We start from the raw sequence: 106,532 nt of genomic DNA, 5'->3' as shown, positions 1-106,532 counted from the left end.
ACGATAACATTTGCAAAATGTATGTACACAACCAAATAAAATGTAATTTGATATTGGGCAGATTCGATTATGCTGAGCCGCTAGACACCAGTCTATGGCCCGGGATTTAAACAGGCAAAGGCGTTGAGGTAGGAGTACCCTTCTCAAATCGAACAGTAATCTGCGCTGCTTGGTCATGTTGTCAACAAGGCAGCATAGCATCATCCAGAAACATACAACATATCTTTCCATCAAATATATGTTTGAATTTTCAAAATAAACTGAACAAATATATAAATGCAACATGCAACAATTTGTAAGATTTTAAAATTGTATTTGTTTATTTAACTTTAATTTAGCTAGGCAAGTCAGTTATGAACAAATTATTATTTACAATGACGGCCAAATCCGGATGACACAGGGCCAATTGTTCGCCGCCCTATTGGCCAACCAGATGTGATACAGCCTGGAATCAAACCAGGGACTGTAGTGACGCCTCTTGCACTGAGATGCAGTGACTTACACCGCTGCGCCACTCGGAAGCCAAGTTATGGTTACAGTTCATATAAGGAAATCAGTCAATTGAAATGAATTCATTAGCCCTATTCTATGGATTTCACATGACTGGGCAGGGATGCAGCCATGGGTGGGCCTAGGAGGGCTGCCCACCCACTTAGCAGTCAGCCCCACCCACTGGGGAGTCAGGCCCAGCCAATCAGAATGAGTTTTTCCCAACAAAATGACTTTATTACAGACAGAAATACTTCTTATCAAAAGCAATCACTTTTGCATGTGAAAACACAGAATCTTACTCATTACTCTATGTAATACCAGCAACAGTGTGTGAAAACCTTGTGAAGACTTACAGAAAACGTTTGACCTCTGTCATTGACAACAAAGGGTATATAACAAAGTATTGAGATAAACTTTTGTTATTGACCAAATACTTATTTTCCACCATAATTTGCAAATAAATTCATAAAAAATATCCTACAATGTGATTTTCTGTATTTTTTTTCTCATTTTGTCTGTCATAGTTGAAGTGTACCTATGAAGTGTACCTAAGTGTACCTATTATATTAAGTAGCATTGTTTAAAGGGGCTAGTGATATATTTTACATCAATTTCCATCAATTCCCATTATTAAAGTGGCTGTGTGTTGGCAGCAGCCACTCAATGTTAGTGGTGGCTGTTTAACAGTCTGATGGCCTTGAGATAGAAGCTGTTTTTCAGTCTCTAGGTCCCTGCTTTGATGCACCTGTACTGACCTCGCCTTCTGGATGATAGCGGGGTGAACAGGCAGTGGCTCGGGTGGTTGTTGTCCTTGATGATCTTTATGGCCTTCCTGTGACATCGGGTGGTGTAGGTGTCCTGGAGTGCAGGTAGTTTGCCCCCGGTGATGCGTTGTGCAGACCTCACTACCCTCTGGAGAGCCTTACGGTTGTGGGCGGAGCAGTTGCCGTACCAGGCGGCGATACAGCCCGACAGGATGCTCTCGATTGTGCATCTGTAGAAGTTTGTGAGTGCTTTTGGTGACAAGCCGAATTTCTTCAGCTTCCTGAGGTTGAAGAGGCGCTGCTGCGCCTTCTTCACGACGCTGTCTGTGTAGGTGGACCAATTCAGTTTGTCCGTGATGTGTACGCCAAGGAACTTAAAACTTACTACCCTCTCCACTACTGTCCCATCAATGTGGATAGGGGGTGCTCCCTCTGCTGTTTCCTGAAGTCCACAATCATCTCCTTTGTTTTGTTGACGTTGAGTGTGAGGTTATTTTCCTGACACCACACTCGGAGGGCCCTCACCTCCTCCCTGTAGGCCGTCTCGTCGTTGTTGGTAATCAAGCCTACCATTGTAGTGTCGTCCGCAAACTTGATGATTGAGTTGTAGGCGTGCATGGCCACGCAGTCGTGGGTGAACAGGGAGTACAGGAGAGGGCTCAGAACGCACCCTTGTGGGGCCCCAGTGTTGAGGATCAGCGGGGTGGAGATGTTGTTATCTACCCTCACCACCTGGGGGGCGGCCCGTCAGGAAGTCCAGTACCCAGTTGCACAGGGCGGGGTCGAGACCCAGGGTCTCGAGCTTGATGACGAGTTTGGAGGGCACTATGGTGTTAAATGCTGAGCTGTCAATCAATCCGAGATACTTTCGGATGATTTGGACATGATATGCAAAACAATGCTAATATCGGTCCCATGACTTGAATGGGATTTGTGCCACAAATGCTAAAAAGTTAGCATGTGGAAACTTTCCAACTGATATTTACGATTTCACAACTGGTAAATACCACCTTCCCACCTGGTTAGAACGCAGCATTAGGCACTTGACATCCTGGTCAAAACATTTGGATGACGTTTCATATCCGTGTGGACAGAGAAAATGGTGGAAGTGGAGGAGACAAGTAAATTTATGGTAAGATGAAAGCACATAACGTAACTATTCGTGTTCATATATACCACATTTACATAGTATACATTAATGTTTTTGTAGGCGTGGTGTTAATATTAAATACAGATGAGGGAATGTCAACATTGGTGTTGAAGTTGGTTAGCACTACACAACCAACACTCCATGGAAAGGAAAACGCTTACAGTAACATTGTTGTATGTTCAGTAAAGTCACCGTCCATGCAAAAGTTCTCAATGGCTTCCAAAACCTGGAGAGAGAATCGATTAGTTCTTTAACTAGCCATGTAAACAATGACTCGTTGCGGAACGAAGCAAGAGGGAGAACAGTAGCTATCTAACGTTACTGTATTATGTCTGTTTAGCCAAGCTAGCTCTCCACCATGCATGTGCCAACAGCAGCACCCAAACCAAATATTGTAATAAGACCGCATTGAATTATCATATAGAAACTAACTTTATAGCTAAGCTGAAATAGAATAATCGGTTGTCATTATTGAGAGCCAAATGTCTAATTTATTTGTACCTGTGTTTCTTATTTCCAGTTTGCAGGTCTGTCAGATGTGTCCATTTCAGGGGACATTGCTGTTGAGGGGGAGATCAATGTCCCTGTTGGAACACCGAGTCAGGACAAAAAATACTCCACACTGGATGAACCTGTTAAAGATACCATAGTAAGATTTCCCTCTTTGTGTACATACTTGAATCTTTAAAGGCCTAGTGCAGTCAAAAATGTGTCCCCCCCCCTGTATTTTATATCAAATTGTACAACAGCTGATGAAGCGAACACTGTAAAAGTGTGACACTGTAAAAGTGTGAAAGATTTATATCAGTTTTATTGCCTGATAGTTGCTAGTTGAAAATACAATCTACACAGGATCTTCTAATCAGCAGGTTTGCATGGATGGGAGTTTCGGCTTTCTATGGTGACATCACCATGCGAAAAATTGGTTAATTAAGTAATAAAACATGAGAACCAGAGGATTATCGTGTAATAAATCCCTGTTAGGGCCTTATTGCTTTTATAAAACGGTTGCCAACATTTAAAAAGATTAACGTCATGTTTTCATTAAAAAAAGGTTATTTAAATAACCTTTTCGGCCGCAGTTCCTTCCAGTTCTCGGCTGCCAATGACTGGAACGAACTGCAAAAATCACTGAAGCTGGAGACTCTTATCTCCCTCACTAGCTTTAAGCACCAGCTGTCAGAGCAGCTCACAGATCACTGCACCTGTACATAGCTCATCTGTAAATAGCCCATCCAACTACCACATCCCCATACTGTTATTATTATACATTTTTTTGCTCCTTTGCACCCCAGTATCTCTACTTGCACACATCTTCTGCACATCTATCACTCCAGTGTTTAATTGCTATATTGTAATTATTTCGCCACTATGGCCTATTTATTGCCTTACCTTCCTTATCCTACCTCATTTGCACACATTGTATATAGACTTTTTCTATTGTATTATTGACTTTTGTTTATTCCATGTGTAACTCTGTGTTGTTATTTGTGTTGCACTGTTATGCTTTATCTTGGCCAGGTCGCAGTTGTACATGAGAACTTGTTCTCAACTAGCCTACCTGGTTAAATAAAGGTGAAATAAAATAAATGAGTAAATTTGATTAGTTTGATTTTATCCTTCCACCAGACGATATATTCGGGGGCAAAGGCCAGTTAGTTGTGAAGTTGCTAACCAAACAGGCTGATCATGAATTATTTTGGGATGTTTTGACGCAGTCGTTCATTCTATTCATTCCATGCTGCTATGCTAAACAAATCATTGGCATGTAGCTAGCTAGCATAGGTTCAATGATGATGAGAGACAAGAACTTCAATAAATAATGTTTTCATAAATATTGTATAAATGGGTAACAAGAACTTCATCAAATAATGATTTGTTAAATAATGTATAAATAAGCAAACATCAGCAGATTGTCAAGTCAATAATATAACATTAAAGTTAATTATGAAGGCTAGCTAGGAAAATTCTGTTACTCCTCCTTTGCTTAGCAGCAAACTACACACAATCGCATCAAGCAACTGAAATAACAGCAAGCTATGTGCATTTTCTTTGGAAAAATCCATTAACTGCAACATGTTGCATAGGTCAGATGGGCACACAGCGAGGCTTACATTAACCTCCGCTGTACCAAACCAAATGCTAGGCAAGAAGCATGCGGAAATAATGTCTTGACTCTTTTTTTTTTCCAGGGGAGATTAAGTTTATGAATGCTTGGTTGGTCTGCGGGACAGTGGATGCCCATTGTTACTTCAATTTGAATTAAGGCATCTTATGGGAATTATCGTGAATAACTGCCTGCTATCAACCAATCAGCATCCAGGATTTGAACAACCTGTTTTATAATTAAGTGATAATGCCTGACAAGCTGGTGTTTAGCAAACCGTGATAATATATCCTCCAAACACCAGCTAAGAGGGCATTATCACTTATAATACGTTGGGTTACCAACGTATTCAAATAATGATTGACATATTTTCTTTTCAAAACTATTCATACTATTTCATCCTTCCACAAGATATTGTCCCGACACAAATCTAGGGTTGCTACCCAAGCAGGCTGGTCATTCGTTCTATCAATTCGGTTGCCAGAGACGCGACCCAGTTGTTCATTGTTTTTGTTCTGTATCTATGGACGTGACCCAGTAATTATTTCTAAATGTTCCATTGTCATACTGGCTGGCAACATTCTTATCCCATGCTTACTAGCTAGCCAACTCCAGCTAGCAAACAGTCACTTCAAAAAGTGCATCAAGAATAACAGAAAAATAGCTGCATTTGCTTATGTTTAAGGTGTTTTCTAGTAACATTTATTTGGATACATCCATAACAATGAGCTAATGAGGTGTGATTTCGCCTGACATAGACATTGTGCTCTCTCATCAGGACACTGTTGTTTAAAGGAGCTAGCCAACAACACAGCTAACACAATCACTTCAAACTGAAGCTGGGAAGACTGCAAACTAGCTGCACTTCGTTTCTTTTTACCTTTTTTTACATTTCTTTGTATATATCCATAAAATTATGACAGCTGATTCATGATTTCTACTCCTGACACGTTCATTACTATGGGACAGCAGGAGATGGAATTTGAATATTGAAACAATGTTGAAATGTCAGAGAGACAGACTGCAAGGTTTATACAAATCTCCGCTGTTGAAAACAAGATGTTAGTCTACAAGACGTGAGATAATGTCTAGATGTTTTTTATAGTGGAGCTCAAGTTTATTAAGTGCCTGGCTGGGCTGATGAGACAGTGGATTGTGCTGTCAGATGAAACAGAGTAAATCAACATTTTAACATGAGATTTAGCTGGTGGTAACTTGTGGAATAGACACCAGCATGTATGCACTTTTAACCAATCAGCATTCAGGATTAGACTGATCTGGTGGAAAATAGACCAATAACAAAGAGAGTTCCAAACCTCTCTGCCAATAACGGCTAGTTTTCAGTTTTCCCCTCCCACTCAGACCATTCTTATTCTTGCTTGAGAAATAGTTTTTTTGTTAAAAAGCAATTTTTCCCTATTTGAAATCTATTACAGTAAAGGTACCTTTTACCCTGAAATTATTTGATAGTGATATAAAAATGTATGCATTTAATGACACCTTTAATTTGGCCCTTCCCTGATACATGGCACTTCTAAAATCTCCCTCATGTCTCATTTACAGTTGCGAGATCTGAAAGCAGTGGGGAAAAAGTTTGTTCATGTGATGTATCCCAAGAAGAGTTCAGCGCTACTGAGAGACTGTGAGTACTGTGTACTTTGAAAGATGAATTCATCTTTTAAACTATTCCAACACAATGAACAAGTGGTGTTATATGATATGACAAAGCTGTATCTAACTTGGTAATATATTTAACCAATGTGTACAAGGATAACAGTATAATGATATGAAAAACATTATATTAAATTACATTTGTAGTAGTACCTAGGAAAATGTGGCAAACAAAATGTGCCAGGTGTTTTAATATTATTTTAGCTCTCTCCAATACTACCTAGGAGAATGTGACAATGCTAAATGTGTTTGATGTTTTAGTAGGAATATTGTGTTTACTTCGTCTTCTTTTCCAGGGGACTTGTGGGGACCATTATTGCTCTGCGTGACACTGGCTCTGTGAGTATTAACGTTTCAATGTAGTAGCAGAATATACTAACTGCTAACACTCTTTGAGAATGAAGGATGACTAGAGAAGGATGAGCTATGGATTGATAATCTTTCCTTCCTGCTTTTTTAGGATGCTGCAGGGTGGTTCAGTTGACAGTAAGGAGGACAGAGGGCCCCAGTTTGCAGAGGTGTTTGTGATCATCTGGTTTGGATCTGTCATCATCACACTGAACTCGAAGCTGTTGGGAGGCACCATGTACGTGTCTGTCATTTCCAACTGCCCAACTTTATATCTGGCTTCCAATCATTATAGTGAAATTATTCCAGTATTAAAAATATTGACATGAGAGCATTTAAACATGCATACAGTGGGGCAAAAAAGTATTTAGTCAGCCACCAATTGTGCAAGTTCTCCCACTTAAAAAGATGAGAGAGGCCTGTAATTTTCATCATAGGTACACTTCAACTATGACAGACAAAATGAGAAAAAAAATCCAGAAAATCAAACAGTCACACTCCCAACTCCACTATGGCCAAGACCAAAGAGCTGTCAAAGGACACCAGAAACAAAATTGTAGACCTGCACCAGGCTGGGAAGGCTAAATATGCAATAGGTAAGCAGCTTGGTTTGAAGAAATCAACTGTGGGAGCAATTATTAGCAAATGGAAGACATACAAGACCACTGATAATCTCCCTCGATCTGGGGCTCCACGCAAGATCTCACCCCATGGGGTCAAAATTATCACAAGAAGGGTGAGCAAAAATCCCAGAACCACACGGGGGGACCTAGTGAATGACCTGCAGAGAGCTGGGACCAAAGTAACAAAGCCAACAAAGCCATCAGTAACACACTACGCCGCCAGGGACTCAAATCCTGCAGTGCCAGACGTGTCCCCCTGCTAAAGCCAGTACATGTCCAGGCCCGACTGAAGTTTGCTAGAGAGCATTTGGGTGATCCAGAAGAAGATTGGGAGAATGTCATATGGTCAGATGAAACCAAAATATAACTTTTTGGTAAAAACTCAACTCGTCGTGTTTGGAGGACAAAGAATGCTGAGTTGCATCCAAAGAACACCATACCTACTGTGAAGCATGGGGGTGGAAACATCATGCTTTGGGGCTGTTTTTCTGCAAAGGGACCAGGACGACTGATCCGTGTCAAGGAAAGAATGAATGGGGCCATGTATCGTGAGATTTTGAGTGAAAACCTCCTTCCATCAGCAAGGGCATTGAAGATGAAATGTGGCTGGGTCTTTCAGCATGACAATGATCCCAAACACACCGCCCGGGCAATGAAGGAGTGGCTTCGTAAGAAGCATTTCAAGGTCCTGGAGTGGCCTAGCCAGTCTCCAGATCTCAACCCCATAGAAAATCTTTGGAGGGAGTTGAAAGTCTGTGTTGCCCAGCAACAGCCCCAAAACATCACTGCTCTAGAGGAGATCTGCATGGAGGAATGGGCCAAAATACCAGCAACAGTGTGTGAAAACCTTGTGAAGACTTACAGAAAGCGTTTGACCTCTGTCATTGCCAACAAAGGGTATATAACAAAGTATTGAGATAAACTTGTTATTGACCAAATACTTGTTTTCCACCATAATTTGCAAATAAATTCATTAAAAATCCTACAATGTGATTTTCTGGATTTTTTTTCTCATTTTGTTTGTCATAGTTGAAGTGTGTACCTATGATGAAAATTACAGAACTTGCACAATTGGTGGCTGACTAAATACTTTTTTGCCCCACTGTATACTGTAATATGATTAGTTCCTTAATTTAATTTATTAATTTAAACCTTGTTTATAAATGCCTGTTTTCCCTCCCTCTCTAGATCTTTTTTCCAGAGCCTGTGTGTGCTAGGCTACTGCATCATGCCTCTGACCGTGGCAATGGTCGTCTGTAGGCTAGTGCTGCTGGGTGGGTCTTGGGGGTTCAGCTTTATCGTCCGACTAATTGTGGTCACAGCATCATTCAGTTGGTCCACGTTTGGTAAGGAAGGTCCTTTTCATAAGGAGACAATTATATTTGTTTAAATTTAGTTGGCTATATTTATTGGTGCAAACACACCTCTACAAACACATTGACTGTTTGCAGTCATACTGACTTCCAGTAGGTGGAGCTGTTGCATAAAGATTCACCTTCTAATGTTCCTCATAACATTAGTACTACATTTGAATATATTATTACTGTCTAATCTTATCATAAAACAAGTCACTGATAACTCATGAGTGTATGTATGTATATGATTTCCCCCCAGCCTCTACAGCTTTCTTAGCAGATTGCCAGCCTCCCAATCGCAAAGCTTTGGTGGTGTATCCTGTCTTCCTTTTTTACTTCGTCATTGGATGGATGATCCTCACATTCTCACCGTCTGCGTAACAGTGGACTTATCTCTAAACTGAACTTATCCCAATCCTTTTGGAATAGAAGGATACAAATCAACACCTTGCCATTTGTGAAAGTTGAGTGGAGTGTTGGGAGTACTTTTGATGGAAAACATTGTATGTTTCTTTGGAGCAACAAGGAAAATGGTGAGATTTTAACCATAGTGCACAATGCTTTGCCTCTTTCTCTAAGCATAGCTAAGAAATACAGTGGAGTACAATGGACAAGTGTCAGTGAGTCCCTATAAGGATGTCAGAAAAGCCTATCTGCTTGATTTAACAAGCTCTCTGTGTCTCACACATGAAGAGATTACTTATCTCAATTGTTTCCTGCCTTGTAAATTATCTTACAATACCAACTAAGGTTCCTACACTAAGCACATTCCCCACTGTAATGTTAAAAATTCATCATAACATGTAGACTAGCAGGAATAAAGGGGACCATGTGATCTATATTGTATGTGTCATGGTCTATTGCCATTTACTTATGAATATGTGATGCAAGTATGTATACAGTACACTGCCTCACTACATCCTACATCCTACACTCAAACATTGCTTGGAAACAGGTTTCTGTTTTATTTAGGAATAAGTAAAACATCTTCAAGTAGTATTATCTTATTCAGAAGGTAGGATTTGATTATCCACGGATAGTGGCAGTGGTGCTCGATTTTGATATGAGCAACCTAAAAAGTATGTAGGTGGCTGTAGTTTACATTTTCACATTTTTACTTTCACAAGGTTATGTGAAAATATATACATTTCCAGTTCTCTCAATATTTGAATGTCATTCTATTAAAACGGAAATGCTGTGAAAAATAATGGCAGCCTCCATAACCTGAATCATTTCTATAATTGTGTAATACGGTAATACGTAATACGGTAATACGGTACAAAAATCAGGGATTCCTGTCTTAAAGACATTGATGGAATCAGAAGCTAAATGGGGAATGATGGGTAAATAAGAGTCCTTTGTATACAAATTTCTTCTGTCACTAGCGATATAGCTCCAATATTATGAGTCAGGCGCCTGAGTCAGGCGCAGGACACAGAACTGAGTAAAATAACGTACTTTACTCAGAAAAATATTCTGCCAATAAATCCACGCAGGGATAACAAACCCTAACACAAAATACTAAAATAAAACCAGGAACAATCACTCACAAAACATAATGAGAAACAGGGGGTTAAATAGGGAAATAATAATAACGTAATGGGAACCAGGTGTGTACAATCAAGACATGACAAATAGAAAAAGAAACGTGGATCGGTGGCAGCTAGAAAGCCGGTGACGCCGAACGCCGCCCGAACAAGGAGAAGCACCAACTTTGGCGGAAGTCTTGACAGTACCCCCCCCCCCCCCCCCCCCCCCCCCCCCCCCCCCCCCCCCCCCCCCCCCCCCCCCACTGACGCGCAGCTCCAGCAGCGTGCTGACACCGGCCTCGGTGGCGAGGCGCAGGGCAATCTGGGTGGAGACGGTGAAATTCCTGCAGTAAAGAAGGGACCAGGATGTCCTCCACCGGCACCCAGCATCTCCGTACCGTACCCCTCTCCACAAGGTACAGAAGGCCTTGACGCCTTGAGTCCATGATGGCTCGCACATTATATGCCGGGGCCCCCTCGATGTCCAGAGGGGGCGGAGGAACCTCCCGCACCTTAGACTGCTGGAGTGGACCAGCCACCACCGGCCTGAGGAGACACACATAGAATGAGGGGTTAATACGATAATCGGGGGGTAGCTGCAACCTATAACATATCTCGTTCAGTCTCCTCAGGACTTTAAATGGCCCCACAAACCGCGGACCCAGCTTCTGGCAGGGCAGGCGAAGGGGCAGGTTTTGTGTCGAGAGCCTGGGCCTCGCGGTCGGCGCTCGCCTTCTGTCGCCCGTTGAAGGCGTACATGGTCAGCGTCACAGGTTTCCTCCGTGCGCCGAAACCGTTCATCCACCGCAGGTGCCTCAATCTGGCTCTGATGCCACGGTGCCAGAACCAGCTGATAACCTAGTACACACTGATACGTAGACAGGTTAGTGGAGGAGTGGCGGAGGGACTTTTGGGCCATCTCTGCCCAGGGGATGAAAGCCGACCACTCCCCCGGCCGGTTCTGGCAATAAGACCACAGAAACCTACCCACATCCTGGTTAACTCTCTCCACCTGACCATTACTTTTGAGGTGAAACCCTGAGGTCAGGCTGACCGAGACCCCAGAGGTTCCGTGAACGCCCTCCAGACCCTTGATGTGAACTGGGGACCCCGATCAGACACTATATCCTCAGGCACCCTGTAGTGCCGGAAGACGTGTGTAAACCGGGCCTCCGCAGTCTGTATGGCCGTAGGGAGACCGGGCAAAGGAATGAGATGGCAGGACTTAGAAAACCGAACCACAACAACCAGAATCGTGGTGTTTCCTTGTGACGGTGGGAGATCCGTCATGAAATCCACCGATAGGTGTGACCACGGCTGTTGTGGAACGGGTAGGGGTTGTAATTTCCCTCTGGGCAGGTGTCTTGGTGCCTTGCACTGGGCTCACACCTAGCAGGAGGAATCATACACCCTCACGTCCTTAGCTAAAGTGGGCCACCAGTACTTCCCACTAAGACAGCGCACTGTCCGACCGATGCCAGGATGACCAGAGTAGGGTGACGTATGAGCCCAACAGATCAATCGATCACGAACATCAGACGGAACGTACTTGCGTCCAACAGGACCCTGGGTGGGAGTGGGCTCCGCACGTGACGCCCGCTCGATGTTCCGCGTCAACCTCCCATACCACCGGTGCCTGGCGGACGTATGGGAGTGGGATCCGTGGACCGCTCCTTTGCGTCATAGATCCGAGACAGTGCCTTAGCGTTCTGGGAACCTGGTCTGTAGGATAGAGTGAACACAAAACAGGTGAAAAACATGGCCCACCTTGCCTGGTGAGGATTCATTCTCCTCCCCGCCCGCATGTACTCCAGATTGCGGTGGTCAGTCTAAATAAGAAAAGAGTGTTTAGGCCCCTCAAGCCAATGCCTCCACGCTTTCAGAGCCCCTACAACAGCCATTCTTCGAAAAGAACACACAGGGGCAAAGTTTTGGTGGCGTACACGAGCGCTGTGACAGCACAGCTCCTATCCCAGCCTCGGATGCGTCCACCTCTACTAGGAACACTAAGGAGGGATCAGGATGAGCCAACACAGGAGCCGAGGTAAACAGAGCCTTCAGGTGACCAAAAGCCCTGTCCGCCCCAGCTGACCATTGCAGTCGCACTGGTCCCCCTTCAGCAAAGAGGTAATGGGAGTCGCTACCTGACCAAAGCCCAAGATAAACCTCCGGTAGTAGTTGGCAAACCCTAAGAACCGCTGCACCTCCTTAACCATGGTTGGAGTTGGTCAATTACGCAAGGCTGAAATGCGATCATTCTCCATCTCCACCCCTGACTCGGACAGGTGGTACTCTAGGAAGAAGATGGACTGTTGGAAGAACAGACATTTCTCAGCCTTAACTTACAGGTCATGCTCCAACAGTCGACCAAGCACCTTGTGCACCAGAGACACATGCTCGGCGCGTGTAGCGGAGTATATTACAATGTCTTCTATACACACCACTACACCCCGCCCGTGCAGGTCCCTGAAAATCTCATCTAAAAGGACTGGAAGACGGATGGAGCATTCATCAACCCGACGGCATGACGAGGTACTCATAGTGCCCAGAGGAGGTACTAAATGCCGTCTTCCACTTATCCCCCTCCCGGATACGCGCCAGGTTGTAAGCACTCCTGAGATCCAATTTGGTGAAGAAGCTAGCCCTATGCAGTGACTCTGTCATACTGGCTATGAGAGGCAGTGGGTAACTATACTTCACCGTGATCTGATTTAAACCTCTATAAGGGCGTAAACCTCCATCCTTCACAAAAAATAAACTCGAGGAGGCAGGTGAAGTGGAAGGCCGAATGTATCCCTGTCCCAGAGATTTGGTGACATATGTTTCCATAGACGCCGTCTCCTGGGAAGTGCTGTGTCTACCAGGAGATTTATCGCACAATCCCCCTGTCGATGGGGTGTTAGTTTTTATTTATTTATTTATTTTACCTTTATTTAACCAGGTAGGCAAGTTGAGAACAAGTTCTCATTTACAATTGCGACCTGGCCAAGATAAAGCAAAGCAGTTCGACAGATACAACGACACAGAGTTACACATGGAGTAAAACAAACATACAGTCAATAATACAGTATAAACAAGTCTATATACAATGTGAGCAAATGAGGTGAGAAGGGAGGTAAAGGCAAAAAAGGCCATGGTGGCAAGGTAAATACAATATAGCAAAATATATAAGTAAAACACTGGAATGGTAGTTTTGCAATGGAAGAATGTGCAAAGTAGAAATAAAAATAATGGGGTGCAAAGGAGCAAAATAAATAAATAAATAAAATACAGTTGGGAAAGAGGTAGTTGTTTGGGCTAAATTATAGGTGGGCTATGTACAGGTGCAGTAATCTGTGAGCTGCTCTGACAGTTGGTGCTTAAAGCTAGTGAGGGAGATAAGTGTTTCCAGTTTCAGAGATTTTTGTAGTTCGTTCCAGTCATTGTCAGCAGAGAACTGGAAAGAGAGGCGGCCAAAGAAAGAATTGGTTTTGGGGGTGACTAGAGAGATATACCTGCTGGAGCGTGTGCTACAGGTGGGAGATGCTATGGTGACCAGCGAGCTGAGATAAGGGGGACTTTACCTAGCAGGGTCTTGTAGATGACATGGAGCCAGTGGGTTTGGCGACGAGTATGAAGCGAGGGCCAGCCAACGAGAGCGTACAGGTCGCAATGGTGGGTAGTATATGGGGCTTTGGTGACAAAACGGATTGCACTGTGATAGACTGCATCCAATTTGTTGAGTAGGGTATTGGAGGCTATTTTGTAAATGACATCGCCAAAGTCGAGGATTGGTAGGATGGTCAGTTTTACAAGGGTATGTTTGGCAGCATGAGTGAAGGATGCTTTGTTGCGAAATAGGAAGCCAATTCTAGATTTAACTTTGGATTGGAGATGTTTGATATGGGTCTGGAAGGAGAGTTTACAGTCTAACCAGACACCTAAGTATTTGTAGTTGTCCACGTATTCTAAGTCAGAGCCGTCCAGAGTAGTGATGTTGGACAGGCGGGTAGGTGCAGGTAGCGATCGGTTGAAGAGCATGCATTTAGTTTTACTTGTATTTAAGAGCAATTGGAGGCCACGGAAGGAGAGTTGTATGGCATTGAAGCTTGCCTGGAGGGTTGTTAACACAGTGTCCAAAGAAGGGCCGGAAGTATACAGAATGGTGTCGTCTGCGTAGAGGTGGATCAGAGACTCACCAGCAGCAAGAGCGACCTCATTGATGTATACAGAGAAGAGAGTCGGTCCAAGAATTGAACCCTGTGGCACCCCCATAGAGACTGCCAGAGGTCCGGACAACAGACCCTCCGATTTGACACACTGAACTTTATCAGAGAAGTAGTTGGTGAACCAGGCGAGGCAATCATTTGAGAAACCAAGGCTGTTGAGTCTGCCGATGAGGATGTGGTGATTGACAGAGTCGAAAGCCTTGGCCAGATCAATGAATACGGCTGCACAGTAATGTTTCTTATCGATGGCGGTTAAGATATCGTTTAGGACCTTGAGCGTGGCTGAGGTGCACCCATGACCAGCTCTGAAACCAGATTGCATAGCAGAGAAGGTATGGTGAGATTCGAAATGGTCGGTAATCTGTTTGTTGACTTGGCTTTCGAAGACCTTAGAAAGGCATGGTAGGATAGATATAGGTCTGTAGCAGTTTGAGTCAAGAGTGTCCCCCCCCTTTGAAGAGGGGGATGACCGCAGCTGCTTTCCAATCTTTGGGAATCTCAGACGACACGAAAGAGAGGTTGAACAGGCTAGTAATAGGGGTGGCAACAATTTCGGCAGATAATTTTAGAAAGAAAGGGTCCAGATTGTCTAGCCCGGCTGATTTGTAGGGGTCCAGATTTTGCAGCTCTTTCAGAACATCAGCTGAATAGATTTGGGAGAAGGAGAAATGGGGAAGGCTTGGGCGAGTTGCTGTTGGGGGTGCAGTGCTGTTGACAGGGGTAGGAGTAGCCAGGTGGAAAGCATGGCCAGCAGTAGAAAAATGCTTATTGAAATGTTCAATTATGGTGGATTTATCAGTGGTGACAGTGTTTCCTATCTTCAGTGCAGTGGGCAGCTGGGAGGAGGTGTTCTTATTCTCCATGGACTTTACAGTGTCCCAGAACTTTTTTGAGTTAGTGTTGCAAGAAACAAATTTCTGCTTGAAAAAGCTAGCCTTGGGCTTTTCTAACTGCCTGTGTATAATGGTTTCTAGAACCAAAGGCTATATCTGTTCCTGGTTCTAAATTTCTTGAATGGGGCACGTTTATTTAAGATGGTTAGGAAGGCATTTTTTTTAAATATCCAGGCATCCTCTACTGACGGGATGAGGTCAATATCCTTCCAGGATACCCCGGCCAGGTCGATTAGAAAGGCCTGCTCGCTGAAGTGTTTCAGGGAGCGTTTTACAGTGATGAGAGGAGGTCGTTTGACCGCTGACCCATTACGGATGCAGGCAATGAGGCAGTGATCGCTGAGATCTTGGTTGAAGACAGCAGAGGTGTATTTAGAGGGGAAGTTGGTTAGGATGATATCTATGAGGGTGCCCGTGTTTAAGGCTTTGGGGAGGTACCTGGTAGGTTCATTGATAATTTGTGTGAGATTGAGGGCATCAAGTTTAGATTGTAGGATGGCTGGGGTGTTAAGCATGTTCCAGTTTAGGTCGCCTAGCAGCACGAGCTCTGAAGATAGATGGGGGGCAATCAGTTCACATATGGTGTCCAGAGCACAGCTGGGGGCAGAGGGTGGTCTATAGCAGGCGGCAACGGTGAGAGACTTGTTTTTAGAGAGGTGTATTTTTAAAAGTAGAAGTTCAAATTGTTTGGGTACAGACCTGGATAGTAGGACAGAACTCTGCAGGCTATCTTTGTAGTAGATTGCAACATCGCCCCCTTTGGCAGTTCTATCTTGTCTGAAAATGTTGTAGTTTGGAATTAAAATGTCTGAATTTTTGGTGGTCTTCCTAAGCCAGGATTCAGACACAGCTAGAACATCCGGGTTGGCAGAGTGTGCTAAAGCAGTGAATAGAACAAACTTAGGGAGGAGGCTTCTAATGTTAACATGCATGAAACCAAGGCTATTATGGTTACAGAAGTCATCAAAAGAGAGCGCCTGGGGAATAGGAGTGGAGCTAGGCACTGCAGGGCCTGGATTCACCTCTACATCGGCAGAGGAACATAGGAGGAGTAGAATAAGGGTGCGGCTAAAAGCAATAAGAATTGGTCGTCTAGAACGTCTGGAACAGAGAGTAAAAGGAGGTTTCTGGGGGCGATAAAATAGCATCAAGGTATAATGTACAGACAAAGGTAAGGTAGGATGTGAATACAGTGGAGGTAAACCTAGGTATTGAGTGATGAAGAGAGAGATATTGTCTCTAGAAACATCATTGAAACCAGGAGATGTCATTGCATGTGTGGGTGGTGGAACTAATAGGTTGGATAAGGTATAGTGAGCAGGACTAGAGGCTCTACAGTGAAATAAGCCAATAAACACTAACCAGAACAGCAATGGACAAGACATATTGACATTAAGGAGAGGCATGCTTAGTCGAGTGATCAAAAGGGTCCAGTGAGTGGAGAGGTTGGTTGAGGGTCACGGCGATTTAGACAGCTAGCCAGGCCATCGGTAGCAAGCTAGCATAGGATGGAGGTCTGTTGTTAGCCACCTCTTGCGTTCGGTCAGTAGATTAGTGGGGTTCCGTGTGGTAGAGGGGATCAATCCAAATCACACAACAACAACAAAAATAAGAACAATAGATATAGTTATAGAGGCCCGAGAAGAAAACATAATAATAATAAAAATAAATAAATTGTCCGATTGTCTATTCAGATAGCAGCCGGTAAGACAGCTAACGGTTAGCGGGCCGCAGATGGGCGTTCAGGTAACGTCGCGACGGAGGAGCCAGCCGGATCTCCTTCAGGTAGATAACGTCGGCAGTCCAGTTGTGAAGGCCTGGTGGGGCTCCGCGTAGGCAGTAAAACGGGTCCGGATAGGTGACTGCAGCCCAGGAGTGAATGATGGAACTCAGGAGTGATTGACGGAGCTGGCTAGCACCGGAACAATCGATGTTTGCTCCGGAATCGACGAAAGCCGACTGTCACACGGATAGCAGCTAGCTAGCTGTGAGATCCGGGTATGAATGTCCAGAGAGCAGTTGAAATCCAGGGACATGGAGAGAAAAATTGGTCCGGTATGTTCCGTTCCGAGCCGCGCTGCGCCGTACAAAACTGGCGATAGATTTTCGATAGATTTTCGAGCTAAAGGATAGCTGATGACCACAAACCGTGGTTAGCTGAATACTAACGATTTGCCAGTAAAGAAGCTAACTAGCTTCTGATTAGCTTCTGGATTAGCTTCTGGGCTAGCTCCTGGCTAGTTTCTGGCTAGCTTCTTGGAGTTTCTGGCTAGCTTCTTGGAGGATGACAGATCTGAGGTAAATAATACTTTTATAAATATAAATTGGTGAGGCTGGTTGCAGGAGAGTGTTTAGAAGATGAGTTGATGGAAAATAAAAATAAAATGTATGTGAAAAAAGTTGTAAATATATATATATACAGGACACAACAAGACGAGGACAAAAGACGTCTGAACTGCTATGCGATCTTGGAGTAGAGAGTTGAGTCACCTTCTTGCATGGTGGAGACCTAGTTTGGACTCTCCACCGTAGTTTCACCTATGGAAACACCTATACACCTCTCTGAACACTGACGTGACCATCCCTTGAGAGCCCTCTGTTGCCACGAAATACTGGGGTCATGATGGGCCAACCAGGGAAACCCCAACACCACAGGAAACGCAGGAGAATCGATTAGGAAGAGACTAAATCTCTCCTCATGACCCTCCTGCGTTATCATACATAGTGGAGGTGTGACCTCCCTAATCAGACCCGACCCTAAAGGACGATTATCTAAGGAATGTACAGGGAAGGGCACATCAACAGGAACAAAAGGGATCCCTAATCTACGAGCAAAAGAACGGTCAATAAAGTTCCCAGCTGCGCCTGAATCTACTAGCGCCTTATGCTGGGAAAGCGGGGAAAACTCAGGAAATTCTATAGATACTGTATATACATGTGCGCAACAGAAAGCTCTGGGTGAGTTGGGTGCATACTCACCTGGGATGATCCACCAGTGCCCTGCCTGCTGCCTCGACTTCCTGGGGAACCTCTCCAGCGCCGACCAGCAGTGTGTCCTCTGCGGCCACAGGTAGTGCAGGAAACAACCCTCCCTCCAGTCACCCTTAGAGCAGCACCTCCGAGCTCCATAGGTGTAGGATCGGAGGTGCGGGGGGATGGAATGGACGGACCCCGATCAGGACGTACGCGGGCAGCCAACAGGTTATCCAGCCGGGTGGATAAATCCACCAGCTGGTCGAGGGTGGTGTCCCTGCAGGCCAGCTCCCGACGAACGTCCTCACGTCGACTACATTGGTAAAAGTCGATCAGGGCCCTCTCATTCCATCCTGCGCTGGCAGCCAGGGTCCTGAAGTCCAGTGCGAATTCCTGTGCGCTCCTCATCCCCTGTCTGTGATGGAACAAGCATTCCCCCGCCACTCTCCCCTCAGGTAGATGATCAAAGACCTCCCAGAAGTGGCGGGTGAAATCCTCATAGTGGACCAATGCTGCGTCTATACTTCCCCATTCAGCATTGGCCCACTCAAGCGCCTTCCCCGACAGACAGGAGATGAGGGCGGACACGCTCTAGTATCCCGAGCGTGCCGGGTGGACGGTTGCCAGATAGAGCTCCAACTGGAGCAGGAACCCCTGGCACCCGGCAGCCGTCCCATCATATGCGCTCGGGAGTGAGAGCCGAATCCCACTGGGTCCAGGTGACGGAGGGGTGGATAGCGGTGTGGGTTGTGGTGTTGGTGTTGGTTGGAGTGAAGTTGATGGGGTTGTGGGAAAGCCCCCTCTTTCCCATCGCTCCATGGTGAGCAGCACGCGATCCATGGCTGTGCCAAGATGTTGGAGCATCTTGCTGCTGGACGTGTTCCTCCACTGGTACCGGAGGACTGGGTGCACCTGCTGACTCCATTAAAAAGGTGCGTGATTCTGTCAAGTGTCAGTTGTGCAGAGGTGAGGACGGAGTCAGGCGCAGGACACAGAACTGAGTAAAATAACGTACTTTACTCTGAAAAATAATCAGCCAATAAAACCACGCAGGGATAACAAACCCTAACACAAAACCAGGAACAATCACGCACAAAACATAATGAGAACCAGAGGGTTAAATAGGGAAATAATAATAATGTAATGGGAACCAGGTGTGTACAATCAAGACATAACAAATGGAAAAAGAAACGTGGATCGGTGGCAGCTAGAACATCACCGAACATCCGAACGGAAGTCCCTCCTAGCAGCTGCCCATGTCCTTTAATGTTGATGATATGGTTGTTACTGACAAGAAGCACATGGCTGATCTCTAATCACTTCATTAAGTCAGGATTCCTAATTAACTCAGCCGTGCCCCCTTGCTTATCTAACATTTCCTCATCACACACCCCTTCTAATGTGACTAGCCCCGATGCTCCTCCCTCTTTTTCCACTGACCCGCTACAGAGTTTTTCCCTGCAGGCAGTCACTGAGTCCGAGGTGCTAAAGGAACTCCTTAAACTTGACCCCCAAAAAACATCTGGATCAGATAGTTTAGACCAGGCCTAGGCAACTATTTTTCATGGAGTGCCACATTAGAATATATTTTTGCCATCGCGAGCCAGAATTATATTACAGGATAATACATCATGTGTGTGACTGTGTTGACAGATCTATCTACTGTAAATCATATCCAGATATGCTACTTATTTAACTTTTTAACATGAACAGAAATGAACCACATCCATGTTCCCCTTTTGGTAGGTATTTTCATTATTAAACATGCAATGAACTACACGGAGGCAAAAGTACACTGTGCATTCCTCACCAGGGACAGAACTCTTATTACTGTATGCACAAAAACACAAGAAAGCGAGAGAGCTCAACATTACTTTTAAACTACTCAATCAGTGTGAGGAGTGAAGTCTCTGATGGGTATTGACTAGAGCAGTGAAGTCAGTTTCTAACGTCGCTACGCGCAGGATTGCTGAGAGGTGAGAATCAGTAAGATATGATCTGTGCCTTGAGCTGTTGTATTTCATCACTGAAAATGTCTGTTCACATACATAGGTTGACCCAAACAGTACAAACATCTTCTGAGCATGACTCCTAATCTTTGGAAAGTTTTGTTCATCGAGAGATGCATAGAACCTCATAAGTGACATTGTTTTGAATAGTTCTCCAATCACTTCGTCAGACTGAAGATCGCTAAGCTCAAGTTGCAGGTCAGTGGTAGCGTTATCCACATTGAAGGTGAAGGATAGGAAACCAACACCATGCCATTTATCAACACTTTGAAATCCTCAAAACGATGAGAACTCACTGTTCAATGCTCACAGCAGTGGTGTATACTTCTCCCGTTGGTCATCTGATAGGGAACATACTAGTAGTGTCGGAAGGTGGGTGAGATTGTTGGCTTCTACAGGAGTAGTAAATTTCCCTTAAAGGCTTTGACAAGGCTGTATATCTGATGTGCAAAAAGGCCCTTCCCTTGTAGTTCGGAATTCAGTTCATTCATGAGGGCCAGGATGCCCACGGTGAAGGCAAAATCAAACAACCATTTATCTTCCAGTTGAGGAAAATCCACATATTTTCTTTTCATTAGCAAAAACTCAGCAATCTCCAACTTCAGGTCACACACCCTTTTAAGCACCTTCCCCAAACTCAGCCATCTCATGTTTGTGTGGTAGGGGAGATCTGCATGACCCGATTGTCTCTTCCCGGCAGTGAGACAAACTGCCTGTGGTTTAAAGATTTTGCTCTTATGAAGTTTACAACTTTAGTGACTGTCCACAACATGGCTCATTTTCAGAACACATTTACAGAACACCTGATGAATAATGCGTTTGAAGGTAGGCCTTGAAATACATCCATAGGTACAATTGACTCAAATGATGTCAATTAGCCTATCAGAAGCTTCTAACGCCTTGACATCATTTTCTGGAATTTTCCAAGCGGTTTAAAGGCACAGACAACTTAGTGTATGTAAACTTCTGGCCCACTGGAATTGTGATACAGTGAGTTGTTATAAGTGGAATAATCTGTCTGTAAACAATTGTTGGAAAAATTGTATTATTTATATATTGTGGGGATGGCAAGAAAGTTGTGTCATGCAGAAAGTAGATGTCCTTATCGACTTGCCAAAACTCTAGTTTGTTAACAAGAAATTTGTGGAGTGGTTGAAAAACGAGTTTAATGACTCCTACGTAAGTGTATGTAAACTTCCGACTTCAACTGTATGTATATTAAATGAGATATTTCTGTATTTCATTTTCAATACCTTTGCAAAACTGTCAAAAAATATTGTTTCACTTTGTCTTTATGGGCTATTGTGTGTAGATGGGTGAGCTTTTTACATTTTTTTACACATTTTGAATTCAGACTGGAACACAACAAAATGTGGAATAAATCAAATGCCTACTTTCTGAAGGCACTGTAGTCCACACCAGGTCAATTGTTTTCCTGTGGATGACCATTCATATATTCTTGCCATCCCCACAATATATAAATAATACATTATTTTTCATCCCCAACAATAACATACAATTGGTTACAATTTAATAGAGACCACATGGAACCCTCACATAAAAATGACACTCAGTGTAGTCTAGAGCTCAGAACATGCTTCAGTTGGATGGGTTTTTCTCTCCAAAATTATTGAAGTTCCCACAAATACCAGAGCCAACCTCTATTAGGCCTATCTGAAACTCCTCTAAGTCCTTGATGGGACTGAAGACCATTACCAACAGAACAGAGACGATATAGCAACTTAATTTATTTTCTATTACCATCTCACCTCCATTATTTAAGTCCACCAAAGCTTTAGAGGCATCTTTGGAAAAAATAACTATCTTGGCCCAGGAGGCAACAGTTTGATGTTCTTGTAGAGGAGAAAAAGCCGGTAACATTGCCACTTCCCCTGAGTTGAGAGGTCAGGCTTAACTGCCAGCCTAGCAGACACTTTTTCTATGGTAGCTGTCTATCACATCACTTTTTATGAATCTGTTATAACATCTTCAACAAACAGTGTTCTAGAAATGTCCCACAAGCAACACTGTTCTTTTTCTGAGTGTGCATTTACTGGTACAGGTCTGTTCAATTACCAATGAGCTTTTGTATTAGGCCTGTCTCTTATAGCAAGCAACACACATACACATTGTTTGTGTAATGAAAACAAAGACATGTAATGAATGCATGTAGTGTAGAAAAATGCATTGCCAAAAGGCACTGTGATGAATTCCAAGAGGTCCTGAAAAATTCTAAGTATGACTGGCATGCAATCCCCACCAGGTCAAGTGTTTTCGCATAGATGACAATGATTATATTGTTGCCATCCCCACAATATAGAAAAAATCCATTATTGTCATTGTTGACAGCTCGCCATTTATTCTGCATTATGTTTGTCATTCTGCCAGGTGATTGCTTCTCTATGCATTTACGATAGTGCCACAAACAATACATGTGTGTTCTATATTCTGCATCTAGTCAAGAGTGAAAGACATCTGATTGAAGGCCATAAATCACCAGTCGTTTCAAATTCAATCAAATTTATTTTATTAAGCACTTACTTCAGCAGTTGTCACATAGTGCTATACAATTCAAGGGTTCTATGAGGACTCTATAACATTGTAACTACATTTATGTTATTGTTGGGGATAAAAACACCAGATTATGCAGTCTTTGAGTTTTGTTGACTTAATATATTGGAAATCCATGAAAATACAAAATATTCAGATACTTGGAAGCCAAAGACACAATGTTGATCGGCATGCTTGCTCTCATCATGACAGGGCTGAACGACAATATTAATCAAGATATGTGTGCTATCCTGGTTAGTTGAACACACCGTATTGTATGTGAGATGGGGCATAGAAATATAACAATATTGGCCATTGTTCTGTTGTAACGCATCACACGGTGCGTGGGTATAGCATGGTTCCAGAGGACATTCTGTGGCCTTTGCAAATTGGGACTTCAGCGCATTCTATATTAGTCAACAGTTGTTTATGTGTTCACTCGTCATTGAGATTCGTAAATGTATTTATTTTCCATTACTGGGGGCTGGGAGGATTATGGTCTTAAATTGCTTAGAACTGTCATGAAATCTCTTCAGTAGTTCTGATACACTATGCTTCCGCTCCTGAACAACAGAGAGAGAGAGACAGATACTGCATGCCGAGCCCCGCCTAAGCTGCAGTGAATCCAGCCATCTATTGGTTTCAGAGCTACATTATACTGTATGCTGTTTTTTGAGGGGCCTTTTTTTTCCCCAGTTCCATAGTCCAGTGCTTCAGCCATTGGTATGCATAAAGCATCCTTTGGATCAGGCTTGTGCTACTGCTGTGATTTACTGTCCCAAGCCCTGCCCACTTCCCTCAGCCTGCTTCTCAACATCCTGCCTCCCAGCTCCAGCTCCAACTACAGCGCTGGGCTGTGGTGGATACTGAACAGCCATGCAGGACCCAGCACCTTTGGCCGCCCTGTGACCTCGGATACAGGACCTGGGACCTTTCACAGGACACCTGAACATGGCCTTTTTCAGCTGTTTGTACTCATTGTTTGGAAGAGCAAAAGTAAGATTTTTTTTTTTTACGTAAACAAACTTTTAAAAACTTTTAAATATTTTGGTATATTGTTTGAAATGTGTACCGGTAAAGATAAGAATGAATGTGATAAAGATAATCCTTTTTTAAATGTAGATTTAAGTATTTATCATACTCCAACTGTGTTTTGGTCATGTATGGCTCAGTTGGTAGCTTGCAACGCCAAGATTGTGGGTTCGATTCCTAGGACCATCCATACGTAGAAATTCATGCCCGCAAGCCTGTAAGTTCCTTTGGATAAAAGCGTCTGTTAAATGACACATATTAATAGTATATAATTTGTATTTAATGGGTTCCTCTGCTTTTTAAGAAGTCATTCTAACTCCTTGTAATAAGAAACACCTCACTTATTTTATTATAAACTACATATGTATATAGTTGCAGTTATATACTATTGTTCGGAAAGAAACATTAAAATAGGAGAGTTCTCATAACTCGCTACAGTTTCAGAGTAGTGGTCTGTTCAGCATGTGACTCCCAAAGTAACGGACATTCCAGGCAGTTGGGAGTGGGTGTAGGAATGGAGTGAAGGCTGGCTTGTTTTCAGTGAGCATGCTCTCAAGGAGGTGTTATCCCAGAGTTACCGCAGCAACGGGATTCAAATGTAGCCTTTCTCAAGCGTCCACTTGGAGCCAATAGTGCTCCTTTTAGAAAGTTCTGACATCATTGAAAATGTAAGATCATAATATACGGCTGGAACTACACAGAATAGTTGATTCTTTGTTGAATAAATGTCACAGTCTACTACATTTCTCAAGTCTTACTTAATTTAGCTAATTTGACTTCAAGAATGTTGTGCCTATGATCCATACATAACAAAGTTGTAACTTAAATAATGTTTTCTAACAATGTACTGACAACACATTTCAAATACATATCATATGTTAGAAAATAAATAAAGAGTCAGTGCACTTGATGCTGCAAAACATTCCATCTGAAACATTCCAAGTATGGACATGACATGCTCTATTTTCCTTCTTTCAGGTGATGTCCTCATCATGGGGCTACAAGAGAGCAGGTAAGGATAAGAGACTGACTATCATTCAGAGAAAATTGATTTAAGAGCAAAGCGTTGAGAGCAAAATATGTGCATCTCTTTTGTTATTGTTGGTTAATCAAATTGTCTACTCTATCTAGAAGTGTATAACCATCAGCTGGTCTTCTCAAAAAAAAAACATAGCCTGGTATTAAGTAAATTGCAAGTAGTAGCCAATGATTTATATATAAACTATTTGACTGACAGAGAATGCTGTTTTGAAGTCCCCGCACCTCCATCTTGGCACTCCTCCCACTATTGTAAAAAATAGTTTGGATGCTATAGAAATGCATTTACAATTGTCTACATTTGTTTTTGCCATAAGTATTATATTACAGACAGCTTAATGCATACATTTAAATTATATTTGTAAGCTAAACAAAAAAACAAAAATATTATGTACAGTACTAGTCAAAAGTTTGGACACACCTATTCATTCAAGGGTTTTTCTTTATTTGTACTATTTTAAACACTGTAGAATAATAGTGAAGACATCAAAACAAATATTATATACTTGAGATTCTTCAAAGTAGCCACCGTTTGCCTTGATGACAGCTTTGTTAACGCTTGGCATTCTCTCAACCAGCTTCACCTGGAATGCTTTTATACGTTTCCACATATGCTGAGCACTTGTTGGCTGCTTTTCCTTCACTCTGCAGTCCAACTCATCCCAAACCATCTCAATTGGGTTGAGGTTGGGTGATTGTGGAGGCCAGGTCATCTGAGGCATCACTCAATCACTCTCCTTCTTGGTCAAATAGTCCTTACACAGCCTGGAGGTGTGTTGATTTATTGTCCAGTTTAAAAACAAATGATAGTCCCACTAAGCACAAACTAGATGGGATGGCGTATCGCTCCAGAATGCTGTGGTAGCCATGCTGGTCAAGTGTGCATTGAATTCTAAATAAATCACTGACAGTATCACCAGCAAAGCAACATCAAACCTCCACTTCCATGCTTCACGTTGGGAACCACACATGTGGAGATCATCCGTTCACCTACTCTGCATCTCACAAAGACAGGGTAGTTGGAACCCAAAATCTCAAGTTTGGACTCATCAGACCAAAGGACAGATTTCAACCCGGTCTAATGTCTCTTCTTATTATTGGTGTCCTTTAGTAGTGGTTTCTTCGCAGCAATTCGACCATGAAGACCTGATTCACGCAGTCTTCTCTGAACAGTTGATGTTGAGATGTGTCTGTTACTTGTGAAGCATTTATTTGGGCTGCAATCTGAGGTGCAGTTAACTCTAATGAACTTATCCTCTGCAGCAGAGGTAACCCTGGGTCTTCCGTTACTGTGGTGGTGTAACGGCTTTCTTCCTGGGAAGGAGAGGAGGACCAAAATGCAGCGTGGTTATGTATAAACATCTTTAATGAAAGATGAAAACGTGAACACTATACAAAATAAGAAAACGTGGAAAAACCGAAACAGTCCTAACTGGTGCAAAACACAGAGACAGGAACAACCAACCACAAAATACCCAAAGAATATGGCTGCCTAAATATGGTTCCCAATCAGAGACAACAATAAACACCTGCCTCTGATTGAGAACCACTCTAGGCAACCATAAACTTACCTAGACCAGCTACACTGAACACAACCCCATAAATCTAATAAACCCCTAGACAAGACGAGACACATAAATCACCCATGTCACACCCTGGCCTAACCAACATAATAAAGAAAACACAGAATACTAAGACCAGGGCGTGACAGGTGGTCCTCATGAGAGCCAGTTTCATCATAGCGTTAATGGTTTTTGCGACTGCACTTGAAAAACGTTCAAGTTCTTGAAATTTTCCGTATTGACTGTCTTAAAGTAATGATGGACTGTCATTTCTCTTTGCTTATTTGAGCTGTTCTTGCTACAATATGGATTTGATCTTTAACCAAATCTTTTGTATACCCCCCTACCTTGTCACAACACAACTGGTTGGCTCAAACGCATTAAGAAGGAAAGAAATTCCACAATTTAACTTTTAACAAGGCACACCTGTTAATTGAAATGCATTCCAGGTGACTACCTCATGAAGCTGGTTGATAGAATGCCAAGAGTGTGCAAAGCTGTCATCAAGGCAAAGGGTCGCGACTTTGAAGCATCTAAAATATTACATACATTTTGACTTGTTTAACACTTTTTTGGTTACTACATGATTCCAGATGTGTTATTTCATAGTTTTGATGTCTTCACTATTATTCTACAATGAATAAAATTGTAAAAATAAAGAAAAACCCTTGAATGAGTAGGTGTGTCCAAACTTTTGACTGGTACATTTTATTATTTTTTTTACCCCTTTTTCTCCCCTCATGGTATCCAATTGTTTAGTGGCTAATATCTTGTCTCCTCGCTACAACTCCCATACGGGCTCGGGAGAGACGAAGGTTGAAAGTCATGCGTCCTCTGATACACAACCCAACCAAGCCGCACTGCTTCTTAACACAGTGCCCTCCAACCCGGAAGCCAGTCGCACCAATGTGTCAGAGGAAACACCGTGCATCTGGCAACCTTGGTTAGCGCGCACTGCGCCCGGCCCGCCACAGGAGTCGCTGGTGCGCGATGAGACAAGGATTTCCCTACCGGCCAAACCCTACCTAACCCGGACAATGCTAGGCCAACTGTGGGTCGCCCCACGGACCTCCCGGTCGCGGCCGGTTACGACAGAGCCTGGGCGCGAACCCAGAGTCTCTGGTGGCGCAGCTGGTGCTGCAGTACATTTGACCGGAAAGTATTCAGACCCCTTGACTTTTTCCACATTTTGTTACATTACAGCTTTATTCTAAAACGGATTAAATAAAGAAAAATCCTCAGCAATCTACACACAGTACACCATAATGACAAAGTGAAAACAGGTTTTTAGAAATGTTTGCAAATGTTTTAAAAATGAAAACATAAATACCTTATTTACATAAGTTTTCAGACCCTTTGCTATGATATTCGAAATTGATCTCAGGTGCATCCTGTTTCCATTAATCATCCTTGAGATGTTTCTACAACTTGATTGGAGTCCACCTGTGGTAAATTCCTCATATTCTAAAATTGATTAAATAGCTTTTTTCCCCTCAACAATCCACACACAATACCATATAATGACAAAGCAAAAACGGGTTTTTAGAAATATTTGGAAATGTATAAAAAATGTAAAACTGAAATATCACATTTACATAGGTATTCAGACTCAGTACTTTGTTGAAGCACCGTTGGCAGCGATTACAGCCTTGAGTCTTGTTGGGTATGATGCTACAAGCTTGGCACACCTGTATTTGCGGAGTTTCTCCCAGTCCTCTCTGTAGAGCCTCTCAAGCTATGTCATTTTGAATGGGGAGCATCAATTCACAGCTATTTTCAGGTCTCTCCAGAGATCGGTCCGGGCTTTGGCTCGGCCACTCAAGGACATTCAGAGACTTGTCCCGAAGCCTCTCCTGCGTTGCCTTGGCTGTGTGCTTAGGGTCGTAGTCCTGTTGGAAGGTGAACCTTCACCCCAGTCTGAGGTCCTGAGTGCTCTGGAGCAGGTTTTCATCAATTATCTCTCTGTTCTTTGCTCCATTCATCTTTGCTTCCATTCTGACTAGTCTCCCCATCCCTGCCACTGAAAGTCATCCCCACAGCATGATGCTGCCTCCACCGTAAGAATGGTGCCAGGTTTCCACCAGACGTGACAGTTGGTATTCAGGCCAAAGAGTTCAATCTTGGTTTCATCAGACTAGGAATCTTGTTTCTCATGGTCTGAGAGTCCTTTAGGTGCCTTTTGGCAAACTCCAAGCGGCCTGTCATGTGCCTTTTACTGAGGAGTGGCTTCCGTCTGGCCACTCTATCATAAAGGCCTGATTGATGTAGTGCTGCAGAGATGGTTGTTCTTCTGGAATGTTCTCCCATCTCCTCAGATGAACTCTGGTGCTCTGTCAGAGTGACCATTGTGTTCTTGTTCACCTCCCTGACCAAGGCCTTTCTCCCCCGATTGCTCTTTTTGAGTTTGTACGATTTAGGTGGTTCCAAACTTCTTCCATGTAAGAATGATGGAGGCCACTATGTTCTTGGGGACCTTCAATGCTGCACATATTTTTTTGTACCCTAACCCAGATCTGTGCCTCGACACAATCATGTCTCGGAGCTCTATGGACAATTCCTTCGATCTCATGGCTTGGTTTTCACTCTGACATGCACTGTCAACTGTGGGACCTTATATAGACAGGTGTGTGCTTTTCCAAATCATGTCCAATCAATTGAATTTACCACAGGTGGACTCCAATCAAGTTGTAGAAACATCTCAAGGATGATTAATGGAAACAGCATGCACCGGAGTTCAATTTCGAGTCTCATAACAAAGGGTCTGAATACTTGTGTAAACAAGGTATTTCTGTTTTTCATTTTTAATGAAAATTCATTTTTAATCTGCAAAAATGTCTAAAACCCTGTTGTTCGTCTTCAAAGTAGAAGTCTACACTGCTATTTTAAATCCGCTATGCATCAGGATTTGAAGGACAATTATAGCCATGAACTTAATATCCCACACCACACCAGAGAGTTCTGTAGTAGTCTATGCATCGTGTGCCATTCCTTTCTTGGAAGGTGCACATTTACATTTTAGAGTGAGCTTTATTGCAGCGGGAAAGTCTGAGAGATGAATTCAGTATATCTTCATTGAATACAGGACATAACTACAAATTACTTCACAGACTACATCTGGAAAAGGCTCTAGGTCATGAAGTTTCAAAAGTCAAAAGAATGTTACAACGGACAAGGGTTGCTGCTGAGAATGGATAGTGAAACTTGTAATGGTTTTAAATCAAAGTCCCCAACTTTTCAAACTCAAGACTGCACACATAAAACGAGTGCTTTATTGCAAAGGAATTTAGACCACCAACATGTTGCAGGTAAATTGTAAAAGTAGGCTATGCCTAAGTCTGTAATTGCTTAATCTATTAAATAGGCAACCACCGCAAAACATCAATTATGACATTTTTTACTGCCAGGCTGTATTCACAGCTACACTTTCCACTCAATTAATGGCTGCAAATCCTGATCAACCTATTCATTTTAGTTTAGTTACTGGGAAAGGATTGCACATCAATTTAAGCTATGGTATTGTCGCCTACAATAGAGTGCTGTTGAAGACAGAGCTAAAGGCTATATTAAAATAAGTTTAGGTAGGCTATGGATGCATCCAGATGATCCTGTAATAGCTTTAGCTCTGTCTAAAGAAGGCTCACCTTTGATCGACAGCCTCCAAATAGGAAGCTACCCAGGGCACCCAGTCATAATGCAGCATTCACAACACAACTGTCTCTCATGAGCTTGCTGTGTTGTCATGTATGTATTTGCTAATAAACAGAAAGACATGCTTCTCATACTGTGAAATGCAACAAGATGAGCAGGCCCTTTTGTTTCACATTTTTTCATTATATTTGTCATTTCCTCTCAACCTTTTCCTTTGAGCCCATTTGAAATCAGTTCCATAGAAGATATATGATAGGCTTAATAAAGCAACAGCTGCTCTCCAATCACAGGCTCAGGTTTAAAGGCCATGGTTTCCCTAGAGACAGCCCAGTGCCATTAATAACATGGTGAAGGTCTGAGGGTGGTGCTTTTTCTACTATAAAAGATTTTAGAGATTTAAAAAAAAGCATAGATCTAGATGAGATTAGAATTGTCTCCTTTAAATAATACTTCAATGACCTGAAAGTAGCAATACTACGATATTCAATGTTTTATGGAAAAAGCTATATGGGTGGATTATGTCCTAGTCTCATGCATAGGACTTGATGTCAGAATGTAAATGTACTGCAAAGCAGGCCTACCTAGCTGTAATTGCAAGGGCTCTGTTCAGTGAACATTATAATGTAAACCTCTTATTTATGGTAATGCTCTTTCTCTGAAAGTTGCACAGGTGATTGCAATCATGTGGAAATGTTGTTGATCATTGTCTCTATTCCATATCCCTCTTGTGAAAGTGTTTCTCCTCTATAATATCACAGACAAAGCATGTTCCACCCTACCAGGCATTGCACAAATTGTCCTATACTATAGTAAGAGGTGGCATGATTCAGGAGTTAGGGCAGGTGATACACTCAGTAAAAAGGAAAAATCCTGTTGAGATGAAACAAGAATATCTGACATATTATATATAATTTCTTCAGGTGATGAAAAGTTGTGTGGCATTGAGCGCAGCCATGTGTTGGGCACCAGTGCTTGACTTTGACAGAAATAGGAGACGGTACTTATTTTGGATGCTGGTACTGTTTATTATTTAGGTGCAGGAGTTCCACAATACTTTTGAGCAGATATTCTATAAGAGGTGCAGGAACTCAAGCAGTAGAAGATTTGAGGTGCTGGTACTCAGCTCCGGTGAGCTCTTACCCAAGTTAAGCACTAGGTGGGCACACAGCATCACATGGACTACCCACTCTGAGGAATGACAATGGTGTGAGTTATTGGGCACATGTCATCCTGGTAGAGGAATAGATATAAACATGGTCTGTTCTTTTTGATTGATTTATGATTGATTTGTAGTTACTCATTCTATTCCAAAATAGAAATTTGAGGAGCATGTGCAGGTTCATGACCCATGTGAGAAATGTGAGTGTTTGTCCATATTGAATGTTTGTGTGCTGGAATATTACAGCAGGGTATATACCATTTTTTTAGAACAATTTTCTAAAGTAAGGTTTAATTACGCAAAGAAAAAGATTAGAGAAGCAGACCGGTGTTTAGGAAGATTGTGGCATTATGACATGTTCTAGTCTGCCAGCCTCCTCTAACAACTCATTTCCTGAGAGGTCAGCTCTTCTGTACCACACCTTTTCCTTTTGCTGTCTGTGTTACATATTCACTGTAGTTTCCCAGAAGGCCATATCTCCCTCTGAACCCATCTGCCGGTATGCAAGGAAATGTCTGTCATGGATTAGTCATAGAAATGGAAAATGAAAAGAGAGAAAGTTCCAAACTGCTTCTGAACTTTGATCTGATCATGAATATCAGGCCCTAATGGCCTTTCCTCTGGTAGATTTAGCTTATCTGGAAACTGTTATGAAGAGTATGCCATCATATAGTGTGCTATTGCAAAGCTTTATGTGGAAGGTTGAAGGTTAAACTGGTGTTGCTCTACAATACGATAACAGCTAGGTCCGCTGGCCTTGAGCTTGACCTCTCAAATGGCAAAGATACTGTACAGACAGGGACAAATCAAGTAGAAGGAAAAAGATGTGAAGAAGACTACAGACAGTATTTCAGTATGTCATTTAACCACACAAACACCACACAAACACCCCCAAGAGTGATGCCAAGTATTTGTATTTGTATTTGCATTTATTATGGATCCCCATTAGCTGCTGCCAAAGCAGCAGATACTCTTTCTGGGGTCCAGCTAAATTAAGGCAGTTTATACAATTGTAAAACATTACAATACATTCACAGATTTCACAACACACTGTGTGCCCTCAGGCCCCTACTCCACCACTACCACATATCTACAGTACTAAATCCATATGTGTATGTATAGTGCTTATGTGTGTGTGTGTGTGTGTGTGTGTGTGTGTGTGTGTGTGTGTGTGCCTGTGCCAATATTTGTGTTGCTTCACAGTCCCCGCTGTTCCATAAGGTGTTTTTTATTCTGTTTTTCAATCAAATTTTACTGCTCGCGTCAGTTACTTGATGTGTAATTGAGTTCCATGTAGTCATGGCTCTATGTAGTACTGTGTGTCTCCCATAGTCTGTTCTGGACTCTGGACTGTGAAGAGACCTCTTGTGGCATGTCTTGTGGGGTATGCATGGGTGTCCGAGCTGTGTGCCAGTAGTTTAGACAGACAGTTTGGTGCATTTAACATGTCAATACCTCTCATAATTAAAAGTAGTGATGAAGGCAATCTCTCCTCCACTTTCAGCCAGGAGTGATTGACATATTAATATCAGCTCTCTGTGTACACTACCGTTCAAAAGTTTGCGGTCACTTGTTTTTCAAAGAAAAGCACATTTTTGTCCATTAAAATAACATCAAATTGATCAGAAATACAGTGCAGACAATGTTAATGTTGTAAATGACTATTGTAGCTGGAAACGACAGATTTTTTATGGAATATCTACATAGGCATACAGAGGCCCATTATCAGCAACCATCACTCCTGTGTTCCAATGGCATGTTGTGTTAGCTAATCCAAGTTCATCACTTTAAAAGGCTAATTCATCAATAGAAAACCCTTTTGCAATTATGTTAACACAGCTGAAAACTGTTGTCCTAATTAAAGAAGCAATAAAACTGGCCTTCTTTAGACTAGTTGAGTATCTGGAGCATCAGCATTTGTGGGTTCAATTACAGGCTCAAAATGGCCAGAAACAAAGCACTTTCTTCTGAAACTCGTCAGTCTATTCTTGTTTTGAGAAATTAAGGTTATTCCATGCGAGAAATTGCCAAGAAACTGAAGATCTCATACAATGGTGTGTACTACTCCCTTCACAGAACAGCGCAAAGTGGCTCTAACCAAAACAGTGGGAGGCCCCGGTAGTGGGAGGCCCCGGTGCACAACTGAGCAAGAGGACAAGTACATTAGAGTGTTTAGTTTAAGAAACAAATGCTTCACAAGTCCTCAACTGGCAGCTTCATTAAATAGTACCCGCAAAACACCAGTCTCAACATCAACAGCGAAGAGGCAACTCCGGGACGCTGGCGTTCTAGGCAGAGTTCCTCTGTCCAGTGTCTGTGTTCTTTTGACCATCTTAATCTTTTATTTTTATTGTTCCAGTCTGAGATATGACTTTTTCTTTGGAACTCTTGTAAAATTGTTTCCTAATGATCAATTAGCCTTTTAAAATTATAAACTTGAATTTATTACAAGATTTAATTGAGGTTCAGGGTTTAGTGAGTGTTTTGTTCCAAATACAATGCTTTTAATATTAGAACAATTTAGGGCTAACATTCCTTGTCACCCACTCTGAAACTAATTGCAGCTCTTTGTTGAGTGTTGCAGTCATTTTAGTCCCTGTAGTAGCTGACATGTATAGCGTTGAGTCATCCGCATACATAGACACTCTGGCTTTATTCGAAGTCAGTGGCATGTCGTTAGTAAAAATTGAAAAAAGCAAGGGGCCTAAACAGCTGCCCTGGGGAATTCCTGACTGAGTTGAGTTTATGAGTTTATTTTTTATTTTTACAGGGACAGTGCACATTAATCAACGTTTCAGTAAAAGTGCCGGTTTTAGCCAGCCGGCTAATTTTCAACCGCAGTCCCTGGGCAGGTTATTAAAAACAATTACAATATAGACAATAGCAACATAGAACAAGCAAGACATAGCAACATAGGACAAGCAAGACATAGCATACAGACAGAGCAACATAGGACAAGCAAGACGTAGCATACAGACAGAGCAACATAAAACAAAAAGCAGCAAGACAAAATTCATAAAAATAACAAAGTGTTTCCACACCTCACAAGCTACAGACAACAGACAACATGGAAAGCGGCAACACACAGCTAGGGACCATGTTCACAAATCTGATTGACCTTTAGCCATGTCTTCAAGCATTTTGTGAAAGTGTGATATGTGGTGCAGTTATGTGTGTCTGATGGCAGTGACTCTAACTGGATTGTATTTGAGAGGCTTCCATTAAAGAACACCCCCCTGTAACTCTTTATCCACATTATAGCAAGGGTTGTAAAGCCATAACACATACATTTTTCCAGCAGCAGACTATGATCGATTATGTCAAAAGCTGCACTGAAGTCTAACAAGACAGCCCCCACAATAATTGTATCATCATCATTTCTCTCAGCCAATCATCAGTCATTTGTGTAAGTGCTATGCTTGTTGAGTGTCCTTCCCTATAAGCACGCCGAAATTCTGTTGTCAATTTGTTTACTGTGAAATAGCATTGTATCTGGTCAAACACAATTTTTCCCAAAAGTTTACTAAGGGTTGGTAACAGGCTGATTGGTCGGCTATTTGAGCCAGTAACGTGATGATACAAGTGCTGAAAGCACAATTTTGTCTTGGTCTTGGTTTTTGTGATTTCCAGATGTTTTCCTAGTCGTACATGACAGGGATGTACAGTGCCTTCAGAAAGTATCCACACCTCTTGAATTTTTCCACATTTTGTTGTCTTATAGCTTGAATTTAAAATGGATACAATTTTGATTTTTTTGGTCTCTGGCCTACACACAATACCCCATAATGTCAAAGTGGAATTATGTTTTTTGGCATTTTACAAATTAATAAGAAATGAAAAACTGAAATGTCTTGGGTCAACAAGTATTCAACACCATTGTTATCGCAAGCCTAAATATGTTCAGCAGTAAAAATGTACTTAACAGATCACATAGTAAGTTTTATGGACTCTGTGTGCAATAATAGTGTTTAACATGATTTTTGAATGACTACCTAATCTCTGTACACCACACATACTAATGGCTGTGATGGGAGAAAACTGAGGATGGATGAACAACATTGAAGTTACTCCACAATACTAACCTAATTGACAGTGTTAAGAAGGAAGCCTGTACAGAATACAAATATTCCAAAACGTACATGCTGTTTGCCACAGGGCACTAAAGTAATACTCCTGAGTGGCTCCCGAGTGGCGCAGCAGTCTAAGGCACTGCATCTCAGTGCTTGAGGCGTCACTACAGACACCCTGGTTTGAATTCAGGCTGTATCACAACCGGCCGTGATTGGGAGTCTCATAGGGCGGCGCACAATTGGCCCAGCGTCGTCTGGGTTTGGCCGGTGTAGGCCGTCATTGTAAATAAGAATTTGTTCTTAACTGACTTGCCTAGTTAAATAAAGGTTACTTTTTTTAAATACTGCAAAAGAATGTGGGGCAAATCCAATACAACACATTACTGAGTACCACACTCCATATTTTCAAGCATAGTGGTGGCTGCATCATGTTATGGGTATGCTTATAATCGTTGAGGACTGGGGAGTATTTGAGGGAAAAAAAGTACAGAGTGGATCTAAGCACATGCTTTCCACCAGACACTGGGAGATAAATTCACCTTTCAGCTTGACAATAACCTAAATCACAAGGCCAAATCTACACTGGAGTTGCTTACCAAGAATACAGTGAATGTTCCTCAGTGTCCGAGTTACAGTTTTGACTTAAATATACTATGGCACACCCTAAAAATGGTTGTCTAGCAATGATCAACAACCAATTTGATAGAGTTTGAAGAATTTTGAAATTAAAAAAATAAAATAATGGGCAAATGTTGCACAATCCAGGTGTAGAAAGTTCTTAGATGCTTCTACAAAGTATTGACTCAGGGGTGTGAATAGTTATGTAAATGAGATATTTCTGTGTTTCATTTTCAATAAATGAGCAAAAATGTCTAAACTTGTTTTCACTTCGTCATTATGGGGTATTGTGTGTAGATTGGTGAGAAAAAAATATTTAATCCATTTTGAATTCAAGCTGTAACACAACAAAATGTAGAATAAATCAAGGGGTAGGAATGTTTTCTGAAGGCACTGTATATTGTTTCCTCTCCTCAGATCTGGCTTGTTGGCTTGTTTCAACAAGTCTGCTGTGTGAACAGAGATAGGCACCGACCGTTCTACCCCTTGGTTTGATAACATTTGTGACAGCTTCAGAGATATGTTTAAATAGTTGAAATAAATAACTATTTCAGAGGTGTCAAAGATTTTAGAAGTTAAACAAGAAAGTTATTTACTGAAGCTCTGAAAGGACAGACAGGGAAACAGTTGTAGGCCTAAATTTAGGATAGTTAAGTAAAAGGAATAAAACATATTATAATTGTGCAATCAGTTATAGTTTGAAAGGAAGAAATTGAATCATCTTTCTGTATTAAAGTTGTGGTTTTTAAGGCTGTGTTAGAGTTTGCGAAAGCCTGTAATTCACCCCCTCACTAGCTCAAATGGTATGGCCTTCCTGGAGGGGGGTGGGGTGTCTGAGGTGGGACAGTTGTTCAAGAGGAACCAGATGGTTTTCAGCATGAATGGGGTCATGAAGGGCAGGTTCTGTTAGGCTGGTACAGTTGTTCGCAAATAGAAAAGTAGTGATAACTGGAATCCCTGGCTTCAGTTCCCTTGCTTGGTTTCTTTTGCCTGCTTGAAACTGTTCTTCTTGGATTTGTGTAACTAACTCTCAATCATTTATGGAATCTGTAAAGTTTTGACCTCCACCACCAGGCTACTGTTGAGTGTTTTGGGCTTCAATGCCCTTTTTATTTGTTAATGAGTGGTCGGACTAAGTTTCAGCAACTGCTCGGAAAAAATGGTGAGTATGAGACTTATCCTTTCTGAAAATATGATCTTATTTTTAGTTAGTTTATTTACATGTCAGTATATTATGGAGAACCATGGAGAGAAAAAGAGAGGGACAATTTAGGGCAGATGATTGATTTCTTCTTATTAAAAAAAGTTCAGAAAGATCTATTAAGATTTTACTGATTTAAGAATTAAAAACAGAATGAAAGGTATGATTTAGAAAGCATTATGATGTGCTTTGAAAAACATCACGTTCTGTCTTCTAAAGAAATGGTATTTTTAGGGTCATTGTACAGCTGTATCTACTTCTAAATACATTCTGATTAATGTTTAAAGCCCATTGTAGTGAACAATTAAGCAGATTTGAACATTATGCTAATTATATATTATAATGTTATATGCCTAACCATAATGTTAAAGCCATCTACTGTGTCGAGAGAATGAGACCTTTGAACTCCTGATGTCACCACACATGCTCAATCCTGCTGGAATTTTAATCAAATGGAAATGTACAGTAAGACTTGTTGATCGTGTGGGCTTTGGACCCTTGGTGATCAATGGCTTGCATTGTGGTAGCTTAGCCGTCCATTGAAAAGTTGGGCATGAAACAATGGCAGCCTTACATCTCCTGCGAACAATACCAATTATTCAGTTTTGAAATAGAAATGGGAATTCAGGGATTTGTGGTCACTGAGAGAATATCCCCTCTCTATCTTTGGACCACTATGTTTTTCTTGTGTTTATGGTCAAGTACTGACAATAACATTTGCATTAATTCAGTGAATAATAAAAGTTGTTTGAAATCGAAAGATATTTTTTTTAAGGTATAAAATTGTATCAAATATAAATGGTATGAAAAAAGGCACATGCATTTCATTCTTCTATTTGTAGATTTTTAGGTAATACATTGAAGAATGTGGACCTCGTACCACAGCAAGGCTTTCTAGGCCAATCACAATGTTGCCTAATTTATTTTCTGGTTTTAATAGTCCTCCGAAATTCCCCTGAGAAGTACAGCAGTCAGAGAAGAACATGATCATTAGATAGCACATAAACGATTGGTTATATAGTAATTGATGCCCTCAGCAGCACAGAGAACACACTATATTATAAAATATGCAGAGCCCCTTAGGACACTGTGGTATAAACGTCTCCCTTTGTGTCAACACTCCCTCCCAGTGCTGGGGATTTCCTGTCGGCCATTAGCCTCCCATCCACCCTAACCCAGTCTGCCCCGCATGGCTCTCTCTCTTCTCCGTGGTGTCAAACCATCTTCTCCTCAGATGAGGAGTTTAAACAGAAGCAACACCTCCACCACCAGAGACAGACACCTCTCCTGATCAGTACTCTCTCCCCCAACCCAACCCAGAGATAGGCACCGACCGTTCTGCCCCTTTGCTCACCTCACACCCAGACAGGGAAACAACAGCTCGCTCTGTGGTTAACCTTCACTTCACTCTTGATAAAAAGGCAGCACTCTGCTCCCTCATAGAGAACCAGGTCTTCCCGTCTAACCTTCAAGTCAACTTGACAGGCAGGCAGGAGAAAGATAGGCAGGCAGCCCTCCTGCTCACCTCTCACCCCCGGAATGATAGTCCTCCCTTCTGTTCACCCCCAACCTATGAAGAGACAGCCACATTTACATTCAGACACAACAGTCATCAAATCTATAGAACGTGACTGGTCAAAACTCACAGTCTAATCAAGCATAGCAACAAGTCTCATAAAAATGCTTTGCTTCACCTCTGTACAACTTTCAAAGTGCTGATAAATGAAAAGACTGCTGTTGAAGTGTCTGTAATATGATTTACACGAATGCAGCAAATCCCCTTATTTTTTTGTAAACATCTGCTAGGAATTTAAGGAATTCAATCATCACTTGTAGAAATTCAGTATGGCATCCATATTATATACTTAATTAAGCTTGTTGATGGCGGCAGTGAAGTGCAGAAGTCAGAGGAGAACATGATCAGTGTTCCCTTGTAAGGAGCTCTGAATGACGACTTGTTAATACTCCCCAAGTCTCAGCTGTTCAGGTATCTGATGGTGTCAATGTTCAGTGGGCGGCTTCAAGCCTAAGCATGAGGGAAGGGCTAGACTCCAATTGGCAGGCGGCTCAAATGAAAACCGTAGAGAAGGAAAACCAGATGGTAGCGCTGGTCAGGATGCTGCACTTTCCTCAAGGCAAATCTGTTTGAAGTTTCAACAGCTTTCCAGCTGCTTCTCTGACTGATTACAGGGAAGGGACAGTCGATCTTTAGAGATGAGAGGAAGGATATGGAATATTATACTATTTTTGCAGTGAAGGAGCTTTCTGACATACAGTACCAATGGGAGATTCCTCTAAACGTCAGTCACTGTAGTAGTCCCTTTGTTTTTCTTCTTGGGTGTCTTAGGTTTTGACTTTCCTGTTGGAAATGAATCATGTTGCATACTGACCTCAAAGCAGAGAGGATTCTGCTGGTTTGGCTTAAATACGTAATAGAAACCCATGAACTAAGAAGGCATGAGGCTAACCAAGTCTCAATGGTAGAAGTGTATGTCATGTAGCTATTTTAGTTTCAGTGGGTGGCTTGTACTGTTTGAGTATGTATTCAATGAGTAATCCCAATGAGTCTGCATATAGGCTACAACTGGCCTTTTCCTGGAGCCAGTTTGCTGTAGGGTAGGGCAGTTAGGGAGGGGATATCTGCATGGGAAGGAAGCATGGCTTCCCCGGGGACCCGCACAGCTCAGTCTACAGGTCTTTCAGCTTGGAACTCATGAATTAACGAGAGGTTCCTTACAATTATACTCATCATCTCAATAATGATATAGGCCACACAGATTTAGTTCATGTTCCTTTGATATCAATTGGGATGTTCTGAATAACTGAGTAGACTCGTAATTTGGCAATTGTTCAGATACTGCTCTATACCTTCTGAAAATTGGTGTTGCGAAGACCTATTTCACAAATTCTCTTTTACTGCTGGAGTTTCAGGCTTTCCCTGGTGGATAGCACAGTGCTTGAGAACACAGGCCTCAGTTATGATATCCAGTCGGAGCTCTGGGTGTATGGGAGTTAAGGAATGTCATAAGGAGGTGGAGTCTCCCGGAGAGGAAAAGAGAGGGACAATTTAGACGCGAGTCAAACATACAGTAGTCTATAGTACAGTAAACTGATGCAAGAGGTCTTTGTGTGAAAGGCTCACTGGTTATTGTATGTCCATTCATTACCTTTTAGATAAACTATCAATTGTCTCTCCATTAAAAATCCAACGTTGTAGGCTACGAGTTAAATATTTACTAAGCAGGATCTTAACCATTTTCAGAATTTTCAAAGCATGGGTTGAATTTCATGATGGGCTTCATTTGTAACCTTCCGAGGATATGTTCTTCACATATTAGAATTTAGTGTTCAGACCTCATAAATATGTTCTATTTACCTCGTATGTTGCCAGGTGGTTATCTGAACCAACCATATTGCTAAAAGGCCACATTGACAATCTACCGGAGGCAGTAATGTCAGTGCATCCACATATCCCACCCAGATGAGGTCTTACAGACGTGTTTAGTTTCTATGAATTTTTGCCAGTGTCATGCCAATGTCATGCACCAGTAGTGACAGTATTGTTAAAGTGTGGAAAGTTGTAAAGCCAAATAAAGTGATAAACCAACTTGATAGATAAGCCTCTGCTTTGCCTCTGTGCATTTGGGGTCTTTCATTTGGCCATCATCATTGCCTTCTATCAGGCTCTCCGAATCTGGTTGTAGGAATATGTATAGTGAAACTATTGCGGAACCTTTGGCTTTATGTAACAAGTCAAACCATAGCAACCACCTACATTTTCATTTAGAAGACTTACTTAGGTGGTAACTGTAGTACAATACATGTGTCTGTGTATCTTTATGCGTTTTCCTTTTTTCCTTTTCAGAACTGGAGGCTAAAGAAGCTTGTAATTGGCTGCGGGCTGCTGGATTTCCGCAATATGCCCAGCTCTACGAAGGTAATCAATAGATGTCCCTGTGGTTTATGGACTCTAGACTCTATAATGGTCAACCAAGTTAATATGACTACTATAATCCAGAGAGACTCGTTGTGTTTGGTTAGCTCCTACAGTACAGACAGGTTTGCATCCATGAACTTCTAGCTCATCAATGAATGCACAGTCCTATAGTAAAATGAAACAAACCACATTTGCTGCTATATACACAATGTAATCATCTCCCATCACCAATTACTCTACTGTGTTAGTGGATAGAGCCAAATTTGGGCACCAAAATATACCTGATTGTAGGCTACATGTCACTTATGATGTAGAAGATGTCAATAAGCAGTGTTATTTGCCTCCACTCAACAGTCTTCTAATCAAGCTATCCCCATGTCTAGCAAACATGATCATTTAACATGCTGCTTTCATCAGGTTGAAAGCTAATTTACAGTGGGTTGCAAAAGTATTCACCCCCCTTGGCATTTTTCCTATTTTGTTGCATTACAACCTGGAATTAAAATTGATTTTATTTGTATAATTTGATTTACACAACATGCTTACCACTTTGAAGATGCTAAATATTTTTTCTTGTGAAACAAATAAGACAAAAAAAATGAAAACTTAAGCGTGCATAACTATTCACCCCCCCAAAGTCAATACCTTGTAGAGCCACCTTTTGCAACAATTACAGCTGCAAGTCTCTTGGGGTATGTATCTATATGCTTGGCACATTTAGCCACTGGGATTTTTGCCCATTCTTCAAGGCAAAACTGCTCCAGCTCCTTCAAGTTGGATGGGTTCCGCTGGTGTATAGCAATCAGATTCTCAATTGGATTGAGGTCTGGGCTTTGACTAGGCCATTCCAAGACATTTAAATGTTTCCCCTTAAACCACTCAAATGTTGCTTTAGCAGTATGCTTAGGGTCATTTTCCTGCTGGAAGGTGAACCTCCGTCCCAGTCTCAAATCCCAGTCTCAAATCTCAGGTTTCCCTCAGGAATTTCCCTGTATTTAGCGTCATCTTTCAATTCTGACCAGTTTCCCAGTCCCTGCCAATGGAAAAAATCCCCACAGAATGATGCTGCCACCGCCATGCTTCACTGTGGGGATGGTGTTCTCGGGGTGATGAGAGGTGTTGGGTTTGCTCCAGACATAGCATTTTCCTTGATGGCCAAAAAGCTCAATTTTAGTCTCATCTGACCAGAGTACCTTCTTCCATATGTTTGGAGAGTCTCCCACATGCCTTTTGGTGAACACCAACGTGTTTGCTTATTTTTTTCTTTAAGTTATGTTTTTCTTCTGGCCACTCTTCTGTAAAGCCCAGCTCTGTGGAGTGTATGGCTTAAAGTGGTCCTATGGACAGATACTCCAATCTCCGCTGTGGAGCTTTGCAGCTCCTTCAGGGTTATCTTTGGTCTCTTTGTTGCCTCTCTGATTAATGCCCTCTTTGCCTGGTCTGTGAGTTTTGGTGGGCGGCCTTCTCTTGGTAGGTTTATTGTGGTGCCACAATCTTTCCATTTCTTTTATAATGAATTTAATGGTGCTCTGTGGGATGTTCAAAGTTTCTGATATTTTTTTATAACCCAACCCTGATCCGTACTTCTCCACAACTTTGTCCCTGACCTGTTTGGAGAGCTCCTTGGTCTTCATGGTGCCGCTTGCTTGGTGGTGCCCCTTGCTTAGTGGTGTTGCAGACTCTGGGGCCTTTCAGAACGGGTGTATATATACTGAGATCACGTGACAGATCATGTGACACTTAGATTGCACACAGGTGAACTTTATTTAACTAATTATATGACTTCTGAGGGTAATTGGTTGCACCAGACCTTATTTAGGGGCTTCATAGTAAAGGGGGTGAATACATATGCACGCACCACTTTTCTGTTTCTATTTTTTTTAGAATTGTTTTGAAACAAGTTGTTTTTTTTCATTTCACTTTACCAATTTGGACTATTTTGTGTATGTCCATCACATGAAATCCAAATAGAAATCTATTTAAATTACCGGTTGTAATGCAATAAAATAGGAAAAACTCCAAGGCGGATGAATACTTTTGCAAGGCACTGTAATTGCAATACCCAATTATTATTGAACGAATCGCATTCTCTCAATTTGTTGGTTGTGCAATGCATATTCTATGGAGAATGAACTCCACAGGTAAATCATAGATCAAAGTCTGACAAATTTGAATTGCCCAAAGTTCAATGCTGATAATTCACATGAATTAGACATGAAGGAAATGCACCACTGCCAGTCAGAATAAGCTGTAGTGAAAGACAAGAGTGAAAGCATTATGAATAAACTTTGTTTATGCTTGCAGTTGGTTGATGGTACTGTATATGTTAACAAATAATATCCTTATTCTCAGCCTTAATATAAACAATCTTAATTGTTTATCAACTTTGTTCTAAATGCCAGGAGGTTGTGCTCATCAGATGTAAGGAAAGCACCCTCTCCTAACAGTGTAGCCTCTGCAAAAGGGAAGTAGAGAGAAACAAAAGCTGGAAATGAGAAGCCTCTGGAATGTTGTGTGACGAACAGTTTTCTTTCTCTAATATCCCTACGCACACAAAAATAGCCCCTCGTAAAGCCACATAGAATTTTTAACCACTTTTTACAGTTTTAATCAAACTGTTGTAAAAAAATCAGGAGATTTGGAGATTAGTCCATAGCATCCAGTCATTGATCAGTAATGTAAAGGCTTGTCAAACAGTATAATTTTGCTGATTTAATCACGAATACATAATACTGTATAAAATGCATGCATTGCCAAGGACTGCAGGCAGCATGTCTCAAAATAAATGTCTGCAAATGCCCGGTTGGCATGGATTTTATATCATAGACATTTACATTTTAGTCATTTAGCAGACACTCTTCTCCAGAGCGACTTACAGTCGTGAGTGCATACATTTTGATACTTTTTTCGTACTGGTCCCCCATGGAAATCGAACCCAGGACCCTGCCGTTGCAAGTGCCATGCTCTACCAACTGAGATACATGGGACCACCTTCAATGTTTAAAAGAGAGTAATATTTATGATCTCAGAGGTTGGTCGTGTTTTCCTAAAACCTGACCAAATCACCCAACAGTATAACCTACCCGCAAAACATACATTCATACATTTCATGTGGCCATATGCTGTTATTCTGGTGTTTTTGGTGCCGAGAGAGTAAAGTTCCCGTAAATAAAAAGTCTAAACACATCTATTAACATATTCACCTCTCTTGATCTGCAGCGGGACAGTTTCCTTTAGACATCTCCTCTGTGAAAAAAGACCATGGGTTTCTGGACCAGGATTCACTGAAGTCACTATGCAGGTAAGACATTCACATTTCCATTACCTTTCACGTCTGCATCCAAGTCTCATACTATGAGGTATGCTATACATTGTTGGTAATGATTTTGCAAATCTTAAAAATTAAGTTGAATTAAAATTATTTGTATTTGTTTTCTGGGAAGTATAGGAATCCCACTATAATGATGTGGATTGTTATTGTTGCTATTATAAATACAATCATTTATTTAAAACTTTTTGTTAAGAATATTTACAATACATATTCATACTCATATACATCTTTTGAGGTGTGATATAAAGGGGTTTTCACTGCTGGTCATTAACTCAAACATCAGTTGCACAAATCTATAAAAAAAAAAAAATCTGTTGAACAGCGTTCTGGTTGGTGGCAAACTATAACTTGAGTTGATAGACTTAGTGTGTGTTTGTGTGTGTGTGTGTGTGTGTGTGTGTGTGTGTGTGTGTGTGTGTGTGTGTGTGTGTGTGTGTGTTTCTGTGTGTGTATTTGTATGTGCAAGAGCTGTAGAGACATGGTGACGGAATTTCGAATCAAATCCCAATAAATCACCTGAGCTCCCAGAGTCACCATGCTGCCAGGTTGTCCTCAGAGGAGTAGCTATGAATCTATGCTCTCAGAATACAAATATACACTTCTAAAAAATATAAGAAAGCTGGGCATTCCAATAAATATGTAATTGAGAACATGGCACGTATGACTAATCAAATGTTTCTCAAGATAAGCACATTTCTTATGAAAATAAAATGATTGAGTGATATTGTTAAATTGATTAGCATGAATCAGTGATATGTTTAAGATCAGTCTTATATCTCATTAATTATTGGAAAAATATCGTCAATGTCTTAGTTTGTCTTCAACACCAGAATAAATAAGGAAGGCAGAGAGAGAGGCCTTTCGATATGATACGATACGATACAATAATAATAAAGACAAACTTTTTTACTGTCTACCAAGTTCCAACTATGGAAACTTTGAGCTGTAAGAGAAAAGTTGAACTGCTGTCTGTCTTCAGAAAAAGGACATGAATCAAGCATAAAATTAAATGTGTTAAAGTTCACTGTAGACTTTCTGACTCTTGAAATTTATGAAATTTAATTTGACACATTTTTCCTAAATAAACCTGTTAGTGAAATGCCTCACATACAGACTCATTTAAATCTGTGGTGCAGCAATTGACATGGTGTGAAATTCAGTCTGGGGTGGCGTGATGTAAAAATAAAACAGCCTGGCTCAAGGCCTGCATATCTGCATACTCTTGCTCTGAAAAAGTAATGCATTTTGAGCTATCAATGATGTGTGAGCCTTCTTGAATTTCTTTTTTTCTGGGGCGGGGGGACGGATGTTGGCATATGTGTTTTCATTCACTATCAAGTCGTGTGGGACCTAAAATAACCCCTTAAAAATATAAACTAATGCATGAAATGCAAACTGATCTGGAACACAATTATTAAGGGGAGCCATGGGAGTAGACCTTGGAAAACATTGAAAATATTACACATTGACATGAAAAACAGAATGTTTTGTTTTTGTGAATACTGACAATTTTATTTCTTATCAACTAACAAGCTAAGCAACCTATCTAAACAACAACATAACCCTATTTTTTAATGTTAATGTTAAGAAATTTGAAACAGAGAATACTGCTATTGTCAGATCATTTATAGATAGCTATCTACACTGAACAAAAATATAAATGCAACATGTAAAGTGTTGTAAAGCTTAACATGTAAAGCTTAATTAAAATATCCAAGAAATGTTCCATATGCACAAAAAGCTTATTTCTCAAAAATTGTGTGCACAAATTTGTTTACATCCCTGTTAGTGAGAATGTATCTTTTGCCAAGATAATCCATGCCAGGTGTGGCATATCAAGAAGCTGATTAAACAGCATGATCATTACACAGGTGCACTTTGTGCTGAGGACAATAAAAGGCCACTCTAAAATGTGCAGTTTTGTCACACATCACAATGCCACATATGTCTCAAGTTATGAAGGAGAATGCAATTGGCACGCTGACTGCAGGAATATCCACCAAAGCTGTTGCCAGATAATTTAATGTTTATTTCTCTACCTTAAACTGCCTGGAACGCCATTTTAGAGACTTTGGCAGAACGTCCATCTGGCCTCACAACCGCAGACCACGTGTGCCCACGTCAGACCAGGACCTCCACATCTAGCTTCTTCACCTGCGGGATCGTCTTAGACCAGCCACCCGGACAGCTGATGAAACTGTGGGATTGCGCAACTAAAGAATATCTGCACAAACTGTCAGAAACCATCTCAGGGAAGCTCATCTGCATGATTGTCGTTCTCACCAGGGTCTTGACCTGACTGCAGTTTGGCGTCGTAACTAACTTCAATGGGAAAATGCTCACCTTCGATGGCCAATGGCACGCTGGAGAAGTGTGCTCTTCACAGATTAATCCCGGTTTCAACTGTACCATCCAGATGGCAGACTGCATGTATGGTGTCATGTGGGCAAGCAGTTTGCTGATGTCAACATTGTGAACAGAGAGGTTATGGTATGGGCAGGAATAAGCTATGGACAACAAACACAATTGCATTTTATAGATGACAATTTGAATGCACAGAGATACCGTGCCGAGATCCTGAGGCCAACTATCGTGCCATTAATCCGTGGCCATCATCTCATGTTTCAGAATAATAATGCATTTCGCAAGGATCTATACACAAATCCTGGAAGTGGATAATGTCCCTGTTCTTCCATGGCCTGCATACATGTCACCCATTGAGCATGTTTGGGATGCTCTGGATTGACGTGTATGGCAGAGCGTCCAGTTCCCCCCAATATCTAGCAACTTCACACAGCCATTGAAGGGGAATGGGACAACATTCCACAGTAGCCTGATCAACTCTATGGAAAGGAGATGTCACGCTGCATGAAGAAAACAATGGTCACTGACTGGTTCTCTGATCCACGCCCCTACCCTTTTTAAGGTATCCGTGGCCAACAGATGCATATCTGTATTCCCAGTAGTGAAATCCATAGATTAGGGCCTAAATGATTTATTTACATTGACTGATTTCCTTATGTGAACTGTAACTCAGTCAAATCTTTGAAATTGTTTCACGTTGTGTTCATATTTTTGTTCAGTGTAATTTGAATTGGCACTGCACTTGTAAACAAATCAAATGTTTGGATATTTCCTGTGTTTTTTCATTTGATCTCTTTCATTTCCATGTAGGAGGCTGTCAACCTTGAACAAGTGTGCCTCCATGAGACTGGAGGTCCATTTTCAGTGCAAACAGGTGAGTAGACCTGCACATAAGATCTGTCTGTCTCAAAGTTTGTTGTGTGCAGGCCAGCCACTAGATCCACTGCTATAGCTTGTTACATGTCTCTCTGACTTTCACAGTATATCTGAGTTTGCTTGACGGCCTTGTATATTACAATTGTTTTATTTTCCATTGTACAGGCACAAATAAGTATATATTTGCTTTGCACTTAGACATAGCCCTTGTCAATGCAAATGATCCTTCCCATAACCATGTTATAAAATGGTCTCTAATTTGTCTATCATCTGATGCAGAGTGAAGACTCTGAGGAGGATGACCTGTGTGCCATCAGTGACCGCTGGGCATTCCAGCGAGAGAGTAAGACATGGTCCCGACTGCGTACCCTCTCCCCACACGTCTCCACCACCCTGCACCCTTTGAGGGCCTCTGCTAGTAGTGAGAGCATCCTGAGTGACTTCAGCAACCTGGAGGTCACCTCCACCCACAGCAGTAGCAGCCTGAGTGTGAAGAGTGACAGAGGTACCACTTCCAGCAACCCCTCCAGTCAGGTCACCAGCACGGCAGAGCCCTACACCCTTACCTCCCACCATGACTCCCATGGTTCCCACTCTCCCAATGGATCTGCCTGTGAGGACCAGCCTGTGTCTCCAAAAGACCTGCTTACTGTTCCTGTCAGCAGAGAGAAGACCAAGAGGTGTTCCAATACCTTCCTGAAGAGAATGGAGTCGTTCAAGAGAAAGGATAAAGAGAGGGAAGTGACAGATGGCCAAGTTGTGACCTCTCCACTGCAGTTCCCTCTAACCCCTGGCAGTTTGCATTGCACTTCCAATGAAAGTCTACCTGGTTTAAAAAACAACACTACAGAAAAGAGCAGTGTAAATTACAGCAGAAAAGCTCATACTATCTGTCGTACAGGCCGTAGGTCCCCAGTTGTGGACAGAGCTAATGCGAAGAGCAGTTGGCTCTATCTAGAGGACTATGATATGGCAGGGTGGAAGGGGGCTAAACAGGTTATTCAGAAGAGTGGCTATAAAAATGGACTGGATTGTCTGGTTCATCTGCCAATGGACCACAAGCCAGGCACGTTCCCCAAGTCCCTATCCATCGAGAGCCTGTGCACTACTTCCACCTCTCATGAGCTGTGTGAATGGCAGATGGAGGACGTAAACCTCTCCCTGGGCAGCAGTCACGAGTCCCAGGAATTCAACATGTTTCCAATAAGAAGAAATTCGTGTTCCTCAGTGGGGAGCATCTATGACAATGTAAATGAGGCTAGTGGCAGTTCAGACGAGTTGAGAGAGAAGGTCTTTGAGCACCTGGATGATATCCTTCAACATGTCCATGGCCTTCAGCAGAATATAGACCAGTGGTCCAAGAAGGTGTGTCAGGAGCTCAGTGACAAGCATGAGGAAGAGGAGGACACTGACGAGACCAGAGAAACAACATTCTCCTCCAGCCTCCATTTTGAGGAGCAGTCTATGTCAGATGTAGGCACGATGGCAAGTGACTACGACAGCACCGGAAACTCTTTGAATGAGGTGGAGGATGTTGAGACAAGAGAACGAAGGGACTCAGGAGTGGGTGCTTCCTTAACCAGGCCAAGCAGGTAAACATACATTGTTATATATAAAGATGATAACATGTTCAGGTTCATCAATATTTCACCGAATGTCAAATAGCTCTTGACATTTAGACAGTATAATAGTAAAAACACATCAATTAATTGATTTAATCACCTCTAAGATATACCACAAATGGACACTCATAGCATTGCTATAGATCAAAACATTGACCTTTATTCCCAATGCATTTCCCCTCTATCTAGGAAGCTACGGTGGCATAGTTTCCAGAACTCCCACAGGCCGAGCCTGACTTCAGCCTCCCAGGAAATTAACCGCCAGTCAGCTGCTCAGCTCAACCTTCTGCAAAAGTTCTCTCTGCTCCGGCTCACTGCTATAATGGAGAAATACTGCGAACCCAACAAACATGGCTGGAGCTGGTGAGTGGAGGGCCCTTGGGTGTGGAGAGTGGAGATTGAAATATAGATAAAAGGCAGAGACGTAGGGAAGTGCACTCTATTATACTGTCCTTTTCATATGCATTTAGTCAGGTCAGTGAGTATTGTATTGTGGTAAGGATATTGCTTTTTAAAATGCATCGTATACATTTTTCCATATGGCAAGGCCTTTGATCTGCATTTATGCAGCTAATGTATAGTAGTATAAAATAAAAACATGTTTTCCATAAAGAAAGCTGTTAAAAAGTTAGATTTGTAAAATTTCGCAACTGTGTCTCATTCAGCCTCTTATTTCTCATGCGGATGACTCTTGAATCAAGAATCAATCACATCATACACAAAGAAACCATTATCTAGAATTGCAGTGGCCATTTTAGCACACGATCAGTTTGCAGGTTTTATTCTCCATCCTAAAAGGTTCAAACTTTAATTTCTCTTGAATCATCAGCCATGTGCTGTCACCCAATTAGGCTTCATCCCATAGTGTAAAAGCATTATGTGAATATGCATCAGACAAAATTGAAACCGTTTTGTTCCAAAATAGACTGATTAGGATTTGGCAATAGACCAAACAGTTTTCATCCAAAAAAGACATCAGATGTCCAAGGAAAATATATAATGTTACCTGTGCTGCTGTTTGCATGGTTTCTACCCTTTTCCCACTCTGTTTAGACTACCAAATCACCCACAACACACCCACTTGGACAAGATTACATGTATTTCAGGTAACAAACTTTATGGTGATATCTAAATGAAAAGATTGAATCTAGTCCCCCTTTTCCTCTGTATTGGCAGGTCTATTCCTAAGTTTATGAAGAGGAGTAAGGTCCCTGACTACAGGGACAAACAGGTTTTTGGTGTTCCACCAATCATCAATGTCCAAAGGAGTGGGCAACCCCTACCCCAGAGCATCCAGCAGGCCATGCGCTACCTCCGTAGCCAATGTCTGGAAAAGGTAGTCACTCTCATCCCCTCAACGTGAACGTGTTCCCTCATGCTACAGTGTGTGTATAACCTTATGATTTTAGTATGTGTTCCACTCCAGATATGTTATGTTACTGTATTTCTATTGTAGTGAGATTTCATGTACTTGGTGATACATTATATATGATAATGCATTGAGGTTTATGAATAATGCTAATACACCAATGACAGTATCAACTGTTTTTCACTCCTATTCCTGTCAAGGTTGGCATTTTCCGTAAGTCTGGGGTGAAGTCTCGGATCCAGACTCTGCGGCAGCTGAATGAAAATTCCCCAGACCACGTGAGGTACCAGGGCCAATCAGCCTACGATGTGGCCGACCTGCTGAAACAGTACTTCAGAGACCTGCCTGAGCCTGTCCTCACCACCAAGCTCACTGAAACCTTCCTGCAGATCTACCAATGTGAGTCAGTGGCTCTAAGTGTTCCCCTCTCATCCACTCTGGGAAGCTCTGAACCCCTGTGTCTGGTTTAAATTGCCCTTCAGCATACACTTATCAGATTGAAATCATTGACTAGATAAAGTCTCCTTTGAGAAGTCAATCAACTAATTGATAGGCACAGTAATCATACTGTACTCTATAATGTCCTCCAGCTTGGATTTTACAGCTCGAGTTAGGGTTTATCGAGGTTTTACAAACATGGCATTAAGTTACTGTCTGTATTTGATGTCTGGTTATGATATACATGGAATGTCTATACTGCTATAATTACCAGGTGCATTCAAATGTAATCAGTTTCGTCCTCAGTATCATGCTAAGATCTTAAAACCAACATAGCAATTCACATTCAGATGTATCTGTCATGTGTGTTTCCTAGGTGTCCCGAAGGACATGCGTCTTCAGGCAGCCCAGGCTGCAGTCATCTTGCTGCCTGACGAGAACCGGGAGGTCCTGCAGACCCTGCTCTACTTCCTCAGTGACATCGCCTCTGCCGAGGAGAACCAGATGACAGCTGGGAACCTGGCCGTGTGCCTGGCCCCCTCCATCCTACACCTCAACATCTCCAAGAAAGAGGGCACCTCCCCCAGGTATGTACTGGTATTCGTGTTTCTGTGTATGTTTTCATCATGGCATGTTTTGATTTGTTTTGGCATGTGTTGCCTGGCACTTAGGGGCAGATTCAGACTTAGGACAGTTACACTTTTCCTAGACATGCCTTTCCTATGCACTTCTCAGTAGTTGGTATTCAGACTTACCTATTGCAGGCGCATAATGCGCTCTACGGGTGTGGCTACCTTGCTCACACTAAATAACTGTAAATCAACTCTCTGAAAACCCTCCTACTTGCTGACCAACAGTTTTTCTCGATCTTAAGCCATCCCTTTAATCGGGTTTTCAGTAAATTGATCTTAAGCCATCCCTTTAAATATGGTGCAGCTTTAATAAGAATTCTGTAGACAAACTCACTAGAATACATAGAGAGAACAAATTCTGAACATATGGATCGATGAAAGAAAGTGGTCTAAATGCAGTATCAAATCAAATTTCACATCAAATCAAATGTATAGCCCTTCTTAGATCAGCTGATATCTCAAAGTGCTGTACAGAAAGCCAGCCTAAAACCCCAAAAAGCAAATAATGCAGGTGTAGAAGCACAGTGGCTAGGAAAAACTCCCTAGAAAGGCCAAAACCTAGGAAGAAACCTCGAGAGGAACCAGGCTATGAGGGGTGGCCAGTCCTCTTCTGGCTGTGCCGGGTGGAGATTATGACAGAACATGGCCAAGATGTTCAAATGTTCATAAATGACCAGCATGGTCAAATAATAATAATCACAGTAGTTGTCGAGGGTGCACAGGTCAGCACCTCTACCGCTGTCTCTAGAGAGTTGAAAACAGCAGGTTTGGGACAGGTAGCACGTCCGGTGAACAGGTCAGAGTTCCATAGCTGCAAGCAGAACAGTTGAAACGGGAGCAGCAGCACGGCCAGGTGGACTGGGGACAGCAAGGAGTCATCTTGCCAGGTAGTACTGAGGCATGGTCCTGGGGCTCAGGTCCTCCGAGAGAGAGAATTAGAGAAAGCATACTTAAATTCACACAGGACATTGGATAAGTATATCTGGAGAAATGCTCCAGATATAACAGACTGACCTTAGCCCCCCGACACAAACTACTGCAGCATAAATACTGGGGGCTGAGACAGGAGGGGTCAGGAGACACCATACCAGTCAAAGGTTTGGACACACCTCCTCATTCAAGGGTTTTTCTTTATTTTTACTATTTTCTACATTGTAGAATAATAGTGAAGACATCAAAACTATGAAATAACACATATGGCTACTTTGAAGAATCTCAAATATAAAATATATTTTGATTTGTTTAACACTTGTTGGTTACTACATGATTCCATATGTGTTATTTCATAGTTTTGATGTCATCACTATTATTCTACATTGTAGAAAAATAAAGAAAAACCCTGGAATTAATTGGTGTTTTCCAAACTTTTGACTGATACCATGTATGCATATTCATCCCTGTTTCAGCCCAAACTGGTAGATATAGAAATACACTGATTTTGTAGATTATTTTGACACATTTTTGGGTTAGGAAAGTATGCAAGTATGAATCATAAAAAACAGGTTTGGAGAGCCTTTATGGAAAAAATATATTGAGGAATAACAATAGTGGTTTAATTCATCCTGAAAGTTGCCATATTCAAGTTCAATCCATATAATGTTGGAAGTTGGAAAAAAGTGGACAAGAGGGGTTAAACAATAGTTCTATAAATCTACCCTAATCCTCACTAATCATTGAACTGTATGACAACGGTCCAGTCGTCGTGAATCATGCGCCAGGCTCCAGGTTTAAACTGCTACGCCTGGTCTGAGTTCCATAATTATTCAAATGCACTACATGTCCCAAATGATTGCACGTTAGCCTAATATGATCCACTATTGCTAGAGACCATTAGGAACAATCTACACTGATGTGACAGAGGAAAGAAAGGTAAACAGAATGGAATAAATTGATGCAAAATATTGGCCACAAATTGTAGGAAACTAACACTAAAGTGACACTAGACAGTAATTAATGTACACTGAGTATACCAAACATTAGGAACACCTTCCTAATATTGAGTTGCACCCCCCCCCCCCCCCCCCCCCCCCCCCCCCCCCCAGACCAACCTCAATTCGTCAGGGCATGGACTCTACGAGGTGCCGAAAGCATTTCACAGGGATACGGGCCCATGTTGACTCCTTTGCTTCCCACAGTTGTGTCAAGTTGGTTGGATGTCCTTTGGATGGTGGATCATTCTTGATACACGCGGGAAACTGTTGAGTGTGAAAAACCTAGCAGCAGCGTTGCGGTACACAAACTGGTGCGACAGGCAACGACTACCATACCCTTTTCAAAGGCACTTACATTTTTTGTCTTGCCCATCCATGTCTCAGTTGTCTCAAGGCTTAACATTTTTTTTTTTACCTGTTTCCTCCCCTTTATCTTCACTGATTGAAGTGGATTTAACAAGTGACATCAATAAAGGATCATATCTTTCCTTACACGTAAAGGTGGTAGAATATTTAGGGAATTGAGTCAAGGTCAGAATACGGTGTATCTGTAGACACCAGTGGCAGTCGGTGCAGTTTAAGATGAAGGAGCGTGCTAAAACAAAATTACGAGCATGGCCTTATTTTTGTTGCAGCATATTGTATGACTGTCATTCATATTCCATTCACCCAGCACAATGTAACATCGATAGGCTTGGGCTACTACATGAAAATGTCCTGTACCCATCATGAGGTTGCTTCAACCTAGCTTGTGAATGAAAGTTTACAATGTATGTGCACAGGTTGAGAGACTTTTGAGTAGTCAAGGTGACAGACAGTGACACATTCAATGCCGCCTTGCACACTCTTGCCTGCATCTACAGTAGCTGATCTAGGGTGTGATCATCAGTCCAACAGTTGTAAATGAGAGCTATTATTGGACAAATTCAGTTATGTTCATTCCCATTTCGTTACGTTGGTTTCCATTTAAGAAGAATTTAACAGAATCTGCAGAATGAATACACCACAATCACATGCGAACAGTTCACTTTCATAGCAGCCACATAAAAACAGCATGAACATTTTGCTCATGTCTATATAATTTCTTCTCGCAACTATCTACACGCTCTCCTCCTCTCACCTCTTCCCTTCGCTTGTAGACTTCAGTGCACAACACATCAGCTGTCTGTGACCAGGCAAATAAAACTTCCCATGACAGCCAAATGCTACACACAGCCTACATCGTTGTCAAGTCATAGTCAACTAGAACTGACGTGTTAGTAAACCCACTACAATCATGCAGTACAGTGTAAAGTCAAAAACTGGTTTAACAGTTACACAGGCAGAACCCGGTGGCAAGAAATTAATTAAACCAAAAGCTTCAATTGACTTGGAAGAGTTCCAGTGTTGGATAGCCATAGCCAGCTGGCTAATATAGCATCCCTCTCTGTTTGAGCCTGGTGTACACTAAACTTGCTAGCTGCATTGTCTAGCTAATTGAACATTTAAAAAAAATACAACCAAATACAGCTAGCTCTCTCTCTCTTGCTTCTCCTAAATTTTGGAAGAAATGAATTTGTACAAAACTGTTCAACTCTTGTCTTTCTCTCTCTTTGACTCAACTACTCACAACATGTCATGCACTGCAGTGCTAGCTAGCTGTAGTTTTCAGTACTAGATTAATTCAGATATTAATTCTCTGATCCTTTGATTGGGTGGACAACATGTCAGTTCATGCTGCAAGAGGTCTGATAGGTTGGAGGACATCCTCCGGAAGTTGTCATAATTACTGTGTATATCACGTTTCAGGTAAGACCCAAATGCAGACTGTGTTGAAGTAACAGTGTTTATTACAGTAACAAGGGCAGGCAAATGACAAGTCAAGGCAGGCAGGGGTCGATAATCCAGAGAATGGGCAAAGGCACAGGATGGCAGGCAGGCTCAGGTTAGGCAGAGGTCGGTAATCCAGAGAATGGGCAAAGGCACAGAACGGCAAGGTCAGGGGCAGGCAGCGTGGTCAGGCAGGCGGGCTCAGAGTCAGGACAGGCAAAGGTCAAAACCAGGAGAGAGAGAGAAAGAGAGACTGGGGAAAAGCATGCAAATACAGTATGTCTTGACAATTAACTCAGTGTAAAGCACCAAGTTCCTGACATCTATCACCACTTTCACTGTGAGTTCAAATCCCTCAGAGAGTGATAATTTTTCCTTCGAAATTTTGATTTTCAATTGCAGTCATCACCTTGAAAATGAAGATTAAGAATGATAATAATCATACAGTATCATAATACATATATTGCATAGAGTGTATTCCTAAATGTAGGCCAATATATTTTTATATGCATTTTTGTAATTATCTACTTTGTTATTTGACTTCAGGACCAACAGTGGAGGGACATTTCCTTTAAAAAAATTACCCTAAATGGGTTTTGAACTCAACAACTGTCTTATGGTAGTTGGGTGAAAAAATGCTAACACATGACAAGACTACCATCGTCTTTGATTCCGTTTTTACGATGGATGTAGCTACAGTGGGGAGAACAAGTATTTGATACACTGCCGATTTTGCAGGTTTTCCTACTTACAAAGCATGTAGAGGTCTGTAATTTTTTATCATAGGTACACTTCAACTGTGAGAGACAGAATCTAAAACAAAAATCCAGAAAATCACATTGTATGATTTTTAAGTAATTCCTTTGCATTTTATTGCATGGCGTAAGTATTTGATCACCTACCAACCAGTAAGAATTCCGGCTCATAAACCTGTTAGTTTTTTTTAAAGAATCCCTCCTGTTCTCCACTCATTACCTGTATTAACTGCACCTGTTTGAACTCGTTACCTGTATAAAAGACACCTGTCCACACACTCAATCAAACAGACTCCAACCTCTCCACAATGGCCAAGACCAGAGAGTTGTGTAAGAACATCAGGGATAAAATTGTAGACCTGCACAAGGTTGGGATGGGCTACAGGACAATAGGCAAGCAGATTGGTGAGAAGGCAACAACTGTTGGCGCAATTATTAGAAAATGGAAGAAGTTCAAGATGACGGTCAATAACCCTCGGTCTGGGGCTCCATGTAAGATCTCACCTCGTGGGGCATCAATGATCATGAGGAAGGTGAGGGGTCAGCCCAGAACTACACGGCAGGACCTGATCAATGACTTGAAGAGAGCTGGGAACACAGTCTCAAAGAAAACCATTAGTAACACACTACACCGTCATGGATTAAAATCCTGCAGCGCACACAAGGTCCCCCTGCTCAAGCCAGCGCGTGTCCAGGCCCATCTGAAGTTTGCCAATGACCATCTGGATGATCCAGAGGAGGAATGAGAGAAGGTCATGTGGTCTGATGAGACAAAAATAGAGCTTTTTGGTCTAAACTCCACTCGCCATGTTTGGAGGAAGAAGAAGGATGAGTACAACCCCAAGAACACCATCCCAACCGTGAAGCATGGAGGTGGAAACATCATTCTTTGGGGATGCTTTTCTGCAAAGGGGACAGGACGACTGCACTGTATTGAGGGGAGGATGGATGGGGCCATGTATTGCGAGATCTTGGCCAACAACCTCCTTCCCTCAGTAAGAGCATTGAAGATGGCTGGGTCTTCCAGCATGATAACGACCCGAAACACACAGCCAGGGCAACTAAGGAGTGGCTCTGTAAGAAGCATCTCAAGGTCCTGGAGTGGCCTAGCCAGTCTCCAGACCTGAACCCAATAGGAAATCTTTGGAGGGAACTGAAAGTCCGTATTGCCCAGCGACAGCACCGAAACCTGAAGGATCTGGAGAAGGTCTGTATGAAGGAGTGGGCCAAAATCCCTGCTGCAGTGTGTGCAAACCTGGTCAAGAACTACAGGAAACGTATGATCTCTGTAATTGCAAACAAAGGTTTCTGTACCAAATATTAAGTTCTGCTTTTCTGATGTATCAAATACTTATGTAATGCGATAAAATGCAAATTAATTACTTAAAAATCATACAATGTGATTTTCTGGATTTTTGTTTTAGATTCCGTCTCTCGCAGTTGAAGTGTACCTATGATAAAAATGACAGACCTCTACATGCTTTGTAAGTAGGAAATCCTGCAAAATCGGCAGTGTATCAAATACTTGTTCTCCCCACTGTACGTATAATTCTTGTAGATGTTATTTTTTTTGTAAAAGCACATAGATGTGTACGAAACGGTAAGCAAAAACATGGAATTCTGTCATATATCCAGAAATGTGTCTTACGGCCTTTTGAATTTTGTGTAACATCAGTAGCATTGTCAAGGAAGCATCATGCAAAATTAGGGCTGCCAAACAGTTAACATAATTAATCGAGTTAATGATGATATGATATTACGGTTTGTTTCCATATGACTGGTTTCACATTCATCTCCGGGGATCATCTAAAACAATTGCTATGTGTATTTAGAATCCCCTTCTCCAAACGGATTATTCATTTACCTAACTCTTATCAATAGCTCATCAATTTGAATGTTTTTCATGGCATTTTCACCATAAACAACACAAAAGTCACTGTAACATACATATATTAATGCTCCCAATGTTTAAGTAGGCCTACTTCCTCTGATCAATGATCTTGAAGTTAAACACTTGCGTGCAAGCACACACACACACACACACACACACACACACACACACAGTACGTCCAACCGGCCTCACAACTGCAGACCACATGTAACCACACCAGCCCAGGATCTCCACATCCAGCTTCTTCACCTGCGGGATTGTCTTAGAACAGCCACCTCGAAAAATGAGGAGTATTTCTGCCTGTAATAAAGCCCTTTTGTGGGGAAAAACTCAATCTGATTGGCTGGGCAGGGGTGCAGCAATGCCCAGCCAATCAGATTGAGTTTTTCCCATTGCTGCGCCCCTGGACAGTCAAGTGAAATCCATAGATTAGGGCATAATGAATTGATTTGAATTTACTTATTTCCTTATATATACTGTAACTCAGTAAAATTGTTTAAATTGTTGCATGTCGCATTTATATTCTTGTTCAGAATGTTATGAATTCCATAGAAGATATTAACAACAGACCAGCCAGGTCTGAGTTCATGTAAAATATAATAGCTACAGCTTTTAGATCTAGCCTTGGCTACTTATCCATGTTCTTCAACTTGAACTAGTCACAAGCTGCTACTTCTACAATTGGGATAATTTGGTAAATCTTTTGATCTGAGAACAAAAAGTTTTCCTTCAAAATTGTTCTTCAAAATTTGCACGCATCGTGAACCAAAATAGGCTAACAACACTACCTGAAAAGGTATCTGTGCGTTAGAGACCTGCCTAAAGGTTTCCACTAGTCACCTAACGGTTTCCACTAGTTAGTCAAAATTGGCTATATCAAGAGAGAAAAATGGGGGAAAAAAACGTGCTTTTGGGTCTTAATTTAAGGTTAGGCACAAGGTCAACAGTGTGGTTAGGGTTATATGTAAATTCAGATTAGAAGATAAATGGTTTTTAAAATGGGCGGGGCTTCTGACTTTGTGGCTGTGGTAACTAGTGACGACCCCTCTAACGCCGAGGAAGCCCAGATTCAAACTCAACAGCTCTACAACCTTTATAATGCAAAAATACGTTCTTTGATCACCAAATAAATGTAGTTTCGGTGCGCAACTATCTTAATTTACTCCCATTACGGACGGTATGTACTTCCAAAATACTGTATGTGCTGAATAGTCATTTATTTCGGTTGCTTGTAAAAATAAATGTACACCCTTTTTGTAAGAACATACCGGCCGCCACGGGATTAAATTAAGATAGTTGCTCACCGAAACTACATATTTGGTGATCAACGAACGTATTTTGACATTATAACGCTTGCAGAGCAGGTGGAGAGGAGTTTGAATCTGAGATTGTGGCGCGTTAGAGAAGGCGTTCTGGGCATTCGAGAAGTCTAGATACGTTTAGCGCTACCGAGCCTGTCATGTGCTGTGTTTAAAAGGGTCCGTGCGGAAACACGTGCGCTTAAAAGGGTCAGTGCAACCCGCAATTCGGGGGGTTCCAGCATTCCTGCATCTACAACTTTGACAGCCCTATTCAAAATATATCGGCACACTCCAGCACATTCCACTTATCAAGACCATTGGTAACAAACTATTCAAAGCAGTTGGATGGTTTAACATTCTCCCTCTGGTGGCCAAATTGACCTTTAACAAATGCAATCGATGATGGCTCTACCGTTTAAAGTATATGATAGGTTAATACATTATTTAGTTACCAGATTTAATTATCCGCTCAGCATCGTGGCTAATTGTGCCAGGTTTTCCTATGAGAAAAGCTAGCAGCTATCCATTTAAGACCAATAGCTTAAACCAATGGTTTTAGCAAAAGCATTGACCAGTGGTCTTCCTCTTGGCTAAAGAAATGTACGAACTGCTGCATATTAACATCCTCATGGATGTATCATGTCAAAATAAAGCCCAAACAAAACTACAGAGGACTGACAGTGTTAGACCATTTCATTTCCTCTTGACTATTTCCTCATCGAAATGCTGCATATGAACAACATTGTACTGCTGTTGAACTCAAAGCTGAGAGAACGATTGTGATGTGTGTTGACTATGTTCCATCTTTGTGGAAGATTAATCCACCGAAGGGGGGCAGGGGTAAAACCGGACCACAAGGACCTGAGTGAGAACATGGCTGCCACTCAAGGACTCAGCCACATGATTGTGGAGTGCAAGAAATTATTCCAGGTATTATACAGAATATATGCACAGTCCTTGACGTAAAACAATCTCTTTTCTGAATAGGATGATCCCTCAGAACAATCAATCTGTAACAAAACACCACCCACATGCATTGACTATTTATTGTCCAAAAAATGTGAGCCATTTGAAGAGTGGTTTATTTTTTTAGAAAGCATTTATTTAAGAATAAATTAAATAGACATGGTTTTACAGTGTATAGAGTAAATGCCATGTCGGATATGAACTTGATGTACTTTCACAGAGGAATTCAGTAGGCTGCTCTATATGCAGCGTACATGACAACTGCTATGTACGTATTTTTATTAATTAAAAAAAGAACCCAGTTGACCTCTAATTTGGTGCGACAGATCCCTCATGAGATGATGCTGCAGTCGCGGAACTCCTATGTCGCAGCAGATGCCCAGCCACTCCCTCTCCACGGCTTGGGCCTGAACATGAAGGGCGAGCCTGTGGATTACAGAGCCTACCTGGAGGATAATATCCAGGCTCTACTGAGGGAGTCCACAGAGAAGAGCAAAGGATGGCACAGCGCCCTGGGCCCAGAAAACACAGAGCTGACATACAAGAAGGTACTGCTCAGTGACACTGCTGCATACTGATACTATGCTGTCTGTTATCAAACAAAACCAGAATGTACTGCTCAATAACATACTAGTGCAGAGGTCGGCAACAGACAGTAAGCCAAAACCGGCCTGCAAGTAATTTTTTGGGCCTCCAAAATTTGTAGCTATGATTTTAGTTTTTGGTCAACATTTATTTTTCTTTAGGAAGTCTGTTCCCAAATATTCCCAAATAAAAAGAGACATATGTGATCATGTCTCAATGTAATCAAGGTATGTATGAAATTATTGTTATTTTCAAATACAATATCTCTTTGGGCTTAGTTGTGGTCAATTTGCAGTGTACAAATTTTATAATTTACCCCCCAGACCATTCGCTCCGACAACAATCAGTCCGCGGCTGGATCTAGTTGCCTCCCCCTGCACTAGTGCGTACTAATATTTGTGTTGTCTGCAGGTCATTCAATCACAGGTCCATGTTTGTCAATGTTGTTATATTGAAGATACATTTTGCTTTGATTTTGCCCTGCATTGTCACAACAGTATGGCCTTCAATCATTGTATGATTGGAAAAGGTTAAATTCCCTTTTTTACCTTAAGCCTCCATGGATAATTGAATTTACCATTTGGCATAGCTTCTTTGGCTGTTAGAATGAAGTAAATTCTGTCCATTTTGAAAAGTGATGGCATGTTAGCTCGCTTGTTAAAGCTACAGTATACTTTTCAGTCCTGAGCCATAATCTCACAATCCATTTGTTCTATTCAGGTAGGGGACGGCCATCCCATCCGTCTTTGGAAAGTGACCACCGAGATCGAGGCCCCGCCCCAGACAGTGTTGCACAGAGTTCTGCGTGAGCGCCACCTGTGGGATGATGACCTGCTCCACAGCCGTGTAATCGAGGCTCTTGAGAACAACACAGAGGTGTATCACTATGTGACAGACAGCATGGCACCTCATCCCCGCAGGGACTTCGTAGTGCTTAGGTACGCATGGAGGACGAGATTAGCTCATCAATGATTGTCTGTCTTGCCTGGGGCTCTATCCAAGGCTTCATTTGGAGACATGGGTGGAAGGGCAGAGTGGCCAGAAGCCGATCATACATATGTCTGCCCTTTTCGCAGGGGTAGTCAAGTTGTCAGTTCAGTAAGGTGCGGTGTTAAAGGCCCAGTGCAGTCAAAAATGGTTGGAATAATACTGTGAAATTGTGAAAATTACTGTAAGATCTGTTGAAAAGACTGCCTGACACTTCTGCCTGTTTTGTTGGGATGGAGTTTTGGCCTTCCATGGGGACATTACTATGTTGTAAATTAGTTAATACACCAAAAGGAAAGAGAGTTCCAAACTTCTCTGCCAATAACAGCAAATGTTTTGTTTTGCCTTTCCCACTCAGACCACTCCTAGAGAGTTGATGGCATTTTCACCATAAACAACACACAAGTCACTGTAACATAATGCTCCCAATGTTTAAGGAGGCCTACTTCCTCTGATCAATGTTCTTGAAGTTAAACACTTGTGTGCACACGCGCACACACATTCTCAAGTACTGTTAAAGCTTCAGGCATTCTAAATGAGTGTTCTCCTAATTTCTGATTGGAGGGTTGACTATAAGAAAAAATAACTCTCTTGTTTGAGAAATTGCCCTTTGCTAAGAATCTATTTAGTTTATTTTATTACCATTTTAACTGAAAACAATCACAGTAAGGTACTTAATTGTAACCAAGAAATGATTTCATATTGAGATGAAAACTGCTGCATTGGACCTTTACATCTTGCCTCAGGCTGTTGATTTAAACCAAAGATGACAGTAATGACCCTTGCTGTATTTTTCTCCTGCTTAGGCGGTGGTGTAGTGACCTTCCTCAGGGCCTGTGTCTGCTAGTGTCCTCCTCTGTGGACCATGACAATGTGCACCTGGAGGCAGGGCTACGGGCAGTGCTGCTCACCTCACGGGTCCTGATTGAGCCCTCAGGGATGGGCCGGTCCAGGCTGACGCATTACTGCAGAGCAGACGTCAGGTAGGGATCCAGCTTCTCATCTATGCATTAATTTCCATTGGACTGGACTCATGTATTTCAATGATGATTTAAATGGCTAATTGATTAACTGCCTACGAACATAGTCTGTACATAGTTCATCTGTAAATAGCCCACCCAATCTACCTACCTCATCCTCATATTGTTTTTATTTACTTTTCTGCTCTTTTGCACACCAGTATCTCTACTTGCACATCATCATCTACTCATTTATCACTCCAGTGTTAATCTGCTAAATTGTAATTACTTCGCTACTATGGCCTATTTATTGCCTACCTCCTCACGTCATTTGCACACACTGTAAATAGACGTTAGTTTTTGCTATTGTGTTATTGACTGTACGCTTGTTTATTCCATGTGTAACTCTGTGTTGTTGTTTGTGTCGCACTGCTTTGCTTTATCTTGACCAGGTCGCAGTTGTAAATTAGAACTTGTTCTCAACTAGCTTACCTGGTTAAATAAAGGTGAAATAAAAAAATTAATAAAAAACATGTTGACCAAGATCTCATGCAATTCATTTGGAAGTTTCGAACATTGGCATAATTATCATTCAAATAATTATGCAACATAAACATGTTGTGTGAAAGAAACTCTAATTGCATTGAAATATCCTTCTGAGGAGTGGGGGTACCTCCCCTGCTATTGAATTGTGTAACTGGATACGAATTTCTTATTTGACCTGTTGTTGTAATTTTTCAGGGGACGATCACCTGAGTGGTACAACAAAGTGTTTGGCCATCTCTGTGCGGTGGAGGTTGCTAGGATACGGGGCTCCTTCCCTGTGCTGACAGTGAAAGGAACCGAGACAAAGCTTTGAACTTTGAGAAGGACCGTCGGCCCACTTGAGACACGTGCTGCCTACAGCACACAATGACTCAAATGAAGGGTGCCTATCTGTAGCATTATATTACATCTGCCTGATAAACTCTCCAGTGTCATCAACAGGGTACTGTCAGGATGTGGACTCTCACTCAGATTGCACTGATGCCCCATGAGGAGCCACTGAGGGAATGTCAGCAATATTTACAAATCTAAACCAGCCTATGCATTAACTGACCATAAAACATTAAAACATACCTTGAAAGAAAGAAAATAGACAGTTTCTTTATGCAAAACCCGTTCTTTTGAAAGCTTTATGAGTCCCACCGCGACATCCGTGCGATTTGGACTTCTTACCCGTTTAACATCTTGTGTTTGAGCTACAGATTTCTGGGTTGTACTATTTGATTAATCTATTTATTCTGCATCTGTGTGATTAACGGGGCTGAGCTAGAGCGGAGTCTGTGAGACTGGTGGATCCTGAAAGGGCCCGGGGCCGGATCTTTTCACAAAGTAAGAGAGAGTCCGAATGGTTTGAGCTACACTATTAAAAGCTATCTATGAAAAGCTGGGATTCTCACAAATACACACATGTAACATGTTTTACTTTATGACAGACAAGCTACACAACAGGTGTTAGAAGGTAAGGGGTTCTTCTACATAGAAGATCATAGGAAATCCCAGGACATAGTGTCTATAAAACTGTAAGGGGTTCTTCTACATAGAAGATCATAGGAAATCCCAGGACATAGTGTCTATAAAACTGTAAGGGGTTCTTCTACATAGAAGATCATAGGAAATCCCAGAACATAGCGTCTATAATGCTGTAATAAGCACACATAGTTGCTGTCACAAACTCCAAGCTCCACAAAGTTGTCAATGACTAGTTGGATATTAATTTCCCACTGAGCAAATCATTTATGTGCTTACAGCATTCATTCAATTCATTTTTATCCGGTTTTTGTTTTGGCTTAAAATTTTTTATTGACTTTTGACAATAAAACACATGAATGCAACTGTTTATGGCACATTGTTGCCCTGGTTGCCCTGAAAATAAAATGGTTAAACACTTATTTGTGAAGCTAAATATAAGGGCTGGACATGCAGATAAATGAAAGCAAGATAAATGAAAAGCCGATTTTTGCTTGTGTCTCGGGACTGAAAGGGTTAATGCTGACTTATCAAGACTTATGGAGATGATGCCAAAATGCCATGGAATGTTTTTAGCTGCAACTAGCTTTACACAATAAGCTAGTACACAATCAGGAGAGCTCTATAGAAACCATTCATGCTTGTACTGTATGCTATGCAATTTCTTCATGATAAATTCACAGAGCTAATATATTTTACTATTGTCCTTAGATGTGTCTCAAACTTGAGAATGGCACTTTCAATAGCTAGCCTCAGTGTTGATAATGCAAACATACTTAGATGTTAGAGAGAAAAGGTTTTGTTATTGAAGCTCCTTAGTGGGTGGTAGTGTGTCTTAAAACACTGCATTTCCAGACCTTGCTTCAGCCCTACATCTTCAGTAACTTTTTATTTTACTCAAGTGTTTATCATAAGACTCTGGACTTCCTGTTATGTCTCTTATTTTTACTCTTCTCTTTTAAAGACTAACTGGTTAACCTCCTCTCACTCTAATTTAGCTATTGCTTAGCTGCTGAGCTATAGGGATCCTTCTTCTTCCTCAGATCTTCAGAAGTTTAGAATTGGGAACAGAGCCATTTGTGAAATAGGCAAATATCTGTCCACCAAGCACCAAACTATAAGATATAAGCATGGAGCGCAAACATTTGCATAATTCACGCTTTGATGTCAGTTTAAGATTTATTCATGAGTAATTGCTTGTGTCAGGATTTGCGATCACAATGAGAAGGGACAAGGATCATGACACGCTCAAAAGTGGACAGACAACCTGAGCTTTAGACAGCATTTGTGTAGATTGCTTAATTACTGTGTGTGTCTGCAGTATTATTGTATTTTATTGTGTCTCAGTAATCCGTGTTTTATTTATGTCTGTATGAATGAGTCTTCGTATGAGTCACAGGAATGTGACTACCTCTGTCTGTACAGAATCGAACCATTGACGTATTTTTCTGTTGGGCATTATATACAGGAATGATTTTTAATTAGATCTCATTTTAATCTGAGTTATGCAATGGGTGGAAGTGCAATGACTGAATGCATGTAACCTTTTTCAGTGTTTTTTTTAATGCCATATGCTTTACATACATACATTAATAGCCCGTACACCTAAATGGGATTACTCCCACTGAATAACTAATGCAATGAACATAATTTAAACAATAGGGGGAAGTAATAGCCATAAACACAAGTATTACATATCTGTGAACTACAGGGTAGTTTTGAGTGAATACTTTTTGTAACATAACAGGCCATTGTATTGTACTCAATGAAGCAGTTGTAAATAACTTGCATTTTAGCCCACAACAATGTGTTCATCTTATTTGTCTCATCTATTACTATTTACTCTTCCTTTACTACCTATTTGTATTATACTGCTCTGACTGTAAAATAGAGTAGAAAATCAATAAACAAATATTGAAAAACGAATGAATGTTATTTTGAGTTCTGGCTTTGTGAAATATGTAATTTCTCTCCCAAAATCCCCCCGGACCTTCTTCACCATCATCATTTGTTTCCAATTGTCACAGTTGAGCTTCAGAGGCAAGTAGTAACATTGCATCTGAATGTCAAATTGATCAAACCTAAGCAAATGTCACACCCTAAAACCCAAAACATCTCACTCATTTACACCTTTTCAATTCCATATATTTTTTCAATATTTTTTTATTATACATTTATACAATACAATTTGTGTAATATCAATTGGGTATGCAAAATCATTTGTGATTCTGCACATCTGTGTTTACAATAACTGTATTCACACAAAACATTTGTTAATAAATTGGTTCCCAGAAAGCGTGTTCTCTTGCTGGTAAAGAATAATTACAAGAATACATCTCTCCCCCTATAAAATAAGGACATGGGTAGCCAACCCTCCTCCTGGAGAGCCACTCAGTATGCAGGCTTTGCTCAAGCCCTGCTCAAGCACACTGATCCTACTAATCAGAAGCTTAGCCAGATCTTGATGTTTAAATTTAGTGTTTTCCAGAAGAGCTGGAACAAAAGCCTGCATACCCAGGCAGTAGCTCTCCAAGAGGACGGTTGGCAAGCTCCCTGACTGAGAGGGTCTTTTTGTTAAGGGGGAGCGCTGGGGTTCTGGTAGACTTCAGATACTTTTTGGGACGTTTCCCTGAGCCCAGCCTGTTTGCACTTGGCCTTCAAGCAGAGCTTGAGTTTCTCCTGGAAGGAGCTGGCAGTGATGGTGTATAGAATGGGGTTTAGGGCACTATTGATGGGCAGGATGAAGATCACCACCCATAGAATGATCGTTCCTGGAGGACAGGGAGGAAGAGGAGGAGGAGAGGGTGGAGGAGGAGCCGGAGGAAGAGGACGAGGAGTTCACAAAGATTAAACATAATGATAGCAATTTAATTGTAGTAATCATGTAACCACGTGTATCTGGTTTACCTGCTATTTCCACTCGTAAAAGGGAGAGAATCTTTAGGATGAATATAGGTGTCCAACACATGGCATCTGTGAAAACGATGAAGAAAAACCTCTTGGCTATAGAGACCTCCTTGTTGTAGACAGACTGTCTTGCTGTCTTGGCTGTTTTCTGTACAGAGTAAAACATGCTGGTGTAGGAGAAGACGATCATGATGAATGCAAAGAGATTCAATCCTGAAAGACAAAATGTGAAAAGCATGCTTTCATTACACTTTACAATATACCCGTCCTAACATATGTATTGAATAAAACTAAATTATGTCAGTAAAACCACAAGTCGCGTAAAGGTATTGCAAAACTTGCTGAAATTTGGTATCTATTGTTTCTCGTGGAGATTTGAACTGATTGGAACTGACTGGAACTAATTGGTATTTAATAAGTCTAGCTGAGATCTAAGATGATGATGAGATTATAAACCCTTTTTTTCATGGCAGTTTCATGTCCCCCCAGGGAAATACATGGAACACAATCCAAGGCCTGTGCAATTCCAACTTCATCTTATATTATCCCCATTATCTTGTTGATTCACCACCATCAGAGCTGATTCCTATCCCAGTGAGCACAAGACATTTTCAAACAAAAGGACACATTTTCAACCAAAAATATGTATTTTCAGCGTGTATTTTTTTATGTGCTCAGACGAATGTTCCTCTTACCCAGGAATATTCCAGTGGAGTAGCATCGGGCCCCTGGTTTCTCCATCTCGTCTGAGTGAAGTGGAAAACACACTCCATTCCTGCCATAGTAATTCCCGAATGTCTGCTTGTCCCATAAGGGAATGACAGCAATAATGAAGCCCAGGACCCAGATGAAGATGAGATAGCAGAGCGTCTGTTTACGTCCGGCTCTGTAGTTGTGGAAGGGGAACACAATGCACAGGTACTTCTCCAGAGTCATGTACGTCAGAAGCATGACTGACACCTCAGTGGACAGCATGGCCAGACAGCCAATCAACTGGCACTGCAGACTCTCCATCCACAGCTGGGCATGTCTGTTGTACTCTCCACAGTACTTGATGTCAAACGCACCGATGAAGAACAGGTAGACTCCCATGAGGCAGTCAGCACCTAACAGATAACATGGATTTCAGGGATCTTAGTAAGTATACTTTGTTATGAGAAGAGTTTTATGAATCTCAATAAATTATGAGTTACCTAAGTACAAGGTAATGAGAAGTGATTGCTGCCCTCGTTGTGGTGAGGTATTCTACTCACAGCACAGTGATATGATGGACATGGTGTGGTGCTGGTTTTCAGATGCAATGCAAGACCTCAGGCAGATCACAAAGATGTTGCCGAAGCAGATGATGAAGGCCACCACCCACACAAAAACACGAAGGATGATGTTCGCAAGAAGATTCTCAAATGTTGAAATTCCGTCAGTGTTTGGCTTGCAACTTCGCACGTTAGGAGAGTAGCCACAGTATTCAAATTTCTTAAAATAACTGGGCCAGGAAAAAGATACAAAAAATATCCCAATTAATCACCTTCAAACAAATTTCTGAAGTTTAACATTTATCTTGATATGTTTGACAGTTGTACGAATAGAGATTATCTAACAAATGGATACAGTTATACAGAGTCCTAAACTGCCCTCTAATTAGGCTTTGGTGCTTTATATGCAGTGTGGACCTGACCTGTGCTGACTAAACATTATTGTTGATTAAACATTATTTGTAGTAACAATACCTCACTGTACACCAAGCAATACAGCTGTTAGGAGTCCATTTACTGTATAATGGCCCAATGAAGCCTGTATAAGCTGCTAACAAGTCGTTGAGCCACTATTTGTAAGTAGCTTATCAAACACTTTTAAAAAGTCTACAGGACTATGCATGCACAAGAAGCCATGAATTCATTACTTGTTGGTAGGTAATTGGCAATGAATGTATAGACATTTACGCATGCTACATTTATTCTGTGTTTTTACCCTGAAAAGTAAGCTTATAACATTATTAACACTATTAAATGAATTAAATCCCAATTAGAAGCTTCTACAGGCTTAGTGCCTTACTGTTTATACAGTATGAAATTAAATGTTGTTGACATAAGAATAATAAATGAAGACAGAGTATATACTCACATATGGGACAAGTTGCTAAGAGAGCGAAACATCTGAATACTGATGTTTGGTATTTCAACCTCCTCTATACTCCTGAGGGGAGCAAAAACATTACTATTTCTCCAATTCCCTAAAGATAGTAGACCATGACACATAAGTACTGTATGAAATAAAAACTATTACTTACAGGGATTGCAAATTGACAAACATGTCAAACTGATCCTCATAAATATGAGTTAGAGGGTTATTTGAGATGTTCCTGAGAAAAGAGGGGGGACATCAATACAGGGCAGATAATATCACTTTGATTTATCACCCCTGTCTCTGTGGTCAACATGGCCTCAAGGCCAGGTTGATGGAAGACTCATTGAACAGTGAAGTTAATAAACTGCAACTCAACAATATAAAGTTAGCATTTCTCCTACTAAATCCATTCTAAGTAACAATAACATCTTTCAAAATAGTATATACACTGAGTACACAAAACATTAAGACACCTGCTCTTTCTATGACATAAACTGACCAGGGGAATCCAGGTGAAAGCTATGATCCCTTATTGATGTCACTTGTTAAATCCACTTCAATCAGTTTAGATGAAGGGGAGGAGAAGGATAAAAGAAGGATTTTTAAGCCTTGAGACAATTGAGACATGGATTGTGTGTGTGCCATTCAGAGAGTGAATGGGAAAGACAAAAGATGAAAGTGCCTTTGAAAGGGTTGGCAGGTAGCCTAATGGTTAAGCATGTTGGGCAAGTGACTGAAAGGTTGCTGGTTTGAATCCCTGAGACCTGGTTTGAATCTATGTGCCCTTGAGCAAGGCACTTAACCCTAATTCCCCTGGATAAGAGCATCTGCTGAATGACTAAAATGTAAATGAGTATGGTAGTAGGTGTCAGGCGCACCGGTTTATGTCAAGAACTGCAACACTGCTGGGTTTTTCATGCTCAATAGTTTCCCGTGTGTATCAAGAATGGTCCACCACCCAAAGGACATTCAGCCAACTTGACACAACTGTGGGAAACATTGGAGTCAACATGGGCCAGCATCCCTTTTGGAATGCTTTCGACACCTTGTAGAGTCCATGCCCGGTGATTTGAGGCTGTTCTGAAGGTAAAAGCGGGGGGTGCAACTCAATACTTGGAAGGAGTTTTTAATGTTTGGTATACTTAGTGTATATTAGGGCTAGGATTCAAATAGAAATTGGATATACTCACAACTGTTTTAGGTTTAGAAGATTTCTAAACATAGTTGAGGAGAACTCCTCAAATTTGTTTACAGATATGTCCCTGGAATGATAAAAAAAATATTTTTAACAATGAAATACATTACTGTATTTGGACATTTTACAACATTATTTGACCCATATAATGTTGTGTTAAGTACAGTTAACTCACAGGTCTATCAGATTTGGCATTCCAAAAAATATTCCCTCCTCAATGGTTTGTACTCTGTTTTTTCGAAGAGCCCTGCAAAATAAATGTCCCTATAAGTGGTAATTGTTATTCAAGAACCTACAAACTAGACCAATTACATGACTTGAATAGTAGTAGGGCCTACAATAATTTACATACACTGCCTGTTAGATTTTATTTGGAGTTGAATCCGAATAGTAGGTACAGTGGGGCAAAAAAAGTATTTAGTCAGCCACCAATTGTGCAAGTTCTACCACTTAAAAAGATGAGAGAGGCCTGTAATTTTCATCATAGGTGCACTTCAACTATGGCAGACAAAATGAGAAGAAATAAAATCCAGAAAATCACATTGTAGGATTTTTAATGAATTTATTTGCAAATTATGGTGGAAAATAAGTATTTGGTCAATAACAAAAGTTTATCTCAATACTTTGTTATATACCCTTTGTTGGCAATGACAGAGGTCAAACGTTTTCTGTAAGTCTTCACAAGGTTTTCACACACTGTTGCTGGTATTTTGGCCCATTCCTCCATGCAGATCTCCTCTAGAGCAGTGATGTTTTGGGGCTGTCGCTGGGCAACATGGACTTTCAACTCCCTCCAAAGATTTTCTATGGGGTTGAGATCTGGAGACTGGCTAGGCCACTCCAGGACCTTGAAATGCTTCTTACAAAGCAACTCCTTTGTTGCCCGGGCGGTGTGTTTGGGATCATTGTCATGCTGAAAGACCCAGCCACGTTTCATTTTCAATGCCCTTGCTGATGGAAGGAGGTTTTCACTCAAAATCTCACGATACATGGCCCCATTCATTCTTTCCTTTACACGGATCAGTCGTCCTGGTCCATTTGCAGAAAAACAGCCCCAAAGCATGATGTTTTCACCCCCATGCTTCACAGTAGGTATGGTGTTCTTTGGATGCAACTCAGCATTCTTTGTCCTCCAAACACGACGAGTTGAGTTTTTACCAAAAAGTTATATTTTGGTTTCATCTGACCATATGACATTATCCCAATCTTCTTCTGGATCATCCAAATGCTCTCTAGCAAACTTCAGACGGGCCTCGACATGTACTGGCTTAAGCAGGGGGATACGTCTGGCACTGCAGGATTTGAGTCCCTGGCGGCATAGTGTGTTACTGATGGTAGGCTTTGTTACTTTGGTCCCAGCTCTCTGCAGGTCATTCACTAGGTCCCCGTGTGGTTCTGGGATTTTTGCTCACCGTTCTTGTGATTATTTTGACCCCACGGGGTGAGATCTTGCGTAGAGCCCCAGATCGAGGGAGATTATCAGTGGTCTTGTATGTCTTCCGTTCATCTTTCCCTCGATCCTGACTAGTCTCCCAGCCCCTGACACTGAAAAACATCCCCACAGCATCACCATGATGTTGCCATCACCATGCTTCACCGTAGGGATGGTAATTGGCCAGATGATGAGCGGTGCTCGGTTTTCTCCAGTTGTGATGCTTGGCATTCAGGCCAAAGAGTTCAATCTTGCTTTCATCAGACCAGAGAATCTTGTTTCTCATGGTCTGAGAGTCCTTTAGGTGCCTTTTGGCAAACTCCAAGCAGGCTTCCATGTGAGGAGTGGCTTCTGTCTGGCCACTCTACCATAATGGCCTGATTGGTGGAGTGCTGCACAGATGGTTGTCCTTCTGGAAGGTTCTTCCATCTCCACAGAAGAACTCTGGAGCCCTGTCAGATTGACCATAGGGTTCTTGCTCATCTCCCTGACCAAGGCCCTTCTCCCCTGATTGCTCAGTTTGGCCGGGCGGCCAGGTCAAGGAAGAGTCTTTGTGGTTCCAAAATCTTCCAATTAAGAATGATGGAGGCCACTGTGTAATTTGCGACCTTCAATGCTGCAGAAATGTTTTGGTACCCTTTCCCAGATCTGTGCCTCGACACATCCTGTCTCGGAACTCTACGGACAATTCCTTCGACCCCATGGCTTTGTTTTTTCTCTGACATGCGCTGTAAACTGTGGGGCTTTATATAGACAGACGCAATCCCAATCACACTGCCCTAACCCATCTGGACAAGGGGAATACCCATGTAAGAATGCTGTTTATCGACTACAGCTCAGCATTTAACACCATAGCACCCTCCAAACTCGTCATTAAGCTCGAGACCCTGGGTCTTGACTGCGCCCTGTGCAACTGGGTCCTGGACTTTCTGACGATACGCCCCCAGGTGGTGAGGGTAGGAAACAACATCTCCAACCCGCTGATCCTCAACTCTGGGGCCCCACAAGGGTGCATTCTCAGCCCTCTCCTGTACTGCCTGTTCACCCATGACTGTGTGGCCATGTGTAACGGATGTGAAACGGCTAGCTTAGTTAGCGGTGGTGCGCGCTAAATAGCGTTTCAATCGGTGACGTCACTTGCTCTGAGACCTTGAAGTAGTTGTTCCCCTTGCTCTGCAAGGGCCGCGACGAGACGGCCTACAGGGAGGAAGTGAGGGCCCTACGAGTGTGGTGTCAGAAAAATAATCTCACACTCAACGTCAACAAAGAAAGGAGATGATCGTGGACTTCAGGAAACAGCAGAGGGAGCACCCCACTATCCACATCGACGGGACAGTAGTGGAAAAGGTGAAAGTTTTAAGTTCCTCGGCGTACACATCACGGACAAACTGAAATGGTCCACCCACACAGACAGCGTGGTGAAAAAGACACAACAGCACAACAGTCAGGAGACTGAAGAAATGTGGCTTGTCACCAAACACTCACAAACTTTTACAGATGCACAATCGAGAGCATCCTGTCGGGTACGGCAACTGCTCCGCCCATAACCGTAAGGCTCTCCAGAGGCTAGTGAGGTCTGCACAACGCATCACCGGGGGCAAACTACCTGCCCTCCAGGACAGCTACACCACCCGATGTCACAGGAAGGCCAAAAATATAATCAAGGACAACAACCACCCGAGCCACTGCCTGTTCACCCCGCTATCATCCAGAAGGCGAGGTCAGTACAGGTGCATCAAAGCTGGGACCGAGAGACTGAAAAACAGCTTCTATCTCAAGGCCATCAGACTGTTAAACAGTCATCACTAACATTGAGTGGCTGCTGCCAACATACTGACTCAAATCTCTAGCCACTTAATAATTCAAAATTGTATGTAATAAATGTATCACTAGTCACTTTAAACAATGCCACTTTATATAATGTTTACATATCCTACATTACTCATCTCATATGTATATACTGTACTCTATACCTTCTACTGCATCTTGCCTATGCTGTTCGGCCATCGCTCATCCATATATTTATATGTACATATTCTTATTCATTCCTTTACACTTGTGTTAATAAGGTCGTTTTTGTGAAATTGTTAGATTACTTGTTAGATAGTTTTAGTTTTGTTCCCCGAGCCACTTAGTTATTACTTTTGCCTTATGGCAAGGTGCTCCATCATGCTGGAAAAGACATTGTTCGTCACCAAACTGTTCCTGGATGGTTGGGAGGAGTTGCTCTCGGAGGATGTGTTGGTACCGTTCCTTATTCATGGCTGTGTTCTTAGGGAAAATTGTGAGTGAGCCCACTCACTTGGCTGAGAAGCAACCCCACACATGAATGGTGGGATTCATCAGAGAAAATGACTTTACCCCAGTCCTCAGCAGTCCAATCCCTGTACCTTTTTCAGAATATCAGTCTGTCCCTGATGTTTTTCCTGGAGAGAATTTGCTTCTTTGCTGCCCTTCTTGACACCAGGCCATCCTCCAAAAGTCTTCGTCTCACTGTGCGTGCAGATGCACTCATACCTGCCTGCTGCCATTCCTGAGCAAGCTCTGTACTGGTGGTGCCCCGATCCCGCAGCTGAATCAACTTTAGGAGACGGTCCTGGCGCTAGCTGGACTTTCGTGGGTGCCCGGAAGCCTTCTTCATGACAATTGAACCCCTCTCCTTGAAGTTCTTGATGATCCGATAAATGGTTGATTTAGGTGCAATCTTACTGGCAGCAATATCCTTGCCTGTGAAGCTATTTTGTGCAAAGCAATGATGACGGCACGTGTTTCCTTGAAGGTAACCATGATTGACAGAGGAAGAACAATGATTCCAAGCACCACCCTCCTTTTGAAGCTTCCAGTCTGTTATTTGAACTCAATCAGCATGACAGAGTGATCTCCAGCCTTGTCCTCGTCAACACTCACACCTGTGTTAATGAGAGAATCACTGACATGATGTCAGCTGGTTCTTTTGTGGCAGGGCTGAAATGCAGTGGAAATGTTTTTGGGGGGTTCAGTTCATTTGCATGGCAAAGAGGGACTTTGCAATTAATTGCAATTCATCTGATCACTCTTCATAACATTCTGGAGTATATGCAAATTGCCATCATACAAACTGAGGCAGCAGACTTTGTGAAAATTAATATTTGTGTCATTCTCAAAACTTTTGGCCACGACTATACATGCTGTGTTCATTTTGGCATGTTTACCTGCCATCACAAACCCATAATATGTCAATAGGGCAAACTGGATAGGTGCTACTGTTAGCTTGCCAGATAGCCAATAAAGAATTGTCAGCTAGCTAGTTAGCTACCCACAAATAATTGACGTCTACCCATTAGTTTTAGATCATTTTTGCCTGTTCATCTGTCTGGTTAGCTACCTTAATACGATTCACATACAGCTAGCTTGAAATCCTGCACGGAGCCTTCACCGTGCGCTGCCACTTTAAGAGGGCATCAGCAGTCAGAAAGGATAACACAAAGATAGCTCTTCCGGCTCTCTGGGAGGGAGCTTTCGGCTTGCGCGGCAGTTTGAACGGGGCAGTGCAACGCTGCAGAAGTCTTGTCTGTTTTCAGCGTGCAGAGTTTTGGGTTATTGACCAGTTAATGATCGCATGGATTAGTAGCAACATTGTTTGCAAAGCTTTGACATACAAACAAACAAACCACCAGACAGACAGACAGTGTAACGGCAAGCCTAAAGTCAATAGCTAAGACCCCCCCCCCCCCCCCCCCCGCCCTATTATTGGGTTGACATTTGACTTAAAAGGGAGGTAACTTGCAAGTTTGTGTATTGTTATTTGAACTGTATTGAGGTGGTGTGGTACTAATTACATGTGGCTGAGAAGATTTTTGACATCTTATGGCCTTTGTTTTGTCTATGAACACCCACACATTCATACACTCTGCACTCCTCCACTGGGAGTTAATACAGATTATTGCAAATCCTCCAATGTTGATGACTGGGTTCTGTCTTGTAAATTGTTTATATGAAGTTGCTGTTCAATTGCTCTGCCATTATTGGTTGGGATTGTGTGTTTTGGGATGTGTGCTTTTATATGGTGTTGCTTATCTTTTCTCTCCACTGGCCCTCTGGCAAACAGGCTACACTATAGGCAGTCTCTTCTGCTGATGTGTGTGGGTCTGGTAGTGGTACTCTCTCTATCCTACTCTTTTCCTTTCGGCAGGGTTAATACCTGCCTGGCACCCAAACAAAATCTTTATCTTTACCTCTCTCTAACAACTCCGCTACAGAATTTAACAATCCCACTACAAGCTGATAGTTATGAAGTAAAATGTTTGCTTTGTGTATGTTGTTTTGTCTCTATTGCCATTGTCCTGGTTGGAAGAAGGTTCAGTGAATGGAGAGGTGCAGTGTCAGGTAATACAGTAGCGGGAATGCTAGTGCTTCTCAAATGTAGTGTTTTATGAGTTCTCCACACTCTGGTCCTCACAGGAACGTACTCAATGGAACGTCCTCTGAGAATGCACTCGGAGCATGCGAGTGTTAAGCATGGTAGTATGCATATTGAGAAACACCCAAAGAGTCTACCAGAGGATTTCCAGATTCGCGACCCCACATGGCCTCCACCATCCCCTTTAATTGAGAGAGCTAAAGCATGAAACACACTAAGAATCTCACTGCCGATAGGTAGGCTGTTCCTTCACTTTCTAGAACTAGCGGCTAGCTAGTTAGCGGTGGTGCGTGCTAATAGCGTTTCAATCGGTGAAGTCACTTGCTTTGAGACCTTGAAGTAGTGGTTCCCCTTGCTCTGCAAGGGCCGTGGCTTTTGTGGAGCGATGGGTAACGATGCTTCGTGGGTGTCAGTTGTTGATGTGTGCAGAGGGTCCCTGGTTCAAGGCGAGGAGAGGGACAGAAGCTATACTGTTACACTTGCTGACCTGGTAGGGGCGAACCCGATTCTACTTGTAAAATCGCAATAGAGAGAAATAGTAAAGGAGTATTTTTGTAGGCACTAACTCCGCAATAGTTCGTTAAACAATGTCTAGGGAGAACATGAATGAAGTTTTTGTAGGATTTTTAGATAAATGCCAAAAATAAGGTACGTGGTAAACACAGGTTCAAGAGATCTTGTGTTTTGTTCTATGAGAATCTTTATTAGCTTACGTCACTTTTTGTGAATTTGGAAGAATTTATATCATTTATAAAAGCTTCATAAATTACAAAGGTTATGTTAACTGACTGCTAGTATCTCTATTATTCTACAATGTAGAAAATAGTAGAACATCTCATCGAACAAAAATTGTTAACCTCAGATTGTGTTAACCTCAGACCTTATTTTCGGTGTTCATCCCAAAACCAAATTCTTTCGCCATTCATCCCCCCCCCCCCCCCCCCCATAATGATGGTTGAACGAACCCAGAGACGAAGAGAGGCCCAACTCGGCGGAAATGTCTCTCTCCATCAGGTGAAGACTTATTGTATGGTCAAGAAAAACATTTATGGCTTACTTGCTACTTGAGATTCATTTGATCAAATATAAGTTTTATAACGCTTAAGTTGTTACAATTTACTGATATACAGTACCAGTGAAAAGTTTGGACACCTACATATTCAAGGGTTTGTCTTTATTTACTATTTTCTACATTGTGGAATAATAGTGATGACATCAAAACTATGAAATAACACACATGGTAACATGTAGTAACCAAAAAAGTGTTAAACAAATGAAATATATTTGAGATTCTTCAAAGTAGTCACCCTTTGCCTTGATGAAAGCCTTGCACACTCTTGCATTCTCTCAAACAGCTTCCTGAAGTAGTCAATTGTAATGAATTTCAATTAACAGTTGTGCCTTGTTAAAAGTTAATTTGTGGAATTACATTCCTTAATGCGTTTGAGCCAATCAGTTGTGCTGTGACAAGTTAGGGGTGGTATACAGAAGAGAGCCCTATTTGGTAAAAGACCAAGTCCATATTATGGCAAGAACAGCTCAAATAAGCATCATTACTTTAAGACATGAAGGTCAATCAATCCGGAAAATGTCAAGAACTTTGAAAGTTTCTTCAAGTGCAGTCGCAAAAACCATCAACCGCCACCGGAAAGGAAGACCCAGAGTTACCTCTGCTGCAGAGGATAAGTTCATTAGAGTTAATTGCACCTCAGATTTCAGCCCAAATAAATTCTTCACAGAGTTCAAGTATCACACATCTCAACATCAACTGTTCCGAGACTGCGTGAATCAGGCCTTCATGGTTGAATTGCTGCAAAGAATCCACTACTGAAGGACACCAATAAGAAGAGACTTGATTGGGCCTTAGAAACACAACAATGGACATTAGTCCAGTGGAAATCTGTCCTTTGGTCTGATGAGTCCAAATGTGAGTTTTTTTTGCTTCCAACCGCTGTGTCTTTGTGACGCAGAGTAAGTGAATGGATGATGTTCACATGTGGGGTTCCCACCAGGAGGCATGGAGGCAATGGTGTGGGGGTGCTTTGCTGGTGACACTCTCAGTGATTTATTTAGAATTCAAGGCACACTTAACCAGCATGGATACCACAGCATTCTGCAATGATGCGCTATTCCATCTGGTTTGCGCTTAGTGGGACTATCATTTTGTTTTTCAACCGGACAATGACCCAAAACACACCTCCAGGCTGTGTAAGTGCTATTTGACCAAGGAGAGTGATGGAGTGCTGCAGCAGATGACCTGGCCTCCACATTCACCCGACCTCAACCCAATTGAGATGGTTTGGAATGAGTTGGACCGCAGATTAAAGGAAAAGCAGCCAACAAGTGCTGAGCATATGTGGGAACTCCTTCAAGACTGTTGGAAAAGCATTCCTCAAGAAGCTGGTTGAGAGAATGCCAAGAGTGTGCAAAGCTGTCATCAAGACAAAGGGTGGCTACTTTGAAAAATCTCAAATATAAAATATATTTTGATTTGTTAAACACTTTTTTGGTTACTACATTAATCTATATATGTTATTTCAGTTTTGATGTCTTCACTATTATTATACAATGTAGCAAATAGTATAAATGAAGAAATCCCCTTGAATGAGTAGTTGTCCAAACTTTTGACTTGTACTGTATGTAGGACACTTGAACTCCCATTAACTTTGAGAAGAAAACACATTATATTGGAGTTGTCTCGAGATGGCTATACATTTTCATGAAATGAGGCTAGTAGCATAGCATCTCTCACAATTGAATACAGGCGATTGACGTCAACAACCCTAATTGAATATTTTAAAAAGGATTACAATAATGAGATGTATCAACCAATTCAAATAAACTATAGGCGGGAGCTAGACAGCTCACCGTGCCACTTTGTGGACAATGACTCCAATTCTTAGGGCAGAGAGAAATGTACGTTGTCAGTATATCCATAATCTTTGACGAACCAGAGGTACTCGTATTAGGACTACAAGCTGGTGAGCTATCCTCGTCAGTATCCAAAAACTAGACTTTGAGCCAATCGGAGAGCACAAATCCTCACGTTGGGGAGCCAACAATTTAAAAAAAGAAAAATAATTTAAGGGAAAAAATAGACAATTTTCCTTTAAACTAGCTAACCACTGTAGCTTGATTAATTATAATTAAATCACAATGGATTAGCTAGTTTCCATGAATCAGATGCCTGCGTTAGCTGCTGAGTTAGTGCTTTGTCCTTAGCTAGCCAGCTAGCTTTGTTGTGTGAGCTAGCGAATATGCTAACGTTAGCTAGCTAACTAAATATTTGGCTATGGGCTGGCATTATGGGATTATGAGATAATTAAATTGTTTCTTTGTCATCTTGCTAGGTAGTAATATAGCTGTAGACATATAGCTAGTATCAACAAGGGCTTTCTATAAAAAACTAAATGATTACAGATAGCTTCGAATCTAGACCATAAGCAATATGCACAGATATGCATTGCCAAGTAATTCTATTTTAAGGCTGAGTGGTTGACAACTTCCAAGGTCATGGCTGTGTGAACACAAACAGGTTGACTGCTGACACTCTGTTCAGAGGTGTTAAGTACTTTAGGCAGTCAAACCTTTGACAATCCTACCGGTGTCTGAGCTTTAATACACCCCACACATTTCAGAATTTTCCTTCCCTGACTGTACTGATTGCCTCTAAGGCCATGTGTGATGGAGAAAGTAATCACCAATGATAGAAACTGCCAACTTAATGTGTGTGGGCTCCAATGGTCTCTCCCTCAGACTGAATTTCATTACCAGCTGTAATAGTGCTGAGGCTCCAGACTGAAGTACATAGCTTTAGCACCAGCGCCACTTACCAGTCTGGGTTTTACAGCAGGAAATTTGTCCTTAGGGTAGGGCAACATTTATTTTGAAATATAAATCATATGAAAACCAAGCAAGTGTCTTCTTTCATCGCGTTCATCTCTCTAGTGTAGTTGTAATTGTTGTAAAATAAATTAATGACTGTGAAGGCATTTTATGCAATTGGATTTGCTTCAAAGATTACAAAATATTGTAAAGGAGTTGAGGAATATATCTATTTTTAATTAAACAAAACTCACAATACTGTCAGAGTGGTGCAGTTTTGAAAGCTGGAAACCCACAAAGATGATATCCTGTTCCCCTCCAGTTCTCTGTGAAAAAGATGTCAGGCCATTCTGGCATTAATTCATGATATCAGCATCAGTATCTGGTAGTTGGTAAATACTTAAAGTAGTGTTTGATGAGAAAATGGTACATTTCTGAAAACAGATACTGTTGCAGAGTGATTATGGCAAACGTTCATAAATAATAAACATGGTTATGAGCAAACATGATTTAAGCGTTGTCAAATAGAATAAAATATGTTATCCATCATAGTGGGTTAGATGTTATTCTGTTACTTACAGCCAGTTTAATCTCGGCATTTCCAGGCAGACAGATTTCTTAGGGATGGATTCTAGGGAATTATTCAGCAAAGACCTGCAGCCAAATTAAATTTAAAAGGGTGTGTTGGTTATATGATGATGCAAATCTCATGAGCTCATAAAGTAAGACGCACAGTGGCATGATACTTACAGGAAAAATAAAGATTTCAGGCCCTCAAACGATTTCTGTCTCATAGATGTGATTCTATTTTCGTCAAGAATCCTACATCCAGAGGAAACAGAGAAATATATCAATTTGTGTCCTACTCTACCCTTGACATCTATGTTTGTTGACTTTGATCATGTAATCGTTACGAGTTTCACATCCGTCACATTAGACTAAATGAATAGAGAGCCTCTGCAGCTATACGTGAGCTATAATCACTGTTGTCAAGGAACAGTCTTAGGGGACATTGGTACATGGACCCTGATATCATACCATCATGTATCACACATGAGGATTGTCAGCTACACCATAAATGTCACACGGTATCATACCTTATCCTCATTACTTTCTTGGGAAGATAGTGCAGCACAAACTGAGGCATTCTCTGAGGCCGAGAATGAAGCTGGCTTTAAACAGATCAAGATTTTGGCAAATTGTATGTCTCTGTGCAGGTTGACGGAAGTTGGCGGTAGTTTCTAGAGCAATTGCTAACTAGCGTAATGAGTGGAAGTCTATGGGATCAACTAGCGTTATCGCAATCTAGCTAGCTGATCCCATAGACTTCCAGTCATTGTGCTAACGCTAGTTAGAAATCGCTCCAGTTACTACCTCCAACTTCCTTCAAACTGCACACAGAGACAACAATGGTGTCCATGAGTTCATCTGTTTCTGGGTATATAGCAAAAAGGGCCTAATTACAAAAATCTCAAACCATCCCTTTAAGGTCAATGAGAACAACTGCCCAGTACAGCACATTTTCCAACAAGATATACAGGTGTTTTTGTATCAATGAGATAAATACTGTCTACAAATCTCATGAATCCCACTGAGACGCGGAAGCATTTCCTAATGAAGGTGTCTTTAAGGTCACCAAAATAAATTCTCCACACCAGTTCACTTACAGCCATTCCAGGTTCGAGAGGTCTCCAAAAATGCCAGCCTTCAACGATGTAATCCGATTCTGACTGAGAAATCTTAGCACAGCAGACCAGTTTTACAGGGAGGGAAAAACATACATCAAAGGGGATGAGGATGTACATTTTAAGATGAAAAGCCAGATAATAATAATGATAATAATAATAATATAGTAAAGAAAACAATATTGACAAAGGGACAGTTGTAATTGCAGATCTTACTTCTGCACTTTGAACATTCCACTGCTTGCAAGTAATATGGAATGTGGTAAGGTAGGGTAACACATCCACCTGTTCCTCATGCAAATTCTATCTGAGACTATTAGGACAGAGCACTGACACATTTTCCTTGTCATTGTTTGTTTCCCACAGCCTTACACTGATAACAGCCTGGGACCCTCAGGAATGCAGAGGAGAGACACTAAATCAAATCACGTTTTATTTGTCACATGTGCCGAATACAACAGGTGTAGACTTATCTGTGAAATGCTTACCTACGATTCCTTTCCCACTAACATTAAGCTGGATGTGAAAATAGCTGTGACAAGTGAAAAGTAGGAGTAGTTGATTTTGCTGTTAGCTATCCAAGACTATCTGTCAGAGTGACTAGTATATAATCTCCACGATACCCTGTCCTAGATACCCAAATCCTGACAGAGGAGGATGAAAGGTTTTCATGTCTTCCTTTTAATTACAGACCAGCCGGGCTTCATCTGATTTATGTCTACTAGACCTGGGCACTTCACACGTCTTAGGTTTGAATAGCGGAGAAAGACTACAGTATCTGAATCTATTTACACTTCGCAAGGATGCGCCAGTAAATGAGTCAGTGTATTCATTGACTGGTTCTCTTTGATTTCCCTATGTATTTTGTTCTCAAGGAGCTTAACATACAGTGTTGGCCCACTCACACATCCTACAGTATTACATACTACAAAACGTACAATATATTTTCATGAAGTGTGATGTAGGGCAACCTTTAGTGGTGATGTAGGGATGTACGCATGGTACCACAGGTCAGACTGTGGCCCATAATGAATTAGGACTTACAGTCTTCTTAGTGAGTAGAGTCCTGAGAATGCCTGCTTGGAGATTCTTTTGATCCTATTGTCTTCCAGGTGTCTGTGGAACAGAAACAGATTCAAAGGTTTTAATGACAAAGCCCTGGTATAATAACATTGTCTTTATTCAGTTGAATGGAGATACTGTACCATTCAAGGCCACACATTGTTGGTGGATGCAGTCCTCTGTTTATGGTGTAACAAAGAGAGACTGGACAATCTGGACAATTATTTATGTAGGACATTCCACAAAACATTTCAACATTCAAAATATGTGGCTCTTGAAGCTACATTCTGCCTTTTCATAAGTATGGATGAATAGAAACATTTACTGAATTCCTAAGTTTTTTTAACAAACACATTTTTTGGTGGCATTTTATTGTCCAGGGTTTTAAACCCTCTTTGTGATTTGAATGAAGACTAATTCACATTATACATTGCATGCATTTAAAGGTCCTGAACAGTGATCCCATTTCCCAAGTAAAATATCAATATTTGTTCACATTTTAAAATGATGTACATTTTCTCAAATTCGGAGCATCTCTCATTTCCAACTATCAGTAAGGCTGAAGGACCAGGCTGAGTTGGTGGGAAGCTAATAGGCTGAGTGGGTGGGGAGCTCACCTTGACTGACAGTTCTTTGAAACTCCTATGTCAAGCAACTTGGACACAATGTTGCAGTGAGATCATCTCAAGCAAACAATATCGATATTGCATGCACATCCTGTCATACATCACATCATGGTTTCACAAATTACTTAGTTATTGTAACAGCATTGATATAAACAAAATTCTGGTGGTAAAATGTATAGCCAAAATGAAACTGCCAACACTGTTACATCAAGCTAGCTATGTAGCTCAGTTCATGTTGGACAATTTCAGTTGAAACTGGACAGGGAAAGGTCTGGGTTCACTTCATAAATTATACATCTCAGGTTTGACATATCCCATCTGTTGCAGTTCGCAGAGGCACTGACAGGTGTGTTGACATGACAACTGGGTGGGAGTTCCGAACAGAATCATAGCCTACATTTATACCCCTCTTTTTCCATGCAGGATGGATGAAGACCTAGCTAGCCAATAACTAGCCAACACCAGACACTTATAGTTTCCCCCTTTATCTGTATCTTTGACAGAAAGCATAGGCAGCAGCTCTACAGAGATGAGATGATGACTTGGAATGAAATAATAAAGTCATCAAATTAAACAAATGTAACATACACAACAACTGAAATATTTTATTTAAGTAAAGTAATGTGAATAAATTGTGGTTAACGAGTGATAATCAGTACTGGGCATTCACTACCATCATGGGACTTTTATGAATTTCTTTATTCTGTGTTAACAGAATTCAGCCCACATAATGCATAGTGCATTTTTTATGAATTTTATTTTTACATGAATCAAAACTGTGATTTTTTTCATAATCGAACCGAAACCGAACCGACCTCAAAAAGCACTAATCGCTCAGTACTACCTGGAGGCAGAACTGAGCGATTTCCCTTTAGATATTACAGCTGCAAAGTCAAAGTTGGCTTTACTGTAAAAATTATATTTGCTTTTTGGTCTTAATTTAAGGTTAGGGTTAGCAGTGTGGTTAAGGTTAGGTTTAAAATCTGATTTTATGACTGTGTGGCTGTGCTAGCTATTGACCACTGCATAGCTGCCTCCAGAATAAGATTCATGAGGAAAAATGCTAACCTGCCCAATAATCAAACTTTACCAATGTACCAGTAACAGTCATTTTTCATACTTTGGTCCATCCCATTTGATCTGGTTTCACCCAAATATCATCTAAATTGAAGAAAAACATGTTTTGGACTGTTCAGGACCTTTAAACAGATTGAACATAAACACTTGTCAGAGTCAGTGCAGAGAAAGAAGGAAAGGTCAAAAAGGGTTTCACACTCACAGTCTCTCAAGGTGTCTGTAGCGGATGAACTGGTCTGGTTGGAGAGCTGTTATCTGGTTGCTGTTCAGCTCACTGCGGGTAGAGAGAGCTGCTAGTTTGACTGCTAATACAGCATCATAGATGTACACATTTTGTCCAGATGTTACAATAGGAATCTACTCTAGCAATCCCAATACCTATAACTGTGCTCTGGTGTTAGACTTCACGAGGGTAGGAATCCAGTATACTCACAGAGCTGTTATATTGGAAGACACAGCTGGGACACTGAGTAGTCCCTTTTTGTTACAGTTAACTCTCCCGGCCTCACAGAAGCATACATCTGGGAACACGTCCAGCACTGCAGGAGAGAAGCACAGAAGAAACATGCACACACATGCAGATAGATGCCACACATACCATTTCCTGGAATTATTGTTTCTTAGAATTGCTCATATTTACTTAGACTATTTATGGTAACAGAATGATGTGAATGGATGACCTCAATGTATGATTTCAAATGGGTTGATACATTTTCATCTTTAGTTAATGTACTAATTTAAAGCAGTGCAACATTAGATATGTAAATAATTGCATTTGCTTCTGAAAATGTATACTCACTGCATTCCTTGGACTCTTCAACATTTTTCTTCATAAAGGCATCAAAAAGATGTGGCCACCCGCTGTTGTCCACTGTTCAGGGAAAGATGATAGAGACATATTTAATTTTTGTGCATTTATATACTGTATCTTTGTGCAGAACTTAATTGTGTGAAGTTATCAACATGTTTGTTCATATTTTGTGTGACCTTGACAAATTGCTTGATGTACAAATGCATTGAAGCAGAAATGAGTCTTCTAAATGCTATCTTATTTCCCCCACCCCTGCCCTCTCTCCCACTTCAACAACCAGACACTGCACACAAACCATCTGTTTACCCTCCTGAAGCTGCTGTGGTTCAAGACTCACCACAGTTCTCCTCGTCAGCTCCATTAGCACAGTCCTGGACCCCATTACAGTGGTAGAGCTGGGGCAGGCACACAGACAGGTTGCCACAGGGGAACTGACCCAGTGGGCAGACATCAGCACCAGAATAGAGGCTGCTGTCTGTGGATGATTCTGGAGGAGACACTCAAACATATCTGATTCAATCCAAAACGACGTTAAACAACTTTCTTATTCAGGTTTCTGAGAGCATGGCCGTATTTTGAGTATCAATTTATAGAAGCAATCAAAAACAAGATAATGAAGTCATATAGGCGATATCAGGCTGTGTCAGAGGAAGTCCCAGAAATTGTCGGTCTCCAGCCACCGAAGCACTAGTTCTCTCTAATACCGCATGACAAATGAGACCATTACACCAAGTCTAGAACCAACAGGACCCTGAACTGCTTCTACCCCCAAGTTGTGAGACTGCTAAACAAGACTGGTAAATGGCTAACCGGACTATATGCATTGACCCATGCTCTAATTCTCTTACACTGATTCTATGCACACACAAAGGACTCTACTCACACATACTTCCACTGACACCCCAACACACATGTGCATACATACATACTGACGCCACGCACACAAGCACACACTTTCACAATCTCCAAATACGCTGCTGCTACTGTCTATCTTGTTGCCTAGTCACTTTACCCTCCAAATGTTGTTGGTACAGCCTGAAATAAAAATGTATTAAAGTATGTTTTTTTTCTCACTCATCTACAGTGCCTTTGGAAAGTATTCAGACCCCTTGACTTTTTCAACATTTTGTTACGTTACAACCATATTATAAAATGGATCAATTAAAAATAAAATCCTCTGTAATCCACACACAATATCCCACAATGACAAAGTGAAAACAGGTTTTTAGAAATGTTTGCAAATGTATTACACATCATGGTAAACTATTTTTACACCTGAACTTATTTAGGCTTGCCATAACAAATGGGCTGAATACTTATTCCCTCCTGATACTTCAGCTTTTAATTTGTAAGTCATTATTACACATTTCTAAAAACACAATTCCACTTTGACATTATAGGGTATTTTGTGTGTGTGTGTGTGTGTGTGTGTGTGTGTGTCTGTGTGTGTAGGCCAGTGACAAACTCTCAATTGAGCCCATTATAATTTCATGGCTGTAACACAATCTTTTTTTATTACACAACAAAATGTGGACCAAGTCTTGTTACTCATTGTTATTCACTGTGTATTTATTCCTTTTATCACTATTTATAAAATACTTTTAAAAAGTTTAATCTTTCTTGAACTTTGCATCTTTGGAAAATAACTTGTAATATTTAATTTGACATAGAAAATACAGAGAAATATGACATGTCAAATTGATTAAAAACTGAAAACATTGTATGAGCATAATGGCTTTGTATATGGCCTGCTTGGAGGTATCAGGAATCAGCTAAGTGCACCTATTTGTTACTGTCAAATTTCATATAGAGATCATAGATTTATTCTAAATTGTGCATGACATTTATTGAGCGCCCATGGTTAAATAGAGTGATTTAAATAAAAACAAATGAACAGGCTTTTTGATATATAACAAGTAGACAGTCCAACATCAAAGACCTTGATGGTACATGACATCTATGATGGTAGTTTTTGCCTTCTTGTCAAGATGTCTGAGTTCGAGATGCTGTCAGGTCACATGACTGATGGAAGCTGTGCTTAGAACACTGACTGATCTGCCACCACTCGTGTGACCTCACAGCCTCAAGACATCATGCAGGTTCCCATTCGTTCCCCCACATTCCCCATAGTAACAGCTCCGGGGGTGGAATGGAGGTTTTTCTTCTAAATTATTCAACAGTTTGCCACATGTGTATTACAAAATTAAAAACTTTATACAAGTTCACTTTACTGTTAAATTGTTTGTATTTGTAGAACTGAGATACCCAAAGGAATTAAGACAAACAATGTATTACTGTACATTTAATTTCACACAATGCACATTGATTCTCTGCATAATCACAAGCAATATCCCACTTTGCACAAACTGGTTGACTCAGTCATTATAATTGGTCAACCTATTGCTATGTGGAAAATACATTGGATTTGAAAAAAGTAGATTGGATGTGTTGTTTTTAGGGTGACTTTTCAATCACAGAATTATTTCATAATGCTAACCAAATTTCAATATAGACAAACCTTGTATAAAATATGTTGAATTTGTACATCTAAAACATCAGATCTTCAACGTTATATCCACTATCAGTCTGGGCAGCTCCTCCAACAGAATAATTTATCAATCTACAGCTACCCTTTGGACTTCCAGCCAATGTTTTAACCAAACCCTGCTTAGCTATGCTATTTGTCACTGACTATTACTAATGTGCTATTGTGAGAATGATTGTTGAGAGAACTCAACTGTAAAACAAGATAGATTCCCTGTTGCTTTCGAAGTCATTCCAAAGGGTAGGTTTAATAAAGCATATGAAATGTGACCATACTTTATCACTCATATCAATGATATTTAGGCCTAGCATTTAAGTCATCAACAATTGTTGCAATTAAATCCAGAATTCAACTAAAATCTTTTGTTTTGGTAAAAACAGTAGGATAAATACACATGTAGGTGGAATCCGATTTCAAATGTAATGATATGTAATATTATACAACAGATGCCTCTAATGTTGATTGGTAAAAACTGCATTCTAGCCGGTGTCCATTCCACAAGTTACCACTGGCTAAATGTAATAATCTGTGCAGAATCTTGAACGGCATTGATCACTTGCACCATGTACTTTTCATGTAATCTTAACTGCAATCCAGGTCATTTGGTTCTGCTATTAGATGAAGGACAGTGATAACACTGTTGTATAAATAAGCAACATATCAGACATTGTTTATCCATTGGAATTTGGTTGTGCTTTCAGATGGTTGAAAGCATAATGATAACACATTGAAAATTCAACTAATTTTGACTGTCTTTTTGAGTGGGTGAATTATACACTCAGTAGCTGGTTTATTAGGTACACCGATCCAGTACCGGGTCAGACCTCCCTTTGCTTCCAGAACAGCCTGAATTCTTCAGGGCATGGAAACATTGCTCAATTGGTATAAAGGGACCTAATGTGTTCCAGGAAAACATTCCCACATCATTACACCACCAGCATGTGCCATTGACACCAGGCAGGATAGGGTCATGGACTCATGCTGTTATTTGCCATATCCTGACGATTCAAGAACTGGGATTTGTCAGACCAGGCAATGTTTTTCCACTCTTTAATTGTCTAGTGAAGGTGATCGCATGCACACTGGAGCCGCTTCTTCTTGTTTTTAGCTGTTAGGAGTGGAACCAGGTGTGGTCATCTGCTGCAATAGCCCATCCATGACAAGGACTGACGAGTTGTATGTTCCAAGATGCCGTTCTGCTCAGTTATTTGGGGCCCACAAGTTAGCTTGCCATTCTCCTTAGACCTCTCATCAACAAGCTGTTTTCACTCACATTATTGCTGCTGACTGGATGATTTTTGTTTGTTGCACCATTCTCTGTAAAACCTTAGACACTGTCGCGTGTGAAAATCCCAGGAGGCCAGCCTTTTCTGAGATACTGGAACTGGTGCACCTGGCACCGACAATTTTTACCTTGTCAGCTCAGGGATTAAAACTAGCAACCTTTTGGTTACTAGCCCAATGTTCTAACCACTAGGCTACCGGCCACCTCCATTCCTGCTTTATATAGCAAGCTACGGCCTCATGACTGTCTGTAGTGTACCTAACAACAGGCCACTGATTGTATGTTGTAATCTCATTGATCAATGTCTCTGCCAGACGGTGAGTGTAACTTGTGCATGAAGTCAGGCGCAGGAGAGCCAAATGAGTGAGCAATATACTTTACTCAATAAAATAAAGGCACAAGGTACAACAAATACACTTGAACAAAAAAACAACGGTAAACATTACGCACGTGTGAACACAGCACCCATAAAAAAAACAGCCATCATACCAAACTGAACATAGAACACGCACAACAAACATGGGGGAAACAGAGGGTTAAATTGGATAATGAAAACCAGGTGTGTAGAAAATAAAGACAAAACCAATGGAAAATGAAAGATGGATCAGAGCTGGCTAGAAAACCGGTGACATCGACCGCCGAACGCCGCCCGTACCAGGAGAGGGACCGACCTCGGCAGAGGTCGTGACAGTCTCAACCAAATATTACCCAATTATCCATGTTGAAATGACAGGGTGTGCGCAGTGGGATACCACACGAACTCATTCAACAGTTTAATTCCCATAAACATGTGATTCTTTCAATTACATTGCTTCTGTTCAGTGCAGTTACTAAATGTGGGTCTTACATTAGTGCTTATCTTATCATAAAACAACAGCATGTCCTTCCTTCCATGTTTAACACTATTTCACATTCTGCAAACAATCACTGCAGAATACACGACAAGGGGAATCCAAACACAATCTGTATCTAAATGAGGGTATGTCTACTCTATAGAGACACTAATGTATTCAGGAATGCTGTGTGGCATCACACTGATACAATTTCCTCATCACCTTCCATCCACACTCGTTCTCAGGAGATAGTTGTTTTCCTGTTTATTTTTAATAATGAATGTGCTTCTGAGTTGAGTTGGATTTAAACATACAATAAGCTAGTTATGATTCTCATCAACTGGGGGAGATGTACTAATAATAATACATATGATGAATACTAATCATTTTTGAGCAGAGGGTTATTCCTGTGGTGGAAAGCATTTTTCTTTTGGCAGTGTTTCAAATTATACCCTCTATGGTACATTTTGTTGTTTTGATGCATAAACTAACATTCAGTACTCATACAATAATGATGGTGATGAGAAACCATACAGGTAACAGATATAATTATTATCCAAATGGGTTAATACATGATTAATAGTATGATACTCATGTTCAGAATCATAATTATTGTTACCTTAATGTTTAAAAATCTATTTTGAGGGAGATGTCATACTTAATTGACTAACGCAAAACAAGTATAATGTAATACTGCATGTCAATGGCCCCATTATACTCAGGAGGGAAAGTCCTATATTATTTAGCAGACATTCACAGGCAATTCAAACCATCCGTGTATGTAATCACAAATAAGCTGTAATGACTTTAAGTGCCATACATTAACAGTTTGATTCAACTTCCTCACTTTTCACTAATGAGAATGAAGTGCACATTATTCATAGATTTAGGCATAATCAAATTATTATTCCGTCTATACAGTTTTTATCCTATTATTGATACTCAAATGAACTGACTTACCTATGACGTCTGTCAGATAAATATAAATGAGGATGCATAAAGGGTGCATTATAGGAGCAATAACGAGAGGCATCTCTTGCTGTAGTCCTGATCCAAGTGATCGCAAGCGAGGCTGAGGCTCCACTGTCTCTCAAACATATAACCACTTGCAGTTAAATGTGTGCAGTGCAGAGCACATACAGTACATACACTCTATCTCGCTCTCTCTCTTACTCACTCACTCTTTCTCTCTCAAACACACAGACACACAGACACACACACATTGCATTGGCTGAACATCCACTCATATAATTACTCTGCCAATGTGTCAGAAAACAATACAACAACAGCTGGTGATCTCTTGACTATCTACCTGGTACTGTACACTGCATGAGATAACAGAGTCAATAGTATAATTTGTCTGGATGAGGAGCGGTGTCTCATCAATCATAAAAAATACTGAATTTCTGCCACAGAGTGACATCCAGTTTCAGATTTAACAGTTTTTTCAAAAGGGATTTCCAGGGATTTTGTATTTCTCTATTTTTTTCCTGCTTTATTACAAAATTTGTTTTTATCTCTTTGGTACAATTTTCAGAAGTATGTTGTCAAATTTCACAACTCTTAGCACAAAACTCAAAACAAATCATCACAACTTTAAGCACATTTTCAATTAAAATGGTCCACCCACACAGACAGTGTGGAAAAGGTGATGCAACAGCTCCTCTTCATCCTCAGGAGGCTAAAGAAAGTTGGCTTGGCCGCTAAGACCCTCACAAACTTTTAGAGATGCACAATTGAGAGCATCCTGTTGGGCTGTATCACGGCCTGGTACGGGAACAGCCCGCAACCGCAGGGCTCTCCAAAGAGTGGTGCAGTCTGCCCAACGCATCACCGGGGGCTCCCTGCCTGCACTCCAGGACACCTACAGTACCCAATGTCACAGGAATGCCAAAAGGATCATCAAGGACATCAACCACCTGAGCCACAGCCTGTTCACCCCACTAACATCCAGAAATCGAGGTCAGTAGAGGTGCATCAAAGCTGGGAGCGAGAGACTGAAAAACCACTTCTATCTCAAGGCCATCAGACTGTTAAATAGCCATCACTAGCCGGCTACCACCCGGTTACTCAACCCTACACCTTAGAGGCTGCTGCTCCATATACATCAACATGACACTAGTCACTTTTTAATAATGTTTACATACTTCTTTACTCATTTCATATGTACAGTACCAGTCTAAAGTTGACACACCTACTCATTCAAGGGTTTTTCTTTATTTTTTCTATTTTATACATTGTAGAATAACACAAATGGAATCATGTAATAACCCAAAAAGTGTTAAATAAATCAAAATATGCTTTATATTTGAGATTATTCAAAGCAGCCACCCTTTGCCTTGATTTTTCACCAAACCTAATCAGGGTTTCATCTAGAAATACCTTTCATATAAAGTAATCGACTTTCACAATGCAATGCTCACAATACTTTTCATATGATTCTATTCTTATTTGTTGAAATACATTTGACCATCAATGAAATCAACTGCCCTTAATGGTTAATCACTTAACCGTTTGGTAAACCTATAGATTTTAAACTGGTTTGTCTACTATAATCAGTTGAAGTCGGAAGTTTACATACATTTTAGCCAAATACATTAAAACACAGTTATTTACAATTCCTGACATTTAATCCAAGTAAAAATTCCCTGTTAGGATCACCACTTTATTTTAAGAATGTGAAATGTCAGAATAATTGTAGAGAGAATTATTTATTTCAGCTTTTATTTCTTTCATCACATTTCCAATGGGTCAGAAGTTTACATACACTCAATTAGTATTTGGTGCCTCCCGGGTGGCGCAGTGGTTAAGGACGCTGTACTGCAGCGCCAGCTCGCTCCCAGGCTCTGTCGTAACCGGCCGCGACCGGGAGGTCCGTGGGGTGACGCACAATTGGCCTAGCGTCGTCCGGGTTAGGGAGGGTTTGGCCGGTAGGGATATCCTAGTCTCATCGTGTACCAGCGACTCCTGTGGCGGGCCGGGCGCAGTGGGCATTAACCAAGGTTGCCAGGTGCACGGTGTTTCCTCCGACACTTTGGTGCGGCTGGCTTCCGGGTTGGATGCGCGGTGTTAAGAAGCAGTGCGGCTTGGATGGGTTGTGTATCGGAGGACGCATGACTTTCAACCTTCGTCTCTCCCGAGCCCGTACGGGAGTTGTAGCGATGAGACAAGATAGTAGCTACTAAACAATTGGATACCACGAAATTGGGGAGAAAAAAGGGGTAAAATTCTAAAAAATAAAAAAATTAATTAGTATTTGGTAGCATTGCCTTTAGATTGTTTAACTTGGGTCAAATGTTTCGGGGAGCCTTCCACAAGCTTCCCACAATAAGTTGGGTGAATTTTGGCCCATTCCTCCTGACAGAGCTGGTGTAACTGAGTCAGCTTTGTAGGCCTCCTTGCTCGCACACGCCTTTTCAGTTCTGCCCACAGATTTTCTATAGGATTGAGGTCAGGGCTTTGTGATGGCCACTCCAATACCTTGACATTGTTGTCCTTAAGCCATTTTGCCACAACTTTGGAAGTATGCTTGGGGTCATTGTCCATTTGGAAGACCCATTTGCAAGACCCATTTGTGACCAAGCTTTAACTTCTTGACTGATGTCTTGAGATGTTGCTTCAATATATCCACATCCTTTTCCTACCTCATGATTTTGTGAAGTGCACCAGTCCCTCCTGCAGCAAATCACAATCACAACATGATGCTGGCACCCCCGTGCTTCACGGTTGGGATGGTGTTGTTCATGCAAGCCTCCCCCTTTTTCCTTCTAACATAACAGTGGTCATTATGGTCAAGCAGTTCTATTTTTGTTTCATCAGACCAGAGAAAATGTATCCAAAAAGTACGATCTTTGTCCCCATGTGCAGTTGAAAACCGTAGTCTGGCTTTTTTATGGTGGGTTTGGAGCAGTGGCTTCTTCCTTGCTGAGCAGCCTTTCAGGTTATGTCGATATAGGACTCGTTATACTGTGGATATAGATACTTTTGTACCTGTTTCCTCCAGCATCTTCGCAAGGTCTGTTGTTGCTGTTGTTCTGGGTTTGATTTTCACTTTCGCACCAAAATACGTTCATCTCTAGGAGACAGAACGCGTCTCCTTCCTGAGCGTTATGACGGCTACATGGTCCCATGGTGTTTATACTTGTGTACTATTGTTTGTACAGATGAACGTGGTATCTTCAGGCGTTTGGAAATTGCTCCCAATGATGAACCAGAACCTTGGAGGACTACAATTTTTTGGATAATTGGATAATTTATTTTTATTTTCCCATGATGTCAAGCAAAGAGGCACTGAGTTTGAAGGTAGGCCTTGAAATACATCCACACACACACCTCCAATTGACTCAAATTATGTAAATTAGCCTATCAGAAGCTTCTAAAGCCAGTGCAAGAGGCGTCACTACAGTACCTGGTTTGAATCCAGCCTGTATCACATCCGGCTATGATTGAGAGTCCCATAGGACAGTGCACAATTGGCCCAGCGTTGTCCAGGTTTGGCCGGGTAGGCCATCATTGTAAATAAGAATTTGTTCTTAACTGATTTGCCTAGCTAAAACAATTTGAAGAATGTGTAATTTACAGTACTAGCATATTTCAGCACTTCTAAGGAAACACATTGTCTGCTATTTGATTAACTGGTAGTTAAAACGACGAAATTGATTGATTAACTGGTAGTTAAAACCACGAAATTGAAGAGATACCATTATGTTGTATATTGGTTTAATCACCAAAACCACTAATTACATTTCACAATAAACTTATGTTGAATCAATTGTTGTGTGGTGAGAGGTGTTTACAATGGGGCGGCAGGGTAGCCTAGTGGTTAGAGCGTTGGACTAGTAACCGGAAGGTTGCGAGTTCAAACCCCCGAGCTGACAAGGTACAAATCTGTCGTTCTGCCCCTGAACAGGCAGTTAACCCACTGTTCCCAGGCCGTCATTGAAAATAAGAATTTGTTCTTAACTGACTTGCCTGGTTAAATAAAGGTAAAATAAAAAAAAAAATAAAAATGAATGACAGATTTTGAATGAAAGACTGGCTGCGTTACAAGTGTGACCAGTTTGGAGTTTTATACTAAAAGTTGTGAAAATGTACCACGTACTTGTGAAAATAGTACCAAAGCGATAAAAAAAAAAAGGTTGTTATTTTTACTTCAACACCGCCACCTATCGGGAGTGCTGGACAAGAACCCTTTTATACACGCCTTTATATGACGTACAAGGTCTACGTAATCGTTAATCGACAAGCTAGCAGCATGCTAACGCTGTTAGATAAAGCAAAACGTTTTTTTGTCTATTGACTTTTTGCTTACAACGTTTGCCCAATTTCAAGTAGCTAACCTTAGGAACAATGCCGAAAGTCGTCTCACGAAGTGTTGTTTGTTCAGACACCCGAGATCGAGAGGAATACGATGACGGAGAAAAGCCTCTTCATGTTTATTATTGTCTGTGTGGGCAAATGGTGTTGGTTCTCGGTGAGTAGCTAACTAGTTTGCAGTTATCTAGCTAGCCTGCCATGGTAGTTAGCAAACGTTGGCTAGCTCTAATATTCAAAATGTTAAAATAAAGCTCTGTATTTGATCTATAGCTAGCTAGTTAATCAAGAATAACATGTCATAGAGAGCACTAGCTAGCTTTCCGGGTAAACGTGGCCCTAGGTAGGTAACGTTAGGTAGTTAGCTAGCTTAGCTGCTACCACCACCACAAATGTTAGCTTAGCACTAGCCAACAGTAGCTACCTCGGCCAATGTGTTACACAGGCTGATAAGAGGCAGGGAAGTTAAATTGCGGATTTTCACAGTCAATTAACGTTACCTAGACAGGAGAAAGCTTTCAAATATTTCATCACACCACAGCCTTTTTAGTGCATATATTTTCGTTGACCTCAAACCATCAGTATGACGCGCTGTTTACAGGGTGTAATGTTATTTCCCGTGAGTATTGAATAAGCAGACAATGTGTCGGGTTATTTAGGATGCCTATTGCCCAGCTATAAAGTGGAGGTTAATAAGAATGTTGTTTCAGGCTTTTTATATTGTCTTGTTTTACCATAGTTCAACTTATGGTTTCACAATATTGAGCTACCTTAGAGAAAATACAGCCTGTTTTTGCAGACTTGTCAAATGTTTTATTAGGACACGAAACTGACATACCATCGTGTTCTTTCCCCTTGATTTTACAGACTGTCAACTGGAGAAACTACCGATGCGGCCACGAGACAAAGCAAGAGTAATAGATGCTGCCAAACATGCACATAAGTTCTGTAATGTAGAAGACGATGAGAATGTTTACATAAAAAGGTACTGAAAGGTTCACTGCTCATCTTGGTCTACAATCAAAATATCATGCTGATGAGCCTTCCACACACTCATCTATCATTATTCATCAGTTTGATCTCAAATGTGAAAATTGCTTTGTGGTATTTGGCTACTCAATTTCAGTTGGTAAATGTGTTACTGAAAAAATGCCCAAAATATGAAACGTATGCAGATTGCTATTGTTTTTTTTATCACAGGGCAGAAGGAATTGAAAGGCAGTATCGCAAGAAATGTGGAAAGTAAGTTTGATTTTTACAGTATAATTTAAATATGAGTGATTTTTAAGTCTCACAGTTGAACTGTAGGCCAAATTGCCTACTCTTAATCAACTTTGAGACTAATATAATTGTTATACACTGTAATATTATTTATAACTATTGTTCAGTTACATTTTATGTAACCTATTTCTTCTCTCCTGCTCTTCTTTTTTCCTCATCCAAAGCCTCTGAGAACCGCTCCTCAGTTCTCAGCCACAATTATAGATATAACACACATTTTTTTAAAGAAAATGGAAGAGTAAAACTTGAGTTAACAGAAAAGAATACAAATGTTACATTTCAAAATGGACTGGCTGACCTGCTTTTGTTCTGTCTCTTTCTGAACAGGTGTGGCCTACTTCTTTTCTATCAACACCAAATGAAGAATACTCCAGTTACATTCATCGTTGATGGAGCTGTTGTCAAGTTTGGCCTTGGGATTGGGAATACCAGTGTCTACAGTCAAAAGCCAGAGGCTCCTAAAAAAGTCAGGGTATGTGACACATTTCCACAGATTTTCAGTTTTGTAGTTAAACTAATCATTTGCATTCATTACACAGTAATAGTTTTTTTTTTTTTTTTTACGGATTCTGGAGAAGCGAAGGTGGAGTCATGCGTCCTCCAAAACATGACCTGCCTAACCGCGCTCCTTAACACCCATTCAGCTTGACCCGGAAGCCAGCCGCACCAATGTGTCAGAGGACACACTGCCCAACTGGCGACCAGGGTCAGCCTGCTGGCACCCGACCCGCCACAAAGAGTCGCTAGTGCGCGACAAGCCAAGTAAAGCACCCCCAGCCAACCCCTACCCTAACCCGGACTACACTGGGCAAATTGTGGGCCATCCTATGGGACTCCCAGGCCACGGCCGGTTGGGAATGAACCCGGGTCTGTAGTAACGCTTCTAGCACTGCAATGCAGTACCTTAGATTGCTGCGCTACTCGGGAGGCCCAGTAATGGCTTTTTTTATTACATAATTGGTCTGAAAAGTCTAAAGGCTTAGTGTGTAAAATTTGTCCATTGTGCTGCCAGTATTTCTGAGCAGACAAAAAGGACATGAAATCCCATTTATGTTCCCAGGCTTCATTGATAGCCCAACAGCTATAACTTAAATGAGGAAAAATCAGATACAAATGTTCCTTTCCTTGAGTTTAGCATTTTTTTTATTCATCCTTATACCAGGTAATGATGACAAAAAGGACCAAAGACATGGGGAAATTCAGCTCTGTCACCGTGTCTACTGTTGATGAGGAGGAAGAGGAAATTGAGGCGGTAGGTTTGCAGTTATGGTGTTTCTTGTGTGTGTGTTGAAGATTACATTTTGAATTGTTTAATTAAATCTTCGGCCTGAAGCCTAATCTTAAACCTGAAGATTACATGCAAGTCATTTTCCCAACCCTAAAATGATGTTGCTGGCTGGATGAACATGTGCTCAGAAACAGTAGAGATGATTATACAATACATATTGTTTGTTTGGTCTTCTTCAGAGAGAAATTGCTGACTCGTATGCCCAGAATGCTAAAGTGATTGAGAAGCAGTTGGAAAGGAAGGGGATGAGCAAGAAGAGACTACAAGAGCTGGTAAGGATTCCAATTCCATTCCTGTCAAGTGTTTGAGCTTTATCCTGATCCTAGTGTGTGATCTTAATAGGATTTCTGACTCAGTTACCTAGTGTACACAACCATACAACTGTTATATATTGGTCATACACTTAACGTATACATGTAACATTTCAACCTGCAACTAGTGCCAAATATCAATTACATACAGTGCATTCGGAAACTATTCAGACCCTTTGACTTTTTCTACATTTTGTTACGTTACAGCCTTATTCTAAAATTGATTTTAAATAAAAAAGTGTTACTCATCAATCAACACAATACCCCATAATGACAAAGTAAATACAGGTTTGTTAAAAAAACAAACAACTATTTACTTAAGTATTCAGACCCTTTACTACGATACTCGAAAAATCTCAGGTGCATCCTGTTTCCATTGATCATCCTTGAGATATTTCTACAACTTGATTGGAGTCCACCTGTGATAAATTCAATTGATTGGACATGATTTGGAAAGGCACACACCTGTCTATATAAGGTACCACAGTGGACAGTGCACGTCAGAGCAAAAACCAAGCCATGAGGTCAAAGGAATTGTCCGTAGAGCTCGGCGACAGGATTGCATCGAGGCACAGATCTGGGGAAGGGTACCAAAAAATGTCTGCAGCATTGAAGGTCCCCAAGAACACAGTGGCCTCCATTATTCTTAAATGGAAGAAGTTTGGAACCACCTTGACTCTTCCTAGAGCTGGCCGCCCGGCCAAACTGAGCAATCGGGGGAGAAGGGCCTTGTTCAGGTAGGTGAACAAGAACCCGATGATAACTCTGACAGAGCTCCAGAGTTCCTCTGTGGAGATGGGAGAACCTTCCAGAAGGACAACCATCTCTGCAGCACTCCACCAATCAAGCCTTTATGGTAGAGTGGCCAGACAGAAGCCACTCCTCAGTAAAAGGCACATGACAGCCCGCTTGGAGTTTGGAAAAAGGCACCTGAAACAAGATTCTCTGGTCTGATGAAACCAATATTGACCTCTTTGACCTGAATGCCAAGCGTCACATCTGGAGTTAACCTGGCACCATCCCTACGGTGGAGCATGGTGGTGGCAACATCATGCTGTGGGGGTGATTTTCAGCAGCAGGGACTGAGACTAGTCAGGATTGAGGGAAAGATGAATGGAGCAAAGTACAGAGAAATCCTTGATGAAAACCTGCTAAGGACCTCAGACTGGGGCGAAGATTCACCTTCCAACAGGACAACAACCCTAAGCACACAGTCAAGACAACGACGCAGGAGTGGCTTTGGGATAACTCTGAATGTCCTTGAGTGGCCCAGTCAGTGCCCAGACTTGAACCCGATTGAACATCTCTGGAGAGACCTGAAAAAAGCTGTGCAGCGATACTCCCCATCCAACCTGACAGCTTGAGAGGATCTTCAGAGAAGAATGGGAGAAACTCCCCAAATACAGATGTGCCAAGCTTGTCGGGTCATACCCAAGAAGCCTCAAGAGCTGGAATCGCTGCCTAAGGTCCTTCAAGAAAGTACTGAGTAAAGGATCTGAACACTTATGTAAATGTGATATTTACGGTTTGATATATTATACATTTGCAAACATTTCTGAATCAGTTTTTGCTTTGTCATTATAGTGTAGTGTGTGTAGATTGAGGGGGACATTTTTTGTTGTCCATTTTAGATTAGGGCTGTAACTAATCAAAGTGGAAAAGGTGAAGGGGTCTGAATATTTTCTGAATGTTCTCTACATACCAGCAGTAGCAAAGGAATAGAAATCCACAAATAAAATATACGTTTTAGAACGCTGCAAATCAGCTTTTTTTAAAACCCAACTAGCCTGGTGTGTGTGTGTGTGTACGCGCGCAACTTCCTGTATCAGAATTTGTTTCTTATTCAAAGTTAACAACAATAGCAGAAACATTAGCCATACAAATCTTCATGTCCTGTCAATGGATGTTTTTTGGATTATGAGAAGGTAAGAAGCAGTACAAAGCCATTCTAACCTTTTTCTAAGCAGTGTTCTTAAAAAAAAAACAAGAAATCCAATTAATTGCTAAAATATTACGTGTTCCTTTCAAAGGCCCTACTGGCCCAATGCAACTGTTCTGTCACCATCAAATCATTTCTGGGTAACATTTTTGTACCCTACTGTTATAGTTTTCCATTCAAATTGTCAAAAATAAACAAATAGCTTGGCAGAGATTCTGAACTTTCTTTGTTAATGGTTTATTTAAGCACTAAGACCCGGGGGGGGTGTGGTATATGGCCAATATACCACAGCTAAGGGCGATTCTTAAGCACGGAGCAACGCTGAGTGTCTGGATACCGCCATTAGCCGTGGTATATTAGCCATGTATCACAAACCCCCGAGGTGCCATGTTGCTTTTATTAACTGATTACCAATGTAATTAGAGCAGTGAAAATAAATGTTTTGTTATACCCGTAATATACCACAGCTAATCAGCATTCAGGGCTCAAACCGCCCAGTTTATAATAAAACGTATACCGCCTGGTGATGTCACCACCCATGCAAAACCTGCTGATTTAGAAGGTCCTGTGTAGAATGTATTATCAGGAAATAACACTGATTATTTGTTTAGACTTTTTACAGTGTTAGTTTCATCAGCTGTTGTACAATATGATTCAAAACACAGGAAAATATAATTTTGACTGCACTGGCCTTTTTAATATACAAATAAAGTATTTCTATCAACAGGCTGAACTGGAGGCAAAGACAACCAAGATGAAAGGCACCCTCATTGATAACCAGTTCAAATAGAGGGATGTGGGATGTGAGAGAAGCAGGACAGTTGTACATACTTTAACTCAAATGTACATAGAGATTTGCACTCTATGGCCCCTTTGAAATGTATTATGAAGCATTTTGGCTATGTTTTATATACTGTAAGAAAATTGTTATGTTGATTTAGAATTAAATGTGGAGCAGTGGCATACAGTAATGTTATTTTGAATTTGATTTGTCAATTCAGCTGAGAAATAAAATGTGCTTGAATTAAGTATTGATGCTTGAAGTACTATCGCACTATATATGGAAACCATAGCGGGAAAAGTGGTTGTTATGGATTTAACAGGAATGCACACTTACATGAGATGAATTCCAATTTGTATTATTTTGTCACAGCTGTTCTATAATATGTATTTGTATGTTTTATGTGGATCCCAGGAAGAGTAGCTGCTGCACGTGCAGTAGCTAATATGGATCCTAATAAACTAAACTCCTTAGAGAAATTGCAGGTGAAGGTGCTGCTTTGTTTGAAACTTTTGATGGCCCCTTGCCTTTGACTGACCCAAACTTCTGTCCGTTTTAAGACTCCATCGAGTTGCATGATAACATACAGTGCCTTGCAAAAGTATTCATCCCCCTTGGTGTTTTTCCTATTTTGTTTTAATGTAATGGACATACACAAAATAGTCCAAATTGGTGAAGTGAAATGAAAAAAATATAATAGGGAAAGTGGTGCGTGCGTATGTACTCACCCCTTTGCTATGAAGCCCCTAAATAAGATATGGTGCAACTAATTACCTTCAGAAGTCACATAATTAGTTAGATTGCACACAGGTAAACTTTAAGTGTCACATGATCTCAGTATATATACACCTGTTCTGAAAGGCCCCAGAGTCTGCAACACCACTAAGCAAGGGGCGCAATGAATGCTCCAAAAAGGTCGGACAAAGTTGTGGAGAAGTACAGATCAGGGTTGGATTATAAAAAAAAATATCAAACTTTGAACATCCCACAGAGCCCGATTTAAATCCATTATTAAAAAAAATGGAAAGAATATGGCACCGCAACAAACCTGCCAAGAGCGGGCCGCCCACCAAAACTCATGGACCAGGCAAGTCGGGCATTAATCAGAGAGGCAACAAAGAGATTGGAGTATCTGACCACTGTAAGCCATAAACTCCACAGAGCTGGGCTTTATGGAAGAGTGGTGAGAAAAAAAGCCATTGCTTAAAGAAAAGAATAAGCAAACACGTTTAGTATTCGCCAAAAGGCATGTGGGAGACTCCCCAAACATATGGAAGAAGGCACTCTGGTCAGATGAGACTAAAATGTAGCTTTTTGGCAATCAAGGAAAATGCTATGTCTGGCACAAACCCAACACCTCTCATCACCCCGAGGACAGCATCCCACAGTGAAGCATGGTGGTAGCAGTATCATGCTGTGGGGATGTTTTTCATCGGCAGGGACTGGGAAACTGGTCAGAATTGAAGGAACGATGAATGGCGCTAAATACAGGGAAATTCTTGAGGGAAACCTGTTTCAGTCTTCAAGAGATTTGTGACTGGGACGGAGGATCACCTTCCAGCAGGACAATGACCCTAAGCATACTGCTAGGGGAAACATTTATACAGTGGGGCAAAAAAAGTATTTAGTCAGCCACCAATTGTGCAAGTTCTCCCACTTAAAAAGATGAGAGAGGCCTGTAATTTTCATCACAGGTACACTTCAACTATGACAGACAAAATGAGAAAAAAAATCCAGAAAATCACATTGTAGGATTTTTAATGAATTTATTTGCAAATTATGGTGGAAAAAAAGTATTTGGTCAATAACAAAAGTTTATCTCAATACTTTGTAATTGCCAACAAAGGGTATATAACAGAGGTGAAGACTTACAGAAAACGTTTCACAAGGTTTTCACACACTTGCTGGTATTTTGGCCCATTCCTCCATGTAGATCTCCTCTAGAGCAGTGATGTTTTGGGGCTGTTGCTGGGCAACACGGACTTTCAACTCCCTCCAAAGATTTTCTATGGGGTTGAGATCTGGAGACTGGCTAGTCCACTCCAGGACCTTGAAATGCTTCTTACGAAGCCACTCTTTCGTTGCCCGGGCGGTGTGTTTGGGATCATTGTCATGCTGAAAGACCCAGCCACGTTTCATCTTCAATGCCCTTGCTGATGGATGGAGGTTTTCACTCAAAATCTCACGATACATGACCCCATTCATTCTTTCCTTTACACGGATCAGTCGTCCTGGTCCCTTTGCAGAAAAACAGCCCCAAAGCATGATGTTTCCACCCCCATGCTTCACAGTAGGTATGGTGTTCTTTGGATGCAACTCAGCATTCTTTGTCCTCCAAACACGACGAGTTGCGTTTTTACCAAAAAGTTATATTTTGGTTTCATCTGACCATATGACATTCTCCCAATCTTCTTCTGGATCATCTAAATGCTCTCTAGCAAACTTCAGACGGGCCTGGACATGTACTGGATTAAGCAGGGGGACACGTCTGGCACTGCAGGATTTGAGTCCCTCGCGGCGTAGTGTGTTACTGATGGTAGGCTTTGTTACTTTGGTCCCAGCTCTCTGCAGGTGGTTCTGGGATTTTTGCTCACGGTTCTTGTGATCATTTTGACCCCACGGGGTGAGATCTTGCGTGGAGCCCCAGATCGAGGGAGATTATCAGTGGTCTTGTATGTCTTCCATTTGCTAATAATTGCTCCCACAGTTGATTTCTTCAAACCAAGCTGCTTACCTATTGCAGATTCAGTCTTCCCAGCCTGGTGCAGGTCTACAATTTTGTTTCTGGTGTCCTTTGACAGCTCTTTGGTCTTGGCCATAGTGGAGTTTGGAGTGTGACTGTTTGAGGTTGTGGACAGGTGTCTTTTATACTGATAACAAGTTCAAACAGGTGCCATTAATACAGGTAACGAGTGGACGACAGAGGAGCCTCTTAAAGAAGAAGTTACAGGTCTGTGAGAGCCAGAAATCTTGCTTGTTTGTAGGTGACCAAATACTTATTTTCCACCATAATTTGCAAATAAATTCATTAAATGTCCTACAATGTGATTTTGGGATTTTTTTTCTCAATTTGTCTGTCATAGTTGAAGTGTACCTATGATGAAAATTACAGGCCTCTCATCTTTTTAAGTGGGAGAACTTGCACAATTGGTGGCTGACTAAATACTTTTTTGCCCCACTGTATGTCTTGGAATGGCCTAGTCAAAGCCCAGACCTTAATCCAATTGATAATCTGTGGTATGACCTTAAAGATTGCAGTACACCAGCGGAACCCATTCAACTTGAAGGAGCTGGAGCAGTTTTGCCTTGAAGAATGGGCAAAATCACAGTGGCTAGATGTGCCAAGCTTATAGAGACATACCCCAAGGTACTTGCAGCTGTAATTGCTACAAAAGGTGGCTCTAAAAAGTATTGACTTTGGGGGGGTGAATATTTGCACGCTCAAGTTCTTTTTTTTGGTCTAATTTGTTGTTAGTTTCATAAGAAAGAATATTGTGTCTTCAACGTGGTAGGCATGTTGTGTAAATCAAATGATACAAACCCACAAAAATATATATTTTAATTCCAGGTTGTAATGCAACAAAATAGGAAAAATGCCAAGGGGGTGAATACTTTTGCATGCCACTATGCTGTGCAGTAGAAACCTGTTACCATGCCTGCTGCTTACAGCAATGTCCAGAGAGAAATGCAGAGGTAGCAGCTTCATATCTATCTCCTGAAAAAATATGCTTTTTAATAGTTTAATTTGGTTTAATATGATCAAAAAGGGTTTGATATGAATTGAAACTGCAAGAGAAATTGGTGGCTTGGGAGATGTCAGGTGGAATTCACGAAACTTTATCACACTGCCAGATCAATTGTTTTAGCGTCAACATGCTATGAAAGGTTTTCATGAAGCATCTTACGCTGTACATTGAGACATCTGAGATCAAACGTGCCTATTAATGAGTGTAAGGCAAATACAACCAAACTGCAGTTATGATTATACCAGGAGGAAGGCATGCATTTTAAGTACCCTCTATGCTAGGGTGACCAGACGTCCACGTTTTCCGGGGACAGTCCCCGTTTTTGGTGGCCTGTCCCCGGAAATGTCCCCGTTTTTAACTGTGCGTTAAAAACAGACTGCAAAGTGAAATAATATTTTACGTGGCAAGAAAGACCGGGCAGCAAAGCCTACCGGTTGACGTCTCAATCACGTTGTGCTTGTTTTTTCCAGCAGAGGGGGCTGCTCGCTATAGCAGATTCATTATCTCTTCTACTGATTACTTGTTCGCGCTAGTTTTAGAGAAAATTGCTGTGGAAAACTCAGCCAGAAGCTAGCAAGTGTCAAATTAATCCACATCACCACAAATGTCTTTTCAAGCCAGGTAAATTACAATTGTTTGAGATACTAGCTAATGATGTTATGGCAATTTATTATATATATATATAGATGATATTTGCAAATTATGGTGGAAAAAAGGTATGTACATGTTTAAATCAAACTTTTATTAATCTATTAACATTAATTGCATTATTGTGTGCATGTAACAATACTCTGGTTGTAAATAAATTACTACACTACACTAGCAGCTGTGTTTTAATAAGGGGTTTATACCCTACATTTAATCAATCTTAGGTTTTTTGATTAATCCTTGAAACAACTTAAAGTTGTCTGGCTGTGCAAACGAATGCAGTATGATAGGACTCAAAATAATTGCTCAAGGGTTAACCAGAGTATGGATGAAGGAAAATAATCGTTCAATTCCCAAGTCACTGCACCCAATTGATGTACAAAATATGTTTTAGAGAATATTGCTTTTGAGGACAGATCTTATCCACTATTTACAGAACAACCACAGGCTTAGTCATAGACTGTATTGTATGCCAATTTACAGGACATAGTTACAGTACATGCATGAACTTACAATAGGCCTACAACTATAAATATCCCCAAAGTATAACAAACCTAAAATGTTACAAAACTTATGATTGACAAAATAATCAAACAATATACGTATATTGACAGATTTATAAACTTCTCTCTTTTTTTGTGCAAATGTGTGGATGTTGATGTTTTTTTTGTTCACTATGGGATAGGAGAGTTCTGGTAGCAACCTGTTTTCATCAGTGGTAGGATGTTCTCCAAGAGGAAATAGGAGTTTCTACATATAGAGTAAAACTTGTTTATTGCCTGATGTGGTTGATGTGCAAGAACAAATTAACCGTTTTACAGAGCTCGATTGCCACCTGGTGGTGTACAGAAGCACATCCATCCATGTAATAAGAGCAATGTGTAGATCAGTATTTATCTAAAGTATTAGCATACATGCTGTACAAATATGTGAAATAACTCAGTTTTTCCTAGAATAAATCATTATTCCAGCAATAATGAGTGCAAGAAGTGTCAGCTGTATAAGGAGGAACAGGGGCATGTTGAAATAAGAACTGTGGTGTTCAATACTGACAAGCTGTCATTCTAACTTAATGGGGTATGTTAAATTGATCTGTTTTTATAGGACATGGGCTTGCTGAGGGGAGGAGAATGCATTATTGTCACCTTATAGCC

The 106,532-nt window shown here is 41.3% G+C and overlaps 4 protein-coding genes across 5 annotated transcripts; 3 read left to right on the top strand and 1 right to left on the bottom strand.

Annotated features, from left to right (window-relative positions):
• The first annotated feature begins 2,131 nt into the window (after positions 1–2,131).
• Positions 2,132–9,718, top strand: LOC110537285 (protein YIPF6). The gene is made up of 7 exons (XM_021623209.2): positions 2,132–2,388; positions 2,927–3,055; positions 6,077–6,155; positions 6,481–6,523; positions 6,645–6,770; positions 8,344–8,501; positions 8,770–9,718. The coding sequence occupies exons 1-7, from the start codon at positions 2,356–2,358 to the stop codon at positions 8,889–8,891; spliced, it is 690 nt and encodes a 229-aa protein (XP_021478884.2). The 5' UTR covers positions 2,132–2,355; the 3' UTR covers positions 8,892–9,718.
• A 13,798-nt stretch (positions 9,719–23,516) lies between these two features.
• Positions 23,517–66,191, top strand: stard8 (StAR-related lipid transfer (START) domain containing 8). Of its 2 annotated transcripts, XM_021623206.2 has the most exons (15): positions 23,517–23,668; positions 24,683–24,716; positions 40,866–40,937; positions 44,157–44,238; positions 47,443–47,506; positions 47,788–49,100; positions 49,320–49,493; positions 50,307–50,466; positions 50,700–50,898; positions 51,314–51,524; positions 60,072–60,186; positions 60,549–60,770; positions 61,528–61,745; positions 62,601–62,777; positions 63,495–66,191. In XM_021623206.2, exons 1-15 carry the CDS (start codon positions 23,624–23,626, stop codon positions 63,610–63,612), a joined length of 3,204 nt encoding a protein of 1,067 aa, XP_021478881.2. In that variant the 5' UTR covers positions 23,517–23,623; the 3' UTR covers positions 63,613–66,191. The 2 variants fall into 2 exon arrangements, with proteins under 2 accessions (XP_021478881.2, XP_021478882.2); XM_021623207.2 differs by lacking the exons at positions 23,517–23,668; positions 24,683–24,716 and adding an exon at positions 36,647–36,961.
• Positions 65,216–91,157, bottom strand: rxfp2l (relaxin family peptide receptor 2, like). Its single transcript, XM_021623208.2, has 18 exons — positions 91,032–91,157; positions 85,746–85,895; positions 85,397–85,468; positions 85,031–85,136; positions 84,800–84,871; positions 82,877–82,948; positions 81,815–81,886; positions 80,898–80,969; positions 80,727–80,801; positions 80,402–80,473; positions 70,667–70,738; positions 70,487–70,558; positions 69,460–69,531; positions 69,294–69,365; positions 68,426–68,655; positions 67,868–68,278; positions 67,173–67,385; positions 65,216–67,036 (listed from the first exon to the last, which is right to left on the bottom strand). Exons 1-18 carry the CDS (start codon positions 91,102–91,104, stop codon positions 66,840–66,842), a joined length of 2,175 nt encoding a protein of 724 aa, XP_021478883.1. The 5' UTR covers positions 91,105–91,157; the 3' UTR covers positions 65,216–66,839.
• Positions 91,158–95,267: 4,110 nt separating this feature from the next.
• On the top strand, positions 95,268–101,463 carry c12hxorf56 (chromosome 12 CXorf56 homolog). The gene is made up of 7 exons (XM_021623205.2): positions 95,268–95,544; positions 96,252–96,369; positions 96,585–96,626; positions 96,993–97,137; positions 97,828–97,917; positions 98,133–98,225; positions 100,931–101,463. Exons 1-7 carry the CDS (start codon positions 95,421–95,423, stop codon positions 100,991–100,993), a joined length of 675 nt encoding a protein of 224 aa, XP_021478880.1. The 5' UTR covers positions 95,268–95,420; the 3' UTR covers positions 100,994–101,463.
• The last annotated feature ends 5,069 nt before the right edge of the window (positions 101,464–106,532 follow it).

Source organism: Oncorhynchus mykiss, chromosome 12, assembly GCF_013265735.2.
Source record: "Oncorhynchus mykiss isolate Arlee chromosome 12, USDA_OmykA_1.1, whole genome shotgun sequence".
Taxonomy (NCBI): Eukaryota; Metazoa; Chordata; class Actinopteri; order Salmoniformes; family Salmonidae; genus Oncorhynchus; species Oncorhynchus mykiss.
Note: the sequence above shows the minus strand (reverse complement) of the source record. Positions and strands in the feature narration are given on the sequence as shown.

Excerpts from the sequence above, each read along its gene's own strand:
- LOC110537285 (XM_021623209.2), top strand. The coding sequence starts at position 2,356 with ATGGTGGAAGTGGAGGAGACAAGTAAATTTATG. Across the intron at positions 6,156-6,480 it reads TTCAGCGCTACTGAGAGACT|GGGACTTGTGGGGACCATTA; the intron begins GTGAGTACTGTG and ends CTTCTTTTCCAG. Across the intron at positions 6,771-8,343 it reads AAGCTGTTGGGAGGCACCAT|ATCTTTTTTCCAGAGCCTGT; the intron begins GTACGTGTCTGT and ends CTCCCTCTCTAG.
- stard8 (XM_021623206.2), top strand. The coding sequence starts at position 23,624 with ATGGCCTTTTTCAGCTGTTTGTACTCATTGTTTGGAAGAGCAAAA. Across the intron at positions 49,494-50,306 it reads AACAAACATGGCTGGAGCTG|GTCTATTCCTAAGTTTATGA; the intron begins GTGAGTGGAGGG and ends CTGTATTGGCAG. Across the intron at positions 62,778-63,494 it reads TACTGCAGAGCAGACGTCAG|GGGACGATCACCTGAGTGGT; the intron begins GTAGGGATCCAG and ends GTAATTTTTCAG.
- rxfp2l (XM_021623208.2), bottom strand. The coding sequence starts at position 91,104 with ATGCCTCTCGTTATTGCTCCTATAATGCACCCTTTATGCATCCTCATT. Across the intron at positions 80,474-80,726 it reads ATGCCGAGATTAAACTGGCT|AGAACTGGAGGGGAACAGGA; the intron begins GTAAGTAACAGA and ends TCTTTTTCACAG. Across the intron at positions 67,386-67,867 it reads CTCCACTGGAATATTCCTGG|GATTGAATCTCTTTGCATTC; the intron begins GTAAGAGGAACA and ends TTTGTCTTTCAG.
- c12hxorf56 (XM_021623205.2), top strand. The coding sequence starts at position 95,421 with ATGCCGAAAGTCGTCTCACGAAGTGTTGTTTGTTCAGACACCCGAGAT. Across the intron at positions 96,370-96,584 it reads GAGAATGTTTACATAAAAAG|GGCAGAAGGAATTGAAAGGC; the intron begins GTACTGAAAGGT and ends TTTTTATCACAG. Across the intron at positions 97,138-97,827 it reads AGGCTCCTAAAAAAGTCAGG|GTAATGATGACAAAAAGGAC; the intron begins GTATGTGACACA and ends TCCTTATACCAG.